Source organism: Rousettus aegyptiacus, unplaced genomic scaffold, assembly GCF_014176215.1.
Source record: "Rousettus aegyptiacus isolate mRouAeg1 unplaced genomic scaffold, mRouAeg1.p scaffold_m13_p_2, whole genome shotgun sequence".
Lineage (NCBI taxonomy): Eukaryota > Metazoa > Chordata > Mammalia > Chiroptera > Pteropodidae > Rousettus > Rousettus aegyptiacus.
Window position 1 is genome coordinate 31,408,299 of NW_023416295.1, and position 144,179 is coordinate 31,552,477.

General features: G+C 31.5%; 1 long non-coding RNA gene across 1 annotated transcript; it reads left to right on the forward strand.

Moving 5' to 3' along the window:
- The first annotated feature begins 24,704 nt into the window (after window positions 1-24,704).
- Window positions 24,705-95,802, forward strand: LOC118613789. The gene is made up of 3 exons (XR_004955870.1): window positions 24,705-24,778; window positions 25,018-25,104; window positions 95,717-95,802. It is a non-coding gene; the product is annotated as an uncharacterized LOC118613789 (long non-coding RNA).
- The last annotated feature ends 48,377 nt before the right edge of the window (window positions 95,803-144,179 follow it).

Consider the following 144,179-nt stretch of genomic DNA (forward strand, 5'->3'; position numbering starts at 1 on the left):
TCTCCCTGATTCTGAAGATCCATCATGATGAAAAGCTTAGCTCTTTCTCCAGCACATATTTTTATTTTTAGTTATTTATAAATTTTGTTTAATAATTCTTACAAGATATAAAATAATAAGGAAACAGTTGTAACTACAGATATACAAAGATAGTTACATGGCTTACATTTATAGCTGTTCAGACCTATGTATTTGTATATCCTTAGAAATGTACATTTTGAAATCCCCTAGTAACTTTTCTTTATCCCTGGGGGAAGAGAACTCAGATATTCCAGATATAATACATAGAAAAAAAAGAGAAATGGCAATTGAAGCATTCATGGGGAAATGTGAATTATTAGGAAAAAGCAAAATATAAAGCTCTAGTTTTCGAGCAATGTATAGAGCATGAAGAAATGAGGACTTTTTGGACTTTACAAAAAGCACTACATGAGAGCCAAGACAGTAATATCAACTTGCAAGTAATGGGAACTCATTCAGGGTGTGACTGGCATGTCCAAAACCACAGAAACATCAGCCACAACTGCTGTCGACAAGCCCCTGACTGCAGGAGCTGATAAACATAAAAATTCCACCCTTTAAAAACCATATAAGCTGAATACCTCAGACAGACAGTGCTCAAGCCTGACCAGAGGGCATCATGAACAGGTATGTTGAGAGCTAATGCCTGTCTAGCCACTGGCTTGGGACGGATGTTAAACCATTCACACCATCAGTCAACAGAGCTTGCTTTGGAGATGCTGAGGACTTTGCTCTGTCACATAAGACTCTGTACTTCCCCTCTCTGTGTGTTGTCTGTTAACCTGGGTGAATACCTGATTGTTTATCTGAGAAGGTTCCACTTGATAAACCTGGCATCGTAGAAAGACACAAAGGCATTCAAGGGTGTTACTTTGGTAGCCGCTTTCCTTGCTTTCAACAAGCTGGGTTGGAGAACATGGCTTTTGAATGATAACCTCCTTTTCTCTTCCTCCTTCCATCCAATCAAGCACCAAGAAGCTTCAAGTGTACCTACTAAGTAGCTTTTATTTTATTTTATTATTTTATTTTATCTTATTTTATTTTATTATTTTATTTTAATTTTTATAGGTGAGGCAACTCTTGGTTGATCTCACAGATTGCAAGGACCTTGTCAGTTTACAATCTCTGATTTTTTTTTTTTTTTTTTTTTTTTTACACCTACAACGCCTGGTCTTCCTAGGTGGTCTCCTATCCGAGTACTAACCAGGCCCGACCCTGCTTAGCTTCCGAAATCAGACGGGATCTAAGTAGCGTTTAAATCTGTGTCCTTGTTTCTATTGCTATCATCTTAATTCTTGACACTATCTTCTCTCTCATAGACATCTCTGAACACCCTTTAAATAACATTTCCATTTATATTTCTCTTCTTCCTCATGGCCCATTATTCTCATTATATCTGAATCAATCATTTACCAAACAAATTTGATTATTTCACAACCCAGAGTAAAATGTAAAAATACCTCAGTCTACAAAGCTCTACAGGACTTTGTCTCTAATTATTGTGCTTCTTCTTCTATTGATGACCTTTCTCTGCATTGGTTAAATTAATGAAGGACCTTTTTGTATGGTGTTTTCTTTGCCTTGAATATTCTCTTTTCCCATATTTTACCTAAATATTAATTTTTATTTTATTAAATATTTTCTCAGAGGAGTTTTTGTTTCCTGTCCTACACCAATCATGCTTTTATTTCTTATCAAATTATTTTTTCCAGAGTACTTCTGTTAGTTTGTAATTATAAATATAAAGCATGTTTCTTAAAAATGTTCTAATTGAAAATTAATTCAATGGAGGCTGTATCTCCAGGGTGTGATTGTTTTTTTTTTGCACATAGAAAGTGCTCAGGAAAGAGCTGTTGTTGAAAGAATGATTTTCATGTAGGAAGACAAGAAACTTGGGGAAAAGAGTTATACAGGAAATTTCATCTTTCAGATAATAGTGGCTGAAGAAAATGGAAATTATCAGTTATCGTTCTTAGAACAATTCAAAGACGATTTTTTCTTTTTAATTTTACAATTATTTTCAAGAAGGACTTTATGCCTTTTCTAAAACTGAATAAAAGACCAGTAAATTCAAGTTCTTGAATATATCTGGAATCAGGTTAGGATTGATCAAGCAATATCTTTTGACATTATATTTCTAGTTTGTTATTATTTGAAAGCAATTAAAATTTTAACTAATAGCAAAAAATATTTATAAAGCTAGATAATATAATAATAGTTCACATAATGGTACTTAGACTCTAAGGACAAGAAAATTCTAGTTGACTAAGAATACTTACCTGTTGTAGAGGAATAAATGATACCTGTTGTAGAGGAATAAATGGTACCACATCTTTTATTAAATGAGACTCCCAATAAAACTAGACTTTCTACGTTCATATAGGAACCAATTATTTAGAATTATATTGGATATGTAGTTCATAAAATAAAATTTTAATTTTGTCAAATAATATAAATGCTATATTTATTTATAGAACAGTATTATTTGTGGCCATTGGTGAAACAATGAAACTTCATGTCATAAATGTTACTGCTTTCATTTACCATCATTTATTTTCTTATTTTGGTTGTATAAAAATAAGATTCAGTAAACATTTGGTGGATTGTTGGGTTGGTGAGAGAAGTTGCTACAGTGGAGTTCTCTGATTATAATATAAATATACTATTTATAGCATGAAAAATTTAGAAACCAAAGTGATATAATTCTTGGGCCATTCCAGACTTTTTCTGTTCTTTGAAGATTTTTTTTTTTTTCTATTCACTTGCTCACATTTAGTGTGAATCCGTGAAATTGTAATAAACATTAGCTCTGTTCATAGATATTTCCAGTTCTCCTTCTGGGAACATAATAAGATTCTACTCCTCTGCCTTTATTCAGTTAGATGTGGTCTTGTGAATTGATTTGGCCAGGTAAATATAAATAGAAATGACGCATGTCAGTTCTGGGATGAAGTACTCAAGAGCTAGTCCTCAATTTTTCATGTTGATGTCCTCTGCTACAGTGAACAATGATGATCCAGATGACAGAAGTTTCAAATAAGCCTGGGTCCTTGAGGGAGATTAACATGGAACAAATCACTCTGCTGACCAAAGTTTATGTGTAGTGTGAAGAAGAATTAAATTTTTCTGTTTAATGCCACTGAGTTTTGGGGGTTGTTATCATACCTTATCTAGCATGTCCTGACTGATTTTTAAGTACATACTGGAAGAAAGTTACCAGTACTAATAAACAAAAAACAAAACAAAACTAACAACAACAAATTTCAAAATATGCATCATTGGTTTAAGAGACAGGTGGAAGGTGGAAAAGAATCTGTTATCAGATACTGCGAAGTTGACAGTACATGGTAAAATATTTATAAAACTATCATCTATGGTAAAATAGAGGGTAGATTGTATACTTAAGGAATGTTTTGTTGTAGGAAAGAGAGTGAAAACAGTGTTAGTGGTGTGTGTTAGTTGCTGTTTGGCAAGTTTTGTTAAGAGAAAAAGATGAGTTCAGAAATAAATGCCTACTTTGTAAACATTTATGCAATGGAATACAGTATACAAATTCAGAAAGTTGTAGATTGGTACAGGCAACCACTTCTCAAACCAACAGTGAAAGATAAAATGAGAAAATTTTCAAAGATGAAAACAAATGAAGACTGCATTGCAGCTAGGGTAAAATTAATAAGATGGCTGTCGCACCCGCTATAAATATATTTGAATGTACTAAATAATCACTGCATGAAATAATTACTCTCTGAAATTAGAAACTAATGATATCTTTCAAATTTTCTTTCTTCCAGACTTTACCAAAAATATATCATTTTGGTTATTTCAACATACTATATAAGTTTCACAATATACAAACTTAGGGTGATTTTTCCCAGAGTTTTTTCCTGACCCCTCTGGTTATGTTGACTTTGATTTGGGGTACACCCAGGGCCACTCTTTCATTGTAGCTATCCTGAACTGTTCATCTATTGGACTTTTATTTCTTCAGTTTGTTTCTCCACCATTTTGATCCTGTCTTCTTTAATTCACTATTAAAATTCTTAATGCTAAAAAATATATTAGTTATATACAAGTGCTATTATGAAATCGTTCTTTAAAATATTTGAAGAAAAGTGAAACCTAATGTAAACTATTGACTTCAGATGATTATCATGTGTCAATTTAAGTTCAACAACTTTAATAAACGTACCACTCTGGTCGAGGACATTGATAATGAGAGAGGCTATGCATGTATGGGGATTGAGGGTATATGGGGAATCTTTGTACCTTCCTCTCAGTTTTGCTAATTTTTGAACCTAAAACTGCTCTAAAAAATATTCTTTGTAAATTATTTGGGGTAAGAGGAAAGAGAATCTTCATTTAACTGATATCTTCTAGTTTCTTCATTACTATTTTAATACAAGATATTATAAAGACTTTTACTCTGATTAAACAGGAATATATCAAGACAATCTATTTTAGTTGTATTTTCTATTTCATAGACTCAGAATCTCCTTAAACATTTGACATTGGAGAGATAAAGCTGTCTCAATAATTTAGTATTTAGTTGATTAGTAAAATTTTTTTGGTAGGCTCTATCTTTGAAAAAATACTGACAATATTTATTATTTTCGAAAATGATTTAGGTATCTTAAATACTTATAAATGTTAACGTGTTGTTTTGGAAGTTTATTTTCTTTGTTACTCAAATCCTAGCAAAGTTTTTCTAATTAATTATCTCCACAATATTCGTGATAGTAATCTCAAGGAAACTAAACCCTCCTATATCATTCCACGGTCCACTTCAATGTCATGTCATTCTATGATACTTCATGGCTGTAAAATGTTACCACTTCTAGAAAATGAACACAGATTCAAATTTAGATAAATTTAATTATGTGTCTCACCTTGAGAAGTTACCTGGGCTAGATTTTCATGATCAGTAAGATGAAAATGGATAGTCTAGAGCAGCATTTCTCAGCTTCAGCACTACTGACATTCTGGGCTGGATAACTTTTGGATGTGGAGAGCTGCCCTGTGGATTGTAGGATCTCTGGGACATTCCTGGCTTCTACATATTAGAAGTTCTACTGGACCTTCCTGGATTCTACATATTAGAAGTTCTACTAGCCACTAGAACTCCCCAGTTGTGACAACCAAAACTGTCTCTAGAAACTGCCAAAATCTCCTGGGGGACAGATTTCCCCTTAGTTGAGAACTATTGTGCTAGATCATAAATATTATATATATATATATATATATATATATATATAACATTTAAAATGGATTAAGCAAAATGTGTTTACAAATAATTAGAATATTATTATTTTGCAAAATGATAATTGGAATATTTTTTAAGGTCAACCATGAATACATATTTAAATCTAGAGAAATTAAGTATATGTTAAAGGGAAAAAAAGCTGTAAACTGTAATTTCATTTAAATAAATAAGGAAAAAGAAGGATATTCTTTGGAAGTTTATTTTATCATTGTATTATTTCCTATTATCTCTTTAAAATAATGCTAAAATTATTTGAATAGAAAATAAGGGAAACTAGGAAAACATAATCAAATGTTCAGAATCAGTGCGCTGGGATGGAAAGGCGAACATTCATTTACAGGTATGAATTTACAAATGTGTAAGGGGGAGCTATGTATAAAATCTCATTATAATTATAAACATTTTGCTCTTATTGTTCTATAAATGTACAAAGAACAGGGGGATATGTATTTATATAGTTAATCAGCAAACATTTATTAAAATCCCTAATAAATTAAAAAAGAACTTATCTGTATGCTCCTGTGATTCTTTCTGGTTCTGAACATGAAGAAAAATAATATTTTCAGAAGTAGGAACCACAAGAATAGCATTGGATAGCAATGACATATAACTAGTCTGGACTTGCACAACTTGTGATACATCTGTGTGAAGAAATATCTACTCAGTCCAAAAGAAATGTCAGATATGGTTTCAGAAAACAAACAAAAAAGAAAGCTAACAGCATAGGCTATGAGCTGGTTATCACAATCACAGCATTCCAGTATGGCTTCCTAAACTAATTTGTTGTTACCTGATGAAAAGAAAAAAAAAAAAAAGAATCTCCAGCATGTCACCTTTCATTAAAATTGTGTTTGTCTGAGATTTTGTTATTTGCAATTGCTCATCTGTTAAATTAGAACTTTTAATTCTTCACAGTTTGTCACCTTTTTAATTCTGGTCTGTTGACATGCACTTTTTATAAATCCAAAGAAATTTGAAAATGCAATTTGAAAGCAAATTAACAGTTATTCTGGCTGCTAAAAGAAAAAGCTTCATGCTTCATCTGTGTTGTTTAAGTATGCTTTAAAAAATGAACCGGTTGCATAAAGAGGTTGTAAATCTGTTTTTTTCTAAACAAGCTGCAGCATTAACCAATGTGATAGTAAAGGACAGCACAAGCAAATAGAAAATAACAAAGATGTAGAATAAATATAAAATATATATAATGAGCCACACAAGACAAAAGTAAGCAGAAGATATTCCTAAGGAGTTTAGAAAGTTACAAAATTAAAAAAGCTCAGAACACATGAAAAATATTCAATATCACTAATAATGAAAAAAAAATGCAAACTAAAGCCAAATGCTGAAAATTAGAATAGTGAAATTTTAAAAAGTTAAGGGGCAGCATTGCCAAGAATGTGGAAAATGAGCTCTATTGCTTACTGTTGATGAGAATCTAAATCATTGCAACATTTTGCAGAGTTTACCAACACTTAGGAATGTATCCCTGGAAAAAAATAATCTATATGCATATGTTAATTATAACATTACTTGAAATCTTAAACTATATGTTTGTAGAAGACTGATTAAATAAATTGCAGTACATCCATATTACACATAGTAGGTATGAGTTTTTTTTCCTTCCTTAAAAATGGTCAACCAGTATGCAGCACCTTAGAAAAATGCCCATGATCAAATAAGTACAGAAGCAAGTTACATACCTATATGCATAGCCTTTCCCATATCATGGAAAGAATAAGTCATTTACCAGTATATATATAATTTTGTGTTTCATTTTGATCTCTATATGCTGTATTTTGATCTATCTAAGGGATATTTTAGATGGACATAATTCATGGAAAAGAAAAATTTAGTGGTTAATAGATGAAGAGATAGGAAAAAAATGTTGTTTGAATATATGCTGAATAGTTAGTAATGATCACTATGAAAAATCTTTAGAGAACTTAAATGATTGAGTAAAAAGTGAGAGGGTTTTTCATTCTTTTAAGTGTATAAAGTAAGTAAAAACAAATATAAAAATAGTATGACTCTTTTTGCTTTACTAACAAAAAAGAATGCTTATCTTGCAAGATTGCTGCAAGAACTGTAATTAATATAAAGTCCTAAGTACATTTTTAAAGAACAGAACAAAGAATCAATAAATATTCACTACTACCAAGAGTTTTGCTTGTGCTATTACACACCTGCCACCCAGCATCACCTGGAATTGACCTAGAGAGAGTCAGACACGATTGTCTGAACAGGATCTGATTTAGGAACTACTTAACAGAAGAAAATTGCAGTTTGTGTTTAGGTCATGCACAGACATAGACACAGATGCAAGAAAGAGCTCAGAGACAGGGAAAGCTCAGTGCACTGAGAATGATGCTATTTTAAGCCCTCTTTGAAAGCTCTTTTTCATCCTTGTGGGCATTTTTGATGTTACCGATAGGTCACATATGGCTACTCACCTGACATTTGCAAGCAATACTAAACCCATAGGGTTAGACAATAACGACCTTGACTCAGTTTGAAACATGAGTCCAGGCTTCACCCAGAAAATGATTCTGGAAACTCCTGAAGTACCTGTTCTTAAACTAATAGACACTTCAGTTCAGGGTCAGGGAACTGGGGACGTTCCTGTTGTGCTCAGCCAGCAACTAAGCATTCCTATAATGCTATGTGTTTGCTTTGAGGATTTATTAATTCAGAGGTTCTCTTAGAGTGGCTGTGTGCCCTGGAACCTATTCTGAGCCTTACCTTCACTGTTCCCCATCTCTTTTTAAATAGGTGCTATTCAGAGGTATAGAAGAAGTTGCCTTTGGTAACCTTTTCCATGAGTTTTAATTTTTCCTTCATGATGAGTCTACACCAGAGTGGATGCTCTCTCAAGGACCAGAGCCTGGGGAACTGCTACTTTCTCATTCATAATCTAACTCAATGTCTAGCCTTTGCGCTCTATATTTGACAGTGCTCTTCATCCTGAGAGGTGCATTTACTCTCTCCCTTCCAAAAAGGTCGGGTATCTCATTTTCATTACCTCCTTTTTGTTGTTGTTGTTGTTATCATACTAACATGCACATTTAAAATAAATTGAACATGCTAATTAAGACTGTGTATTATTCAGATAGCTCTTTAATTTCCCACCAATAAAATGATAAGTTGCACTGATAAAGGGAAGGATAGGATTCTGCAATTCATGTTGTCAGGTTTTTCTAGTAAGAACAGAGGCTGATTGTAAAGTCAAGCATTAAAAAATTAAAATATATTCAAACACTTAAGTGAATGAGTCTTGAATTTAACATTTTACTATTTGTTCATGGTGCGTACATGTTGAAGCTAGTTTTTCAATTTTCTTTGTTTTAACCTAGGGTAAATAAAATTAGGTTATTTCAGTTTGCTTTATTCTGCTTAAAATTAATTTTATTTTTATCTTTAAGCAATTATTTTGAGCACGTCAAGGAGCTAACTGACATTGTTTTGAGTGATATTCTGACATTGTAATCATTTGCGGTGGGACAGAATGTAGGAGATGTGGAGGAAAAAAGGTGTATTTGAAACTCATTTTTTCCCCTTCATTTTGGTTTCTTGTCAGCTTTTAAATATTTTACTAATAAGCTCACTCGAACCTTTTTTTTTTTTTTTTGAAAATGGGCAAATGCAAAATGAATAACAGCCAATATTTCCTTTTTTGGAGAAGGCCTGCCACACCCCACACCATCCCAACCTAGACAAAGATGACTTGAACAATTGCTCTGAACCACAGCTTTTCAAAGCATTGACACAAGATTGAAGGACTTGAGGGAAAGAAAAAATTGGACCTTGAGAATCTGTCCAGCTTTTGTTCAAACAATCAATGAGAAAGATACAGGCCTTTTATGTTCTCAGCAGTCTCCTTTGAACAAACAGAGGCTGTCAGACTTCTGATTTTTTTTACGTTGTTGATTTTTTTCTCACTATGAAAAATGTAAGGAGGTTACAGTATAAATAAAAGAAAACTTCTGAAAGATAAGTCAGGATATTGCAGCCAGTAATGCCATCAAGGCACTGATGCCAAAGCTCTCGATGAGTAAGTTCAATGTCTCAGAAAAAAAAAAAAATAGTATTGCAACTAGATTGTCTTAAGTAAACAACACAATTTGAGGTGACTGAAAAAAAAAAAAAATCTAAGATGTCCTAAATTAAATAACAACAGACCAGAGTAGGAGAAGAGACAAAGAGATTTAATCAGTTAACAGAGCCAACAACAATAACAAAAAAACATCAAAAGACTGCTTACGTTCTTGAGTATATATTGAAATTTTGAATAAACTTCCAGGCAGCTATCCCAGCTCTTCTCTAGAGAGACTAGCCAACCACCAGAATCCACCGCATCCTGCTTGTGCATGCACTTTCTGGACTGTTGCCCAAAACCAATTCAAAGCAGCAAATATGTCTTCCTTATGAACTATACACCTATCCCAGAACTAGCCTCTCTTCACCTTCTTCCACCCGCTTATCTATAGCCAATGTAACATTTTTCAAAACAATTTACAACTTTTTTCCCCAAACTCATTGTTAAAAGAGCCCTGTCAGCCTTAGGATGGCAGACACATTTGCTTTCTCCATCTAACCCTGTTGCTTGTGGTTTAGGCTTCAGGCCCCAGGACCTGGTCCTTTTTCTGGCTAGCATATGGCTCAATAAATGCTTTTCAGAGAAACTTTTGGCCTTGGAGGTTATTATTTAATAGATTTAAATTATTTTCAGCAAAATGAATTTTACAATTATAATGCTTACATAATTAATGTCGAATAGAAATGTTTTCTATTCAATAGAAATATTTTTTCTGTCAATTGTTTTTGCTTACAAAGCTGTATTGCAGCATTTTTAAAGTACCTATTTATAAATTGATATACTTAACATTGAGTTGCCCTTTCTTTTCTTTTTTCTTTTTTCAGTTCAGTCACTAAACAAGAAAAAATAAATCAGCTTTGGTTGCTTCACTAACCTAGGATATGATAAGGTTGGTAAACGCAGTTCAAGTTAAATTTTTTACCAATTATATTGCACTTTTTAGGGCTACAGTCATTCTAGCAGAAAATTGGTTGCAGTAAGTTAAATATTTATAGGCTACTAGACTTTTAAGATCTACTAATTCTTATATTTGCCTTATGACTACTAACATATTCCATATATACTGTTTCACAATCATTTATTCTTTGTTTCCCTTATAGATGTAGAGAACACTGGCCTAAAAACTTGAATAGATTTATGACCATAATCCAAAGAGCCTTTAAAACTAATTGCTAATAGCTTCCCTAAATAAGCTCTTCTGTCATCTATAAAATGGAGGGAATAACATTTTGAAGATAAAAATGAAATAACAGATGAAAATCTTTTAACATAAAGCAGAGAAATACAAGATTTTTAAGGCAATTAAAAGACTGTCTTAAATATAAATTATATATATAAATATATATAAAATTAAATATAAAATATATATTTTGTTTGAAAGGGCAGTCTATGTGAACATTAAGATGTTACATATATGTGAATCTGTGCATATATACATAAAAAACTACATGTATCTCCATATACTTTATGATTATCTGTATATTTAAGAAAAATTACATGTGTTGAATATGTATATGTGATTCTAACTCAATTTAAGCCTACTTATATAATATAGAGGATTGTGTATTTATATATCCATTTACTCTTAGGATTGTGTTTCTCCAAAACTTTTATTTTTTACGTTGGTACAGATATTGTGCCTTAAGCATATGGGTGATGGATTTGATCAAGGTGTGGTGTTGAGAAGTGTGATAGAAATGGTACTGGGCATGGAGTCAGAATAACTAGTTCTGAGTTATGGCTAGGTCAAATACTCTTGAGACCTTTAAAACTTCAATCATTTTTCTTCAAAAAGGTAAATATATTGCCAAGTAAACAGAGCTATTGGAAAGCTTAAATGTGATTAGACTAATGAAGGTACTTTATAAGACCAAAAAGGTCCATCATGCTACTATCTTTATACCATTTTTTCTATGTCAAGTTTTAGGAATGGTGAGGCAGGATCATATGTGACATAATTAGTACCTAGAGCAAACCAGTATATTTGGGGAAAAGGGTGGGGTTCAGATGGCAATACTTTAGGGAATGAGGATGATTTATTTACTTATTTATTTATTTATTCTTTTTTATGGTGACATTGGTTTTTGAAATCCAATAAGTCTCAACTGTACACTTCAACAGTAAGGCATATGTATATTTACATAGTGTGTTTATCTCCCATAGGTAGATAGGATAAAGGGGGTGAAATATATGGTGAGCAGAGGGAATGAGGATTTACGTGCTCCCTCTCCTTAAGGTCAGAGTCTACATAAATTATAATTCATCTGCGTGAAGACTTTGTCTCTTCCTGATTTATTTATTTATATAAACACAGACTCAAGGATATTTATTTTATTATGAGTTATAACTGCAAATAATCTATTTTCTTGCTCTAGTTGTTCCAGATTTTGCCATTGAGAGAGAGTTCTTTCAGTTAGTTCCTGTGTTCCTTTGGCATACACCCATTATACCCATTACTGACTGCATGGTTTCTTTATTTCTTTCTGTTTTTTCTTTTTCTTTTTTTTTTTTTGAGAACTTCCTTACTTTCTCGTATTATAAGATGTTCTAGGCTCATTTCATCTATTTCCTGCCCCAGTTCTAGAATCTGCCATTTCTACAAAAATCTCTGGTTCCTTTTATTGGAGAATGGTATTAGATTTAAGTGCTTGGGTGTGTATACTAACCTACATATCTACCTACCAATAAATATTTCTCTATTCAGCTAGTGCCCTTTTTGGCACCTGGGACCAGTGCTCCTGTGAGAATCTAACGCCTGATGACCCGAGGTGGAGCTGAGGCAGTGATGCTAGTGCTGGAGAGTGGCTGCAAACACAGATGAGGCTTCACTGGCTTGCCTGCTGCTCACCTGCTGTGCGGCACAATTCCTTACAGGCTAAACATGATGTCTCCAATTTAATCCATTATTACATGTATCATTCTAGTCCTCTCCCCTTCCTTATCTGTAAACTCCAACTCCAACAATGAGAAACCTGGAACATCTCACGGACTTCAGTAAGACATTATATTTCTGATTAGAGTTTTATTATAGCCAAAGGATATAAATCAGAACCATCCAAAAGAGGCACATAGTTTGAGATCTAAGAGAGTTCCAAACATAAAACTTCCACATCCTCTCCTGTGGAGTCAGAACACATCTTTGTTCTGGCACATCCTTGTGTAACAATATGTGGAGTTTTGTAAACCAAGAATGCTCATTTACTTCTACTTCCAGATTTTTTACTGGTGTTTCATTACATAGTCATGATTGATTGAATCACTGACTGTGTGACTGAACTCAATCTGTAGCTCTCCTGTGCTCCCTGGAAGTTAGGCTCCATGGCTAGAAAACCCAACACTCCAATCACAGGTTGGTCTTTCTGGCATGGCTGGTCCTTGAACTGAATCATCTCTTTAGCATAAACTTTTTAAAGGCCCACCATGATTCACCAATTAGTATATACTATCAAGTTCCACCATGAATAACAAGGCATTCCTATCCTGCAAAATACAAAGGATTTAGAGACTGCCTAAGCCAAATTCTTTGTTACATAAGAACTGGTTTTCTAGATAGATGACTGTATAATGGAGAAATGTCATTGTAATCCAGATTTATCAAATACATTTTTCAACACTGAATTTTTCAGATATAAGCAGGAAGCAGCCAATTACAAATATTTTAAAAATTACATACAAAAAATGTAAAGAAATAGAAAAGAAATAACCTATAATTTCAAATAGAGAAGAGGATGAGTAAAAACCTAAAAATATATAAATTTGAGTACTAATCTAAAATTTTTCACCTCTAGGATGACAAAATAAAATTGTTTAGGTGTAATTCAGAGAATTTAGATTTGTTAGCAGATTTTTTTTCTCACAATAATGTTGAAATTGAAATTTGGAATGAATGATTTTGGAATCTATAGAAACATATTAGACAATATATAAATCCAACAAAAAGGGCATTTAAAAGACCTAGGAAATGGAAGATTTAGAACAAAGCATGATGCTAGTCAAATCTCTTTAGTAAGCATCAAGATGTATAAGACTTAAATATTAATTGCTGAGGTACACAGATTACGGAAAAATATAATTGCTAAAGTACACAAAAGAAAAACAGCATGCCCATTCGAATAAACCTTATTTGTATTAACTTAGAACAGACAAGATTTATAAAAATAATTTCAGTAGAAAGTATAAAGTGATGTGAAGTTTCAGAGAGATGCATACAAAAATGTGTGAGAGCAGAAGAGGAAGAGAATAAACAAGCAGAACCTGTTAACAAGCAGAACACTGCACATCATACCTCTGTCGAAAGCTCTTTGAATAGTACCAAGGATTAACAGAGTAGCAACTTCCTAAGAAAAAGCCAGCAAGGAGACAGCACTACACTATCCGGAAGGTGTCATATACACACATATATATCTGTGTGTGTGTGTCTGTGTGTGTGTGTGTGTATGTGTGTGCGTGTATTTATATATATATATTTATTTTATGTTTACAAATTTTATATTAATGTTCGTTGTTCAGGCTAAGAGAGTGTCAGCCAAGTTTTCTTTTGAGCATTAACCTGTGAAGTACATGTGGGATCTGTAATGGATGAACGAGGCCACAGGTGATGAATAATGTGACCAAAGTGTCATTTCTTAAAGTGCTAGATTCAGTTTACCAAGATTTGAAAAAGAAATAATGGTTTTCTTTGGCAGCTGTGGTTATAAAATGTGGTTGGCCAGGAGGGACATTGTTAAAGAGGGAAGGCAAAGAAATATGTTCCAGGGCATAGTACAAAGAATATGAATAGAAAAATAGATCTAACTTTTAAAAGAAGGAGAAAAGAACTAAATAACTGATTAAAAACTAATGAAAAATTAAATTTATTGTTCTTAATTTTTAAAATTATTAATTTGTTTTACAGAGGGAACATAGGAATGAAGTCCAATTTTTTAAATAAAATATATCATTCTTTTAAAAGTTCATTAAATGATACTTTCAGTATGATCTAGTTTGAACACTTCAGAAGTAAACGTCTTCTTAAGGATCTTTTCTGCCTTCTGATCCTAAGGCTTTAACTAATATGAGTTTTCTTAATAGCCATCAAATATTTTATAGCCTATAAACAGAAAAGTGTGAGAGTTCTTTGGGAAAATACATTACTCTTCCACAATAAAAGTGCTATAATGTCATGTTCAGGACACTTCTTTGACATATTACACACCATTTTGATTTTTAGTTTGATTCATTTGTATGATGCAAAAGAAAAGCAATCAAAATTTGTTGATTTATGGTTGTACTGTAATTATAATTGAACTTATTTTTACACTGAATTTCTTAAAGTATTATTAGAATGTGATAGTTAATAGATTAAAAAGTCTAAGGCAGATAGCTCTATAAATCATAATTTACATTTGCTAATTTATTAGCATTTAAGAAAACATCATTGTCTTTGTGTTGGTTCATATAAGACAAGCACAGCCAGTAATCAATGCGGCAACACTCTAAACTCTGAATATCCTTTACTTAGACACATCTTCTCACATCATATTCTGGGCCTGAGAATATACTTCTTTAAATGTATAAAAAATTATTATTAAGATTTTATAAAATTAGTCTCTGTTTCCATTAAAAAAAAATATCATCCTCTATTTGAATTAGTTGGCCTTCCATAAGACTATCTAAAGCAATTTGAACGCCTGATAAAAATTAAAAAAATTATTATATTTATAATGTTGCAATCTATCAACATATATTAAGATGATTTCAGAGATGGCCTTTTGATACTTTTATTATTAAGGTAAGTTTTATCAGGAGTGTGGATATAGTAACTACAGCAATGGATGGCTCAAGGCTTCCTATGAGTAGTATTAATAAGGGAATTAAAAATAGCTGGGGAATATATTATGAAAATTTAATATTACCATTCCCTGAATTGACTATTTGACTACTCTCTGATTGACCTAGCTCTATTGGAATGTTAGAGACACTGGGAACCAACGTACAGATCATGTAGCCTGAATCTAATTTTTCAGATGAGTACCTATCAAAGGCAATTATTTAAGAACGCTTGATGAATCAACAAACAAATGAGATAACAGAGACACATAATCTAAGTAAATATAGCAGGATTTTGTGGCTGGTTATTAAGCAAATTTGGATCCACGTCATCAGTCTCATTCAGTGTCTTTTCGATTACATCATTCTTTCTTGATTTCATATTAAATCTCCTAGTAAGTAGTTGTTGGCGGGCATATATATTGAATTATTAACTAAAAATATAGTTCTATAACCACTATTTTTTGAAGTGGAAAAATTCACGCAGTCTCAGACCTACATTTTTCTTTTAATCTAATAGATAATAATATCCATCCTGACTTTTTAAAAACACACATATGCATGTACACACGGGACATGTGCCAAGATATCAGCAGAAGATTCATTCAAATAGTGAGATTTAGGAAGAACTTATGGGATTAAGAATGTAATTCTTTACAAATATTTACCAAAATCATTTAAAATCACCTATAATAATACACCAACTTCAGTATTTATTTAATACACCAATTTTAGTATTTATTTTATTAATGTAATGAAAAGTAACAAAACATGGGCTAAATTCCTTAAGAAAGCTTCATAGTTATCAGTCTCCAATCTACTTTTCAACTTTCCAAATTTCTTTCTTTTCAATGCAAGTTTGTGGTTTACTTAATATAATATATAGTCCTAGTTTAGTCATATTTGTGGATTTATTCACAAAGAGAATTTCACTAAACTTGATTAAAATATACACCAAAGGTAAGGTGGTTTATATCTAGATTCAGTATGCTTCTACTGAAATAAAGCAGATCCTTGATATGAAGGTCAAATCTACAGAGACTCTTGTGGAAAAATAAAACTACATGACCCAAAACTACAAAACAAAACAAAACAAAACAAAACACTAGTGTTTCATATGGTCTATGCATTGCCATTCAAAATTTGGTAATGACTAGATTTATAAGCAATTTTATTTGATATAATTTTTGAAATTAGAATGCATGTATAAAAATTTGATTGCTATTCTTTAGCAGGAATAAGTTTGTTATCGCCTTTAACAGAATCTCATTACTGAATGCCTTTGGGAAATGGTGAGGCAGATGTAAATAAAATAAATAAAATAAGAACACTTTCTTAGAGTAATACAAGGAAGGGATCTTAAATGTGTATCATTTTTATTCTATTTAAATACTACTTTGGGGTATCAAAAACACTTATGACATGTATATTTATACTTCTTTTTGATAAAATAGTGAACAACTAGTTTCATCCAAGTTACTAAATTACATATATCAAATCCTTATACTAATTTTAGAGAGATAAAGCAGAGCTAGAGTCACAAAAACTTTACTAAGATTATAAGTATTGACTTAAAGAAACTCAGTTATCTAAAAGTAAAAGAATTATTTTTATTGCATTTCGAAAGGTTAGATTTACATGCTGGGTACTATGTTATACAATATAAAATACTATAATAAGAAATATAAAAGTAACCTTACTAAGAACCTAGGAGTGGTGTTTATAATAAATTACACATTGTATAATGGTCTGGAGTTTCTAGTTTACACAAAATTAATTAAATAATGGTGTGTCACAAAGTAGATAATTCAAAAGTGGCTAAAGAGAACAATAATAGTAAGCATGTTATATGCAAATCTCCATAAATCAACAGAAAATTTTATTCAGTTTGTACAGGCCTAATATTTAATTTATGCTGGGATATTTAGAAAAAATATAATACAGATAAACACATTCTAAATTGCATGTTACTTAGAGTAAATATTTATGTTTTGAAGGGGGAGAAATTTATGTTTAGAACAGAAAAGTTGAAAAATTCATTTAAAAATGTTTTGTTGGGATGCAGCATACAAAGCATGAATACAGAAATATGAGACTGTTCTTCCAGTTTATGTTGTAAAACATCTTGAACATACGAAATGTAGCACATATGCACAAGCTAATAGCAATCATGAAACTTCGTTATCAATTAATTAAAACTTATCAAGAGAAGCATATTTGACATGTGCCCAGTAAATTATATAAAAATGAATTGCTGAATTGAAATTTAAGTATCAGTTATTAAATGAAAAACTAATGTGCTATAATTCTGCAAATAGATAATCACCAGAGAATTTCCTTCTCTTGGAATAGTATTGGCTAAGGAAACACTAGCTGCAGTAAATAATAGACCCCAACATTTTAGTGACTTAGTACAATAGAGATCCATTTCTCACACATGTACCAGGGTGTTCCTGGTCAGCCTCAGTTTCCATATTATGATTTGATCATCTTCTAGTTTCTCAGGGTCCTCCGAATCCCGGAAGTACGTGGACAAAGATAGGTTGGGAAGTCTTCCCTGCTTCTTAATTGCCTCAACCCAGAAGCAACACAAATTACGTTTGCTCCTGTTCCTTTGGTAAGAATCTGGAAATGCAGACCTGAGCTGGGAAGCAGCTTCCCAGCAAGTACTCTATACCCCAGAGGGGGAGCAGTTTTGATGGGCAATTATGCATTCTGCCGCCAGTACGAAAAATAGCAGTTTATATTCTCTGCAGAGATAATTAGAATGAAAAATTTCAAATCTTAAAAAAAAGCTTCAAGTAAAGATTTATTAATTTATTCAACACACACACACACACACACACACACACACACACACACACACACACCCCTACTATGTGCCTCTGCGAGTAGGGTTAATTCCAACAGGCCTGGAATTAGCTAGAACTGTTCCCCTGAAATAGGAAATGCGCTGCATTACACTAATCTCTGGGCATGAAATGAAATGTACTGTTTTATAGTGTTGGTTTGTAACTATGGATTCCAAGAGTTTCAAGGCAGTTGGTACCAGTCTATCAGCATTATTTATTGATAACAGTGAGAATATTTGCCCCGTGGTCTGCTTGAAACCCCAGCAGATCTTGCATTTTGGTCTTTTAGTTCTGAGGTATTTTTTTACACATAAGAGGGGTTCCCAATTTTGGAGAAATAACTGTGTCCATATTTCTCTTACAGAGAGAAAACAATGGTGCTTTCATCTGGTCTTTCTAGAACTCTTGTGAGGTAGCTTTGGGTGTGACACATGTCCTGACTTTGAAACTATTGTGTTTTCTTTTCTGCTAATGAACCGCAGACTTGTAAGCATTGCCATTTTGTTCTGTTGAGTCTTCTTTAGTTGTCCAAGTCTTTTAACTATCATCCATTAATGAAGTGCTACACAATTCTAGTCACTATTGAAAGAATTGTGAGTGCTAAAATTTTTTTTTAAATATAATACGACCCTTTTATTGGACACAATGATTCATCATATAATTTCATATAGTAGCAAAACTACACGAAGCCAATAAAATAAGGCAATAGAATTGGGAGTTACTGCAAATGGAGAGATGCTAATTGTGGTGCTTGGTAAAAGCTTCTAGGAGGAAGAGTCATTGGAGAAAATTATAAGAATATAAAAATGTTAAAATGGTGATTGATATCAGGGTCTGGGAGAGAAGCGTTCCCTGTGTAGGTAATAGCAAGATCAAAGACTATTTGGTTTTGTACCTATTCTCAGCACTTCAAAAACTGAAAATAGAAACTTATGCCCACGTTGATTAAGTTATAAAGAGGGTCAGTGTGGCTGGAGAAGAGTTAGCAAGAGGACAAGGGGAGAGAGGAAAGCCCTGCAGTAGCCAGAGCACACATGACCTTGCAGTCCATGGTAGGGATTTAGAATGTTATTTTAATTACTATAGGAAGGTTTTAATCCTTAAATAATATATGATTTAAATTTTGTGAAGAGATTTAGACTAAAAAACTCAAGTTGCTGCTGTTCTATAAGTATTTGTTAATCTATAGTGATTTAAATTAATTAGGCATTTACTTTGAAAAGAGAGGTCTTATGACATTAGTGTATCTAACTTTATCAGGTTCATCGAGCAACATAGGTAAAAGTTTCAATTTTTAATTTTCTCAGTGCTAAGTACAGGTATAAAATCAATGATTTGACTTTGTTAATTTAACTGTTGTTATTTGGAAGAACTGTGTTTATAATTTTACCTAGCATGATGGGAGCCACGAATCTTTAAAATTTTCAGGAATTAGATATATTTTAAAGAGAACTGTTTTACTTTTCATTTTCTAAATTGCAAGATCTTGGAGTCTCTACTGAATATAAATATTTCAAGGTTGATATCAAGGAGTATTTGACCTTAATTAAAGAACTGTTTTTAAAGATATTGTAATGACTCTTTAAGAAAGGAGCTTTGCAAAAAAATGTGTCATAAGAAGTATTAAACGTCCAAAGGAAACTATTCTAATTTTATAAAGTAGAAAGTTCGTTTTATATAAAAATAAAATGACATCACAGTTTTGGAATCCTTTCAGTTTTGTTTTGTCTAGTATTATAATAGAAATATGGCAGAGAAAAAAAATGTGTATTTAGCTAGATACCATCTTTACTGGCAAGTCACCAAGCTTCCATTTAATAGGTAGGAGAATTAAGTCCATAGAAATGTGATCATTTCTCTAAAATTATCCAAGAGGTCAATGGTACAGACACATTTCTTGATAAGGCCAATATTCTTGTCCATGAAAATATTTGGCAGCCCATTGCAAAACATTTTTAAAGCTGGTAGGCAGAATTATTATTGAAAATACACCCGTATTTTTAAAAATTCAGACTATGTCAAACTATATGCCATAAAACATTAACATCCATTGAGATTTTAATAGGTGATCTGAAAAAATTGTGTGATCAAGTATATTAGTTGTATGCTGAAGCTTTAAAATTTAATTTATTTTTATTACTTTCTGTTTTAGGAATTTATTTTTATAAATTGCTATGCAGAAATTACTTCTTAATTTTAAAACATTTGATTATGGAATATTTTAGAATATGTATTAACATTTTGTAAGATATTGATATTCTACTAAATATTATTTATGAAATGATGATTATAATTTTACTCTAAAATTTTATTAAATTCACTAAATACTGAGAGGTTATATTAGCAGCTTATTCTGTTAGAGATTAGTTCATGGGCTTTATATCTTATTCTAGTAAAATTTTAGTAAGATTTAGGAAGATATTAGATTATTTTTATGCCCACTCTTCCTTGAATACTTTCCGTTTATCCTCTAATAGAATCAACTCCCTGAAATTATGTTATGGTAGCATAATTCTACCTCTTCTACACATAATGAATAGAGTTAGACACGCAAACTAGACAGTTGTTGGTTATTGTTATAGACTGAATATCTGTGAACCTTAGAAATTCATATGTTGAAATTCTCACTCTCAATGTGATGATATTAGAAGGTAGGGCCTTTGGAAGATGATTAAGGCATCAGAGTGGAGCCCTCATGAGTTGAATTAGTGTCCTTATAAAACAGACTCGAGAGTTGTCCCATCCCTTCTGCTAAGTGAGGACACAACGAAAAGATAGCTGTCTATGAGTCAGGAAACAGGACCTCATCAGACACAGAATCTGCTGGTGCTTTGACCTTAGACTTTCCTGCTCCCAGACTGTGAGAAATAATGTTCTTTGTTAAAGCCACCCAGTCTATGGTATATTTTTATGGCAACCTGAATGGATTCATACAGTTATCCTAATGTTTGTTTTCCAGGGACAATAAAAGAATAGAAGTCAGGCTGGTTGGAGGGGACAGTAAGTGGTAGAAGAACAAATGCAGGAGCCATACAATGGCCTCTGCAGAACAGATAATTATGGCATCTCAGGCCAGCCACAATGCAGCACTGAAATTTTCATCTGTAATCTTAACTGGGATCTTTGTGGAATATAGGTAAGCTCAGGTGACTATTCACTTATTATAATTTTGAATTATCAGTGTAATTTTCTAAAACATAAATTTTAGCTAAAGATATAACTTGTTTGGAAACCAGGAAAAAGTTGTAAGATCATGTTGGCACTATTTTATTGTTCTATTATGAAATGTAATTGTTACTTGAGCCCAGATATGTTCCTTGAAACATTATGAAGTGAAGTTAACCATAGCTGGAACTTTCATAAGAAATACAAAACTGCAATCCATGCTTTACAAAAAAATATTTAGTTAATGTTATTAATAAAGCAAGAATATATCATAATAAGCAAACAATTATAAATGACAACAGAAGTATAATTGACATTATTTTCTGACTTTGCTAATAACTCTTTTCCTGTAATGTTTCCACATTATAGATTTTGTTAGTTTTTAAGCTTTGTAGAATGGCTTTTCGAGTATAAGGTGCTGATTTTTCTGAGACAAGTGTTTAGGAAATTCAGTCTTTAAGCAAGATAATTATTTTTAAAAAAATACATTAGCCTTTTATTGTGACTCAGAGTGCTCCTTTGGTGTATTTAGTGTTATATATATCTTTCCACATCACATGACTTCATGTTTAATATGTAAAGTATGCTCATTCAGGAGCAAGGGAAGATCTTGAATAAAGGTGATTAATAAGATTAGACAAATGCCAAAGACAAAATATAAGTTTATCCTTTATTCTTTTCCTCTTCCTCTTTCTCTTCTTCTTTTCTTGCTTTTTGTAAGATGTTTTAATTAGCCGTCTCTGAAGTGTAGTAACCTATCTGATATAATCTCTCAATATGAAAAGGTCATGCCTAAATGTAGAAGAGGGTGAACCTAATGTGAATCTCATTCTAAAAATGTCAAGAGATGTTTCTGAAGAGTTTATAATTGCTCTTCCTTTTTTTTTTTTTTTTTGGTGAAAAATTTATGATTATCATATAGAACTTTCACAGAACATGTCAGCATCATGACAAAATGTTCAAAAACTAATGAACAAAAACTCCTATTCATTTGTCAACTTTAAAATCAAATATACTAGAAAAAAACACTTTCATATTTTAGACAATTATTACTTGATCTTGTTTAAAATATTGCTTATTTTGCACTGAGGAATAGAATGAAAGGCCAGTTTATTCCTCTAATCTTTGCTAATTCTACTACCTACAAAATCATGTAGTTGGGAGGAATCTCTAATATTCAGCTCTTCAATTTATTTCAATTTATATTCTTTCATTTTAGTGTGGTTAAATTTAAATTAGTTTAATTTTCTAAAAATATGTTAGAAATGATGTGAAAAGGAACAATGAGTACAATGCAGAAAAAATACCTGATGTTTTAGTTCAACTACATGTAGTGAACATCTATTTTCAAAAACTGTTATCTTGGTAATTGTACCTGTTTTCCCTCCAAAAGATCACACATTTTTCCTCCCTGTCTCACATATTTCCAGTGCCAATTAATCCATATAGACCCACTCCACACAGTACAATATGTTGTTTAGGCTACTGTGATTGGTTTAAGGATGACCACCAAAGCTAGTTTAGAACTACAAAACAAAACGAGTTTGGTTCCAAATGGTGGGGAACGAATCTCACTATTTTTGATTGGCTTTGAACCTGGGAACTTCCAACAGCCCTCTTGAAATCCATCTGAGAATGAAATTATATAGAGGAAATGTGGTGGAGAAAGAGAAACGAGCTTCTGGTAACATAGTTTGAGCTCTGGGTTGAACCAAGTCCTGAGGTTTTGGACAAATGAACTCTGTGATCTGTAATGTTCACTTTTTCTGCTTCAATCATTTTGAACTAGGTTTCTGTTATTTCTAAAGCAGCAAATTTTAAGGGATACGTTAGATATAAAAACAGTGAAATAATTTATGAGGGTAAATGTCAGTAATAATAGGGATTAATAAAGAATTTTTCCTTGAGGAACAAGAATCTTGAGCTTAACCCCTTGTCTTTCTTGTAGACAACTTATAGTTGGGTCTTATTTTTCTTAATCTATTATGTCATTCTCAGTCTTTTAATTGGTATATTTAGACCATTCACACTGAGGTGATATTGATATAGTTTGATTAATACCTACCATATTTGTAACTCTATATCAAGTGGTAAAGTCAACTTGTAATGGCTGAAAAATGACTGTTAGAAATTTATTACTTGCAGGAAAATTACTGCTTGACTATGTCCACGGGAATATGGCTATGTCCATGGGAACATAGGCTGTTACCCATAGGAACATAACATTCTAACAATAAACTTTCTGCCTCTGTACCCCCGCTTGCACACCCGACCTGTGGGTCGACAGGTAGTGAATAGAAGAAAAATAGACCTTTGTGTTTAGACAGAATGAAGAATAGGATTTGGGGCTTAAAAACCCTGTACCTCTACATTTCGGGGCTGCTTAATTTGGGGTCTGCATACCCCCGGCAGACTCAGCTGGCTGAATAAAGAGTGTTTCCTATAACTCACTGAGTTCTGGTGGTCCGTGTGTCTTTCGGGGGCTGGCGGCTACAACAAACTGAGCTAGATGGAACTTTAGTGTGAGGATTTTTTTATCTGGCTTAGAGTTAGGCCATGTTTATTGTTTGCTGTGACTGTGCTGTCAGAGCCTACAATTTCTTCTAGTGTCCTTGTTTCTGACTCTTCCGTTGTCTTTGAGTTTTTCTAGATATTCCCTAAGTAGAGTCTGAGGCTTGCAGTTCTTTCAGCTGCAATCCCTTGTTATACAGGAGCCCTATTGACAGCGGTAAGGTGTGGTAGAGAGGAAACATTCCATAGTCTTATGATTAGGTATCAGTTTTTTTTTTATTTTAATTAATTAATTTATTTTTATTATAGTGACATTGGTTAACAAAACCCAGTAAGTTTTAGGTGTACAATTCAACAGTAAGGCATATATATATATATATATATATATATATATATATATATATTGCATTGCGCGTTCACTGTCCATAGTTAGATTTCTTTTTGTCACCATATATTTGACCCCCTTTACCCCATCTACATCCTTCCTCCTCTTCCCCTCCACCCTCTGGTAACCGCTAGTCTATATTCCAGGTACATGAATCTCTGTCCTGTTTGTTTCTTGCTTTTAGGTTTATATATCCCACATATAAGTGATATGTTGTTTGCAACTTTTTCTGTCCGGCTTATTTCACTTACCATGATTATCTCAAGGTCTGGTAACAGTCTTTGAGTGAGCCGGAGTTAGGTATTTTTCTTCTCCTAAACTGGTTAATCTTTAGTAAAATGCTGGTAGGTTGAGTTCTGGATAAAACAGGTTCTCTTGAAGGCAGGCCTTGTTAAGGAAAATAGAGAGCTCTCAATGTATTTCAAAGTGGTTACTTTTGCCCTCCTCCTGCCTGAACTACAAAGGACTTTTTCTCTAGTCTTTAGAGAGAACAATGGGCTTCCTGGTGGTAAACTCACAAGAATGTAGGGGGGCCCTAATACCCGGCCTCCTCAGAGTTTTAAACTGACAAGCTAGTCTACCTGGAGCCTGCAACAATTAGTCAGTTACTGGCTAAAGTCTTCTTACTGATATTGGCTCCAGCTGTGATATTGGTTCTAGCTGCAGGCTACTTACTGCTCCTGGTAAGCTGTGATTCCTTTTATCTGCTTTGTCTTTCCATATTTGGGGCAATAGTTTTGCCCTGTGACCTTATTTCTTCGATAAATCTAAGAAGAGTTGATTTTCTTTGTTTTAAATCTTTTGTCTGGTTGTGAGGACAAGAGTCACAACTTCCAAGCTGTTTGCATATCAGACCAAAAGAAACTAGAAGTGTTTATCCACTTATCTTTTACAAAATTTTTTTTTTTCTAATTATTTTCAGAAACTATGAAGGAGTCTTGGTCATAAAAATCTCCATGGTAGAAGATTACACCACTGAAAGAAGCTTTGATTCGCATAAGTCTTAAAGGTAAGCTTAGATTCAAAATTGCTCAACATTATTATATGCCCGGAGGCTTGCAAGATGTTTTCACATATCTTTTATGGTCAAAGTTTTGTGGTAGAGATATGGGGCTGCATAGAGTTTAAGAGGTTGGATTTCAGAGCTGGATTTACTGGATTTGATTCCCAGCCCCAGTGGTTAGTACTGGGTTGGCCCTTGGCAAGTTACTTAGCATTTCTGTGGTTCAGTTTTTTCATCTGTGAGAATAGGAACAACAGTGCCTGTTCTGAGACTAGTATTAAATAAAAGGATATTATTATAATAATAAAATGTCTCCATTTTTGCTTTGCTTTTAATAGTTCATTTTTTGTTAGTTCAAAAATTTCTTTATAAAGATTTTTGAATGTTTTGTCACTGGAAGCAGCCCAATGTATTCCTTTCACTGATTCTGATCATTTAAATAAATACCAATATGCTCTAGTCTTTTTGACTATTAAAAATAAAATGTAGTGATTTAAATTTTAGTCTGATAAACAAGAACTTTACCATTTTCTGTAATTGGATATCCAGGAAATTTTCCTATATTGCTAGGGAAAGGTTTGATATCATATATCGATATGATCACTGTGTATCTGTTATTCAGTAGAAATTTTGTTACTTTAAGCAGACAGCTTTTTTTTTTTAACTGATAAGGTTATGCGCCAATGACTATTCAATGTTGTTAATCACGATAAATGCTATGTTGATAAACAGAGATGCCACTAAACATCAGCCAAAGGAGTTGAGTCAAGCAGCCACCCAGTCTCAGACTAGGTGCAAGATCTTGAACAAGGACAGTAGAAATTTTTAAAAGAAACGACTTTAAACATATAGAACTGTATTTAAAAATTTTCTTTATTATTCCTTATATTATATAACATAGTACTGATCAATTCAGTAATACAAATGCGATACGAGCCTAAAGTGGTAATATTAATAATAAATAAATAAATTATTGTTAGTTTCAAAATTGAGCTATAACCAAAGAAGGAAAGAGGTGGAATATGGTATCAAAATAATACTCAAAGGTAATATTGTTAATGTTGTTGTTGAGAGAGTTTGAAAAATTGTGTGTTTTCTATTAACTGTTTAATCAGTAAGATGACTGTGTTTCAATATCTTAATTATATTTCAATATCTTAAAAATATCACGGTTATTTAAAACCTTTTCTAGTTAGCTTTTATTTCATAGAAAGGAGAAAACATAATCTATTTTTAGCGTGCACTTTGTATTTGTTCTCTTTATATACACTTACAGCAGACAAGCAGAATTGTTATCCATGTTTTATAAACTGAGACCGAGACTCATGAAATTTAGGCCTATACAACCAGTAAATGACCAGATACAGAATCCGTATAATATGACTTAAAATTTTTTATTCTTTTCACCATATTACAGTACTAGTTATCTGAAGTGCTATATAATTTTATGGTTTAAAATCATCCAGTCCAGTAACCCATTTTATACACAGTTCAGGATTTCTCAGCCAAGTGGCCTTTTAATCCAACTATTGCTAAAGGAGCTCTAATGTCTGAAAGTGACCATCTGTGGAGAAATATTACTCATCAAAGAAGATAAAGAAAACAGTATATGTAAGGCTTACCTTTTTCCCTCCTAAAACTAATTACTCCAGACAAATTCAACTATACACCTAATGCATCCTTAACATTTATTCACACTATATGTCTTAAGGGAATGTATAGCATCCACTGTGCTTTCCGCCAGGACATACACATTTCTTCCTGATAGCAAAGTCTCATAGTAGCTTTTCTTCTGGAGGCAAGGGAAAATGAATAATTAAAATAAAACAACTCAAATTCTAGTTAGAAGAAGGCTTTTTCCTTTTGTCAAAACATTTGAAAGTCTTTATAATTTCAGAAATACTTACCTAAGCAAAAATAAGTACATCATAAGGCAAACTGCTACAGAAATAAGAAATACTAATGTATGAAATAATGTGGTAAAAGGAATCTTTTGTTAGCACACTCAACCTACTTTTTTCCTGTGTCTAAATATCTACTGGCATGGTGGATATCTTTGTTATATCTCAATATCACTGTGGGTCTGGAATGTCTATATAAGACCTATTTTTGAATTGAGGAAACAAGGAGTCAGGTGGGAGCAATTCCAAAATGGGTCGCATGGAAACAGATGAGATAATGGAAGTGAAAGAAAGATAACAAACAACTTCAAGTAAGGTATGAAGAAATGTAATTCTAAGAAATGCAATTGAAAACAACAAACAGAAAAATGAATTTGTTCTAGATAAAATTCAGTAATAGAACCCCTGAAGAACTTTAAGTATGTTTAGTATCACCAAATAATTAAATACAAATGAATATACACTAAAAATATTGTGAAAGTCAAGTGTGTTATTCAGAGTTCTCCAGAGAAACAGAAAAAACAATATGTATATATGCGTGTGTGTGTGTGTGTATGTATGTGTGTGTGTGTGTGTAAACAGAGGGACACACAGAGAGAGAGGAGAGAGAGAAAGAGTAAGAGAGAAGTGAGAGAGGAAGAGAGAGGAAAAGAGGGAAAGGGAGAGGGAGGGAGAGGCTGGGATTATTTTAAGGAACTGGCTCACATTATTATAGAGGACAATAAATGCAAAATCTGCAGGGCAGACTGGTAAACTGGAGACCTAAGAAAGAATTGCAGTTTAAGTGCAGACAATTGGCTGGTAGAATTCCCTTCTTTTAGGGAGAAGTCAGTCTTTTTTCTTACGACTTTTTTAAACTTATTGGATGAGGCCCATTTTATGGAAAGAAATTTGCTTTATTCAAAGTTTACTAATTCAAACATAAATCCCACCCCAAAAATACGTCATTATTTATCGTTAGGTAATTGCAAATTAAAACAACAGTAAGATATTAGTACACACTTACTAGAACATTTAAAATCCCCAGAACCAACAATAACAATTGCTAGTGAAGATGTAGAGCAACAGGAACTGGCATTTATTGCTAATGGGTGTGCAAAACACTCTAGACACTTTGGAAGATAGTTTGATAGCTTACCAAAAGACCTAGCAGTCTATCTCCTAGGTGTTTACTCAGCTGAACCTGCATGAAAATGCTTGTACGACTTTATTCATATAGGCCAAAAACTGAAAGCAATCAAATTTTTCTTCCATTGGTGAGTGAATAACCAAATACATTAATACAATGGAGTATTATTTAGTGCTGACCCTAGGACACCACATTTTTTAGTTTAGAAGAATCATGCTATCCTAGACTTGAAGAGGCCTTAAATATTTTTACTTTTTTTTTTTTTTTGGCAGCCGAAATTTGGTTGCTCATAAACAACCAGGCTAGGATTTTATCTTCCATGAAGGTAATATTACATTAACTGAAGTGTAAGAGGCAGACAGTTTTTTCTCTCTACTAATATTCAAGCAGATACAAATGGAAGAGTCTGGCTTCTGGGAATGTTACCTAAATTTATTTCAAGCTGAGGTTTATATACTTATGCATTTTGCTTAATTTGACCAAACTAAAATACCATAGTGGAAAAGTTTTTTCTTATGGTAAATATAGATCATATTATTAAATATACATGAAATCTTTTTTCAACATCTTTCACGATCAACACAAATTTTTAATAGAGGTGTAAGTTATTTGTAAGTACAAGTAATTAAGTTCCCCAAATTTGAAACAATCATAAAACATTTTTGAAATTCTCAATAACACAAGTAATCTACTCACCATGAATATTTATCTAAATATAAAGGTGATAAAATGCAAAAAAGTTCAAACAAGAAAGTTAAAAACATGTCTTTTTTGAAGCTAACAAGGTGGAGGAAGAGGAGAATACCATATAATTAAACCTATCTCCTCCATAGTTTTGCAGTACAAATCCACAGATTTTTGTACCATATATTGTAAAACTAGTTTACATTTATATACTAATAATTATACATATTGTATTAAGACATTATATCTGTTTATGTAATATGAATACTGCTAGATTTCCTTTTTTTTTGTTTTTTTTTTAATCTGTTTTAAGATCTGGTATGATTTACATAATTGACATGTATTACTTATAATTCAAAACTCAAATAATCTTTCTGACAAGTAGACTATAGCTTATTAAAGGCAAATTTCTAAGAATAAATTAAAATGTGTGAATATTAAATGTTAAGTATAAATCTGTTCCTTTTGATCTTTTGTTAACATATTTCTATATCCTTAACGCAATGAATTATATATTTTATTCTTTGATGAAGTAAAAACAGTTCAATTTCTCAGGACAACAGAAAAGAAGCAAATGAAAACTCTCTAAATATAACAAATGAAGAGAAAGATTTATAATACGTATTAATAACAAAGATTTACAGTTTTTAGAAAGTTTTTAAAAATATTTATATCTAAAATTGGTTTCTGATTCCTTGATGCTGCTTATCTTACAGTTATGGTCCTTTGCTACTTTTAAAATCAATCTAATGATGATGATTTAAAAAACTCAAAGTGGTTAGCTTCTCTACATAAATGTGTTGATGTTTTCATTAGCAATAAAAATTTAAATTTTGTTTAATAACAAAAATATACTTTTAATATTTTAAACTCTTAGCACCTTGTATTTTGGGAAAAAATTAACTCATTTGTCATTAGTGGAACATATAAAATGATCTTTCAGTGTTCGTTTCAGGCTATGTGTACGCACTTTATGAAAATTTCATTTTTCAGAATCTATTTTACTTAAGGACAAAAATAAATTCATGGAGTTTTAAATTGTACCTATATTTAATTTATGCTATTAAATATTGTTAATTATCATGAAGAATATACTTTAAAGCCCCCCAAACATACATCTGTATTAATAAAAAGGTATAACTAAAAAGATTAAGTTACATAGTTTTGTATAAATTTAGGGATGCTCATTTTTGAAGGAAAAAATTTCAGCCTGTCTCAGACTACTCTATCCATGGAAACATAACTGAGAAGTAAGGTATCTGCTTTATGATGGGATTTATCTTTTATCCATGAGGGTTCCAAAGGCACCCAAAGTGCTTGCTCCTTCCCTCTCTCCGGGTTCTATTGGTGACTGCATAAAAATATTCAGTGAAATGTTGGAAGAGCTGAATCCTTACAAACTAAACAGAGCACAGGGCAAAACTTTGATGTATTCCCAAGGCAGAATTATATTTCTGTTTTTGCCAAGTGAAAGCAAACAGGTTAGAATACTCTATGTATATAGGAATGAAGAAAAAAATATGCTGGGATAACAGCTGTATATCAGAGACTATAGGCTTTATTGCTTTGCTCTACTGCAAAACAAGCAATTATTATTAACACATTTTGAGAAGATTCCAAGTTTGAATATTGGACACAAAATAAGAATTTAGGACACTAAGGTATTTACCAACTCCCATCCACATTAATTGACCAATACCTACTGGGGCAGTATTCTCCAACCCATTTCCAGACTCAAGGTCCTCCTGCAATGAGTAAAGCCCTCAGGCGGAAGATGTGGTTGTAATAGAAAGCCATCAGTGTGTACAGGAAAAATGAGAATGTGGTTATATGGATAGAACACTAGCAGTATGTGCTCAAACAAAATCTTAAAAATAAAATCTTTACTTGATACCTCTCCCCCCTTCAGCTACTGCCCTATGTCTCTCCTCTTTAAAAGCAAAATTTCTTTTAATAAGTTTTTCATATTTATGTTTCTCATTTATTTCATCGTATTCTCTCTTCAACCTACCCCAGTCATTTTCTCAGGCCCACCACATCACTGAAACCATTCTTACCAGCGTGGCTGCAGTTTGTAGTTCTATATGTTCTCACTACCTAAGAGTGCCCGGCATGTGGAAGATGAAATCTAGCTTGCTCTCTACTAACCAAACCTTTATCCACCCAGCAGAAGTGACATTTTTTTCCTAATTTGTACAGAGGCATAGTGTAGGCTAGTTGTGTGTGACTCATTTATCAAGGTCACCAATGATTATTCATCTTGCTAATGTCGATGACTGATTCTGAGAAATCATCTCAGTGTATGAACAGCATTTGTCAGAGGTTGATCACTTTCTCCTGCTTCACATCTGAGACAACACATTCTCCTAGTTGTTTTGAACTATTCACTTTTGCTAATTTCTTCTCACCTCTCAGAACTCTAAACCTTTGCATATCCTAGTGCTCAGATTTGGGGAACTTTTCTCGTTTTCTGTCAACATACCCTTCTTTATCGATCTTATTAATTCTCAAACTTGATGATTTCCAGATTTATAAATAGCACTGACTGCTACTTTCAACTCCAGATTTAGCTTGACTTTAAAATTCTTGTCTAATAGGCCTCTCAAACAATATATTCCAATCAGAAAGCTGGTTTTCACCTCCAAACCTTAATAACTGTATTTTTTTTTCCATTTTACTAAATAATGATTCCATCCTTTCTTTTGATCAAGCAAAACATCTTAGAGTCATCTTTATGTTCTCTCTTTCTTAACAAACCTCTATAGCCAATCCAGTCAAATCCTGTTAATTTCACCTTCAAAAATCTTTCCTAAATCCTAAGGTTATAGATGGTTTCTAAAGCTGTGAAAACTAACAAGATCACTAAGGGAATGTAGGTAGACAGAAGAAAAATATATTGGTATTTATCGAATCTTCACTACACGCCAGATACTTTCACATACTTAAGCCCTCTTAATTACCCAATATAGATAATGCAAGTTATCCATATGAGGAAGGTTGTCTCATACGATAAGGAGAAATCCAGTTGCCTTAAGTTTCTCTATAGAAGTTGCTACACCTCTCCCATACATACCGAATCTGTACTCTGTACTCTTGACAGTTGTACAGCTTTCCCACTAAAGTGAGAATAATTCTGCTTTCTCATATCACTTGCTTAACATTAGACCTAAAGAAGTGTTTTCCTATGCCTTTTACTTCACAGAGGTTTTAGTGAAACAGCCTTTTCTATGTGCAGCTTCCTCAAGAATCAGATATATGTCCATAGATTTTAGTCTCTAGTGATTCAGTAAAGGTCATCATATTACTTCTAAACTTTTCTACTTTTATTCTTCTAAAATAGTTTCTTTCTCAGGTCTTTTAGCTAAATTGATCTAAGGTGGAACTCCTGACTTATCTGAGCTAATGAATATAGCAGTATTTATTAAGAACCAACTTTTTGACAGGTAGAAATTTGAACACCTTAGGTATATGCTAAGACCTTTCACTCTGACCTAAGCACCTGGATTGTCAACTGTACTTGAAAGGGCTCTATGGCCTAATTCTGAATTTAAATAGAATTTTTTTTGATCAAGCAAAACAAATTTCCATGTGTTCCCTTTTCTTACTTTTTTTTTTTTGATTACTTGCTATTCTCTACATGATTTTTGATTTTTTTCTGCAGTCGTTAGGCAAGATGCGTGAATAGTATCCGTATCTCAGCTTGAAGTTTAGTATTAGTGGTTTTCTTTGCTAGTGTGCCCTTTGATATTGATGTGCTACTGAAGGGATGACATTAATGATAAATTTCAATTTATTACTATTTTAAGTTATTTTATTCATTTACTATAGTCAGAAGGGATAAAAAGCAATTAAAAAAAGACAGTAATTTATCTTTTCTGCAGTCCCTACAGAGACACATCAGTATAAAAGTTCCAGGGCTAACTGAGCGAGTGACTCTCTCACCATACCACATAGAAATCTCTAGGGACACTTTGGCAATTTGTTGGATTTCTTAGCAAATAACGAAATATCTAAAGTGATGAAAAAGTTAAGATTGAATGTAATTTATTAGATATAAAATGTGAGTAACAAATTTAGTCAGCATTTGTTAAATGTATAAAGATAGCTTTCAATGGTATCATACAATTTTCAACTCATATTTTTATTGGTAAAATAACCAAAACTCTTTTGTCACAGTAGTTCTAGATCTTATTTCCTTGCTAATTTGCTTATCTTTTCCTATTTAATCTAAAACATAAAATGAAATAAGAATATTATAAACATTTTGATTCTTAATTTTAGTACTAAGCTATAACTTCTTATGAACAATTTATTAGATAAAAAATTAATTGTAATCTATACTGCCTAACATTCCACTCCATTTTTTAGCTTTGTGGATGTATCAAATAATTAAGGATGCATAATATGTACTGGAGGATAACATTTATATTAAGAATTTTCTTTTCTTATATGTTTCAAATTTTAGACTTCAAATGTCTTTAATCTAGTGGAAGAAGTGTTAATTTTTATTTTATTTAATATTTATTAAATAACAATATTTAGGAAATTTAGTATGATACACATTATTATGGAGGAAACACAGGTACTAAATAAGGCTATGGAAAAGTCATCTAACATAATTTTTAAGTACTAGAGAACATTTTCTTAAGGAATGACACCTAATCAAAGACAGAGGGCTTGACTAGAAATTATATGGGGAAAGACTATGTAAAATACGTTTTGAAAGAAGGAATTATATAGACATAGACCAGATGCTAAATAAAACATGATATATTTGAGAACTAAACAAAAATTCAGTATGGCTAGTGTGTAAAGGGAAAGTGCTGAAATAGAGTTAAGGAAGGGGGCCATTTTGAACGGACTTGTGAATTATACTAATGGTATTAGAGCTCATTCTAGAGAAATCTTGGACCAATACAAGAAATTAAAGTATTGGAGTAATATTTGTGCTCTAAGAAAGGTCTCCAACATCTGTATAGAGTTTGGCTAGGAAAGAGGCATACTAGAAGTAGTAAAACCATGTGGGAAACTTTATCAATAGTCCAGGCAAGATTTGATGTTACTTCATTTGATTTGGCCGCATGTTTTGATATTAAACTACATTTTATGATTTTAAACTACACTTTATAATATAAAACTCCCAATTTTATGACGAAAAATTTTGTCTCCCCAGAAGCTTAATAGAATTTGAATATCCCCTTTTGAATTTTTATCAAACTTTGTTTCTATTATGGCATTAGTAACATTCTACCTCCTATTATGATTTCTTGCATTCGCTTCTATCCTTTCTCTAATATTTATTGAAATTTCGGAGTACTGTACATCCAGTTGTGTACTGGAGAAATATCTGTAAAAATACGTGTAAATTCTTAACAAATATGTTATTTTACCAAGTATCTTCAAAATCAATGTTTTGTCAACAACTAGATAAATAAATATTTATGAATGAGTTGAAAAGTAAGTTTTATGTATACTTAACCCAATTCAAAGTTTGGGCTTTTCTAGTCTCTTAAGCTTGCCCTGTTCATAAATAATCCAGTAGTGGACTGGGGCATTATAGTATAAATGTCTGTCCAAATATATATTGGACAGATAAGCCCAAGAAGCTTGGTGTTTTCTATCATCCATAAAGAATACTGACACGTTAGAATTATATATATGAAGGCTCGAGATCTGATTAAGTTTTAATATATTGTTTTAATTTTTCAACTCAACTAGAACTTTCAAGTGATGTTAAGGCTTTGCACGTGCCTTTGGATACCTTCAATACCTGTTACTGTTAAGAAAAGTCATTTTTAATGACCCAAGTTTCTTAAACTTAAAATGTTGTAGGATGGATGCCTGGTGCTTTATGGGAATGGTTGGCACACATTTAGTGTTTATCATGAGATAGCTTTAAGTTATAAATGATTTTAAATATAGGAATATTTTTAGGGAAATTTGCATGCCTATAAAAAGATAGTGTAACAAAACAAAACTAGATATATGATAAATTGTTACACAGATTGCTGCAGTGGACTGCACTAGTATTTACTGTATGAGGACAGTTTATAGTGAGAAAGTGTTATTTTTTGTTTGGAAATACACAGAACCATAAAAACATAATGGCTAGTTTAACCTATAAAAAGATTTCTAATCAGTTAGTTTCTGACAGAAGGTGGAAATTGTATCTTCTGAAAGATTTATTAATTCCTCTCCTTTTAATTTTCAGTGCTCAGGAATGCTTTGAAGATGTTAGAGGGAAACTGATAAATTTTCACAGCATCTTATAGAAGCTATGTGAATAGAAAACATATCAGGAAAATACTAACTTGTTTTCATGAGCTTCCCAGTTTTGTTAATTCATTCCACATCCATACTGATAAAGACAGAAATTATAAAAGAATTTAATTTATGGATGAAGTTAGCAATTTAATCTCTATGGAAACATACAAAAATGATAAAGTAATTAAATATAACATTTATAGTTTGCTGAATAATTTAGTTGGTAATTATTAGCATCATTATAAAATGACATAAACAACTGTGTGGCTCAAATGTGTGATTATGTACAATATATGCCAACCTGGCACTTACTGAACATATTTTGCTGATTTTACAGGTAATTAATAAATACATAGTGCAGCTGTGCGGAAAACACTAAATAATTTACCAGTAATTGTGTGTGTGTGTGTGTGTGTGTGTATGTTTCATTTAGATGCACTTATGCTGGCACTGAGCTAAGTACTGCTGCTTATTAATAGATCTAAATGTAATTTAACTACTTCAGTTGTGAAAACATTTTTAGTGCAAGTAAACCTTGTTTTCTTGATCTCATTTTTTAAGCTCATTTTGATTTCTAGGCAGAGCATATTGTCATACTTATCATAGTAAAGATATTCTATATTTTAAAATTTTTACAAAAATGAAACCCAAAGTACTTAATGTTTTAGGTTTTTGTCAAAATGCAACAATTTTGATACATTTAGAAAATAGCAAATGGAAATCTATATAAAATTTATTTTTTAATCCCATATTCTGGACAAGTAGTCTGCTGAAGCCAAAATGGGATAAAGTATCTCATAGCCTGAACTTAGTGTGGAAGATGCCATGATTCCTACTTTATGGCTCCAATGGATGAACCAATACAAATATTAGAAGTAACATATTTGTGAAAATTCAAGTCTAGAGTTTAGATCACACTAACAGAAAGTGGGAGAGCTAAAACACATCCGTGTGTTTATGTTTACATCCATGGACACACACAGATTCAGCACAGACCAGTGAATAGATTCAGCACCTTTCACTGTTGGTTATCCATGGCAATATCAAGATGGAAGAGAAAGCTAGGAGGATGATCTTACAGAAACTGTTTCATGCAGGAAAAAAGTTGTGGCTAGCCCTGGACACAGCTGAGTGATTTCAGTGTTCTTAAGCATGGGAAGTATAGCACGGAAGGCTGAACAATCTCATTAATTTTCCAAGCCAGTAATAACAATAATAATGATAACAACAACTAAAAATGACAACGTTTATTTATAGTCCTCCATTCTCACCTATAAAACCACCCTTATCTCGTCTCCTGTTCAAATCCTTGGATGTATATTCCTAGGAATAATGCTTAGTCCCTTTTCAGCAAACCCAGGCTCATCATCTCCCATCTCTGTGCTATTTATATTTCTTTCTTTCTAAATATCCTTAATCTTACAATCCTCTTCATGTCTGTCCTTTTCACCTACTCCAAGATACAATCCTGGTTCAACTGAAATATATAATAGATATTTTACCAACTAGTCTCTTCTTTTACCAAATTATACCTTCTTTTCTCTGCTTGATTAGATTATTGTGAAAAAAAATTGTTCAATTCACCCTTTCCTCGTTTTTCATGGAGGAGTTTAATTCTCCATTACTTAGCCTTGGGAAAGTGAACTGGAGAGTGAAAGGCTTTTTTGGTTGATATTTGCGAGATGCTTATGTAGTTCAGTGTGACCCTATGTGCCTTTTCCATTGTTGTGAGAAGAACATGCTCAGCTACTCCACTGGTCCAAGGAGGGTGATACAAGCTGGAACACAGCTTTCTGTGAAAAATTAAACAGACATCCGAAAATTAGTACCATTTTTAATGTTTAAATTAAAAAAAGAGTTACTTTTAAACTTGCCTGAATTTTATAAGAACTTCTGAAAAACTCCATGATCTGATCTTAACTTTGACATATATGTTAATATTTACAAGTATGATCAACTGAAACCTAATTCTGAATCATCAACTGCTGATACCACTTAACATGAATCTTTACAGGATTATATTAAAACAAAACAAAATAAAATGAAACAGAGAAATCTGCCTCTAATTCCTAATACATAAAATAAAACCTAAACTAAACTAGTGCAGGTGATGCTAATAGCGAAGACCCTGATGTGGAAATGCATCTTTAGGAGACATTGTACATACCAAGGCACAAACAAAAAAGGAAGGATCAAATCATTGTAATGAAACATATATTTGAGAAATACCTTCAAGAATGAAATGATGCATCAGAAGTAGTGGCTAACTATTGCCTAGGCAGGTAATATGGTGTTAGAAAATAATATAAATGATAAAAACTATGCAAAAGAAAATAAAACTTTTAGATAAATAATGAAATTCCAAGCAGAAAGTATTTAACAAACTCAAATATATATCATGCCATTGGATGCCCAACATCTTACGGCTTTCTTCACCAAAGTGTGTTGAGAATGATAGTAAATGGATAAATGATTTATGTTATTCTGCTAAAAGTACTACAGGTTCACTTAAACCAACAATGTAAATGTTCAAGTATCTTTCCAAATTGGATGTCTACAGATAGAGCCAGGGTTAAAGAGATCTAGGCTGCTTATGGTGACTCCACCTGATAGACAAGTTTGTGTTTTGATGTAATGTCTCTTTAAAGGTTCCAGAAATAATGAAGAATTCTTGAAGGGATCTACATTCACTCCTTAGACTTGGATTCACTCACATATGAGAATAAGTGTAAACCCGATTCTGTTTTTTAATCAAAATACAAGGAAACTAGGTAAACTTTTCATTACACTATTAAGTCATTGAATAGAATTAAATGGCCATGCCCATTGTTTTCAATATTGTATGGTCAACAACAGAAATAACTAAGAATTTGTTTACAGTAAACTAGGCTATCCCTCTATACAAAAACTTGCTTCTTTGTTTTTACTGCCTCTCCCTCTCAAAACTATCCATCCTTCTATGCTATCTTACTTCTGAATTTTGTCTGAATAGTGCTTGAAAATCAGCTAGCCATTATGTGGAAATATAGTCTCTTGAAAATTGTTACTGTGAGTACATAAGAAGTATATACAGTGAAAGCCCTATGCCGAAGTGTAAACATGTCCATGCTATAGTCTTAAAAGCATTTTCCTCTCTACTGCTGTTGTTTGTTTTGACCACAGCTTCGCTGAGAGCAGTCAGGCTTCTAGGTGGTTGACTTGGAAATGTACTACATGATGGCACTAAAACGAATAACATAAAGTTCTTTATTTTGTACACATTTAATCAAAATTAAAATAATAAAAATTATTTGAAATTGAGTTCAATACAGTTTAATTTTTTAAAGTCGATAATAGAAACACTAGAAACTATACTTTCTGTATGTTCTTAGCAATCTATCAGATATTAAGCAAACTTCTAGCTTCAGATAGTTTCAATGTTAGATGGCTAGATTCTTTTTAATGATACTATATCTTTGCAAAGCTGGGGTTTTAGCATATGTTGTAATGACAAGCGACTATGGGGTAAAAAGCAATATGGAACAGGGTATAATAATAAGGGTATGAGGTATTATGTAGTGACAAACAGGTGTCGTGTTAGGACACAAACACTGATTAAAATATTTGGACCTAACTGTTTAATAAACAGAATTGTTAGTTATTTCTTTTGGTTTAAGGGACAATGAAAAAATTATTGAGAAATGAGAAATTTTGGAAGCCTCTGAGATAATATCTTGATTCATTAATACTACTTAAATCCTATGTGCCAGGTGCTTTTCCATGTTCTGGTATACAGTCATGCATAAAACAATTGTGATTGCTGGCTTCATGGCTTTCACTGTCCTGTGCAGGCTTTTGCCAAATTTCTAATTTGTGACAAGACAGTAAAAGTATGTGAGTTATGCTGGATACAGGGTGAATGCTATCTACTATTATTATTCCTTTTTATCACTTGGAATTCATTATGACTACTAGATTTTTTAATTACATTTATTCTATGTCAGAATTGTTCCTCGGCAACACTGTAAGATGGATAGAGTCTCTGGCATCCTTTGGCATACTTTTCTGTGGCCTTTATCCATTTATAGCACAGTTGCTCTTCAAGTCCTTGGACTATTATTATTGGCTTCTATGGCTGCAGAGAACTTTAATTTTATCCTTTCTCCTAGGCTTGCATTACCAGAAATGACCCATGTTGCAGCCTTATACGTCCTAATTTCATTCACTTTAAAAATATTCATTTTCTGAATAAATTTCATTTAAAAGAATAATTCAAAGGAATGAATGGTGTTATTGCAGTAGAAATATGTGTATATAAGCACATACATACACACATATTGAGTGTGAAGTCAGAACACTATGGGAAATTCTTGAGAAAATCTTATATTATACCATACTATCTACTCATCTCATTGGAAAGTGAAATTACCTATCTGCTTTTGTATGTGTGAAGCTAGATATTTGATTATAATACTTTTTAGCACTTATCTTCAGTAAATTTCTTTGCATTCCATCTATATCTTACTTATTTTAGTTGTTTTTAATTATTACCTGAAACAAATCATCTCCTCCAGTTTCCTCACTCTCCCTTTTATGTATATACTCCTGTAACATTTCCCTGGTCCAAGTATTTCTCCAGGCTAGAGTTCCCTGAAAAGTATGCTCTTCTATGTTATATCTTAAATCCTTTAAGATCAATATTTCCTGATAAATTTAACCTATAACAATCACTCTGCTTCTCTCAATTCTTACTGTTCATATTGTCTGTACCACACACTTATTAATTATTATTATTATTTTGTAACTTAACATTTTTGTCTCCTCTGCATTACTAATTAGATTAACACTCCTTTCAAGCAATAGCTGCCTCTTTTACTTCTTGGAGTGATTTCACCCTGGGATATCAAATTATTATAGCCTTTTTTTTTTCTTGTGAAATTAAGCCTAAGTAATTACTTATGTGCCTACTCTTTCTTGAAGGATGGTATTTAATGCAAAGGTAAAGGAAAAAGGGTTGCGAGGTAGAAAAGAAGAGAAAGCAAAAACAAGATAGGACCTTACAAATCTGGATACTGCTTCACCAGAAAATAGAACTAGGCAGGTGGGAGATCTTCGAAGAAGCTGTATGAACTACTGCCTTGAATGAAAATACATTTATCCAATGGGTCCTTCCTATATTCTGTCTCTCTGGTTAAAGTTTACACCAAAAGATACCTATTCCTTGAACTTGGGGTCTCTGTTTCCCAGCCCTCTGGGCCACTATTTGTGAAGCTGACCTCATGACTAGCATTGAGAGTAAACAACAATATCTAATGTTTATTATTTTAATTTTTTTAAAGGAAGAAACGTGCTCAATATTTGAAAAACAGATTTTAAAATTTCATATTACTTTATGTAAATTAAAAAAACAAAGCTGGGTTTGCTTATTTTACTCAACAAATACTTATTACATGCTAAAATCTATCAAACATTCGTTTTAAGTGATGCTGATAAGGGGAGTGAACTAATAGACAAACTACCTCTTATCATGTAGTGTGCATTTTAATGGAGAGAAGTAAATAAATAATAAAATAGCTAATTAAATGATGTGATATTTTATATGGTGATAACTGTATGAGAGTAAAATAAAGCAGTAAAGTAGATAATATGTGCTGTATGAGTGTATGGAATTGAAAATAGGAAGGTTTGGGGAGCCCTCTTTTAAAGATGGCATATGAGCAGAAATTCAAAATAGGTGAATGAGTGAGCAAAGATTTAAGAGACGGTAAAACACTCAAGGCAGAAGGAAAAGCAAGAGCAGAGTTTCTGTTATGGGAAAATTCTTGGTATGCTCAAGAAGCAGAAAGGCTAGAGCAAAGTGAATGAGTGAAAGAGCCAGAAAATGTTAAGCCTTTTACACTATATAAGAATTTTGATGGAGATGAGAAGGTGTTATAGGGTTTTGAACAGGGGAGAGACAATCTGATTTACATTTTAACAGGATCTTTGTGACAACTTCAATAACACTAGTTAGTAGACTATTACAATAATAATGGCTTGAATCAGACAAGTTGGTATGGAGTTATGCATTGTAAAGTCTAAAATATCATGTGCTGCCTGTACATCTATGAACCTCACGGACCAGCTATACCTCACCTCATCCTGAACTTGTTGAGTTTCACTTTCCTGCCTGCCAGCTCATAGAAATATTCCAAGAAGCCAATCACCACCTATGAGAACTAGGGATCACCTTCATCTCTGGTTATTACAAGGCCTGTCTCATGCTGGTTCACTCTGCAGAAGAAGGTGGTAAATACCTAATTAATCTTGAAAGTTAATCTATTAGAATTTGTGTATAAATTATGGATAGAGTGCAAGAGGAAGAGAGGACTTAAGCATACCTTCATGGAGGAAAAAAACTCCATGTTCTGACACCTAAGCTACTAGAATAAAGCAGTTGTTAATTGACATGGAAATAACTACAGGAGAAACATATTAGGGTGGATGGATCAGGAGTTTAGTATGGCTTATGTTTTGTTTGAAGTGTTGTATCACTTTGGTACTGGCCATGAAAATAAAATACTTAGTGTATTTTTGGAATAAACCCCCAAATAAGAATGTATGAGGTAAAAAGAGATTGCATGTAGATAGAGAAGAGTTTTGTGGTGGGCATAGAGATGAGCTATCCAGATTCCCCTTCAGATGACGAGAATGCTGTCAGTACACAACCTTCATCTGAGAGCTACTTCAGAGTTTGCCTTGGCTGCCCTCGCTAGACCATCCACATCCAATAAATGAAAGAGATAGAAGTATCAAATCTGGACCAATTCACCCAAATTCAGGGCAACTCAGACACTCCTTCCAGTAGACTCTATTGAGGCTGCCATGAGTCTGCACTGCAGCTCCACTTCTCCCACTTCCCAAGCCTGCTACCTCTCTCTTCCTTCCACAGATATTAATCCCTAAAAATATTCTGCACGCCAAACTCAATCTCACTGTCATTTTGTCAGAGAACTGAACTTGCAATAAAGATCTGAGAATTGAACATTGAAAGGCATTCAGCATTTGCAGTTTAAGGATTTGAGGACAAACCAGAAAAGAAAACACCTAGGGAAAGGGGAGAAAATCTGGAGAATGTAGTGCCTTGTAAGCTAAAAGATGATGGTCATTCAAAAAGGAGGGGCAAGATCCCCAATGTCAAAAGTTGCTGATAGAGTGTGATGAAGAACAAGAAATAACTGGATTTAGTACCATCAGTGATGACTTTCACAAGAATAGTTTCAGTGGAAGAACAGGACCGAAGACTGAAGCAGTTTCTAAGAAGAGTGTGAGTTCAGAGAGGTATTTCGTTTCGTAAGAGGGAAAAAGACTACTTTTGCTTGCTAATGGGGAAGAACCAAAAGAGAAATAAAAAAATGATGCAAGAGACAGTAGGAAATGCAATCTGGTGTAGAAGTGGAGGAGTGGGATTAAATTTTTAAAATAAATTATTAATCTATAATAAAGGAGATAAGGCAGAATATGGGTAAATAGATGTTATAGGAAAAGTGTTAAAAACAGATTAGACTATTAAATGTTAATCCCTACAGTATAGCCAAAGGGGAGATATTCGAGGGCTGTTTCATTTCTTTTATAGCCTCCAACTCCTGTTCTGATAACTTCATAATAGATCATGTCAAAGCTGATTAAAATATCCACTCCCCAGCTCCCTTATCTAAACATTTAGACATGTGGCCATAGTGTATATCATTGCCGATTATTTATTTTTGTTAAAAGACTTTTTTTTTTCTGCCACCTATCTTACCTACCTTTTTTTTTTTCTCATCCTCAGTTTCTTATTCTATAAATATATCAACAACTTGCAAGGAGACAGGTATAATTTAGAGTATAATCTTGACCCTTCTTGACCTCCAGCCTCCCTTACTCCTATCTAGCACTCAATAAATTTAATTGATCAATTACTACTTCCTTCCACTACTTGAAAACTTTCCCTACTTTCTTCCAGCCTGTAAGTCACACTTAGATAATGCAAATTTAATCCTGTAAATTGCTCCCTTATTTCTCACCCTATATGCCAGCCAGATATACTTTTTCTTGATTTTACTGTTTTCTTATATACTATATATTTTGCTTATTTATTATATATTATGTACTATCTATCTCTCCTACTATGATGCAAATCCCATAAGGGCAGAGTCCTATTTGTTTCATTCCTTGATGATTTCCAAAAGCCTAAATAGTGCGAGGCTCTAAGTAGATGCTCAATAAAATGAATTAAAGAATGCATTTATAATTTCTATACACTTAGAGTAGCAATTTTCTCTTTTAAATTTTCCAGATTTGCTTAGGAAAATATATGGGCTCATCCCTTTCTGTAATTTATAATCAGTATATACTTGGTATTACTTTAAGGTAAAAGCCATTATCGTCAAAAAAGTTTATTTAATGCAAGAAATTATACAAATAAAGAAATATTTATAGATCAAATTGTACTATGTGTTCTGTGGCTCATAATGATAGATGTTTCCTTTCTGCTTCCTACTTATAGTCATCTATTAACAAATAACAATAAAAAATTTTCATATCCAGTTACAATTTTGATGGATTGGTAGTGACTCCTTAGAAAACTGTGCTGATTTGAGACACAGATCAATTAGCCCTGCCTTCTAAGCTTTTGTGAGTGGAGTATGGCCTAATGAGTGTAATGTGATTTCTACCTCTGAACTGGGCTGTATATAAGTTACATGACATTAAGGATCACCTTTATTTTGTTCACAATTCTATTCTCAGAAACTAGCGTGTAAATGGTGCTTAATAATTATGTTGAATAAATAAATAAATACCACTGATAATATAACTTTTTCTACCTCCCTTTTTGCATGGAGGAGTAAGTAGCATCGATATACTAAAGCATGAATAAGACATTTCCCCATATCAGAATTCATAGAGAAAAGTATCCAAAACAGAACATGACTTTTCAAACCCCTCACCCACTTCAAGATATATAAATGGGTCAGAGTGGAAACTGAGAAGAAAAGAATATTTTATAAGAGGTCTTTATCTGAAAAAAAAAAAAATGTGCGCTGAAGACTCAGGCCATGTGTTTGTAGGAAGGGTCTATCTCTTGTGGCAGAGATATCATGAGAGGGCTCCCATAAGAACACATGGAAGCAATGGTTAATGAAAGATCTTTCAACTTGAATCACCAGTCATTCATTCACTCTGTAAAGACTTACGCTCTTGGAATCTCTGGTTGTTCCATGGCACTTAGATGGCTCCTGAAAAGACTCCATCTGTCTCTATCTCTTGGCATTTGTCTGAACCGCAAACACTCATGAATATTTTGTTTCTCTAAAATTCAGACATGCACATGGTCCCCTATAGTACTGCTTTCCTAGCTTTGAATAAAGCAACAAATCAACTGTCTCATGGCTTCTATATTCTTTAAGTGGAAATCAGGTCTTTTGTATAAATAGCTTTAACAATGGTGAGAGAATTACCTATTCTGCATGGAAAGATTATTAAGTCTTAAAATGTTATTTTAACATTTGAATGTGTAATTGATGAAAATGTGTCTAGATAATTTCACATTAATTTAACATTCCAATAATCATAGGCCTTATTGTACCTATTACTCTAAGAACACTTATGCACAGATAGTGCCCTTCTCTTAGTTTGGTTAATCAGCTTTAACAAAGGTGAAGTAGGCATCACTGTCTGAAAGTGAATTGAGCATTAATCACTGATTTTAGACATTCTAGCAAGCTGAATATAATTTAGATCCTCTGTGAGGACTAAGAAGCTCACAGTTCTATGGGATTATGATCTCTGTGTTACTTATTTTTAACTAATATAGGATGTAGAAGACTGAACAGCAATATAATTACTCCAAAATTTAGTTTAAATTGTTTTTTTTACCAAATTTTTAACATACTGTCAGTTTTTATAATATAGCTCTCATCTTAAAGTTAAGGAAAATTTTGATGAATTTAAGCCTTGGCTATGGGTTTCTGTTAATCAAAGTTTTACTGTATCTTTTTTATAATTCACCTTTGATGTTAATTAGAAATTTAATTTTTAATTCTCATATCTTTGTGACTATAGCTATCCTCTTTAGATATTGATGTACTTTCACTTTTTAAGGTATATCATTAAAAGATTATAAGCTGCAAAATATTATTCCTGACATGGAAAAATCTTAATGAAGGAAGAAAAACTTTAAGTAATATAGTTATTAGTTAATAAATGGTTTGATTATGAGCCAATCTAAAATAAAACCATTCTAAAATTTATTTTTATTATACTTTTTATGCTTAATTCTCTTGTATGATTTATTATAATAATTTTAACTTTTAGAAATGTGCTTAATTTTTTTCCCAAATATCATTTTTGGTGCATCTTTGAAAAGACTCATTTGAACTTCAAACATTAAACCCTGGCCATCAGATAATTAAAGAGAATAGAGAGCATGAAGTAAGTCAAATTATTCTGTCCCTTTATCTTTGATTCATCCATGTACTCCTTGAGATTTAGTTCTTCATAATTACTCTTTGGAAGGATAAATTAATGACACATGGCCTTTGTCTAAATGATGGCATATTTTCTACTACAATAAATAACCTATTTGGCCCATTTACTCCTACAGAAAGAATTACATTATTCATTCGCTTTGGCATAACTTAATGAATTTCTTAGGCGACTAGATAAAAATCTTTTCTATGAGCAAGGCAAAATGCACTGAAATGCAACGCAGGGCCTCATATAAGCTACAAAATTGTCCAGGCTCTAAGTTCAGATATCAAGCCATGACATTTTAGTTCTGATTGGCCACTGACTTGCTTTCTGTCTTTGACCTACCAGTTTGACTTCTCTGAGACTGTCAAATTCCATCCATCTGTTTTCTAGGGTTGCTATAAGTATTTTTAAAAATTTCCATTTTTGAAGTTTGATGTGTGTTTTTCTTTGATTTTTATAAAGAAAACCTTTCTCATAAACCATCTTTGTCATATTTCCTTGTAGGAATATCTAACAAAACATTATTAATAAATAAAACAAAACAAAATTACAGTGCTCAACACTGGGAGTTTTGAACATGTTGGTATCTGGATTTCACCCCATATTCACAATAGTAAAATTATCAGCTACTTTGAGCTACAATAAAATTGTGACTCCATTTACTGAAAGAATAGAGAATTTAAGAAAGTGAGAGTCAGTATGCACTATGCAAAAATAAGGTGAAAAATATAAATAAGCTCAGTAAAAAATAAATGAGAGGGTTAAATTAGATTTCTGTTGTTTTCCTAATTCATTTTTAGAAGTTGGACAGGTGTAGAGAGAACACTTAGATATATTTATAATGAATAGAGTAGGAATCATAAAATAAACTGTTGCCAGTAGAATTTAGCTCAGAAACTCAGAAATTCTATATCTCTCAAATACATGATTTTTGCTTTGAGTACTTAGTTGTTTCTATAAAAATGCTTTGTTCAACATCATTACAAAATTTCTTCTGGTTAAAGTAAAACATTAATTTATCATACTGTTCCTTCTTTTGGTGAAGTAAATACAGGAGTCAAATCTAGGGTTTCTAAAGAATACTTAAATTAGCAGGGTATACATATCAAGGAAGAGACAATAAAAGATTTAAAAAGAAAGAAAATTTCAATAAAACTGTCTTGTTAATATCATAAGGATCAGGTAGAATACTAATAATCAAGCTAATTATTTTTAACCAATACCTACAATTTCAACAAGTTTCTTAAAAGTGCCTTCAACACCATTGTGGAAATAGCTTCAGGAAGCAATAGTCATTTTAAAAACAAAAATGTAATATTAAGATTTTTATTTACTATTTAAAAAAATAAAGACCCTACTGAAATATATGTAGTGAAATATATGTATATAATGAAAAAATAGGAAGAACATATATATAATATATATAGTGAAAAAATGAATAGGAAGAATAATTATTCCTAAATTAAAAAATCTACTTAGTGAAAAAAGTCCTAAAATAAGGTGTAAATATTAACTTTAAAGTTACATACACCAAACCAATATGTTTGCCAAGTGGTCACTCGATTGATATTTGAACATTTTTAAAGATACTATTTTCAAGACTGCTCATTTTACCTTGAGATGAGTCTGAATGTTAGTAAACCAAATTGCTCGTTAAATATTATTTGTTTAAAATCTAAAAATGCATATATTCAAATAGCCTAATAATGATTCATTAATAACGGTGAATTCATATAAACAGTATAACACATTAATTGTGTTTAGACGTCACTTATTACGAGAAATGCTTTAGGTCATAGGTCGTCAAGTCAAGAACATGAATTTTCAATTTTGTTTGATTCACAGATTATTAATAGTCATTTTAAAATTGTTCAAGGTTTTGAGCAAAACAGCATTTAGCACCACCCCAGTGCCCGTGTTCCAGCTGCATCTGCATTCCGGACAGATTGGGGGTGTGTCAGCAGTGCTTAATGTTCAGCTGTTCACCATAGCCTCACTGCCAGATGAAGGGTCATCAGATACACATGGCATCTCTGCACCGTTTCCTAATATACCTGGCAATAAGCAATACCATGTTTGTTTCCAAGGTTAGAAAACATATAAAAATACTTTTATTTTCCCAAATCAAGTTTATGTGACCTGTGCTGAATTTTATCATCAAAATTTTAATTCAAGGACTAAAGGAATTATGCACCTCTATGCGAGCATAATAAAATTGGTTTCTATGTTCATTTCTTTTACATAGAAATTAACATTTACTGTTTATTCCTCTTTATGTTTTACACATTAGGTTGACTCAATAATTAATGAGCTACTCTTATTCAGAAAAAAAAATGTGGATACCTTTCTATTTAACTCATTCCTTTTCCCCCAACATTTTGTCCTTCTTTCAAGATAATTGACTTTAACTTTTAGGCTTATATAATGTCTTCAGAAGACAAACTTTAAATAACAATATGTCCTAAGCATCCGGAAAATGTATTGTAGCATTGAAAACTGGGCAGTATACAGAAGTATTTTTGCCATTCCTGAAAATAATTCCATGAAATAGTAATTGCACCACCCCCCCACACCCCCAGGAAGTTGTTATAACCCCAATTTCAGCACTCTGGAAGATTCTGTCTTTCATGACAAACTACTTTCTGCACACAAGTTCATTAAAGGCATTGTTGTACCAGTTTTAGTGTTCTAGTAGAAAGCTGCTCACTTTTGACTTTCAGGCAACACTTTAAAAAAGATGGAAGTCAACCATTGCATGTAATTTTCTTTTATTGTTTTCATCTCTTTTACATTATACCTATCAGAATTTTTCTGGCTAGGATAAGATTGTTCCCAGCTGAGTTCAGATAATAAAGGAATAAAAATTAACTATTTTTAATATTCCTCATAAGTTTGTAGGTGGAAGAATGACCTTGAAATACAGCTCTTTATAGAATAAAATAAACCACTTTTTTTTTGTTATTAAAGTAACATTGAAAGAACATCTTATGGTACTATAAAATGATTATTTCATTGGCTATAAATAACATTGGTTAGAGCAATTAAATGGGCAGTTAAATAAGAAGTTTGTTCCATATTTAAAAAATAAAATGCATCACAATTTGTTTACTTTATAAATAAAAGATATAGGATAGTGACTAAGTAATTTCAGTAAATTTTCTCAACTGGGGAATATTTCAAGTTGTAATTTATCTCACTGAACTACAAAATGGCTTATACTGAAATAACTGGTGTTTTGTTGATTAATGTGCCACTATTTGTATGGTAAGATGAACAGTTAATAGGGAGAGACAGATTGTTTTACGAGCTAACCAAATCTAATCCAGTGACAAACATGGGATAGAATTAATTTAATAATAAATTATTTTACAAGAGAATCATATCTGTGTTTTTCAGGTAAGCCAATAAATACTTAGGTTTTACATAACTGTAAGAAAATTCTATTTCATTAGACTTTTATAACAGACTTGGATTTGCTACCACGGCAAAAAATCTTCAAGTTTATTTTCTACCAGTCTACAATCCACTGGTTTCTGTTCCTTCCAAGGTTTCATGGTTGTGACTCACATACAATTGAGTGCTTGACTGTTAGTTCACATACTGGGTTTGGTGATGTGTGCGTGATCCTTTCAGTATACTTGAGATAAAGTGTTATTTTTTCTGTGCTCAGATTCATTATTTATAGAATAGATCACCTGTAGTGGAGGAGAGTCAGTTAGGACATCTATGGGTTTTGAATAAGAATTGTTGGAGACTGAATTACACGGAAGCATTAGTTCCTATGAAAGTTTATGAGTTTCTTAATTAAGGTCTTTGTAGAGAGCTACTATTTTATATTCTTTTATCTTATGGGCCATTTTAAAAAATCTATTCTACTGCTACTTTTGATATTTCAGAGAAATGCTTTTAAATTTTAAAGTGAAAATAAAGAATATTGTTATAGTTTGACTTGAAATAAAATATTATCTCAAATCATTCTTTTCAAACATTACTTTAGGCCAAGAGAAAGGCAGAGTTTGCTATTCAAACCCAGAAGATTAGAACAAGTATGTATACTGCTTATTCTGCCTGTGTGTGTGTGTGTGTGTGCGCGCGCGCGTGCGCGCGTGCGCGTGTGGTGTAAGCTGTATGCTTATATAATGGAACTTCTCTTGCTCAGTCATTAAAGGAGGATACGATCTACCTCTGTTTTACTGGTGTGATGTCAAAATGAATCAGAACAAAACTTTCCTCTTCCATAATGCCCATCTATTACATTTTTAAAATTTATTGTAGACATTTTTGAGCTTGATAAAGTTCTGAGTGTCCTATTTTAGATACACATCGCCTTTGATCCATCCTTTTGGAAGAAATGATATAAATAAGAAAGCTAGTGATTAGATTGTTTTATCTTTGAAATTTTCTGTGCCTTATTAATCTTGAATTGTATTGTTGAAATCCCATTGCACTTTTATGTTTTTCTGGGTTAAGTCATTGTTTTAGAGAGCTGAATAAATCTATATAGCTGGAGTTCATTCAGATAAGTGCTCTAATACTGTTCTCTTTTATGTTTTCTTGGCAATTTCCTCCTTTTTTAATATATGGTACACATTTTGCTTTGGTTTGAAACTACTTGTGGAGGTATACTTCTTATGTCAAACGGTTGGATAACAATGACTATTATTCCATCCTCTTGTAAAATTACCTGCCTTTTAGTTCACATTCTTTATCTCTGTTACCTTTGCTTGTGGCTGATGATGAACAAAAGACAAAATATCCTTTCCCCTCTCCTGTTATCTATTTCTGTCGAAACATGTAAACTATTATAGTATAACATCTCAGATTTTTCTACTCTCCATCTTTCAAGTTCTCCTGAGCTATACATTCCATTTTATATACAGTGTGTTTCCCATTACCCACAATTTTAGGTTAAAAATGCCTTGATTCCTCTTTGTTGGAATTTAAGTCCTGTAGCCTGAAGCAAATGTAGCTGCTGAATTCATTGTATATCTCAATGACATGGACAATAGTAATGTACTGCTTTTGTATTTTTTTTTCTTTTTAGTATATCTCCATTTCAAAATGAGAGCTCTTTCATTGAATTACTATTGAACATGGTTTCTACATACTCTAAGATAAAGATCATATTTATTTTTCTTTAAAGGTCTTATGCAGGTTAGGCACAAAATATGCAGCATTACTCATTAATTTTTGTTTGAATGATGAGTTAGATCAAAACAGTGTGAATAGTGAATACTGCTTGGCTCTTTACTGCAGATGCTCAGTAGTCATTAGATAATCACTATAGTTTTAACAATACTAAGTGGAGAGATAAATATCTTTCTACATCATGACTCAACTTTAACCCTCACCTCTTACTATTCTGGCATAAGTCCCCCACTCTCTTATCTACCGGAGAATAAGAAAAGAAATATGAATATCCTGATCCCTGATTCTTTATCACTACAACTATGACACAAGTATGTTCTTGTACTAGACAGACACTAAGGTTAGAGAAGACCTAATGGGAGGTAGAAAAAGGTTTGAGGTGCTGGAACCAAACAGACTTTGTTTGTAACATAAACTTGTATGTCTATATGCAAACTTTTATATTCGCTTTGTTGTTTATTGAGTTAAATTAACAAATTTGTCTAATTTTGAACAACAGGGCAGGGCATTTGTTTCAACTTTTTTTAGGTGATTTAGTCCAACATTTTATATCAGCCTTGTGATTGTTTTTCTCACTAAGGGACATGCTGAGGAAAAGATAATCTTTGCTGAAGTTTCTATAGGAGAGATGAAATAATTTCATTTCTATAATGAATTAGAATTATAATCTTGGTCGACCCTCTTAAATTTCTCTCAATTTCCTAAAATGCAAAAATAAGAGAATTAGATTTTTTTGCACTATTAAATGTCATGAAAGTATCTAGAATAGAGCACTCTTTCTCCCTTCCTTCCTTTCTTCTTTTATTTTTTTAATATTTTCTTAATTCTCTTTTTTCTTTCTATTTTTTTCCTTCAAGTCTTCCTCCCTCCCTTACAATCTCTCTCTCCCTCTACCTTGGATTTTTTTAGTGGACTTCTTTTTTTAATCACACTATATGCATAGAATGCATAAAATTTTTATATATTTTATTTTTCAAAGTGTGAAGAATAAAATCATGACCACATTTAATCCCTAAATAGTTAACAAACTCTTAATTCACTTGGTTTAGTGGAGGAAATAATTTTAAAATGAAGCTCAAATTAAAAGCCTGCAGATAAATTATATTTATATATAGTCTTTATTTTCTAAAGATGTTAGTTACACTGAAACAAGTGTACTCAAGTGCGTAGTAAAATGGTCATTGCATTAATACCTATCTTAAATTGCAAATAACAAATTTAGTCAAAAATGCCTAGTTATGTGATTACAGTGGATTAAATCTAAAGGAACTGTAATTATCGCATGAGTGAAATGAAAGCTTTTATAGTACTCTAGTATTTTAGTGTTTTTGTAAGGAAGCCTTCAGTCATCCTCTAACTGTGCCGTGAAATGCAGTGATTCTTTCTTAGTGCATACTATTTGGAATGGGGGTTAGAAATAGCTTTAAACAATTTAAAAATTTAAACAATGCATTGTTTCTATGAGTTATTCTCAATAATATAGGCTAACAAACCTTGCTAAGTTAAAATCCTTGACCTTTTTTGAAGGGTGTTTTAGGATGATGCTCGTGAAATTGGAAGAAAACATTTTAGAAAACAGTTTGAAAAAAAGTAACAGGAAAATGAAAGTACAGGTTTTATCTGAAGAATACTGAATTAGGGAAAAAAGGCATGTATCTCATTGACTATTGATTGGAGATGAGTCATGAAGTCCATTCTGCCTTCCAAATTGTTAGCTTCTGAGTATTAGATGCCTTTCAAGGAGTCATATATACGTATAAATAAAAGGAAAAAGTCAAAGTTATTTGAAATGAAGAACATCTGTCTCATTCTCAATGTCCTAGATACCCACATAATGAGAGAAATAGAATTCTGGTACCAGAATTAAAGCTTATCTGATCTAATTCATTTGATAAATATAGCAAGTAGGTCACAGAGGCATTGCATGACTTGCCCAAGTTGGCAACTATCTATCCAATTTCAGGTTGGGACTTGGGCACAATTTGACTTTGAATTTTTTCCTCTTTTGCCATTCTACATTGCAATTATTTGATAACTGATATTTAATTAAACTTATTTTAACATGGTTAGTGTTCTTGATTTTGAGAAGCTGCATAAGATTCTTGTTAACAAAATATTCATCACTTCCTTTTTTATTTTGGTGCTAATCCAATTTAAGAAAACCATTAATATTAGCAAAAAACAAAGAATAATGGGAAGTCTATCTGCCTTGAATTTATGTGTTTAAGTTGGTCCAACCTCCATGTGATATTTCCATTAACCAACTGAAAAAGGTTATAGGCAGTCTGGCTTTTTTGGTTGAAATATATTTCATTTCTACTTGACTAAAATCTGCCTTTGTCCCTAATTTGCATTTCATGCTAATTTCTGGGCTTTTAGTCTTTTTCTTACTTGCAGAGTTTTTTTCACTTTCTATATCTGACACAATCACAATTGTTTGATCCTTAGTGCTCCCTAATCTGAATGCCTTATCTGACTCTTAAAATATCTATCCACTTCCAAGTCCATCTCTAAGTCCTTGTACTGTACTTGGGCACTGGCTAATTTAATAGGTACCCAGACATGTTTAATTTATCATTTTTATGAAGGTGATATATATTAGTTACAATGGAAATGGTGATTTCTCCACAGAGATATTAACACCTTACTATCATAAAGGGTACTGATTTTGAAGTTCAGACAGAGAAACATTCACTATATATCATATACTAATGAAGGTTCTAGGGAAAACAAGACTCAAATTTTCTAAAGAACTTTCTGAGAAAAGTTCGATGACTCTTAAAAACATCCAAGGGAGAAAAGTGGAGAATGCTGATTCCATTATTCAAACATAGATAAGTGAGTTTCAACATGAGCACTTAGAAATGTTCTCTACATTGCAGGAGACCATGGAGTTGTATCTAACTCACCACTGAGGATGATAAGGAGAGTAAACAGGGCTGAGAAGTAACTGCACTTCTAGTAGTGTTTCCCATTGACTAGATGTGGGCTTCTCTGGGAGAGAAGTGGCCTTGTGCTATTTTCAAATCTTGGCCAACAAGACCTCCTGAAGGGTAAGGAGCCTTCAACAGGGAGAGTTCTGAGTAGAGTGGATTACCATAGTAAGAAAAACATGAGGATGATGGGAGGTGCCAATGTAAGGAGAACTATCACCTGCTCAGGAGAGTACTTGCTCACCAACTTTGTGAGAACTTTTGTGCCCTGTCTCTAGCAGCTACCTTTCTTTCCTCTACTGTGGATCAAAACTGCAGGTCAGATAGACGGTGAATACAAAATGGGGGCTGAAATATAAAGAAGCCAAACTCAGTTCCCTGTCCTAATGCAGATTGCCAGCCAACTATTGAGTACTGCTGGGGCAGAGGGACTGTCTTTCAATTAAATTAAGATTGATTAATACCTTCCACTAGACCCTTTTAAATGCTAATTTACTTTTTAACTATCTGTATTAAAGTGGCCCTGGAACAGTCTATTGTTTAAAAGCACAAATGAAATCATCACAGAACTTGAAAAACTTTCACCTAGTGGCAGAGGAAAAAGTTTTCTCACTAAATTACAAATAAACAATAGAGAGACAAATAAATTGGACTATGATGAGATGCCACAAATAATAGTTCTAAAGGTAAAATTTTTGTTAGCAAACTCCCTTGCCATGATATGAATAATTCAAATAAGCCAAGATATTTATATTTTGCCATATGATTTAAATATTGAGGTAGATGATAGTGGTTTGTCTAGAATGTTATAGACGTTGTCTAAATTAGCACTGTGTCCCTACATAGTGGTTGAATTGTCTTTGCCTCCCTCTAGTTTTATCAATGTTAGTTGTTTTTTGTTTGTTTATTTTACTTTTGTATTTTCTGCTGTGGACACCTGATCAAGATAGCCTAACGTTGTCTTTCTTGTAACACAAGCTATGGCTCCCTTGTTTTGTTGTTTTCACATTTCTTTCCTTTCCTTTTGTATCTATGCATGCCTCATTAATTTAAAATTGCTCTGCCTTTTATAGCCAATATTAAAAATTAACCTGCGATAATACAAGATTAGTCAACATGTAAGGGATATTTGAGAGGCAGGCATGAGTTCTTCCAGCTAATTTTCAAAAGGAAGGCAGCCCATCTCCTCAAATAGTAACACCACATTAAATAGTTATAAACAGTTATACCTTCTTTACCTTGCAATATGTATGATATTTTAATATTTTATATATGTACACACACATATATAGGGTGATTTTATTCTATATTCTAATAGTGAAGATAAGAATTTCTAAACATAAACTTCTGAAATGTCATTGTACTATGCTATACTCAAAATGCTGTTGATCACTGGAAAAAATACTGAAAAAAACAGATCTCATATGTAACATTTATTAGTCTTTTGCAAGACACAGACTATTGTGCCAGATAGTGTTTTGGATTTTACTATAAATTACTTTATTTTAACCATTTAAAAAGACTAGAACATAACACAAAGAAAATCTAGATTTCATATGTTTGGAAAGGGAAAAGAGTTTAAATTTAAGATTTTTAAATTCATTTTTCATAAAATTTTAAAAATCTTAAAAATATATTAAAAAAATATTCCTATTATGCTATGGAAGTATATTAACACAGAAATGATTTGTTCAACATATTTTTTGAAACTCTATGTACAAATAGTGAAGTTTTTATCTTTACAGAAATGTAATTTGTTTTCATACTCATATGAAGGAAATATACTAAACAAGAATAAAAGCCTACTTCACTGAACTTGAGTCCTATGTGACTATCATATAAATCATGATAAAAAACAAGCTCAACAGAGTATTTCATAAACATTAATGTAACTACCTAAGTCCATTTCAGATAAAAATGAATATTCCTTTAATGTTATGTTAATATTTACAGTGCTTTGTAATACTTCAATTGATAATTCTCATTTTTGTTTTTATGGTGAAATAGCTGCTTAAAAACATACAAATAAATTTGTGTTTTTCTAACTTAGTTTTTATAGAAAACTAAAAAATACACATTTATGGAGAATAGCAAATTAGTATAGAAAGTAAAATTTTAGAAAGTCAGAGGTTGAATTTTTTTCCAACTTTTCATTTTTATTTTCCTCTTTTGTTCCCCACATCGTGACATATACACTGGGCTTTCAGTCAATAAGGCTTAGAAGGGATTTCTTAGATGAAAAAGAGATCTATGCATTAGCTTTAATTTTATCTCTAGTGCTCACTGATCCCCAGAACAAATATTAACTCCTCTGGAGATGCCAATCATATGAAAAGAAAGCCCTTATAAATTATATTATGTACTCACACAATTTTTAATAAGACTTTGTGAAAAATTAGAAACATCACATTATAGAATGATAGGCATTTTAGACTAGCTTTCTTGGGAGAATCTCTCATTTTAAAGTTGTAGTTATTCAGATTTTGTCACTGCTCCTGAAATTCACATGCAAAGTGTAAATTTCACCCAACATCACATGTACAGAACAGCATGCATTTTGTGCAAGTATTTCTGCAATTACTATTTTCTAACCTCAAATAACAAAACAATGCAACATCAACTATTTTTGCTTTCAACTTTTATAATATGCAAATATTTTGTGCAAAAGTTCATACACATAAAAACATACACACAGATTAAGAGTCTAAGAATGTATTTTTGTATTCTATTCAGCCAAAATTTATACTATTTTCTCAAAATTGATATAAGCACTAGATTAGTAATTATTGAACTTTCTGAAAGTTTGTAGTCTTATTGCTTGACTTTTCATGTGTTACACCTCTGAAAAAAAAAATCAATGCTAGGTAGAATGACATAAAGATAAAGGAGTTAAAAGTTGTATTTATTTAGTGTCATATTTTTAGAGATGATCTGATATTTTGTGTTATTTCAATTTGCCACGAGTGATCAGATATTCTAACAATCGATGTCAGTTATTTATTACATCAGAATATTTAGGTGCCTGTTCTGGTAATGCAGCCAATCCTACAGATACAAAGATGGACACAACATTGTATCAGTTTAATGGAGGTGACAGAGGATTTGTACCCAATGGTTATAATCTAGTTTGATATCTGTTGCTATGAGGAGAGCACCAGGTGCTATATAGACATGCAGGAGCTCATTGACATGTAGAACAAGGATCTGGAAGTCTGACCGAAATGTTCACTTCTACTTTTAATGTTTTGGTGTTATGTAGACATTTCTACTTTCGCTATATTAATCACAGCTTTGCTTTCTTTCCTGTAATCTCTAGAAATTCCTTAAAAATATATTGAATATTGTGATATACTGGCCATAATCCCTGTTGCTTATCCAGCACTACAATATTTTTCTTAAAAAATTATCTGTACTCAAATGGAGAACTCTAATGAGGTTCACACACATCCATTAGAAGGTTCATATTAAGTCAGAAGAAAAAGGATTCGGTTTATTTCTTGCTAACAAGAAAGTACAATCTGACCAATTCAGTAAGAACTTAAACCCTCTCAAGAACTAAAACCCTCAAGAAGAGGTGAAAGTGTCCGGTCTCTAAAAAGTTTGAGTAAACAGGAATTTCCGGCAAGCTAATTTGAAATTAAAATCGGCTATTTAGTCATTGGCTGTGCCAGACTGTAAATCTCAATACCTTCTAATATGGGTTTTAGAAAAATGTTGTTACAGTTGATTCAATAACTTGTACTTAAAAGCTCATCATGATTTTAGAAGCATCTTGTAAAAATCGTCAGAGAGTAGAAAATGATGAATATTATAATTATATAATAAGACCTAACATGTACTACATACTTACCTTGTGCTGGGTACTGTTTTAAGTGCTCTAGATTACTAACATTTAATTTTCATGACAAAAATTCAGAGGAGGAAAAATAGAATTACTTCTCCATTTTACAAATGGAGAAAACTGAAGCACAGCATGATTAAATATCATTTAATGTCACATAGCTAGTAAGTTAAGTCAAACACATAAGTCTGGCTTCAGAGACTGTACTTTCTAACTACATTGCTTCTAATTTGCGTCATAAGAATATTTAAATTTTCTAAATATTTTATATTATAACACAGTCTTAGTTTTGCTACATTTAACATTATATTAACTCAGTTTTTTAAAAAATTTCAAGCCTGGTACAAATATCAATAAATACAGGGACAAAAAATCAAACCAATCGGTACATAACAGTATTAAAGAAATAAAGAAATGTGAATACCTAAATTCAATCTACCAAATACTTCTTTAGGATTTGTATTTTGCCTCAACTTTAGAGTTTTTTTAAATTCTTATTTTAGTGAGGGTTTGGTATTGAGGGTATTAATGATGGTAAGCAGTACGCTGCTTTTCTAAACCAATGGTGCCTATGTGGAAAAACTTTACATAATGTATAATCTCTTTACCTGGACTGTTATATGCATTTATTTATTAATTGAAATCTATTTCAAAACAAATTGTGATAATCTAGCTAATTATTATCATTTTAATTCAATTTAATGATTTTTACTGAATTTCTTATTTTTCTATTTCTGATCGATCTTACAGCTATTATCTATGGTTCTCAACATCATTTAAAATTGTGCCCTGTATTCCATATAGTTTACACATTAATCCTATTTTTTGTTGTTCCATAATTTACAATATTGCAGACTTTGAACTGAATGTTGTTCTTTTGCTAAATATGTTCATGCTACTTGAGTTTTACAGGTATAAGCCCATATTTTGGTCATCGATTTCTAGGACTTAATTACTACAGTTCTACTTTTTAGGTTGACCATTGTAAGACACCTCAGTGAGTTAATAAATGTTACTTCACTGAAACAAGACATTGTAAAACCCATTGTTCATGGTAATGTGTATCTCATTTTGCTACAGGTTAGTAGACTCAAGTTTGCTACACAAAATCCTGAATATTAGGTGTGCCTGTCTTCTGGCTTTAAGGTGCCTAAATTTCAGGGATTTTTCAACAAAGCAGTGCTATCTTGAATATCCAATGAAACAGTGATGTACAAAATTTATTCCCTTATTTCTGATCTAGAAAATTAATCATTAAACTAGCCAAAATGGGTAAACATAAAGAAAATATTTGAAACAAGGTATGAAGAAATGGAAATTTCACATACTTTCATATTCAGTAATATGAAAATATACATTTAATTTTTTTCTGTTTCCTGTGTTTTAAGTCTATCACCAGCTTATTTAGCAACTTTAGCTAGAGAATGTGTACATAAGTCCCTGTTCCTAATGCTGTTGTGCTGGTAATTAAATAAGTAGGGAAAATTAATGAGGCAAGCTTTCGGTTCTGTTCTTTCACTTTTGTTAGAACTTTCTTCTTTTGCATTGAACCCTGCTCAGTTCAGAGAGGTGACAAAATATATAAGCAGAAATCCTTTCATGTAGCTCTCCTATAGGTTTCTGTTCTCCTTCAAAAATTTAAAAATGGTTTTCTCATTTGTATTTTGTCTCATTTGAAAAGATTCTTCTTTATACACATGATGCTTTATTTCCCCATCTGCATCTGGCTCCTGTCTGTTTATGGCTCAGATTAGTAGAGCAAGCAATACTATTACCCGTAATACCAAATCTAGCAGAAGCCTAAATCAGAAATTTTACTCTCTACAACTCTATTTTTATATTTAAATATGTTTAAAAATAACTACAACACTAGTATTTCAAATATTTCATAGGTATGATGACTGAAGAATGCAGATCAAATAATGAAAACATATTCATGACCAAAAACTGATGTAAATCTAGTATTGTTGCTATTTAGAATTTCAGTTTGATATGAAATATTCAATGTCTGAATATGAGTGTTGTGAAAAAAAATCTAAACCTCTTACTAACTCTTTAGTAGGAAAAAGGGAAGGACAAAGGGTTATTAAAAAAAAAAAAGGAAGAGAAGGAAAAATAAAAGTGATAGGATAAAAAATCAAAATAGTATATGAGACTACTAATAGACCATAACTTTTATTAAAGATCAATTATAAAGCCTTTACAATAATGTTTAATTATCATGAGAAACGACATACCATATTATCTTGTTGATTTTCATTTCTTTGCTAGTAAATAAGGGTATCCATGAATTATGTTTCCACATGGACTGAAAAGAGCAGAAATTATTTATTCTCCTTTTTAAAATATTTAAAATTGCTATTATCTGGAAAACAATTTTTAAGACTTTAGTAATTAGTTCATTAGATTGCCCTTACAGTATTTCTTATATTTTTTATTGGTATTAAATTTTTCTTTGGAAAGTGCAATGCCTTAATACATTTTGGTAAAAGACTATGTTTCTGTCATGTTAAAATGTTCTATCACTCATTTGATTCAGGACAAAATTGATCATATTGACTTAATTCTGCAAAAAGAGTGATGCCATGTTAATAAAGATTGATAGAATCTGTAATTTGGGTATATTGTATCCTTTAACAGAAACCTATTATTTCTTTACAGTGTGTTCCATGTGTCAGATTGAACATGATTTTTAACAAAAAAAAAGTTGTGAGGGTTAAAGGAGTATAAGAGGGTTGGAAGTTAAATAGCTGGTTGATGCTCTGGAATGTTCTTCTGATTGAGAAGAAGAATTTGATTCCTGCTCTTTTAGAAAAGATTAGATTAATAAGCAACATTTATTATTATATTCTCTATGCAATGCTTCATCTCTGAGAAAGTGAGAGAACTGAAATAAATTCACCACACCCAACCTGACCCATGTTTTTAAAAGTAGTTATAATGAGAGCTTTTTACTCCACAAGGGGGCAATTTCATATTAGATATTTGGTATTCTCACTCCCAACAAAGAAACCTCTTAGATGTCAGCCTGGAATTATTGTCAGACAAAGTGAATTTTGAAGGTGTAAAAGCTGATGTCTGATATCAGAGTCAGCCTTAAATATATTCAGTACTAGGCAGTCTTTTAGAGCCGACAGGGATAAGAAGCTACCATCTGTTGAAATGTTCTGGGAGGAGATTGCTTTCTAGAGGCAGAAGAAGAACATAATTTTGTCATGAAGAGAAGGGGACTTAATAAAGGCAAAGCCTTTTGAGGGTGTCTCTGGATTACTTTGAGCCATGCTTTAATTTTAGAAGCCTGTAGTACATAGTAAGAAAAAGACCTAAGGGTGTTTTTATGGCAATATGTTTTCTTATTTAAGTGATAACGCAGGTTGATCTATTTGTCTGATTCTAACACATTACTTTATGAAACTGTTTTTCGAACGTTAACAATACCTCAGCAGGCTCCATGCAATTTTTACAAAAGAAAAGAAAAGGAAGCTTCATGGTTTTAAGAAGTGTTTTATTATAAATCAAGGTACTTTAAAAAACCCACAGAGTGTATTCAACCTGCATCTGTATTTGCCTGGCATTCAGTAACAGCAGGCCTGTGGCGTTTTTCTTACCTTGAAACCCCAGCTTCTCAGATCATTGTTTATCTTGGCTAAAACTTAAAATCACCTCTCTCTTTAAGATCATAGAATTTTACCACTGCTATCAAAATCTCACCACCAATTGCCTAATCCTTTATTTCATGGAGACATATTTCAGTTGTTGAGAATTGAGAGGTTTTCCTTTAAAAAAGAAAAAAAAGAAAAAGGGCAGATTCACATATAAACATGAACGTACATGCATAAATGTACACATATTCACACATGTATCAAAAGGAAGAAGAATTACATACACAAAATCTGTGTGCTTTCATTTGCAGCACGATAAAATATTTCCAATTTTCCTCATTTTTAGTGGCAAACCAATTTCGACTCATTTTCAATCATGTTTGATATAATTCTGTTTTATTTTCAGTCTATAAATTTGCTTCGTTTTAACCCCAAAATAATCATCTATGAAACTAGTGCGATCTGACGGTTTGCACTAGTGCAATCTTTACTTATATAACCAAGCGAATTTGCTAATAAAATGATTTTAACTTTCAAGTACTTACTTTTATTTAAATGTTAACAATTATAAAAAATATAGATTGCTAGATTGGTTATAGGTATAGACAGACAGATAGATAGATAGATAGATAGATAGATAGATAGATGATAAATAGACTCATAGATTGTTTATTTTTGGAAATATTTATGGAAGCATGATTAAATTATGTTTTATTCGCTTGGGTTATTTCAGAGAGAAACATAGTCAAAATGTTCTTTGTGCTAGAATGTATGTAAAACAAAAGGAATAATGTTTTGTGCATGTTGTGGGGGAAGCAACCTGGGAAAACTGTGATTGCCTCTTGCTTATCATTTTATAGGGGAATGTTTGTTTTGGATTTCAGGAGGTCATGGAATCTGTCAATTACTTTTGTCTATGACAGTCACTAGTAGGTGGATCTATGTGTCCTCCTTTGGCTCTTCTGAATCAAATGTCTACCTAAGAGTGTGAAACCAAGGTATATATAAAATCTTGATTAAAAATGCAATGTATATTCATTATAATAAATTCAAAAAGGTGAAAACACAAGAGAAAATAGCCATTGTTTATTTCAGAAACTATATAACATTATATTACAACTTCTTTTATGCATGCAAATAACTATGAAAGAAACAATCATTCTGATTACAGCAGAGTGAAATTATAATCATTACCTCTAGATTATGTGTATAAAATATGATTTTTAAACAGACATGATGTTGCCCATATAATTGTATTACATGTCATCAAAAAATCTAAATTAGCACTTTAATTTGTAATGTAATTATTAGTAAACTAGCAAAGGCATTATGAGGATTAAATAACAGTAATATATGTGGAAGAGCTTTATAAACAAAGAAAAGTGTCATCATTAATCTTTTTGAGCTTAAAGTAATAACTAATCAACCTGTAAATGACTAGAACCTAATGTAGGAGCTGGAATCTAGTTCACATGAGAAAGAGTTTTGCTGCTATAACATACTGAGAATTTTAGTTCAGGGCTTATTGATTCTCTCTGAGATATAAACAGTAATGTTTAAAATGCTTATGAAACCCAGAATTGGAATTTTCAATAGGGAATCCTTAGGTTTGTGGATTGATAAGTACTGTGAGATTGAGTAGGAGAATGAATACAAATGTGATAAATACACTTCTACTGGTATAAATCAGAAGTCTGAAATCTGACTTGACATGAAAAATATTTTTACTTTTTGGAAATGTTAAGAAATAGAGGTATAGAGCTTAATGGACTGATTTTCTAAGAAAACAGACATACACTAAATGTTGCTAATGGTGATTTATTTAATGTGTAAGGGACACAACCAACTTTAAAAATATTGGGCCGTAAGGTTTTGTCCTTCTTATATTGTTGTCCAGGGACCTCCTGAAATTCAATCAGAGCAAATATAGTAGGAATGCTTCACTTGGGAGATAACCGTGCTCATCAAATATTAGTAGATATGGAGCTTCTTAACAGTTATTAAACAAACACAGAGCAGTTAAATATATTCATAAATCATACAAAAAAGCAAATTAGTGCCTTAGAAAACAGGTTAGATTTTGATTTCAGCTTAAAGAATTAGAAATGCTAATTGTGGTAAGATATTATGTAAAGAAAAACTTCTATACTTATTCAGAGATAATAGCTATTGTAAATAAATCTCTTTAATTCCTGGGCCCTCTATAGGAGATAATCACAATGTCACTATCCATGCTGGTTATTTAAAATGGGTGGAGTGTTTCTCTAATAGTCGTTCACATTTTGACTTAAATCAAGTTGAGTGGTGTTCCTCCCTCCACATACACACATGTAAAAAAGTAATTATAATCTACCCTAAACTTAGGAAATTCAATTTAGAATTCTTTAAATCTGGGCCCAATGTACTAATTTAGGTTTTTTTTTAACTACTTTTTATAGAAGTTTTAAGTTCACAGTAAAATAAAAAGTACAGAGATTTCCCATATATTCCCTAACCCTACAGATGCATAGCCTCCCCCATAACCTCCCCCAACAGAGTGGTACATTTCCTACAATTGATGCACTTACATTGACACATCGTAATCACCGAAAGTCTACAGTGTACATTAGTGTTCACTATTCCACTAAATGATTTAAAAGAATCATTTAACAATAATACCTCTATATAATAAATATCTTTAAAAATTTAAGGATTTTAACAGTGAATAAAAGAAGATAGGATCAAAATGACAGAGAAACAGGCTGGGGAAATGAAAGGCCAATAGATGAACAGTTGAGGACATCTACAATGAGAGTGGCCCTGGGAGGGCCCCAAATCAAAGTCAACATAACAAGAGGAGTTAAGAGGAATCTCTGGGGAAAGTCACCCTGTGTTTGTATATTATGGAAACTTATACAGTTAATTAATGGAACTGAAATGTAAAGCATTCCTGGTAAAGTCTGAGAGAAAAAAACCTGGTAACAGTAGTGTGAGTGATAGGTATTTTAGTTTCTAATGATAAGGAGTAATAGATTTATTTAATCTAGTTATTATATAATTCATTCAGAGGTACTCATAGTGCGTCTGATGGTCATCTTATTAATTTTACCCTAGCTACAACACAGAGTTTTAATTGGTATTCATCTCCTGAAGACTTTCTCATTTTATTTTTTTTTTCTATGGGTTGGGAAGTAGTTTCCTATGCCACTGTGTATGATGTCATTTAGAGTAGTTTCACTGTCCTAAAAATCTTCCATGCTATGCCAGTTTATCCTCCCTTTCTCCTAACTCCAGCCATCCACTGATCTTTTAACTTTTTCCATAGTTTTACCTTTTCTAGAATGTAATATAGTTGGAATCATACATCGTTTAGACTTTTTAGACTGGCTTTTTTAACTTACTAATATGTGTTTAAATGTTCTCCATGTCTTTTCATGGTGTGATCGCTCATTGCTTTTTAGTGCTGAATAATATAATATTCCATTATTTGAATAAACTACAGTTTATTTCTCCATTCATCTACTGAAGGACATCTTGATTGCTTACAAATTTGAAAATTATGAATAAAACATCTGTAAACATCCTTGTGCAAGTTTTTGTGTGGATATGTTTTCAGTGCCTTCGAGTAAGTGCCAAGGATTGGGATTGCTGGATTGTATGACAAAAGTGTTTAGTCTTTTAAGAAACTACTAAACTCTTTCAAAATGACTGTACAACTTTTCATTTCCACCATGAATGAATGAGAGTTCTAGTTGCTACACATCCTCATCAGCATTTAGTATTGTCAAAGTCCTAGATTTTGGCCATTCTGTTAGGTATATAGTAGTATCTCACTTTAATTTGCATTTCCTTTATAAGATATTATGTTGATTATCTTTTCTTATTTTTCATTTGTATGTATCTGTTGAGATCTGTCCATTTTTTAATTGAGCTGTTTGTTTTCATATTGTTGAGTTTTAAGAATTCTTAGTATATTTTAGATAATAGTCCTTTATCAGATGTGTCTTTTGCGAATAATTTTTTCTATTTTGTGGCTTTCCTTTTCATTCTTTTGATAATGTCTGATAATGTTTTAGTAAAACAGAAGTTTTTAATTTTAATGAAGTTCAGCTTACCAATTATTTCTTTCATGAATTGTGTCTTGATTTGTATCTAAAAAGTTATTGTCATATCCTAGATCACCTAGGTTTTCTCCTATATTATCTTCTAGGAATTTTTTAGTTTTGCATCTTAGATTTAGGTTTATGATTCATTGTGAGTTAATTTTTCGAAGGGTATAAGATCTGTGCCTAGATTCATTTTTTTAGAATGTGGCTGTCCAGTTGTTCCAGCAAAATTGTTCAAAAGACTATCTTTGCTCCATTGTATTGCCTTCATTTCTTTGCCAAATATTCTGTTCCATTGATATATTTGTTTTTTTTCTTTTAGTGGTACCATAGTGTCTTGATTACTGTAACCTTGTAGTAAGTCTTGAAGTCGAGTAGTGTCAGTCTTTCAAATTTGTTCTCCTTTAATATTGTGTTGGTTATTTTGGGTCTTTTGCTAATGCCTTGATTTTATTTGTTGATTATAGTACTGTGACATGCATCACATTCTATATTGCACTGCCTTTATTGTCCATAAAAATGGGTAACACAATATTATAAATAAAAAATTAAAGTTTTCTAGAAATCCCTGCCAATAATGTTATTCTGCGACATATTGGACTAGATTTTTGAAAACCCAGACATTGTTTAAAATTGAGCAAATATCAAGTAAAAGGGAACAATGTCCTTTTCTTGACTTTCATAATACATGACTTAAAACAAAATAAGCAAGAGATTTTTTTTTTTCATTTGAAATAGATTCAGAGTTGGCTTTAGGTATGGCTCTGAGTGTAAACATTGATTCAGACTATGTACATAGTGTCTTTGAGAACTAAAAGGCTCATTCAACATTTAATAAATATTACTGGAGAACATATTAGATGCTAGGATATGAAAACAGCAAAAAATCAACATAATCTAAGAAGGGAAAAATAAAAAAAATGATTGCAAAATTTATAATATGTCAGTTGGTGATATACTGAATAATGGAGGAAATAAAGCCAGGAAAGAGAATACAGGTGGTAGTTAAATTTTGAAGTGTTTTAGTAAAGGGAGGCTTCAAAGAAAGCTTCCTGAAAATCCAAAGGGCATGTGAACACGAGTGCATATATCTGAGAGAAGAGCATTATTTCAAGGCAAAGACTCTGAAGTAAAACCGTTGCCTCTTGGTTGTTCACGGAGCATCACTGAAGCTATAGTAGCTGGCATGGAGTCAGTTAGGGCAGGTGATAAGTAAAATTGATTATAGAGGCGGTAACATGTGAACCTTTGTTGGCCACTGCAAGCAATTAGGTTTCCACCCTGATGGTTTAAAAACAAAAAAAAAATTGAAGGATTTTGTTGACTGGATTAGAATGATTTGATCTGTTTTCATATTAACTCTATGAGAGCAGTGGTGGAATTATATATAATAATACCTCAGTTGGGAATTATAATAATACCCAGTTTGGAAGTTATTATAATATCCCAGACTTAGATGAGGGTGACAGCAGGAAAAGTAAAGTGAAATGATTGAAGTAAGGTAGAGTTTGGAGACAGCTGTACCAAAAGATTGGATGTCGAGGATAAGAGGAAACAACTCCATATTTTTTGGTCTGAGTTTGGGTAAGGAATGTAGAAGTAGTTTTTGGAGATGTTTAAGAATTCAGTTGGGAACATTAAATGTGATATATGCAATAGCCATTCAAGCGAAGCTATTAGTCTTGAGTTAAGAGGAAGGACTGGGCCAGAGACATACATTTTGGAGTGATCAGCATATAGGTTGCATTAAAATCCATGAAATTGGATGAGATGACTGAAGGACTGTGTGAGATATAGCAGAGGTCCAAAGACTGAGACTGGAGACACTCGAGCATTTTGAAGTTGGAGAGATGCAGTGGAACTAGCAAAGGAGATGAAAGTAAATGGCTAAGGAGTTAGGAAACGAACTAGGAGTATATTTCATTCTGGGTACCTTGCAGAAAACTTTCATCTTCCCTCATCTATCTTATCCACTGACTATCAGATATACTGCTCTGCCTACCTCGGTAAACTGAGATTCTACTTTTAGAAACATTAGGAGAATATATAATCCTAAGTAGAGAAGAAGAGATTTCACAAAGTTTCTATCAGAAGAATTTACTTTTTAATACAACTTCAAGCCCTATTCTAGAAATGCTATCAACAATTACTTCACAAATGACAGACTGACTTTTGGGGCTACACTGTCAGAAGTAATTGATATAATTGGGACTGTGGCTTTTATGAATCTTTACTGTCATAAAAGCTTTACTACCAGAAGGACTAGATTATCAGAGTTATGCCCTTTACTCTCAAGTAGCTTCCAGGGAAACACAATAAAGTAATTGTAAACTTGAGAAACTTTTGAACATATGCATATATAGCTTCTCTGCCTTTTGGCTAAAATCAAGTGTATTGAACATATGTACACCCTCACTAACAGTTACAAATAAACACATAAAGCACTTCATATGGTGCTGGAGATATTCAGAAAAAAGATACCTACAAGGTTCCAGTTTTTCATTAGGAATATAAATTTTAAGCTAGGATAAAATACTAAGCCACCTGTTTAAAGCATGTAATAATGTCAATGGAAGTTTATGTGGGTGTGTACAGATGGACTAGGAAAGCACTGAAGAGGAGTTTTATTCAAACTCAGTGGGTCTTCATGCAAGATGTGCCACATTAGTTTTAGAGACTGAAAAGGAAGAAAGTATATTTTAGATAAAGATAAATCTAAAAATAAAAAAGTAGATACAGCAAAGGGCAAAAATTCTATGGTCTTCTTTAAGGAATACTGTTGTGAACTTCTTTTCTCCTTGGTGACATTATGAAACCTCACATGTGTTCAGGCCTCTCATAAAACATAGCCTATTACCTAGATTTTAAGTGATTATTTTTTATGTCTTCTTTGCTAGACTGTGTTTCCTATGAACAAAAAGCAAGCAAGGTCTAAGTCTTATACATCAATATCTCTAGCACTCAGTATTTTCTGGCATATAAATGCTCATAGTTAAAAAAGAGAACATGTGTTTAAAGACAGATCATTTAACTATTTGTAATATCTATGATTAGAATAACAATATGTCCCATTTTGATAGGAAAGGTCAAGTTTATGCCTTTTTTTAAGGTATAGTTCTTAACTGTACCCCCTTTCACTTTGAAAATTGTTCTGGTTTAAATGATAAGTTATATTGACATTATATCTATGACAAAAATAGATTATAATTCCTAGAAACAGATTTGAAACAGCATCAAATTTGAGTGATGGGTACCAAGTAAAATTCCCAGACAAATAAAAAAAGAATTGCTAAAAAGTGACCATTACTTATATAAAATGATTATGAAAAGCCTAGACTTTACAAAGGGAAAGTCAATCAGATAAAAGGTGTCAATTTATTTTGATCATAAAAGGCCCAATTTTGGACTTGCTTTTTTTCTCACCTATGAATTTTTGTTTGCTTTGGAAATTACTTGTATAGCCTTTGAACAACATTGCGTTCAAATTTTAAATCAAGCTTTTATTAAAGATTTTTCAGCTATGATTTTTACATGTGATAGGCTTCTAAAGGATACAAGGGCAATTGATTACATTAATTAATAAATTTAATATATGTATTGGCTTAGTCACCTAGGGCCGCTACAACAAAATACCATCAAATGGATGACTTACACCACAGAAATGTATTTTTTACAATTCTGGAGGCTGGGAAATCTGAGGTCAAGGTGTGGGGTGATTATATTCCTCCTAAAGCCACTTTTCCTGGTTTGCAGATGCTCTAGTCTTACACTTCTTATAAAAACACACTAATTGTATCATGAGGGCTCCACCCTTATGACATCATCTAAACCTAATTGTTTCCCAAGGCTTCACCTTCTAATATATCCCACTGGGGAAGAGGATTTAAACCTGTGAAGTAAGGATGCAAACATTCAGTTCATAGCATGTCTATGTGGCATAAAGAATATTAAAAGGCAAATAAAATGAAAAAATGTTCAAGTACACACACATACACTTAAACACAATGACATAAGCTTTTGTAGATGAATTTGGAAATTGTTATCGAAATACAATTTTGTTATCAAAATACAATTTGACTCAATTTCACTTCTAGAAATTTACATGTATAAAATTTATACTTTAAATATATGTATTTAAATTATATGAAACTATATATTGTATAATTATGTGTAATTATATAACATAAGTATATATTTTATATAATATATTTATATGGAAATATAATATATCCTATAAAATATGTTTATATTAAAATTCTATAAAAATAGATTTATATTTATACCTTTTAATAGATTTTAAAATATTTTTATATATGTTATATGTATAACATCCCTATTGATAATAGGAGAAACTCCAGCAACAATAATTACTTGGTTAATCCAAATGATACAAAATTTAGCAGTAAAAATAAACCGCATTTTGAAATAATATTTAACAAAATGCGGACATGCTCATGATACATTTATAGCCAGTTAAACACTTTACTGTTCTTGCTTCCATAGTTGTTTTCCTCTGGATATGCTAGAAAAGTGAAGGTTCCATCTTAAGTCTCTGGAAATTGGTCTTCCCATTAACTGTTACTTACTTAGTATTACAGTGTAACTCCTAGATGTAAGCTGTTCTTCCATGGCCCGATCTTCCTTTCACTGTTGGTCACTGCCTGGCATTACCAGACAGTATATTTTTGACACCCAATCATCTTACCTACCTGTTGAAATTATCACTAAAAATCAATCCCTGAAATTCTTCATAGAGAATTCTCTTTGTGTCCTGTGGCAGGTAGACTGGGTTTACTCTTATCACATTTGATTCTTCCACTTTTATACTCTTGTGGAAAAAGCAGAATATAAAATTCCTTATAATTCTTATAACTAAAATCTGGAAAAATACATAAAATTTTATAGAAATAAAGATTTTGTTTTCTTTGTCATGCATTTTTATTTTCTAAAAAAACCATAACTTTCAAATATATTTTTTGAAATAAATGGCAAAATAAACAAAACATGTGATCCTAGACTAGTTTTTTTTTTTCTTTTGCTATAAAGTTCACTATTTGGACGGCTGATGAAATGTGAATGTCTTTAAATTAGATACTAATATATCAATGGTTGTGGAAGAGAATGTCTTTGCATTTAGGAAATAGACACTTTAGAATTTGGAGGTAAATGGATGTCATGTTTACAACTTTCACACAATGAAGAAAAAATTATAAATCTAATAACCTATTTATCTATCTCTGTCTCTACCCATTGAAAGAGAGAAAGGATATTTGGAATCTGGAAATTTTGTACTCATTTGGTAACTTCCCTATAGGTCTGAATTATTTCAAACTTTAACAAATATTTTAAAATATAGCAAACATTTTTTAAAGAAATACATACACACATGTGGATACCTACACTTGACTTAAATGCAATATATTCTTGAGTTTTCAAAAGGAAGGTGCTGATAATAGGACTTAAATAACATTACAGTTCTGTAGTAAAAATAGACTTAAAATTGGAAGGGATAAATTGGAATTCTGAATCATCACATAATAGCCAGGTAGCCATAAGCACTTTGATCTCATATTTTTCAACTAGAAAATTGAGAAAGAAGCCCTAAATGATTCATATAGATAGATTTATTATATCTATTGTATGTATTTAGATTTCAAAATGGAATTATTTGACTTATTAAGTAACAAATGTTCCATCATTTAAGCTAGTCAACAGAGTGAGTATATTTATTTACCTGAGGAATGTTTTGAAGATATTATATGTAGGATTGCTACTTGGGTTAAATAGTCTTTATAACTTTATGTCAACTCATTTCTAAAAGACTATGAAGTGTAAGTAAGAATGTATACCCTTAAAATGTCATGTATTATGGAGTTCTGTTATGAGTAACTTTAAATTTAAAACTATATATCATATTGTCATATGACTTCTATTTTTTTAATGACAATTATATAGTTTTAATTTGAGGCTACATCATATTGTAGAAAGTGGATTATGGAGCTAATATGCTTGAGTTTTTTATGCGTTATATTTACATACACAATGTATGCAGGTGTATACTCTATTGTGATATTCTTAAAAATATCTAAGCAACTCGCGGGACTAGAAGACATTTTGAGGACAGATGAAATTTGTTTCAGAAACAAAAAATATCATATTAAGTCTTATGTAATGAAAATGTATACACTTTATAAAAAATTAGGTTTTTTTGGTGACACTGGTTAATGAAATTCAGTGTTTCAGGTGTACAGTTTAACAGTTAACAGTAAGGCATATGTATTGCATTGTGTGCTCCCCTCCCACAGTTAGATTTCTTTCTGTTGGCACATATTTGACTCCTTTTACCCCATTTACTTCCCTCCTCCCCCTCTCTTACTACTGTCTGGTAACTGCTAGGCTATTGTCCATGTCCAGAGTCTGTTTGTTTGTTCTGTTCATTTGTTGCTTTTAGGTTTATATACCTCATATAAATGATATCATGTGGTTTTCGACTTTCTCTGTCTAGCTTATTTCACTTAACAGAAAATATATACACTTTATTAATATATTATGATGCTTTTGAACTATGCAATCCAATACAACTAATGTAATACTTCTACTAATAGCATCATTTTCTCTTAGAAAAGATTGGAATTAAATCCTATATTACTAGGAAATGCTATAACTTTGGGAGAATTAGGTCATGTAAAAGAGCTACATCTTAATACACTGCAATTTATAACCAATTTAGGATGTCGAGAGTCACATGTTTCTCTAAAACTATTCTCTTATGTAGTATTCTTTTTTTCTTAAAATAATTATACAGTATGTAATTTCATTATTCATCTTGCTTCAAATGCACATTATGAGTACTCTTGTAGAAATCTAATTCTTACGATGTTATCAGATGAAATAATAATATACAAATAATTTAGAAATAATTCACAATGTCAATAAATTAATTTTCTGTTAATTTTATATTAAAAAATTGGTGTGCATAGTAAAATTTGAGCATGTATTAATAGTCTGTAATAAATAATTCAGTTTACTTAAACATAATAAATAGAATGCATTCATTAAAATTTTAAATCCTTTAAAATTTAACTTTTATATTATAGGTAATTTAGAACAAGAAAATTAAATGGAGTTTACAATTTGTAATTTTAGTTAAAGTGAACCTGATTAAATTTCTGTTTTACCAGCCCTGACCTACCTTGATGAATTAAACCTGGTTAGTGGAAAATGATAATTTGAACAGAAAGCATTTTTGGTTCTGTGAAATCTTTTCAGCCAATTGATAAATAGCATATCAGGGAGAAAATTCTAAGAATATTGACTTTCTTAATTATTTATCATTAACTTATCAACAGAATGGGTTCTAGAAATATGAAAATGGCATTCATCTCAATTGTGTTACCTGGTACACAGTAGATATTAGATAAATATTTGTGGGAAATAAATGAAGAAATAAATGAATGGCTACATAAGAAAAAGCATCTTTAGGATGCCCGCTGCAATAGTCATTATAAAATAATCTTTTAAAAATAGATTGGGCATAATAAAATTTTTTTTTTGAATAAAGTAATACTACCTTATTTCTATACACTAATAGAGAAATTTTTCATAAAATCTGAACCTATACTACTGACTTCAAACTTCTATTACCTGTTCTTCCCATTTATCACCCTGGAACATCTCCTCTCACTTTACCCTGCCAACTTTCATCATCGCCATGCATTTCTTTAAGGATTTTCTTTAAAGATTTGATCTTAAATGGAATTAGAAATTCTTGTAAATTTACTCTTCCTTAAAATACAGTGATCGACCTTTTAAAAATTACTTAGCTCATGGCTAAAAATACAGATAGTAGTTTTTTATATTTAAAAAAAATATATTTGAAATTATTTTAGACCAAAAATGACAAAAATGTTTACAGGAACAAAAAGATAATTAAAGAGGGTTGAAATTGCGTTAGCATTGTCAGGGGAAAAAATTGAAGGGACAGTATATGAGCAGATACCTATATGATGAGGACTAAGCCATGAGAAAACCCAAGGGAAGAGCTTTCCAGATGAAGAGATAGCAAAGATAATGACTCTTAGGGTAAGATTGGTATGTTTGAAGAATGAGAAGCAAACATGTAGGACTATAGTTCTCTATTAAAGGTAGAGAGTGATAGGAAATGAATTCAGCTAGTTCTGTGTTTTAAAATAGTGCCTTGCAGTGGAGACATAGACAAGAAGAATGTTGACATTGGGCAGTGACAAGGCTTATAAATGTAAAGAATTAACATTTTACTGGATATCATGGAATGATTTGCTCAACTCGTTTTCTCTGTTTCCTGATTTTAGAAGCAGTAAAGCTAAAAATCATGTTTTCCAGACACTTTTAAAACTAGAATTTTGGATGCAGTTTGGGTTACTGCAATTATATACTCTCAATATTGGGTAGGTAGAAATGATGTGGAGACTATGTTTCTTCTTTTCTGCTAGAAGGCAAGATGATTGAAACTTGGGTATTTAGAAACAGTTGCATTAGCCATATTGATCATGCCAGAGACCTATCAGCTTTCTGAGGGTAAGACGCTTTTTTAATGGAGGGGTGATTTTATATATAGCACCATTTTTATGACCTTCAAATGTTAATACAGCATTAATGTTCTTGAGTTTAGAGACCTAACTTTTTTCCTAGAGGTCTCCAATGGTTTTGTGAGCACCTACTTCCTGTCATTAAAGCTCTTTCTGCTTAATATTTCTAAGTCATTGCTCTGAATAGTCTTTGAATTAAAGATTATTATAACCTATTTCAGCTCAGGGAGTGAGCAGAAAGAACTAAGAACTGACTCACATAATAACTCATAGTGAAACACTCTTTTAAATACTGTAGTAGATGACAAGTACTTTCAGAGAATCATCTTGTATGACATTACTGTCCATTCTCATCTTATGAAAAAGCCTTTTTTCATTAATTACCTTTATACTCAGATTTCTTTAAGGAGATCAGTTAAATTACTTCTGTTTTTATTTTGATGTTTAGTAAAGATGATTTAAATCAGTATAGAAAAAAATCATTTTATTTTGGTCTATTTGATTTATCTGGTAGTTCTTGGACTTCACTGGTCCCTGCCAGCACTGCCTAAGGAGGAAGAAAGAGCTTCCTATGCTGGGCTACCCTGCTGTCTCTTAGCGAGGGAGGAGAGTCTAAGGCCAAGTGGGGCAAAGATGCTTCCTAGTACAGGCTGCCTGTTGTGATGTGGTCTCTCTTGTCTTGCCCCATTGTCTAGCCACCCTGTTATCTCTTGGTGGAAGAAAAGATTCTTAGAGAGTAAGAATGCTTTTCCTGGTCACTAATAGCTAGGCTCCCAAATAATCTCCCATTGCTGGTAAATACTGGGCTAGGATGGTGCTTTCAGGAGAAATCCTGTTTGATCATTGCTGATTTGTTGTGATTTAGGAGTAGCCTGATTTAATTAAACTCTACATAAAAGTAATTATTTTGAATGTTTAAAATAATCTAATTAGGATGTGGTTACTGTCAAAACAAAGAAATTCCTACAGATTGAATGTTTCATCGAGATTGTAACCATACTACTTTAATAAGAAAACATTCTATTTATGTATGGCTTTTCAAGAACATTACTCTTGTATATAGTTTTATATATCTCTATCACAGATATAGCAACACAACCTGTATACAAATAGATGAAGCATGTTATATTTTATTATAAAGACATTATTTTTCTTTGAAAAAATATAAAATGTACGTCTACAATGAAGATGCTATTCTTGGAAAGACAAGTGTGATCTCCCAAATGCTTTCATGTGCATCTGTGATCTACTGAAGCCTTCTGATATTTCAGCTAATATTTAATGTAAGCACTCAATATTTAACTAAGAATTCAAATTTTGCAAATTTTTCTCTCCAGTAATGTATATTATATGTAATATACATATATGCAAATATACATATGTAAAAAATATACATATTCATATATATACAAATGTGTGTGTGTGTGTGTGTGTGTGTGTGTAAGCAAAAGAATGACACTGAGCTCATTAAATACTATGTGCTAGGATATTTCCCAGTTTTTTGACCTTTGGATACATGGTACGATAATATTCCATCATTTTTTTTTTAACAAAGAATTCTAAACATGTCATTTAAATGTCACAAATTTTCATTTCCATCCTAAAAACCATAGCTAGATAAAGGGACAAACCAGCAAGTATTTGACAACTTATTGCATGTAAGGTATTTTTGGTAGGTGTTAAAGGGTCACAAATAAGTGAAAATACTACTAATGAAACTTATAAAGCTAAATTAAAGTAATAAATCGCTAACATATTATGGAGGGTATGAATTATAGTCTCAGTTGTGTGGAACAGTCCTTTCTCTCTTACTCAATCTCTGTTAATTTTTATTTCTCAAATTCTCTTTTCTTCCCTCATGTGTGACAACACTTCTAGAGATTGACTGGTATAAAAGATAGGAAACACTGATGATATCAGCTTTTTTGACTATCACCTTGTTGGATTCTCTGAGAAAAGGCAATACAAAACACCTGACTACCTTCCCAGAAAGAAGTAAATATAGGATTCTTCAGATTATTATATTAATATATTATCCTGCCACAAAGACTAAACCACTAGATAAAATCAAATGGTTGAATCAGACAATAAATATTATAGAAAGTTAGAATATGAGTGAGGAGAGTGACTTGACATGAAGTTGCATCAGAGTAGATACAGCAGAAAGACGCATTTTAAAAGTATACATATAAAATCAGGCTGATGATAGGGAAATAACATGGCTATGATGTTTAAAGTAAATGATTTCATATAAAATAAGTAAAATTAGTTAATAAATAGTGCATTTATTTTTTTTGTTTTCTAATTATAGGGTAGACATACAAAAATGTAGGTTGTAATTTATAACTTGTAAAGAGATGACAATTAGTACTATCAAAGTTAAATAATAACAAATTAGCAATGACAGAATAACTATTGATAATTATAAAAAGGAAATGAAATGTGAACTTTACACCTCTTACATCAATATGTAAATGTCAATGCAAGAATAAGCATGACTTGTATTACATGACATTATTTTGAATAAGGAGCTTTAAAGTTGAATTTTCTCAGTGAAAAAGTATATTCTTTTATTTACATTATATCATGACAAAAATCTTGCTGTAACATACAACCTGAGCTGAGATGCCTGTCTATAAATTTATACATAATACATTTTATCATCTATGTAAGTTATAAAGAGTTTTCTTAAAACAAGACAGGACAAAACAAAACAAAACATAAACACAAAACTAATCTTTTGGTCATACTAAGTGCTATATTATATGTGATGCTGAATTCTCCCTTTTCATTTAGTCATTTTCTAGTGATAATATACATCTTTATATGTCAACCATAAGGTATTTATCAATTATTTACTGTGTAATTAGCATTGCACCATGCATATTTCGTCTACCAACTCTGGCTCAGTATGGAACAATTTTAATTATGTATTTTGAAAAATTATACTGTGTATAGTATCAATTAGAGTAGTTTCACTGTCCTTAAAATCTTCTGTGCTATGCCAGTTTTTTCTAGCCTCTGTTTCTTCAACCTAAGTGTTGTTAATGATAATATATAACTATTATTTAGGTTAAAGGAATTAATTTAATAATAATACTGACCATAGAATCTGAAATATTACTATATGCAGTATAAATATAGTGAGAAGGTGACAATTATATAACATGATTTGGTGGTATGATAGAAAATTGTTGTAGCGTCCCAATTTCTTAGGTATCCTCAATTGGGCTTACTCTAGTTCTTTAAATTGAATTCAGAGTCTCTTTTTTTTTGGATTGAGATCCTCTTTAGTAAAATGCATTATCATGGGTAATTAATTAAGCTCACATTAGTCTAGTTTGTTAGCTACTCTTCAACTTGAAAATTAGTTTAAACTAATCAGTCTCATTTAACACTAATACTAATAAACCAAGCAAATAAATATACAATGCAAAAGTGTGATCACTACCGTAAATTCATATTTGGTTTTGCACAGGCATTGTTCCCAGTGTCATGCCTTTGCTTAAACTGAGACAGAGTCTCAACATAGGTTGCACATTAGACTTCTAGGAGCTTTAAAAAAAATGACCAATAACCTGATCTTCACCCCAACAATTATAATTTAACTAGTTTGGAGAAAAATTTAGACTTCAGAATTTTATAAAATAATTTCGAGTGAGTCTAATGAGTTGAAAGTTTTAAGAATTGATTGGGATAAATTTTTCCTAGGCAAATTGTGGCACTAGATAATTTTTGCCTGAGAGAAGTACAGACACTTTTAATTATAATTTTGTGTAGTGACTAAGCTTAAAATATCATTAATTTTAAAATATATTTAAGCAAAATATACCTAAGATTTTATTTTAAAATCATATAAATGTGTTTCTTCAAATGTTTTAGATCTATTAAATATAGATTATCAATAAAATTTTGTAAATTTTAAATAAGATTTTGTTCGTTGTGTATGACCTTGAATTCATTGCTCAGTTGCTTACTCAAAGGACTAAATTGAAGTTATGTCAAGAATTTTTGTCTAGTTTATAGCAAAATTTATCAATTTATCCAAAATAAGGTAGATGAGGAAGAACAGAACAAAAATCAAATTGGATAAATGCAAAAAGAGTTAACTGGGAGATGACCCTAACCATATCAATAATTATCTTAGATGTAAATCAACTAAACATTTTACTTAACAGGTAGAGCCTGTTAGACTAGCTAAAAAGCCAAAACTCAGACTCATGTAATTTACAACAAACATATGTATAAAAACACAGATAGGTTAAAAGTAAAATGGTGAAAAAAGATGTACTAAGCAAATAGCATATGAAGGTTGGTGGAGTTATAGTAATGTCAGACAAAATATACAACTACAAATGAACAAACAAAAAGAAGTAATTTCATAATGGTTAAATAACCAATTCAACCTTAAGAAAATATGAATGTAAGTAAAAACAAAGTTTAAAATACATTAAACAACAGTTAATAGAAATAAAAGCAGAAATAAACTGATCTCTAATTATAATTAGTAAATTTTAAAATAGATATCTCAGAAATTGATAAAATAAGCATATTGAAAATTACAAAATGAAGACTATTTAAACGATAGCATCTACCAACTTGATCTAATTGATATTTATGAAACATTTTCCTAAAAGTCTGAAGAATACACTTTCTTTTCAATTAGATGGAAATTTCCCCAGGATAGATTATATGTTGACATGTAAAATTTCCTGCAGATATTTTAAAAATTAGTAGATTACTTGATTCTAAAATTTGCTAGGAAATATATAGAATGTAGAATACCAAAGCAATTTTAAAAGAAGAATAAAATAGGAAACACCTACACTATATGATTTCAGGACTTAGCACAAAGCTACAGTAATATAGAGAATATTTTAAAGATTATTCAGCTTTGAATATTTGAATGACTCTCAGGCCACCAAAGATCATATTTAAGTCAAGTTTTAAATAAAGGCAAAGGATATGATACAGTGAGGAAAAGAGAATCCAGACAATCATTGGGTTTAAGAGATGTCCAGGTGCAGATTCTCTGAATTCTTGTACAAAGATGCACTTTTTCTCAAGATTAAACCATCAAGATTTATGTGATTAATCTTGGTTTTAATAGAGTTCGAGGCAGACATTTCCAGTGAGGACTTTTATATACTCTGATCACATAAGCAAGCTGACTAGCTTATGCTAGTTGAAAGTCATCAGTTGGATATCCAAAGAGAGTTTAAGATTTTAAAAAGCACATCACAGCGATAGTGAGTAGATAGCATAGGAACCATATCTAGGTCAATTGTTAAAGCCAGATACTGAGTCTTCCCCAGAAATAAGCAGACAGCTCTTCTAGTTGGGCTATAAATAACTCTATATTACATATTCACATAGAGATAGGTAAATAAACCAATAGGATACACTAAAGTGTCAAAAAATAAACACTCACATAATATAGTCAATTGATTTCAACAAGGAGTCAAGAAAATACAGTGTCATGAAGAAAGCTTTTTTCTTTCTTTGAAATAGTGAGAGTCACAAGAAATTGCGAAGAAAGTACAAAAAGAACCTGTATCTAGTTTCCCTACTTAATTCATTTTTTCCCTTTGATTGCAACTTGAGTGCTTACAGTACAATACAAAAACCATGAATTTGACATTGGTGCAAAGCATGTGTATAGTTTCATATCATTTTATCACATGTACATTTATGCAGTCACCACTGTGGATACAGAAATATCCCATTACCACAGAGTTCTCTGTAGTAGTATTCATTTGGAGTTACCCTGTGCTCTCCATCATCTCAATTCTCTGGCGGCCACTAATCTGTTTGTCATCTCTTTTATTTTTGTCATTTGGAGAATGTTATGTAAATGGAATTACATAGCACATGACCTTTTGATACTGACTTTTTTTTCACTCAACATAAACTACTTGGGATCTCCTCAAGTTGTTATACGTATCAATAGTTTATTCATTTTTATTTGCTGAGTATTATTTCATGATATGTATGAACCACGGTTGTTTTGTTTTAATCATTTATCTATTGCAGGATATTGTGGTTGCTTCTAGTTTTACCGTTACAAATAAAGTTGCTTTAAATAAACATGTATGTTTGGTGTTGACATAAGTTTTCATTTTTAGGAAATAAATGAGTAGGAGTGTTTGCCGAGTCATGTACCAAATATATCTTTAGTTTGTTAAGAAACTGCCAAACTTTTTCCAGAGTAACTGTAGCATTCTACATTTCCACCTACTATGTATGAAAGACCCAGTTTACTGAGTCCTCAAATTTGGTGTTATCAATATTTTTAATTTAACTATTCTAATAAATGTGTAGTGATAACTCATTGTGATTTCATTGCATTTGTGTGGTGGCTAATGATATTGAACATTGTTTCATGAACTTATTTGCCATCTCTGTAACATCTTTGGTAAAATATCTCAACATCTTTTGCTCACCTGCTAATTGAATTGTTATTACTGTGGGGTTTTAAGAATTCATTTTATATTCTAGACATAATTTCTTTGTCAGATATGTTATTTGCAAGTATTTTCTGTCTTTTAAAAATGATGCTAACTTCCATATTAAGAAAACAAAAATTAATCTGTCATTCAACACAGATATCAATTTGACATAAATTGTAAACCTAATTGGAAACACGGAACTGGTGGAAAATGGTATTGTACTTTTCAAATAAAACATATATCTATGGTATTACCAAACTATTCCACTTATTTTCTCAGGTATTTTACCTAGAGAATTGAAAATGTATATTTACAAAATAATTTGCATAAGAATGTTCATAAAAGTCATATTCATTGTGGCAAAAATTGTCATCAATAAGAATTCATGAAAACTTGTATATTAATACAATGGAATAATAATAAGTAATGAAAAAGAATAAGAATCCAAAAGAATTTAGATGAAACATATTTATACCATATGATTTTATTTATAGATGAAATCTAACAACAGAAAAAAATCTATAGTGATAGAAATCAGAAAGTTGTTGTTAAAAGAAGCACCTGTGGGAGGTAGAGTTAGTTGGAAAGAAACATGAAACTTTCTGGTTGGATTGCAATGGTCTATGCTTTGTTTGCCTAATGGTTATACATATATATATAATTGTACGAATTCATCTGGCTGAATATTCAAACTCTTTTGGATTTTAATTATACCTTAATAAAAAGTGTCAAGTGCAAAATATTCAAAGAAACTAAACAAACAACTCAGAAGAAATGAAAATCTCCATTAAGCATATGAAAATGTGTTCAACTTCACTAGCTATCAAGTGTTCTAAATTAAAGCAACAGTGCGAAATAATTTTTTATCTGTCAGATTAGTAAGAATAAAGGATAAATAATAATTTCTGGTTTTGGCAATTGTATGTGAGAAGAAGTACTTATTTATCTCTCGTGAGAATGTCAGTTGGTAGAAACTCTGCAGAGAAATGTTTCTAAATCCTTACAATATCTCTACTCTCTGAACCAATATTTTCATTTTAAAAAGTATGCATGTAAAGAGCTACTTGATTTGCAGCTTCCTAACCTGTAAAAATGAGAATAATAGAATTTGTTCTACCTTATTTTAAAATATTTAAATATGTAATAAAATATTACACAATACTTAGGATAATGCTGCGGGGGAAATGGGAGAAAGATAAGAGATTAAGTAGATACAATAAACTTTGCATGGGCCTAAAATGTAAATTGCCGTGGATAAAAGGAATGTGATAAACTCAAGCTTCTGCATGGATATCTAAAGATAAACGAAAAATCAGAAAACAACAGACATACAAGACAATAGATATAATAGATCTTCGAAATTTCAAGTACTTGATTTGCTAAAGTGCAACTTTAAATAGTTATTATCATTGCCAGTTTTATCCTTCTGTACTTTTGGTCCGTTACCTACTCACACTAAATACACACTAATCTTTTAAAATTTAAAATAACTCTGAGGAACTGATGGATTAACAAAGTGAATATTATGAAGATTAACAATACATACATTTTTAAATAACTCCAAATTTCTCTGAATTAACAGACTAAGACTTCAAAGTATTCAACCCTGGTTACATAGTATAATCACCTGGAGATATATACATGTAAATATAAACAAACTGTTCTCTGTTCTCATCCTATACTAATTTAAATAGAATCTCTAAGTTTCTAGCACCTAGGCGTTGATAGGTTTAAAAGCTCCTTAGGTAATTCAAAGGTGACTTGTGAGGAACTTGGGTTGGGTAAAATCATAGGATTAGGGATTTTACTCTGTTGTAGAGTATATAAAGACTGTGTTTATTTGACTTCCCCTTAAAAATGCAATGTGATTTGCAAATATTACAGGGTTAGAGGTCAACTCTTACACCTTCTCTATTCTTTTGCAGGTGGGATCATAATTTTAGGCTAGAAGTTTTCTCCTTTGACTTTTTTTTGTTGTTGTTGTTTTTAATCACGATTGGTTTGTTAATTAGATACAGAGTCTGGCTTCCTTTGCTGGGAAACATAATTCTGTTATCAGCAAAACCACATTCTGCCCTAGGTGATTTCTCCAATGGCTTTAATCTCCCTTTTCAAATCCAGGAAATAAAGAGCCTTCCAAACTAGGGATTGAGTAGTCATTGGGCCTAAAAGAGACTTTCAGTTTAGATATCAGATACTCTAACCCACTGTAAAAGTTTGATAACAAATGAACCAGGGCTTTTAATTAATTGTGTACAGAAGTTGACAAAATTCTATTGGGAGACATCCCTAATAATCTATGCACATAATGTGGTGGGAATTATTTATAAATATAAATGAATTAATAGGTTTATAACCCTGGAACAAGACCATGAAAAATCAAACCATGCTTGGCAACCTCACAATTAAATTCTCAGTAAATGACTTACTTGAGAATTCTCTTTAATCTTTGTTTTCCAATATGTTCCTGGAAGCAAAGAGAAAAGAAAAATTTCAGTCAGAGTTTGAGTAGAAAACTCTTAGAGACTTCATTACATACATAAATTTGAATAACTCTTGGTTTGAAGATCTTTGATTTCACATTAAAGCATAATCTCTTTTCTCTCACTATGTGTATAATATATACATATATACACACACGCACATATATAATATAAATTGTGACAGATTTAGTGATCTTTCCAAATGCAGAAGTTTTTAAAAAATCAAATTGTGGATTTTGAGGGAAAACTCTTATTTCTGAAAAACACATTGCCGTTGCTTCTATGATGTTTTATGTTTTTACATTGACATTTTATACTGAATATTTTATAAAACTGGGAAACAAACTTTTATTTAGTGGTAAGTCTAGATACTGGCACTAATACCTGGCTGTACAGGATTTACCTGCTCATAAAATTATTTTCTACTGTTATATTACAAGCAGATTCATATGTTTAGTTATCCTGATATCAGCAAATAAGTTTGCATTAAAATTTATTCGACTCTTTAAAATTACTTCTGATATCTCATTGTATCTTCTCCAAACTTATATAAGGAGAACTCATTTTACATCAGTGAAAATGTCAACGTATATCTTGTACTTGGTGATATCCCAAGTGCCTGCATTTCTCTATCTTGCATACTTAATTATTGCTTCCTTGAAAACAAAAGTGCAGCATTTTGCAACTCCAGTACATCATTGAGCACAGTCCCTAGTAAATATTATATGCTTTGTAAATTATATATTTGAGATAAAATGAATTAAACGTTATTTAATCTGTAAATACTCTCAATTCTGGTATAAACCATTCTAGTTATTCACAGAAAAATTCTATTTTGATGGCTCTGAGTCAAAGGAAGATTCTTTTCCAACTAACTTTACTCACTCATGATGTAGAATGTGATCTCTTCTTACACAGGTCAATTGGTCTGGGGTGCTTGTACGTTTTTTACCACCAATCTGTTAGGCTAACTTAATTCAGGGGAATTACTAAGGAAAAAAACCTATTCAGTAAGGAAAACTAATCAGTATCATAGGCACCTAGGCCCAGTTGATGTTTCTATATATCATTTATTATATTTAGTCATGAATGGAGTTATAAGTACTTTTGCACTGATAGCAATGCTCTACCAAGGGAAATTGGTCTGCTCAAATCTAGTCACAATAGTATCTTAACAGCTGAATGAGCCTAGATAATATGTTTACAAGGCAAATGTTTGCATTTACTCCATCCTAGGAGTTCTTAGAGACAACCCTACAGAACCACAAAAGCATTTTAGGTGTATGAGAAAGAAATACCAACTGGCAAAAACAGAATTTTTCAATTAATTTTGACAAAGGAATTATGTATTCATGCAGAATATGTTAGGTAATATTCCATGATTAAGAATCTTTTCTATGAATCATAAATGACAATACATTGAAGAGAAATCACATGTTTCTAAATTTTAAAAAGTCATTTTTGATCAATAAGATTAAAATATATCAATTTTACCTTTAAATATTGTGCACTCTGACATTATTTCTATATTATTTTTTATTATTTTATAATTTTTTGAATGCTACACAAGATAATATTACCCCACATGTATATACAGAATAAATTTTTGTTTGGAAATGTTTAGAGCCTGCTTATATCTAAATATTGAAAGTAGTGCTGTTTTAAGATCTGTTTAAGTTTAATTAGAGGCTGTAAACACTACATTTTATGGCCAATGAGAACTAAAACCTAATTTTCCATAAAAAAAAATTGGATCCAATGTTGATTAATTTGTTTCTTTCCATCAGTAGCTATATAGAAGATAGTACTTTTCTGCCCCCTGTTCATACATTAAAGATAAAAAGTGTAGCTGTTAAAGGACTAGTTCAAGTTGGGTCAATATTTCTTATTCAGCAATAACTTTGAAGTATTTCACAACGGACCTTTAAAATTTCTTTAAATATATATATATATCTTTGACAGGATGCCATTAAATCTTTAAAATAAGAGATAATGATGATATTTCCTAAGTAGGGACAGTATTTTCTATTTTAGTTTCAAAACAAAGTTTATTTCCTCTGGAACAAGATGTTTACTTCCAAGTAAATAGTGTATCTTGAGTGTTATGATATGGTGTAGTGTTTAAATTGGCTGCATCTAGAGTTAGACTTGGCACAAAATTTCATTTCTACAATTACTGGCTGTATGACCTTGGCTGATTATTATATAACCCTCTGTACCTTGGTTTTCTAATGTGTAAAACAGCAATACTTCAGGTTCTACCTTATAATGTTTTTGTAATAATTAAATGAAATTAATACATGCAAAGTGCTGTGTCTGGGATGTAGGGAGAGCTCAGTAAAAGTCATATATTATCATTCCTATTTCATTGAATCTAAGATGCTATTGATTGTAAGATACACTATTATTATATGGATCAGTAAGGAAAAAATGCTGCCAATTAAACTATAGCAACATGTTTTATAACTCAGAATGTCTCATACTTATTAAAAAAGCTTTTTCCATTAGATATAGATTTCAGTCATGTATACCTCTTATATATACATAAAAAGGAAAGAAATATGTAAAATAAATTAGATAGATTATTTCAAAATTTCTTAATGTACAGCATTCAACTCTTCTGAATAGCTTTGAGTTGGCAGCACTAATGTCTAGAAGTTCTCAGCTATGTATCACTCCTCCAGTCATGAAGGACATCATTAATGTTGCTTTTCTTAGAGTGGTACATTATCATCTTGCTATTTCTTCCACTTCTCATGTGCATGGTGAAAATGTTAATGCTGGCATTTCTTTAATTTCCCCAGGTGATGTCAAGGGAAGATTTTCAGAGAACAACAGGATTTCTATTCTCTTAGATTCTTGACTAGTTGTAACTATCTAGTTAAATCCTTTAAAATAACAGCCAGGTTAACTATGACTAGCCATTGATACCTATATCATTTCTGCTGCTTGTCCAACAATAATCTTAAGACATCATTGAGTATTAGATGCACGTAGATCTCAGAGATGTTAAAATGGGGGAAATAAGGGACTCTAAAATTACAGAATTCTCTATCGTACTCTGATCTCTTTATGCCTTATAATCAGAGGTGCAGTGACTTATCTAATTAGTCATTTTGGGAAAAATAAACAGGTTATTCCCAGCTTGATTCTTTCCTTCTTTGTAGCAGTTGGCTTCTCCTCACAGTGCGGATCCTCTCTCCTCTCTCCCAGAGCCTGGCCCTTCACTCCTGGGTGAAGCCTTCTCTGGTCCAGCAATGCCAGTCCCTGGATTGGTAAATCTTTCAACTGCTCAATGGTTGAATTTTAAAGTTTGTGTGTCAATTTAGCCCTTACCAGGGCTATCTTTTTTCTTCATTTACTGAGTCTTTTGCCTTTCTCTAAGTTTTTATTTAATCTCTTCCCTCACACATACACACAGACCGTAAAGTGATGTGGCTGAAAAATGGCTCTTACAGTGTTGTCTTGTTCCATCACTTGCTTGTTGTTTCCTTAAGCTGGATTTTATTAATTTTGGCCTTATTCCACCTCTTCTTTGCAGAGATTTTAAAAAGCTAGTTGCCTATTTTGTGAGGGTAAATTTAATTAAACTGGAAAATGTCTGGGCCTACATAAATTACAATGCATTAAAAAAAAGTAAGGGAAGGCTCCACTGTCAGCCTCTCTAGGTCTTGGAACCCTAATATCCCTTCGGATAATATTCCCAAATTCCTGACAAACATCCATCTTCAGAATTTGAAAATGAGAAATCAGAATTCCTGAGAATTTTAGGAACTTTTCAAATTATAGTTCATTCTTTATTTGAGTATGTTTAAATAATAATGAGTGAGCATAATAATAAACGAAATTATTTTTCTGAAAAGGCAATATTAAAAGCTTTAGAGGTTTTCTGTAAAAACATATGATAAAAGAATATAATAGCATTAACTGATACATAATGACAAGGTTATATATTTCATTAATATGTAAAAATATTTCTACTTGACTCAGACATTTAAAAAATAAAACATAAAAAATAGAATATTAAGAAAAAACAAATACCAAACAAAAACATTTTAAATGAAAGGTAATGCCAAATACCTTTAATATTTAAAAGTTGTTATATTTTTAAATGGAATTCTGGAATACACAAAGCATTAGTTACCTAATTTGATCTTTGTTTCATGACAAATATTCTAGATGTAGAAAAATGTCTTTCTTTTTATTTTTGTTTTCATTGTTGCTGTTGACAACTGAATTGTCTAGAGGACTTACAAAAACCTCTGAGGGAGGGTGTTAGGTAACATGTTGCTTTGTATCAGTTTATTTCCTTTTCTTAAATATGAAAATATTCTTTTTTTACTCTCTCTTAGTTTGGTTTTACCATTAATGTATTGCTTTCAATAACTTGGATTATAATCAACTTTCATTTCCATATTGGAGTATACCATATCAAAATTCACACCTTCTCTCAGCATTTCTTCTGTTAAAGTATTTACAAAGAACTATAGCCAGTAGTGAATAAGCAAACATTGGACAACTTCTCCAATTTCTGAGTGATACAGAATCTGGTTCCAGGATCCTCAACTGGAAGTCAACTTGATACTTTAAAATTCCTATTGATGTGTGTTAACATTACCCAGTAGGTCTTTTTTTTTTTTTTTTTTTATAGTTCTGATAGACTGATGTGAATTTTATTCTTAACCTCAGAATATAATCATTTGACTTCGAAGGAATTGTAGTTTAATAATTTGGGTCAATTTACTAAAAGTAGAGCTTCCATCTCCCAGGATGACATAAACAATTGGAATCTACCTTGTGACTAGATGCATTATAGAAAGTGGCAATTTTTAAGGAATGAGACGTAGAAGGGATATTGTTTGTCTTCTTTAGAAAGAAATAGAGCATAAATGTCAGACCTGAATCAGACAGGCACTGTATGACTAGGAGAGAGTAAAGGCTCTTCCTACCTCTGCACTTTGCTGTTTTTCTTTATTTCTTAGTAAAACTATATTTACTTCTACATAGGAACAGTTCCAGCCATGAACTGTCAGTTTTCAGCCAATTTTCATGCTGAGTATGGAAGGTGAATGGTGAGCAGAGAGATTAGTACAAGAGAACTTTAGCACTGATTTTAAAACTGAAATAGAAATTTTATGAAGTTTATTTTAAAACATAATGTTCTTGTGGTTGGCACAGACTGGCACATTATAAATCATCATAAACCACTGATGAATTAATTATTTAGGCAATGCAACCAAAAAAAAAAAAAAGATGGGGGGGGGCAGAAATCTATAGCACCCCTTTAAAAATAGACTATATTCTTAGGTCTTAAAAAATATTGCATATTATTTTTTTATTGATCTAAGTATGTATAACCAGGAATATACAATAATTTTCTAATTAATTAAATTTCTATGATATTTCACTTCTCTGTGGCTTTGGGTTGAGACTTTCAGACACAGGGATTGTAAAATAAGGCACTAGTACTTATTTAAGTTCCTAAGTAGCCAGATTGGATAAAACAGAAATTCATACACTTTCTAAAGACTTTGTATATGTAAAACCAATTGAGAAATTACCATGGTAAAAATAGAGGTCTTGTTTGAGGATCACAATTAAAAATATAGTGGCAGATGGCCTTTATTCCTTATGGCTGTTAGTATAAGCTAAACATATACCATGGAAACAGATTATAGCAATCACCATTGTTTCTGTAATTTATACATATTATGTATTTTATAGATATTCCCAAGTCAAATAGAATTCGTAACCTAATGCTACAGGGTATACTATTCACAAGTGCAAAGGATATACTAATGTTCTTTGATCTTCAGAATTTACAAGATGACTTTTAGAAAGTTAGTTACAAGGGGTCATAGGTATTTTTGCCACAAGCAGCATTGTCATAGTCATCTTTGTGTTAAGTAAATATTTTTTTTCCGCAAATATTTTTGCCAAATAATTGACTGTAAGACAATTTTACTACAAGTAAGATCACAACAAATAAAAGAGGGGCATTAAAAAGGTCATAAAAATTAAAATGACTTATTTCAATACATTTAAATGTGTGTACAATATATTTAAAAGTGTGTAGATTTATGGCAGTACTGTGCAAATAATCGATTTTACTTTGCAGATTTTACCTAAGCACTTATCTTCGTTCTATAGGAAATGTGGTTTCAACTCTGTGACCTCAAAGAGGGCTCTTGGCCTCTTCCTTCTCCCAGTGTAGTGAAATCAGTTCTTCGAGAATAATCATTCCACCTGGAAGAAATAACTAACTTTTAAAACTACCACCACTATGTCAATGGAGAAATGAAACCAACAACAACAAAAATAATAAACAATCAACCAGTTAACCAGTTATTTTCTCTCTTTTTTTTTTATATTGCTATTGTTTAACTCCCACACCTCAGAGCAACAATATTGATTCCCATATTATATATGAAGTCAATCAATGTTGCTCTGTATCTGGTGGTGTTTTTAATCTTACGCATATAAAAATAACTCATACTACGAAAGAGTGGTAGAGCAGCCAATAAATAGGCTGTAGTTTACCTTGAATAATGGAAGTGGAAGTCAGGCACTTTTTTTTAAACTAAAAGAAAACTAACAAAAGCCTGTAGTCAAATACATATATACACACACATACATGTATATATGTGTGTGTGTGTGAGTCTGTGTGTATATATGTATATATATTTACACATATATACATAGGTATGTATATATATTTACATATATACATATGTATATATATTTACATATATTTACATATATACATATGTATATATATGTATATATATTTTTGAGTTTGTGATGGCTAAGGGCCATTATCTCATCTTTGACAGGAAGCATCAGGAAAATGAAGAATTGATGTAAGCATCATAACATCATAAGATGTCCCTCCTTTTTGCTCTCCCTTTAAACAACTAACCTTCAGCATCCACTTATCCATGAATAAAAGTGCTTCTGTGGAAATTGTGAGATCCAGCACTATACGCCAAGGGTCTCAGGAGGAGTCTCATCTACCTGTGAGTTGGGGAATAGGCAAAAAGACTTCAGTATGGGCTGTGGAACTGGCAGGAACCTGTGAACTGGATTTAACTCCTCTCAGCCATGGTCAGGGAGCACATACACCTACAGATGAAAGAGCCTTCGTAGAAGTCTAGGTTTCCTGAAGGGAGATTCTAGAACTCTGTTGAGCAAAAAAAAAAAAAAAAAAAGTTTGGATTTCTTAGAGAGGGTAAGAGGAACTTTGTATCACAAACCTGAGCTCTTTGGGAAAACAAAAGAGATTTTTAGCAGCCACCCTGATGAGATGTGAGATAGAGACAAGAGATAAAAGCTTAAGAACTCTATCTTAAGAGGGAGCAAGAAGCATGGAGGTGCAACCATTCCAGGTTAGAGAAAGCCTCAGAAATAATCAGGACCAATGAAAAGGATCTCCCACTTGAAGGCAGCTAGAGAAGAATGGAGGGGGTGAGTGCTACTTCAAACACAAAAATAGCAATGAGAAACTTCTAAAATACAAAGAATCAAGAAAATATGACATTATCAAAAGATTACAATAAACCTCCAGTAACAACTCAAAGGCACAGAGATTCATGACTTACCTGATAAAGAATTCAAAATAGCTGTTTTAGGGAAACTCAATGAACTCCAAGAGAACACAGAATGAAAATTCAACAAAATCAAGAAAACTGCACATAAATAAAGTGAGAAATTTAACAAAGAGGTAGAAATCATAAAAAAGAATTGAAGAGAATTTTTGAAGCTGAAGAACTCAATGAATGGAATAAAGAATGAGAGTATCAACAGCATCAATAGCAGAACAGACCAAACAAAAGATAGAAAATAGAAAATTTTCAAATAGAAATTCTGAGCAGACCAAAAAAGAGAAAAATGAGTAAGGAAAGTGAATTATAAATAAAAAAAACCTCCCAATACAGAAAATCCCATTTCGCTGGTGAATTCTTTCAAATATTTAAAGAAGAATTAATGCCTCTCCTTCTCAAAATCTTCTAAAAATTGAGGAAGAAGCAATACTTCCAAACTCATGTTATAAGGCATTGCCCTAATACCATAGCCAAAAAAAGGCACTACAAAAAAATGAAACTACAGGCCAATATCCCTGATGGATATAGGTACAAAAATATTCAACAAAATATTAGTAAACCTAATTCAACCATACATTAAAGGGATTATATATACCATAATCAAGTGAGATTTATCCTTATAATGAAAAGATGGTTCAACATACACAAATCAATAAATATGATACCACATTAATAGAATGAAAGATAAAATCATGTAATTATTTAATTTAATTATGAAAAAGAATTTTATAAAATTAAATATACTTTTATGATTTAAAAAAGAAAAACTGGAAATTGAACATAGAAGGAACACACTTCAACATAATAAAGGCCATATATGACAAACCTACAATTAACATTCTCATGATGAAAAGGTTAAAAGCCTTTCTTCTAAAATCAGGAACAAGGTAAGGGTGCCTACTTCTACCACTCATACTCAACACAGTACTAGATGTCCTATCTAGAGTATTTATGCAAGAAAAAGAAAAACATCTAAATCAGAAAGGAAGAAATAAAATTGCCTTTATTTGCAAAGAAAATGATCTTCTATATAGACTAGTGGTCTTAAACCTTTTTGGCACCAGGGACCCGTGCCCCAATGAGAAAATCTAATCCCTAATGATCTGAGGTGGAGCTAAGGTTATGATGCTAGCGCTAGGGAGTGGCTACAAATAGAGACGAAACTTCACTCACTCACCCACTGCTCACCCCCTGCCGTGCGGCCCAGTTCGTAACAGGTCACAGTTCAGTACCAGTCCACAGCCTGGGGGTTGGGGAACCCTGCTGTAGACTCAATCAAATCGAACTAATCAAATTTAGTAAAGTTGCAGTATATGAAATCAGCACATACAAATCGGTCGTTTCTACATACTAACAAAATATCTGAAAAAGAAATAAAACAATTCCATTCATAATAGCATTAAAAACAATAAAATAGTTGGCAAAAAATTTACTAAAGGAAATGCAAATCCATTCAATGAAAATGATAAACTTTGATGATCTAAGTCTGTGTTCATGGATTGCATAATATAATTTTGTTAAAATGTCCACACATAAAGATGTGTATATATTTATCCAACTCCTATCAAAATTCCAAAGGTTTTTTCTATAGGAACAGAAAAAACAGTCATAAAATTTGTATGGATTCATATAAGACCCCAAATAACAAAAGTAATCTTGAGAAAGAAGGATAAAGACGGAGACACCACACTTTTGATTTGAAATTATACTAAAACCTATAGCAATCAAAAGAGTATGGTACTGGTGTAAAAATAGACACATAGATGAATAGAACAAAATGGAGAACCCAGAAGTATACCCCTACATATATGGCTAACTAATATTTGACAAGGAATCCAGGAATACTGAATGGGGAAAGGATAATCTCTTTACTATTGGAGCTGGGAAAACTAGATAATCAAATGTAGAAAAATGAAATAGGACAACTATGTTACACCCCTGACAAAAATTAATTCAAAATGGATTAAACACTTAAACATAAGTCTTTATGTTTAGATCTGAGATCACAAAACTCCTAGAAGAAAACATAGGGAAAAAAATCTTTTCATTGGTCTTGGCAAGGACACCAAAAATACAATAAAAACACAAGCAACAATAAATAAATGGTACCACATAAAACTAAAAAGCTTCTTCACAGCAAAAGAAATGATCAGTGAAATGTTAAGTCAACTTACATAATGAGAGAAAATATTTGCAAACTGTTTTTCCTATAAGAGTTTCATATCCAAAATAAATAAAGAATTCATACAACTCGGTAGCAAATTAACAGTCTGATTTAAAAAGGGGCAGAGGAACTTAATAGACATTTTTCCCAAGAGGATATCCAAATGGCCCATAGGTATATGAAAAGATGCTCAACATTACTAATCATCTGGGAAATGCAAATTGAAACCACAGTAATATATTACTTCACACCTCTTAGAATGTCTGTCATAAAGAAGACAAGTGGTAACAAGTGAAGGAGAGAATGTGGGGAAAAGGAAACATTTGTGCTCTTTTGGGGGGAGTTTAAAACTGGTGTAGCCACTATAGAAAACAGTATGGAGGTTCCTTAAAAAATTAAAAATACAACTACCATATGATCCAACAATCCCACTTCTGGGCATATCAAAAGGAAATTATAATAAGATATCGAAGAAATATCTCAATGTTACGTTTACTGTAGCATTACTCACAGTAACTTAGATATTGAAACAATTTAAATATCTGTTCATGGAAGAATGGATAAAGAATATGTGGTGAAAAGCTGAATGTGTAGAAATAGAGATTAGAATAATGGTTACCAGAAAGCGGAGGAACTAGCAGAATTGGGGAGAAATTGGTCAAAATGTATAAAATTGCTGTTAGAAGATGAATAATTTTTGGAAATCTAATGCACTGCATTGTAATTATTGTGAAAATATTGTAGTACATACTTCAAAGTTGCTAAGAGTCTGGATTTTAAATGTTCTCACCACAATAATTAATATTAATGAAAAGAGAAAAAATGAAGACTAAAACACTTCATGTCATTGGTTGTTAAAATTCCAATTATAGTTAGTGTTTTAACTGGATATTTGTGAAACTGAAGATTTTTGAAAGCTATCAACTTGAAATACATTTTCTGCTAATACTTGATAGGGCAGGGAGAAGAAAATAGAGAATCGATTTATTCTAATCCGTAGGATAATGCATTACATATTTAAAAATGTAGAAGTTTCCATTGACACTTGTTATTGGAAGGTTTTTTTTTTTTTTTTGCTAACTTGTATCTTATTTAGTAATTATTGATCTTTAACAATCATTCATAATGTTTTACTTATTGCTACCAACAAAGCAGTTTTATTTGGTTTACTCTCCATATAATTCAAGAATAGCTCTAACTGCATTTAGAAAGATTTTAACATTTTGAAATATACAGCTAGGATTACTTCCAATGTCCAGCCGTCTTACCTTCTTGATACCTGAATACGTGGTACTTCTTGTATTTAAGAAGCACTGGTATATTACCTTATATCAATTTATTTAGCTTAATATTATATAGAATAATATTTTGTACATTTTTTATATCTATGTTCATGTATATTTAGATGTGGTAGATATGTATATACATACTATGCCTCCAAAATGACAAGAATTACTATCACCACCTCTTTCTCTATTATGTCAAACATAATTTTTATTAATAACTCAGTGCACTTTCTTTTATTTATGATGAATGAAAAAAAGTTTATGAGTTTACCATAATTTAAGCAAAAAAAAAATTGATTTAGTCAAATGTCCTATTCTCCAGGCATTCTTGTTAAATAAAATTTTATCTCTTAAGTCAAGAAATTTGAGAGTGCCAAATCCGATAATTATTTTTTTGCCCTAAACTTGGTCACACTTCTGCGACTCTCCTTTGATGAATTCTCAAACTCTCTTCAGGGTTTAGCCCATGTCTGTGCATAGAGGCATGACGAGTTTCAGGTAGAAAAAGTGACAATTAAATGTGATACATTCTAATTAGATATTGCTGTCGTCTAGGCTAGGACCTCTGGTAATAATATATTTTCAAGAAGGAGAAAGTTGAGTATGAAAGAATCTTAATAAAAATTTATAAACACTTTCAAACTCAAACTTAATTTGTGTACAAATTAAGGCTGTTGGGCTCTATTTAATTTTATAGGTACAGCATTTTTTAGACTCCTGCTGCCTTACAATCTGAGAAAATTGTATTATTAGATAAAAGGACTCTGTTGATCAATTTAGCATTATGAAATTCCTAGTTTTCTTTTAAAAAAATTCTTCCCCATGTTTATTAGCGTATCTCCAAGCTGTGCCTCGTTAGATTTTCATTCCACCTTATTGCTGTAGTTCAATTTTTTAAAAAGTGAACGAATTTAGGTCACAGTAGGTTAATTTAGAGAAGTTCTTAGTAACTTTTCAGAAGCTTTGTGCCAATTTTTCTGTAATTCTGTCAAAGTATGAGTCAATTGGAGTGTAGGTGATAACCACACCCACTCTTCGGATCACAATCTGGGAAATGATGATGGACATTGGAAGGCTCTTTAAAACAAGGCAGACAACAGCACAGTCAACAAAACATGTACATGAAAATCCCCCCAAGTACCATGTTTGGTACATAGACTCTAGACTGCCAGCTCAGTTCTTAATATGGACTTAATTTTTCAGTGATTTAGTTTGCCTTTAATAATGTTTTACTTTTGTCTAGATCTAGTCACATCTCTTTAGCTCACAATAGTTTTCATAGTGGCCTACCAAGTTGCCTGTATTTCAAGAATGTTAAAATACAATGTATTATTTCATCACTTCCCTCATCATTATGAAAGTATAGAAAATAGGACGGAGAGCTTTTTAAATGTTTTTTGATAGAAATATATTTACATGAAAGGTGACTTGTGAACTGCATTATAACATAATGAGGCATAAAAATGAAACTGGATACTTTCTTAATATAATTGCAATTGGTGTCAGAATTTCCCAGCCACCATTCACAACACATGTATATCTGTCTATTATCCTAAAGATATGAGCAATTTGTAGGCCCTACAATTTATTTATTTATTTTATAAACATATATTTACTACAAGCCTCTTACATGTGTTTGTTATGTAGCTGATTTGGGAAGAATTAGAGAGACGGTTGGTATCTGAATCCCTTTCCTTATAAGTTGCCTATCCAAGACCAACCCCTTGACTTTTCTGGAAGGTGATTGTCATGTTCAAAGGAAAAGTACAATGAACATTGGTCATATTTGCTTTCAGCTCTAAATAAATTTTTCCTCCAAGCCCTAACTTGACATAGAACTTGTGCTTCTCATAAGCTTGCCTAGACTAATATATATGTACTGTCTAGGGAGGCCTAGGCATTTATTTTTTCTTAGGTTGCTTAAAGATTAGTTCTTATTCTTGATAAGGACTTCTTTTTACATATAACTTTTACTCTAATAACATATATTCTGTTCCTGATTTCGTAGGGTAAAATGACAGAATACATGTGGAATCACAAACAAAAAATGGATCACTGAGGGACCTAATAAAGGTAGGAACCCTTACTTAAGGAACAAAGGAGAGCTACAAAAAATGACTTTACTAAATTTATTTTTCTGGTTGGTTTTCTGTCTTTAGGCATAACATATGTGTTTCACTTATTATCTTATGTCATCTGTGTTTACAGTAAGACTGATTTTTATATTTTCTGATTTATCATTTCTAGAAAGACATGAACTATGTTGGTCCTTGGTGAATATTAACTAAAGACATAAAACCATTTCTAAATAGTATATTGAATTAGTCTCCTCTCTTTCTTGTATTCTCTGCATATATATATGTGTAATATAAATATATTTTTGTAAGTTTTTCTTAGTTAGAGTATGTATATTCAATTTAAAAAGACCCAATTGTCTCAGCTTCCTGAAAATGTCATTCTTGTTACATTTAGAGAGCAATGTAATGTAAAGTTATTATATAAATGTGATGTCCATTCTGTTTGCCTGGTCATATTTGCTTTTATGTCTAAAGAGATTTCTGAACTCTTTGATGAAAGATTTACATTCTAAACTGAATTTAATTCTGGAATCATTACAGAGCACTTTGGTGTGGAACATTGCCAATAAAATTTCCACATATGTTGGCACACTATCGATAGCCCTCAAAAAAACATGATTATTAAGTTACTGTCCCCTAGTTCTGGTATGGAGTCTTTAGGTGGCACTGTGATTCCAGTAGTAAATCATTTAATATTGGGTCTTCCTTTAGGTCTGTGAATAAATAACTCTGACAATAATTCGCAATTATTTTTTATAATTATACCTTTCATTTATAGGGATTATCCTAACTTGTAGAACTTTTTCTCATGTGTTACTTCACATTATTTGTAAACTTAAGAAAGCAAAACAATTAATTTAGTCCCCTCTGACAGATGGCAAATGTAAGGTTCAAAGAAGGCAAACAATTTTCACAGTCTCTCTCATGCCCTATGGTATATTTTGAAAAATAAGATGTTTTCTTTTCCTCCTGGCTGCATCTGCCTTAGTGTCATGGGTCTTTCCAAGTCTCCCCATGTGATTGACAAATACTTTGATAATGTTCAGTACTTGAAGGTATTGAACACGGTACACTCACTTGGATTTTGTTTCTGTTGAACAGAATGCAGTGAAGGTGTCAATATGCCATGGTTCTCTTAATTTCATCTCTTTGTTCAGCTCTACATCCCTATTCAAGTATAAGCCGTACAACAGACTTGAATAAGTGTTAGGGTAATTCATAAACATAGAGCGTAAAATTTACAATTATATAATAAGTAAGATTTTTCACATAGTGTGAAGGCAAAAAACCTAACAAGGTAAATTCTCTAAAGGATTCCCTATTATATGCCCTTAGTTCATAAATTTAATACCTTCTTTCAAAATTTTACCTGTGTGAAAACATCTTCTTTCTCTAACTCAAATGTACAATCTCTGTCCAACTTTTGGGAATATCTAACACCACCCTTTGTATTTGGTACAGGCCCAAAATTCATGCCCACTTCCCCAGAAAAGTGTTTCCCTAAATTTGACATCTCCAACAACAACAACAACAAAAAACATACCTGGGCTTCAGTAAGAAATTCTGTAGGTAGTCAACAAGGTGGTCCATTAGTAGGCTAGACATTCTCAGGTTCATGCTCTTTCTTAATTATTACATCAGAGGTAACTGCAGACATACCTCTGTGATTTTCTATTTTCTCAGTTCATAACTTAAATAAAATACACCCCCCACACACACACCTTTAACTTTTATTACAATATGGATATTAATTCTCAGAGTTACCTTCTAAATTCTCTAAGAATGAGAGAACTATTTTCCTAATTCTCCATAACTTCCCAAGATACCAATTTTGCATGGAGTTGGTACTTCATTTGTAGGCAGAGCACATCCCACTTTCAAACTGTACTTCTTTACCCTGCATATGATAAGATTTGGGTCAATGTTGATCTGTATAATTTTATTATTGTTAATAAATAAATTAGTGAAAAATGATAGAGTGAAAACATAGACTAAAAAAATAAAACATACAGATATTTCATCAGCACATAATTGTGGTTTTTAGTTAGAAAACAAACTAGACTGCTTAAAAAGTTAGATTAAGACAAATATACAGGCATACCTCACTTTATTGCACTCAGCTATATAGAGCTTCACAGATACTGTGTTTTTGTTGTTGTTGTTGTTTTGTTTTGCGTACAAATTGAAGGTAACACCCTCCACCAGCAAAAAGATTAGGACTCAAAGAAGGCTCAGATGATGGATAGCACTTTTTAACAATATATTTTTTTAGTCGAGACCACTCTTGGTTGACCTCACAGATTGCAAGGACTTTGTCAGTTTATAATCTCTTATTATTTGTTTTTGTTTGTTTGTTTGTTTATGCCTACAGCACCTGGTCTTCCTAGGTTGTCTCCCATCCAAGTACTAACCATGCCCGACCCTGCTTAGCTTCTGAGACCAGATGGTCAGATGGGATTGGGCTTGTTCAGGATAGCTTGGCCATAGACAACAATAAAGTATTTTTAATTAAATTACATACATTGTTTTTTTTTAGACATGATGATATTGTACACAATAGATTATACTATAGTCAGAACACAACTTTATATGCAATGGGAAATCAAAAAATTTGTGTAACTCGCTTTATTGCAACATTTACTTTATTGTGGTGGTCCGAAACCTAACCCATAATATCTCTGAAATATATCCTTTAGAGAAATTCTGAGAATCACTTACTCTACCATTTTCTGCAATATTTAACATACCTATAATTCGCATAGAGGAGAGAAGTTCTCCTGGGGAAATTCGACCATGTAATTTTCTCAAGAAGTTTGGTGATCGTAGAGTATTTTAAGTAATGTTGGAGGGGGCACTTTTGCTAAAATGTAAGCTATCACTGTCTATTTAAATTCTGTGCATCAAGAGAAATTTTCAGTCCCTCCTCCAGGTGAGTCTTGGGCTGAATGCTCTCAAACCTCTGCAGCATTTACAAGGCAAACATGATCTCTTCCCCTACAGCTCAGGTGCTGAGGGCTCTGGCCTGTTCCCATAAATCAGGGCTCCTAATTTCCCTAGCATCCATTTTTGAGTGACTGAAAAAAACAACTAGAAAAATTTACTATCTCCTGTTGTAACTCCCAGGGAAAATCCTAAAGCAGTTTAACTTGGTTGAAATTATTCTAGCGTTTCTAGATTCGTTCTTCTAGTTTTGCCTCAGCACCTAAATGAACAGTCCTCACTTCTAACCTACACAAAGATTAGACTTTAGAGTTTTCCCAATTTCTAGTTTTTTCTTTCCTCCTCTCCTTCACCTAGGAGTCCTATGGGTTCTTCTTTTAGTTATGCATATCTTCTCTCACCCCTCCAAGTGTTACCTGTCTTCCCTAGAAAGTAGGCAGTCAAGGTATCTTTCAGGATTTTCCACATGAGTCATCTTTCTTGAGAAAATTAAACTCTTTCAGAAATTGATCCCCCTTCTACAACAAAAATCTTACCAATCCAAGCAACCAATCAACCAACCTAACAAAACACCTTTGCACATTATTTTACAATTTTCCTCCCCTTTAAAACACATCTATTCAAATAATACTTTGTATGTATTGATATCCTGTGTAGATTTTTAATTTCTTGAAAGATAGAAACTGAACTCTATGGTTATTTACTTTCCATGTGTGCTCTTAAATATTTGTTAAACAAAAGAATAAGTGTGAAGTCCCTGCTTTTTGTTGTTGTTGTTTATTTGTCTGTTTTGGTTTTCTTTTTTATGAAAACGTAAAGCCTTGGTAGAGTTAGGCAAAAAGCTACATAAAACAAGGAATAAGAGAGTAAAGAACATGTGAATTCTGTATCCTCAAAAGTTAAGAGTTCTCCTTGAACTATGATTCTGGAAGATATATAAACACATTGTGCTCTGAGAAACTTAATTAAATTAAAGATATTATATTGTATAATATGATAACAGAATTTCATAGAAGACATTCTCAATCTTTATTTCAAGTAAAATATCTGCCTTCTAGTTTTAATTCCTCACACTGCACATAACTTTTTTGAAGTATATAACTTTTGATACTACTGAAAAAGGGCACAATGTCCTTTTAATCATGTTCATATTTCTTCCCTCTATACCTCAGAGAAGACAAGCTTTCTTATATATAAAGAGGTTTAAATCCTCAAAATGTTCTTTGTGGTTTCATTTTCTTAATTTCTAAAGTGCTCTTTACCAACTAAAAGACACTCTGTTACTTAGCAATAATGTAGATGCTGACCATAACAAGTAGTTGATAGTAAAAAAGCATTCTGGGTAATGGCATAAACATTAGCACATTAAGCATTTATTTTTACTTGCATACGGATTAATAAATCAGTGATGCTGTTATTAAATTGAGGCTACTAATAAAATGACAAATTGAAAGGCGAAGAAAAACATACTAATGGTGTTTGATTATGTGATTTCTTAATACGTAAGCAGTTCACTGCTAAAGAGAAATAATATAAATCCTACCATTTGTGCTGGTAAAGCAAAAAAATTGATTTATAAACAATTAAAAAGTTCCATTTTAAAATAAATATATCAGCAAGTTGCATATTTATATACCTATTATTTTTTTATGATATGAATAGAAAAAAATATTCTGTGTTTATAGTGATGCTATAGTAGTATCTGTTTTTACTACTGCTGATATCTATTTATTCCTGGGAATTTCTCTCATTTTGAGAATACATAAGTATTTGTCCCTACCCTCCCACCTCACCCCTTATGATGCTTGAGTTAATTGTATTTGAAATTATTTATTTACTTACTTTTAGTAAATTTTATTCCTCATAAAAATAATACCTCTTTTAAGAAAATAGATGTAATTGCCATTTATTGATCATATTTAGTAGATACTTTATATATTTTTTTTTCTGAAGAACTTTTACATATTAAAATTTCATCTACAAGCCATATAGCTTGACTTTCGATGTCAATTGTTCTTGAAAGTTCTTGGCAGGTAATGGTTATGGAACCTATGTTTAATCTACCTGGGCTGCATTAACCCAAAGACAATACAACTGCTGACCCAATACAGACTCTAATAGGGTTTATTTTTTAAAAATCCTATTGAGACAGTAATTTTCAGCCAGATATTTACATCTGTCTCTCTTCTTCTCACTTCCACATATGTGTATTTCTTGACTTTTGGTAGCTATCTCTCTACACACTCATGACCTTGCCTACCTTTAACCATTGTTTAGATCTCACTTCCTCTTCGAAGCTTTCCCTGATCGACCCTACTGATCTTCAGTCATTCTGTTCCCTTTAGCATCTCATTAACACTTAAGCATAAAATTTAATAAGACCATTGAATGATTATGTCCATGTGTCATTGGATGTTCCCTTATAAGTTCGTCCTGCCATCTTCATTTGGAGTATAAATTTTCAGATATTGGACCATAACAGTTCATGATTGTCATGGTTATCATAAGCCAACTCCCAGATCTTCTACCTACTGAACTATGATGCATTATTTTCTGTGTAAAATTGAACTCTAATTAGTATATTTAATGGATAACATATAACGTGTATGTTTCGTAAACTCTGGCTTAAGTAGCTTGTGTCATATTCTTAAGAATATGTACATTGATAAGTAGAAGAAATTCTAAAGGCAAAGACTTTATAAATATTTATAACTATTTTATAAGACTTAAATACTTAGTCATTTATTTTTAATCGCTAATTAATTTATTAACTCAACTGATTTTAAAACAAGACATAGCTTAAAACTCTTTCCAACTCCTTGTTTACAGTTGACAAAATCAAGTTCTAGAAAATGTTAGGTGACTCAAAGCCATATATAGGAGGTAATATTTAAATACCTTACTTTATAGTTTCATACATTTCTTTTAGCTAATATTGTTTTATGAAGGCAAATTAATTTTCTTTAAAGTAAGGCTTCTAAAAATGACTGCAAAAACATTTCATATCTGGTATCATTTTAAATAAATAAGTAAATAAAAGAATAGCTAATCACCAGGTTCTAAATGAATTTATACTTTTAGATGTGTCAAAAAGGTGTCCAAATTTACGAAATTATTAATTTTTAAAACAGTAATAGAATATTTTTTGAAAGAAAATTTATGATATACCTAAATTATGTAGCACAATTGGAAAATATTGAAGCTGGTGCTAAGATGGTTATTTCATATTTTCATTAGGAAATTCTTATTAGAATTACTTGGGAAATTTATATAATTTTATGAATTTTATGTAAAAATCAGTCAAGAAATAAAAAAGAAAATTTATTACAATTCACATGTGGAAAGTAAATTTGAACCAGCAACACTAAGATGTTACTGTTTCAAAAGAATTAATGTAAGTCAAGTTGAAAGTAAGATCAGGGAATGTTAGCATACAGAGTCGCAAATTTAACTTGACACTTCCAAGAACATAAAATGAAGATCCAGTCACAATCTGTTCTGATCAGTAATTCTTATATGGTGCCATTAAATTTGTTAAGAGGCTCTAATGCTGTATTTTTCATATACTAGGTAACAATTTTCTCTGGCATTTTTTAGTATTTGATTATTTGCTATAGAATACAATTTTTTAAATGCTTATGAAAAATAAATATATATATACACACATATATGATTTAAGTAAATCTCAATAATTCTCAGAATATAAATTTGTTGCTTACAAATCCCAAAGATTAACATTTATCAGGAATTTGGTAATACTAGTATTGTTTATAAATAGTTATTTGTTTCTAGCACTCATTATAGTATTAAGTTAACTTGTGTTTGGAGCTTTAATCAGGAACTTAGTCTGGGACAGGGTATGTCTTTTTAACACTTGCTCTTGCACTCAAATGTATTCATATCCTAGTGAGTGTAGTGTCTAGTCATAATTTTATGAAGTGTGAAGATGAAGACTAGATGGTCAAAATATCAATTCAATTTGATATGGTAATTATTAATTAAACATCATCCATCAAAAGCAAGGGAGATTCACAGGTAGTCAAGGAATGTTCCCTTCTCTGAAAAGTGTGTAATATAATGAGACAAACACATAAATAACCATAATGATTCAATAATAGATATATAAATAAACTGCTCAGGCTCATGCTTTCTGTTGAATATTTTAGACCTGGGAAACAATTCTGAGTGTGTAGAATTGTTTTTAGCTCATATTCAGTGTTTAAGTTTCCCATTTCTTTAAGTTTTTCTGTTATATACATTTTCTTTTTTAAGCTTTGCTGGTAATAGCAATGAAAACCTAACCACCCTGTATTAAATAACTAGTCTTGGTTGGGCATTGTAATAAGTGTTAATATATTTATTATTACTAAGCATGAGACAACGTGGAAATGGATAGCATTATCCCAATTATTATGGGAAAACAGAGATTTGGAGAAGTTAAATGACCAGTAACTTACTTAAAGCCTCAAAGCTTTTAGATGGGGAAGTTTCATTCATACTGGTATATCTCTGAGGCTTATGCAAAACATGATATGAGACCAAGAGTCTATATTACAAACATGGAGCATGAGGCAGAGTGTTGTAGAGGGAAATGATTTCTTTTATAATTATACAGTTTTATGTTCAAATTTATATTTGTCTATTCCTAATTGTACAACTTAATTTCTTTGTGCCTTTTCATAATCTGTAATGTGAGGATAATTAGAAAAAGCAAATTGATTAATGTTCTTGGAACTAGAAAAAAGCAAAGAAGTATAAGAGAACCTACAGGAATTGGGTGAGAATAAAGGATAAAACATTTAAAAAGGTATTCTTTTCACCAAGTACAGCTAAAATTCCTGGACATTATATATAAAAGAAATCCAAGAAAACTTTGAATGGTATAGAGACGGGAGACTGGCTAGGAGCATGAGGACTCAGGGAGTGATATAATGGTTAGCTCTTGAGTATTCTTTTTGTCTCATATATCTCTGATTTAAAGCTGAAGAAGCTGACAACCAAGAAATGCCAATGAGAGCAGCTAATAAAAACTCCAACTAAGATTTCTTTTTCAGCCAAAAGTTCTGACCAAATGATCATCTAAGCTGACATTTTTCAGGTTAGGGTCAACCTAGCTAGACAAAATGTATAGATAATTACCACCCTACTCTAGCCAAACACCACAGAAAAAAATGAAACAAGGTTTTACAATACCACCACAGGGAGGTCTTAAAGACAGCCAGTGATTGAGCCTGACCTAGCAGTAATGAGGAGTCCTTCTCCTTCCCCACTAGACCTATATCAAAGGAGTACTAGTTGAAAGTCAGGACTTTCAACATCCAGTGGTATAATGAGGCTGCCCCACTGAGATGTTGGTGGAGACCACAAAGGGTGTCCAAACTTCAACTCCAAGTCAGAAATATGAGGATCCCCACTCCCAAGGTATCAGAGGTTGAGTGAGAACTTGGCAATAATGAGGCAGTGCCACCTTTCATCATACTGGAGCAGTTTCAGATAAAGCCAGCCAAAACAGAAAATTTAAATATTATCCAGATATCTAAATGTAATATGAAAATGTCTACATTTCAGATGAACATAATTTATCATACCGAGATCTCACACTGAATGTAAAAAGAGAATCAATGGATGCCAACAGAAGTGACAGAGATGTAACCCAACATATCAATAGGAAAAAGGAGAAAAAAAATCACATTATCACATCAATTGATGCAGAAACAGTATTTGAAAAATTAGACATCCATTCATGAATAAACTCTTAATAAAATAGGAATAGAAGGAAACTTTAATTTTATAAAAAGTATTGACAATAAAAAAAACTTGCAAACATTATACTAATAATGGTAAAAAAAAAAAAACAACAAATGTTTTGACCCTAATATTAAGAACAAACCAAGGATTTCTGCTCTTCTTACTCTTGTTCAACATGTTACTGGAAGGTTTTGATAGTACAAGCCAAGAAAAGGAAATAAAAGCTATATGGATTAGAAAGAAAATTTTCTCTAATTGGAGATGATGTGATTGTTTTCACAGAAAATACCAAAGAATTTACAAAAGAAAAATTATTATAGAACTAATAAGCAAGTTCAACAAGGTCACTGGATATAAGGTAGACATAGAAAAATAAATTATATTTTTATATAATAGCAATAAACTCATGGACACATTCATTAAAAGCAATGCCATTTACAATTGCACAAAAATGAAATACTTAGGTTTAAATTTAAAAAAACTTATACGTGATTTATATGTTAAAACTATACAAGATGATAAAAGAAACTTTGATTTTTGTCAGTAATCGGTAGGGCATATTTTTGTGTGAGTCTAATTTAGATTTTCTGTTCTGTTCCACAGATCTTTGTGTCTATTTCTGAAGAAGCCTAGACTTTAGACTTTATCTTACAGGTGAAGAGGGATCATTAAAATATCCTACATACAGAATATTTATATTTGCAAATGTATACTTTGTAGTAATATAATGTAGCAATAATGTAGAGATTTTTAGGAAGTTATTGTTTCAGTTTAGTTGGAGGGGATAAAATATCAGAAAGAGATATTTTTCTGAAGTAGAAGAGTCAAAATTTTTAGACTGACTGGAAGCGTAATTGGTGAGGAAGCGTATTGAGAATGTAAAATCAAATCTGACTGTAATTTCTAGCCTGAGTGGCTGAGTGAATAGTAATTTCATTAACTAAAATAGACAAAGCAAACAGAGCAACAGCCTTTTGAAGGTGGACATGAGTGATGACGGTAATAGAGATTTGGTGATAGATTTGTTTTTGAGATATGCTAAATTTAAGGTGTTTGTGGGATATCTAAGTGAGATGTATAATAAGCATGGGGAAATATGAAATTCTGAGGAGACATTTGATCTATAAGGGTCTTTGTTAGGCTTTGACAGATAGATATGATTTGAAACCAATAAGTGAAAGAGAAAACCTCATGAAATAAGAGAAACAGATATCAGCAACATTCAAAGAATAGTAAAAGAAAGGGAAAAGAAGGTGAGAGATTGAGGAAAATTACCAGAGAGGTAGGAGGACAATCACAATTGTTTCCTGGAAGCCAAAGAAGGACTTGTTCAAGAGGAGAATAATCAGTAAACCCATGCACTGCTTACAGTTTTCAAAAATCTACCACTAAATTTGCAACTAAGAGATAATTTATGACTTACCAATGCAATTTGAATTTAGTGGTATGAATGAAAACCGTATAACAGTGGCAATGAAAGCAAGGAGTTGGAAATAAGCAAAAAGAGGAAATGGGAGGAAGGATAATTGTTAGAAATGGAAGTAGGTACTAAGAAAGAATGGGGAGTGTAATTGGTAGGAAAGAAGATATAAAATAATTGAGCTGAGTTAAAGGTACAAGGAAGGGATTTCTTAGAGGAAGCAGAGACAGGATTGGAGACTAGCATGATCATAAAGCTCCTGGCATATTTACAAAACACATCCATTTTACCCATGAGCTTTAAAATGACTTTTTCTGCAGAAGATGTAAATATAAAAGCAATAGGCTCACGAGACATGGCAGGCTGTCAATGATGGTTTTCACTGAAACTGGCAGGCACATTGGGAACCAGTTGTTGATTGTAGGTAGATCATTTCGAAGTCGTTAAAAAAATCTAAGGGATAATTCTAAGTTTTTTTTGCTATAGACCATGAGAATTCCCGAAGTATTTTATCCAAAAGGATTATACTTTTTTTTTCAGATATAGAATTACCAGCTGCTGTGTGGTTTTTCATTATGATGTATTTTGTCAGTGAATTAAAGAAATAACGTGCATTATGCAATTGGTTTTTGATATGATTATTCAATATGTGAAAGATAACGAAGGGCTGTCCTGATAGTTTCCTAGATATTTTTCTGAGTTGTTACGAACTTCTTTTACTATAATTTCTATGTAAAATTATCATTATGAACCCCAATAATTACAGAAAATTATATGTGGAATATAAAGATATAAGTCACTTGAATTCTTCAATAAAAGCCCACACTTTTACAAGATTGCCTGCAGGCTAGCGTCCTCACTTCCATAACCTTCTCTTAGAGCTTTTGTATTCCTTTACACCAGTGGCTTCACTTCAAGAATTCCAATAGAAGAACTTCGTACATGAGGTGCACTTTCACATTAAGAGTGCTGGGTTCTGGAACCAGACTACTTAAGTTCAAACTCTGATTCTGCTACTTAACCTGTGTGATTTTGGAGTGAGTCACTGTGTTTTCCTGTGCCTGAAATTTAAAGTAGTCCCTACTATACATATAGAGATGTTTTGAGACTTAAATTAGGGAAGGCTTAGATAACACTTTTAAAGCACTTAAAATATTGTCTGACATACAGGAAGGCCTCCATAAATGATAGTCATTTTTTAGTTATATATTCATTCTTTTTACTATAATAGACAACAATTTTTAATATCTTAATTAGATGCCAAATAAATGATTTCAAAAAAGTAAGTACATATCAATGTAAATATGTGGTATACAAACACTCTCTAAATGTATAAAATGGGAAAATGTAAATTCTTATGATGCTTTGCCCAGAGCTAATAACCTTTCAGGAATAGAGAGTAAAACATCAGCTAACATTTTTATTGTCTTGAACACTTTCTTCTTAAATTACATAGAATTACTACAAATACTAGATAATTGGAATGCCATCATTTTTTCTTTCTCATGTATTTAAAATGTGAAAATCTGGAATTGTTTAGAGCCCTTTGGCTTATAAATGATTTTTAAAGCTGAACGAATCCTAAATCAAGGTGAAGATTTTTTGGTTAACATTTCAAACCATTTTGCATGCTCCTAGGAGCTTACACAGAATATCCCTATGGTACTTTACAAGAAGACAGAATTTCTAGTGTCAGGAATGACAGAATGCCATTCAGACTGGGAAACCCTGTGGGTAATTTCATTTTAATTTGCTAGTGAAGCAGAAAAATCAACATGTGTGTCAGTAGTGAGAAATAACTCCTTGGCAGTTTGAATTTTAGCCATTGGTGAGGAGGGGAGATATCTGAAGTGGGCTGTCAGGGCGTAACTTCACATAGAAAAGTCTAGGTTAGAGTAGGCAGGTAGTCTGCATTTTGATATTATCAGAAATAGAAAGAGTCCTTTAGCTTGAACCAAATGCTGGAGGGAATTATAGCTGCTGTGAAATCTGATGTTCTGATGGTTGATCATCAAGTTTGAGAATGAAATAAATCTTAAAGTCTCTCTTTGAATGTTCCTATCTTGCTTGGACTTTATGAAGAGAAAAAAGAAACTAGTGAAGAAAAATGAATAGTCATGATGGAATTTTACACTGATGTAGAGAAGATTTTTCAGTTAAAAAGATAATCTAGTATAGCATGAAAATTTTAAAATTTAGTAGGTTGACTCTTTTTGATCTGTGAGTTGTGTTTTGCATTTATATTTTACTAAATGAGAAGATAATTAGAACAACTTCAAATAGATTTTTTAGATGGTTAAGTCAAACAGCTTATTTTTCTGTACTACTTTGTATTTATATTTGTGCAGATTGGGATTATTCATTACAAAATGATGGGTGTTAATTGCGATAAAATAATTCACAGTAGAAAATGTTATAAAGTTTAATAAAAATATCTCTCTATGTACTTTGGCTGTAAATCTCACTCCCCAGAGCTAACAACAATAAACATTTTGGTATGTATACTTTAGTGAACAAAAATAACATACATAGGAGGGTGGCTCCATAGTGTAGTGGTTAACATGTCTGCTTTACATGGAGAAGGTCCTGGGTTCACGCCCCAGAGGAGCCCTGGGTGTGCCAAGTTCCAGGTACATACTGTGAACATGAGGGAAGAGATGCCTCATCTTCAGAGATCCAGTTCTTAAAATGGAAATAGCAACATCCATAGTGACATCAGGGGTGAATGTGGGGGGAGGGGAGGGAATTAAAGAAGGGGGAAAAATCTTTTAAAAAAATTACATTCATACATGTATGGATACATATAAACGTATACAGAAAAACAGACTTTGTGCTGGTAAGGATGATATCATCCTATATAGACTGTTATGTGAATTGCTATTTAAAATTTAAAAGTATATTCTATGTTAACAAATGTAAAATTATATAATTACAATGGGGAGTATTCCATTAATTAAACAATTATTTTAAAATCTCACATTGTTTACAGCTTTTCTAGGGAAGAAAAACTATTACAAATACTGTTGCTTCTATAGTAAAAGAAGTTTATTTTTCAGATAAGATAAATCTCTAAAACTGGACGTGTTGAAATAAAAGTCAGCATATTTAAACTATAAGAAAAAATTGTTTCACAAGGAAATTGTCCTAGATTACATTTTCATCAATATTTTTGTCAATGCTGTATAGTATTGATCTCTCTCTAAAATCATTGCAATTTTATAGGTTAATGTTTTTATTGCCATTAATTTTAATTCATTTTATAGCTAATGATGGAGAGCATCCTTTTACATATTTGTTTGTTTGTTTGTTTGTTTTGTAAATTGTTCATAGCCATTTTTTCTATTTTCTTTGAAATGGTCTTTTACTTAGTAATTCAGTTGTGTGTTCATACTTTTTTTTCTTTATGCATTAAGAATAGTGATCTATATCAAAATGATTATTGATTTTTTTGGTGTATCATTTGTCATTTAACTTTGATTACAATATATTTTGCTATACAGATGTCTTCATTCTAATGTACACAAATCCATCATTTTGTCTGATTATGACTTCTTGGTTTTTCTGTTATACTTAAAATTCACCTCCATTATTTATAAATTTAAGTGACTCTAAAAAATTACCTATCGTTTATCAGATACCCAAATATGAGGAAGTCCTTTTCTAAATTCTGAATCTGTTCCATAGATGTATATACCTATTTTGTAACATAAGCATACTATCCTTATTTCCATAGCTTTGTGTGTGTGTGTAAATAAAGCTATACATACATGTTTTATGTTTATCTATATACATATTAATGTGTGTGCACAAAAAGTATGGATAACCTCTTCTAATTTTTTTAATAAAAAACTTTCTTGTCTATTCTTGTGCTTTATATTTCTCATTATATTTTAGTGTGTTAACTTATAACCAAATATGCATTATTTTGAATTTACACAGTGGTTTTATATTAATTAATATTTTTACAATATTTAGTATAAACCTGTAGAAAAATGGCATACCAAAGTATTATATAGAAGTTTATACATTATTGTCAAATTTTGTAGTTATTTTTAATAAATGTTTTGACATTTTAGAAAGGTTCCTTTTATATAATAATTTGCTTCTGTGTGCCTATTCTAGAAATTATCACTTGATTTGTTAGTTAGATAACATACCGTCTTTAAATAACCATTGTGGTTCTTCTTTTTGCAACATATATGTATTTTTTCCCTTTAATTTATTTGCTAGGATTATTAACACAATATTAAAAATTACCGGTTATCGTTTACATCCTTCCTCATTCTTGACTTCAGTGGAATTTCTTCAAGTATGTAAAATGGATCAAGTTGATTTCTGGAAGATATCTTTTATTGAAATAAAGTTTTCTTTCTTTCCTAACAATGTTTTCGAAAAAATCAGTAACTATCCTCGATTTTTTTTTTTAACGAAGGCAATATAGTATAATATAATCATATGACCTGTAGCCAGATTCACCTTGTGGCTCAGTCATTCATTGTGTATGAGACCTTGGGCAGGTTATTATTCCATGCCTCAATTTTCTCACCTGTAAATGGGATTTATATTTATAAGATTAAGTGGTGAGATTAAGTGAAGTGATAAATGTAAAGTCAGAACATAACCTGCTTCATACTACATAGTCAGTAAAATTAACTATTCATTTATCAAATGTTTTTCTTCATCTATCAATAAAATCACAAATAGATTTTGGTTTTGTTAATCCATTAATGTAATTAATATATTAGAAGATATCTTAAAGTTAAACAATTCATATGTTCTTGGGGTAATGTACCCTAGAAATTAATTATTATTTTGACTTGAACTGATTTGCTGCTATATTTAAGCAATTTTTGTATCAATTTCCATAGACAAGAAAATATTTAACTTTCTTATTTTTATATATTTTCAAGTTTATATATCTGTATAATACATTCTTAGTAAAATGAGTGAGAAAGAGTATGGGTTTTGCTTTTGAAATTAAAAATACATTTAAACTAAAGGAAACTTTGGCATTAATTAATTAATTGACTTATTTATTTAAATCAATATATATTGAACCTATATCAACATTTTTAGCAAGGTATGATTATATTACATCTATTTTTATTTTGAGTATTTCTTTTCTCAATTAGACATATTAACTATTCATTTTTTAGAGGATACTCTTTGGCATAAATGAATGTATGTCATAATCTCTGCTCTCAAAGAAAGAAGTCTAGATAGTACTATGTTTTAAATTAATAATATTTTAAACTTTTACATATACCGTGTCATTTATTTATTAAACAACCCTTTGCAGTTATTGTTCCAATTGTCTAATTGTAGAAACTATAATTTGAAATGGTTAAGTTACTCAACATCACATAAATAGTAAGTTTGGAACCAGGATTCAAGCTCTAGTTGGGGCTCATGAAAGCCCAAGATCTATTGGCTGAATATAAATGACTCTGAAATGGAAATGGAATGTTGGAAATAGTGTTAAGACAGAATCTAAGAAAACTATAAATAGACTTTAAACTTCTTGAGGTTAAGTATTCTTTTTACTCACATTTGTCGCTCCAAGAAATAGCACATACTTGTCACATTGCAGACATTTCGCAAATGTCGGGTGTGGAGTTAATGATTAGAGCGTTGGATCAACAATAAAAAAAGTGAAATGTAATTTTTGTATCAGGAGAGACTTCATATAGTAAAGGCAGAAAACATTTGGCATGGATTTACTGTTACTGAACTGGGATTACTCAGAAAAGAATGTGTGAATGAATGAAGGCTGTATAGTCCTAATGTACTTGGACAATAAGTAGTAATCTAGATTATTTTGTGTTGAGAACACCAGTATAGTAGAAGCATCCTTCTAAAATAAAAATTTTCTTTTGAAATAATTGATACTCTTTAAAAAATAACACTACTTAAAAAAATAAGAATCTTCTGGGCCATTATGTCCAATTCTGTACTTCCGTCCCATGCAATCACTCCTAGTACTCCTTGCTTGTAGAATGAGGACTCTCACTTTCTTCAAGTCTGCTCAGTTATCACTTTCTTAATGAAATGATCATCCCAATAATATTTGTGACACTCCCTACAAAGCACCTTTAATTCTTATCCTGGTTTCTCTCTCTCTCTCTTAATAATCTCAGTTGCACTCTCTCTGTCTGTCTCTGTTTGTCTGTCTGTCTGTCTGTCTCTCTCTCTCTCTCTATATATATATAATATATATTATGTATAATATATATTTTATATATCATATATATTTATATATCATATATATTATATATATAAACAGTATGGGAGTTCCTCAAAAATTTAAGAATTACCATATGACCCATTAATCTTCTGGGCATCTATCTCCAAAATTTGAAAACATTTATTTGTAAAGATATATGCACCCTGATGTTCATGGAAGCATTATTCACAGTGGCCAAGACATGGGAACAAAGAAGTGTCCTTCAATAGATGATTGGATAAAGAAGCTGTGGTACATATATACAATTGACTATTACTCAGCCATAAGAAAAGATGAAATACTGCCATTTGTGACAACATGGATGGGTCCTTAGATAATCATGCTAAGTGAATAAGTCAGACATAAAAATTTGAGAACCATATGATTTGACTCATAAGTGGGATAAAAAACTGAAAGCAGCAAATGAACAAGACAAATAATCAAAAGCTCTTGAACTCAGAACGCAGTATAGTGGTTACCAGAGGGAAAGAAGCAAGAGGGGAAAGTAGATGAGGGTAAAGGGGATCAAATATATGGTGATGGAAGGAAATTTGACTTTGGGTGGTGAACGCACAATGCAGTATACAGATGATGTGTCGTTGAATTGTACACTTGAAACCCATATAATTTTATTAATCAGTGTTACCCCAATAAATTTAATGAAAAACAAATCACTGCTTACTGGATGATGACTTATCAACCAATCAGTTATATTCTCTTGTGAAATTTGCAGAAAACCCTTACTTTGAGTTTTTTAGTGGTGGCAACAGGAGAAATTGATAAAGAAAAAGATTTGAGTTGCCATCATGATGGACAATTTGAATAAGAGCAAAACGTGTCTAACTACTGCTTCTGTGAAGAAAGGACAGCATGATTACTTCTTATGCTTCTTAAAAAACCACCCACTGCACTAGGAGGTCAGGCTGGAATGTTTTCCCATTCTTTTTTACATTTCTATTTGTCCTTACAATAACCACATTGCCTTGTAAACTGCCACATATTATTTGTTCTTTGTGACTCTAATAAGCTAAACGATCTGAAAGATCGCAGATATCAAAGTCATTTAAGAATATGCAAGGTCATATTTATATCTTTCTTTTGTCTTGTTCAATTATTTCAATGTTTTTTTTCCCCCAAAAGTCTTAACAAGGCATAAAATAGTGATATGTTGTTTTTATAATATTTATGATATTTTCTCATTATTTTGTGAATACATTTAGTCATTTAACATTCAAATAACAATATATTTTTGTTTATACTTTTCTGAAGTCAATTCTATTACACGAAACCTATCATTTTATGTCCATTATGCGACGATTACTTATTCCTCTGCTTTAAGCAACTGAGAAAAACACAAATGCATAAGCATATAAAAATAGATCATCACCATTTGTTTTTATTTCTCTTGAATATATTCTATAATTTTTCATCATTGAAATAAGTTATGCTTGTTTACATTATTTGATTAAATCTATCAGGGTTCGATTTTATATCCTTTAATATTCATGGCAAGCATTTACCTATTTTCTTCATTGATTTAAGGACATTTATATTTGAGATCCTTGTACATCATTGTTTACTATTCTTCATCATGGACACCACCACAGTGACACTAATATATTTCTTCATTTGCATATCATTTTACCACCTCTAAATAGATTTTTAACATTTTCTTCTCAAATGAGCATGTAAATTTTACCTTTTGCATTTATTAATTAGGATGATTGTTTATACTAAAGAGAATTTTTAGAAGCCATTATATCACTTTGTGTTCTTCAAAAATGTCCTCGATCTTTTTTTTATTAAGGAAGAAGTACTAAGTGCATGAGGAATTAGGAGAAGAAAAAGTAATTGTGATTTGTGTCTGTACTAATATTAATATGGTGACATTCATTATTATGCAGCATGCAAAATTATTTTCTTGATTGCCTTTTCTTTAGGACAAAATGCATAAAATTTCCTAATCATGTCAAAACTTAGACTAGATATTAGAGACGTGATTGCAATTGTGTTGTTTTTTTCTCTATAGCATGAAGAATAAACAATTGGGAGATCTTCCACTTGTATGCCTGCTTAGTTTATGGCAATTTGCATTTACATTAATTCATTGTTGATGTTCCTATGACATTTTTTTCACTATTTCACTGAAGAAATCATTTAGAATAATGCAAATGCTACTATTATCATTATTTTCAACAAGTTATTTACTCTAAGAAAAGGTATGGGAAACAAGGAGGGGAATAAGTGTGATAAAGATGCATTTTTTTTTTTCTTGTGGAAGAATACTTTAAGATAGTTATTTGCATTTGTTCTCCTTGTATTTTTCTCTGTCTCTATTTCAGCAGGTAGTTACTATTAGTGCTCCATTGTTTTATGGAGGGTATTTAGGTGAAAGCTAAAATTGGGCCCCATGTATAATGGCTAAAGCATTCTGGACTCTGAAAGTTCAAATTGCTTTCACACATTCATTCACACATTCTTTTCTCTCTACTATGAGTGATCCTTGCTCAGCAACAGTAAATCCATGTCAAATGCTTTCAGTTTTTACTTCATGAAGTCTCTCCTCATACTCAAATTACATATCACTTTTTTTTTTGATCCAATTTTCTAATCAGTAATTCCACACCTGACATTTGTGAAATGTCTGCTATGCAACAAGTATGTGCTATTTCTTGGAGTGACACACATGAGTAGAAAGAATACTTAACCTTAAGAAGTTTGAAGTCTAGTTAAAATTTCCTTAGATTCTGTCTTAACGCTATTTCCAACATTCCATTTCACAGTCATTATGTATTTGTCATTTATATTCAGCCAATAGATCTTGGGCTTTCATGAGCCCAACCAGAGCTTGAATCCTGGTTCCAAACTTACTATTTATGTGACGTTGAGTAACTTAATCATTCCAAATTGTAGTTTCTACAGTTAGACAATTGAAACAATGAATACTGCAAAGGGTTATTTGAGAAATAAATGACACAATACATATAAAAGTTTCAAATCTTTCTCAGCCCTTCTCTCCTTTTTCTCCCTTTCTCCCTCCCTCTCTTCTTTCTCTTATTCTATCTTAAAGTAATCAAGGAGATGATCAGTGTCCTGCCTGAGAGACAAAGATAGGAAAGAAGTGAAGAAGAAAGGAAAGCAGGAAAATTCTCCCCAGATTGCTGTAACAAGGATAAGATTTTGTCACCCCTTAATCTCGCATATTGCCAATGCTTCTACCCTGTTACTTTGTTTCATAATGATACCTCAGATTAGCATTATTATCTACAGAATTTATTTGAAACATTTTAAGATTCTTGAATGCAAGTACTATTTCTTATTTTTTGTGAATCTTTGGCATTTAGGCTAACACCATTCAATATAATTTTCAGCAATGATGAAAATATTCTATACCTGTGCTTTCAAATATAGTAGCTACTAACCACATGTGGTTTGAGCTGTGGCTAATACCAGTACTTGATATGTGGCTAATACCTGTAATAACTGATTTTTAAATTTTACCTAATTTTTATTAATTAGTATTAAAATACCCACATGGACTAATAACTACCAATTAAACAGCACAAATCAAGGCTAATCTTTTCCATATAATACTCTTAATAAGTGATTGGTGATAATAATAGACAGTTACTTCTTGTTTATAATTAAATACTTCATTTTTTCATATATTTCTCATATGACATCAGTAGTAATGTCCACTAAAAAGAACTTTTAATATTTTATTTAAATTAATTAGTAAACTGATATTAATATGTCTGGGTTTCCCTTTATACCACTACTTGCTATTAAAAATGATAAAACAAGGAACATGAATATAGGTTTTTGAAATTTTTTTTCTGAAAAAAATACTTTAAACAAATGTTTAATATTTAATTATAGTATTTATCATGTCTATTGAAAATAATTGTAATATACTGACCTATATATTGAACATAAAAAATAACCTTGTATAATAAGCATAAGTTATGAATTGCAGTATTAGGTCAGTGCATTTCATTTGCATGTGCTAATTAATCACTATTTTATACCATCAACGTTTGGGAAAGACAGCTTTATTGACTAAAAGGAATTCTATTATAATCTGAAACTAAATAATGAACAAATTTAACACAGGTCACAGAGTTTTCTTCATGTTCTTAAGGTTAATTGTAAAATTAATTAGATCTATTTGTGACTAAAATAAAAAATTTGGAGTTGACATAAAATTTGAAATTTTGAATGGTAACATATAGTAAATAATAAAACTTCTTTCTATAATATTTCAGTAAATATAAAGTTCTGAAAATTCAACTTGACAATCTAGGGAAAACATTTTTATTATATATGTTAATGTTATGATTTCTTTTAGTTTTTAATTTTCCTGTTTTTTCTTTCCTTTTTATATATATAAATTATAAAATGATAAATAATTTAAAAAATAATTTCCAGAAGCAAATAGTATTATGGATAAATGTATCTCTTTAAAATGTTTAAAGAAAACTTTAAAGTTAGGAATTTAAAATCCTGCAGCTATTCCTACATTATTAGGGCATATGGTATGTATAGTTTTTTCTCACTACCTATTTCCACTTTATAATCTAGATGAATGATAATCTCATTTAGAAATGTGGGGAAAAAGTTTGAAACATTACGTGGTTTTGTTTCAGAATGATTACCATTTTAAATATTGTGTTCATATCTCTGCAATTAACTTCATCTTGTATAGACCAAATGCTAATTTGCTCATCAATTGAGTCATTCTTTAATTTAACAAGTATTATTAAATAAGTGCTATATTATTGGCTCTGGAATATAGTCAAATGGCTTAATTCATTGAAGTTTCTAATCTGGTGGTGAAAACAGATATAAAGAAAAAAATAAAATTTATATTGAGTCACAATGGCAGTTCCATGAAAGCACAGAGTTGGGATTCTAGACTTCAACTGCAATATTGAGGAGAGTCTTCCAAAAAATAACAGTTAATATGTTTCTGATTTTAAATTCATGATATCCTCTAGTCATTCACATTTTGAAAGACTTGTGATCTCTCAGTTCTTGAACAATTTTAAAGCTTAAGCATATTTCATATTATGGACTGAATATACCTTTCACAAAATGCATATGTTGAAATTCTAGTACACAACGTAATGTCGTTAGGAGGTGAGGTTTTTGGGAAGCAATTAGATCATAAAATGAACCCCCAGAGAGCCCTCTCACCCATTCCACCCTGTGAGGACAGAGAGAAGATAGTCATCTGTAAATTGGAAATGGGCTCTCACCAGACAACAAATCGGTCTTTGCCTTAATCTTGAAATTCATGGCTTCCAGAACTGTGAGAAATAAATGTTTGTTATTTAAGTCATCCCCTCTATGGTATTTTTGTTATAGCAGCCAATATAGACTAAGACACTTCAGATGAAAACCTACAGCTAGTTAAAAATAATTTTTATCACCTATACATGAAATATTTCACTTATGAATACTCTTACCTGAAGTGTGTTCTATTTGTCATTAAAAATTAGACATCTTAGATTAAGTAAAAAGTTATAAAACTCTGATTAGTGTTATTATTATTTCTCAAGTTATGGTTCAAAATCTGTATAAGCTGTTCACACATTATAAACACCAAGTGATAACTAAAACCAATTTTGAAAATTAACCAAAACTATATATAGTTCAAAATATTTGAATTATTATGCTATTATTGTTATTATTTTCTTAAACTACCTAACCACCAGGCAATTTTCAGATTTATTACCATGTTTTCAAAATAGTGAACAGAGGATAAAACAGAAGGTGTCTCATTACCATCAATGTAAAGCATATTTGAGGTCTTTGACATTATTAAATTTAAAAAAATTGATTGTTTCCTTAGGCCTGTTTTGTCATTTCATTCCCAAGATATAAAGCAAGAGAAAAGAGACATGAATGGTTAAAGGCCCATTGATCGATATGAGCAATCAGCTTAGAAATACTGAATGGCTATGAACTAGATACCAGAAAAAAAGCTAGGGGAAAAACCTGAAGAAAATAATGGCATGGATGAAATTTTCCTTTATTGAGTAAGATTCTTAGTCCATAGTTCTATATCATGTGCATTTTATTTTGCTCATCCTTTCTCCTTGTTATCTTGGACTACTACCTCGTATTGAAAAGGAAAAGTCTAAGAGAGATCTAAATTTCATTGAATATTTTATTATATCAGAGCAGATAATTAAAAAAGATATTTGAGGCTAAGCAACATTTAAAAATATTTAGTAGCATCTTTCCTTCCCCCTTCCCAATGGTTATTTCACTATTTTGATGATTTTCTTAATTCTTTCAAATGTATAACTTAATTATGAGATCTGATTGAAGAGAATTGACATTCATACTCCACAGGAATAACCAGCAAGAATGAGGATCTGATTTTAAATATGGAAGAGAGAGAGAGAGAGAGAGAGAGAGAGAGAGAGAGAGAGAGAGAGAGAAGGTATTTCTCTATAAAATCTGTCTACCATCTTAAAGTAAGATGAGTTGATTAAACTCCTTCCATTGAAACAGATACATTTTTTTTGATATTTTCCAGAAAGATTTTGTGTTCACAGTAGTGCAAAGATAGAATCATATTTGACCAAAAAAAAAAAAAATAGAGGATACACTTGCACTCTTGGAACTTAGGACAGTCGTTTTAACAACCTGTGTATAGAAGACAGGTACAGAAATAGTTCATGTAACAGAGAGATTATGAGTTCTGTGAACTAAGGTCAGATATACACTCTGTGCACAAATACTCTCTAAAGATCTTTTGTCATTTATGAATGAATAAACATTAGGACAATAGATCTTTCAGAAAATACCAAAGAACAAAAATAAAGTAACAGTGAGACAAGAAACCAACTTTAATATTTAGAAGGACAGAAGACTCTTGACACTAATTAGCCAAAAGATGAACAGAAAGTTTTAGAAAAAATGTTTGATGCTCCTAGGACAACCATATAATTTATCATATCAAGTGAGACACTTTTAAGGTTGAAAGGGGCATCAGGACAACAGCCAGAAACTGGGACTCTACTAGGCATATCATGATGTATGACACTCTAGCAATAGAATATAAGAAAATTTGAATATATGTAATGAATGGAATAGATGATAGAATAACAAAAAGAAAATGCATGATAAAGATAAGAAGCCAAGATTATTTTTAAAGGATAGACTGAGATAAGAAAAAATTGCAAAGAAACTTAAAATATAATTATAGTGTAGGAGAGGAAAAAGTTTTCCTCAACCCTTTTAAGGTCCCTGGCTGGGACTGAAAATTAAACTGAAAAAGATTAACAGGAGAAAAGCATATCAATTTATTTAATATAAGTGACATGGGAAACTTCATAAGGAAGACCCAAAAAAACAGTGAGATGTGTGTATTTTTATGATAGGTTTGATGAAGAGTAGACAGTCATGAAGGAATATAATAGATTACAAAGTATAAGTAATAATAGAAAGTAGAACAATTTAGCAAGGCCTGTTTGTTAGAATTCTTTTTTTGTTTTCCTTTGTCTTCAGAGATAAGGGTGCTTTTTTCCTCCTGGTTTAGCAAAGGCATCTCTCACAGGAGAGGTTTCAGGGAAGACCAATGAAGGAGTTGAGTATGGGAGTAACCTTCCTACTTCTGCCATTTTCTGCAGCTCCTTCAGCTTAAAATACTCAATATAACAATGTTCTGTATTTCAGAGTAGCAAGTTCTAAATTCCATCAGTAGAACTGAAATCTCTACAGAAGAGGTTAAAAGCAAAAGTGACTGATAAGTATTGAATCAGTGTTATGGAGTAAAATCCTAAATAATATTCCCAGAATGCTGACCAAGGGGAGAAAATAATAAATGTGATAGTATGTTATCTGAGGAATATGGAGAAATGATAATAAAGGTTAAACCTTAGAATTACAGACATTCATGAGAAAGAAACAGGAATGATTGGATAAAATGTTAAAAGTACTTAAAGGAAACTTTCTGCCAAAAATAAACAGACTTGCGAACAAAAAGTGAAATGGCTTCTCTGGGATGGAAGGAAAATTAAAAAGATTTGTAGCAATTAAAATTCAGTCTTTCTTTATCTGATCACTAAATGAGTGAAAAAATATCTGATTTCGGGGGTGAAATTAAAACTAGAACATAAAATAAATTTTAAAAAATTATCTAAGAAGTAGAAATATTAAACTGGCCTCTAACCTCTCAGCAACACCAACAATCAGATAAGAATGAAAGGAATGAAGAATCAATTTAAAAAGGGAAAGTTTTATCTCAACATTAATAAAAGATTATTATTCAAAGACTCAAAAAACATACTTTTGTATAACTCTTAAAATGTCACTTTAATATATATTCTGGCTTCTCTTGTAATAAATCAAAAATCAGACATGAAGTTAGAGAAAGTTCCATATCCATCATGTATAAAAAACTGTGGCAGAAGCAAATATGAAAAAGACATTTCTCTCAATGAATTTTATATTCTATCCAAAGCAGGCTATATGTAATTATTTAAGTACAAAAATAGCATTGTAATAAAGACATAATTGTGTGACTTAGAACAAGGCTATGCTTAATATCCACTACAGGGAGTAGGAAAGTCCTACTGAATTAGTTACTGGCATTTATGTTGGACCTTAAAAAATCATTTGCAAGTTCAAAATGCTGGAGAGGTTATTTTGAAGAAAGAATGTAAGAGGAAAATGTGTAAAAAGTTTTGGGAGGCTTAGGAAAAGCACTAAAATTTAAGTATACAAAAGAGTAAATTATATACAAGAATTTAGAGTCAGATTATGGAGGCCTTGAGTGCCAGCTTTTTCAAAAGTAATGGGGAACCACTGAGGAACCACTGAAGTTTAGTGATATGCTATTATTCATGACTTCATAAGATACATCTCACGAAAGTTTCAATGATATATTTGCTAGATTAGCTGTTAGAAAAAATGTAAGATCTATTAACAAATTATAGTAGATTTATAGAAAAGAGATTATAAGAAACTGAACTCAGGCATTCTCAGTGGAAATAAAATGAGTAGAATACACTGGATAAAGATGATAGAGGCAGAATCGATAGAAACTGCTGATTGATTGGTTGTGGAGAACGTTTTCAATTCACATTAAAAGTAAGAATGGTCTTTTTAGATTGCTGTTTGGATTCTCCAGCTTTGTAAACATTATTTTTAAAAAGGAGTAAGTAGCAAATGGTTGTTTAGAGTAAATTTTTCTTGTAAAATGAATCATTTACATCTTATATTGAAAATTTCTTCAAAGAGATGTGCAGGAAGTATTTAGGCCTTATAAACAATATCCTACTGGCCTTTCTGTCAACTACAACTAGGAGTTCTATGCCATAATAGTTTATAGACTGTAACCTATTTGCTATATAATGATGCCAAAATGCCTAATATATCTGTCTACCTACCTACTTACCTACCTATCTACAATACATTGTATTATTGCTTATCACTTAACAATTTAGAGAAATCACACTCATTAAGTACAGTTTTATATTAATACTCACTAAAAGACATTTGCTATGTATGCACTGATAGTGAAAATGAAATGAAGTGGAAGTAACTGAGAAACAAGCTACATTCTTGGTTACTGGTCACACTTTGAGACCCAGCCTGAAAAGTTTTGACTATAGTAGTTGGAGGTGCCTGGGGTTGGGGAGCAGGGGAAGAGAAACAGCTATCACAAGCTTTCTTTTCTTTCCTTTATAACACAGCCTACTTTTTAATCCAGACTCCAGCACTTTTTAAATTTTAATTAATGATAATTAGAGTCGAACTTTAAAGTGTTATAATATCAATTAACTTAATCTATAAATTAAAAAGAAAGATTGAGGTTCTTTTGAATTTTTAAATGATAACTATAATTTTATTTGCATTGATGATTTCTCCATTTCATCCATTATATTAAGGTAATTCTTCAGAGATTCTTATTAAAAGGAAGATGTCATGTGCAAAATAAAATAGAACATGTTAACTTAAAAAAATAAAAACACATTTTTAAGGCACTTGACAATTTCTTTGTTGTTGAAATATGTGCTATTTTAGCAATACAGAACATAAGAATGATATTCAAGTAGAAGAAGTAAATAATACCTGAATCCAAAATGAAGGAAAATGTGTTCTAATTTGATGTTATAGAAATATAATTTTAGTGGCGATCTCACTTGATCATAGGCTACAAGAGTAGAATTCTTATTTTTATTAACTCATAAAATGTGTCCAGTATTTATATGCTCCACTGGAAAGTTGAAAAGCGAACTTAGGCAGTACTTTCTGTCCTAAATTTATGCTATAAATTATAATTTGTTTGTAATGAAAAACATTTTTTTAATCATTTAATTTTAGTTGACTTTAATTTCTGGCTATGTTAGAAGGATGTCATGTATTGAATTATATAAAGTCTTTCACTATTACTGTCCACAGAAGAGATATTTGGGTGGGTGTAGTGAACTTATTGAAGCAGGTGAGATATTATATAGTAGAACCTATCTAAAGCAAATATCTCTTTGATAGCTGAAACCTCTTAAAGGTACCTGGCAGAATATTAGCAGATCATTTTCTTCTCATAGTAAAATTTGATGATAAATATCTTTTGCACAGAGGTACTGAGGCTAAAATAGCGTTAAGCCTTAAAGTAGCAAGGTGAATAATGGTTGTGTGACAGAAGTTTAAATCGTTCTATAGTATGGCAGTTAATTAAGTGATAGACTAGACTGATTATATAAAGTACTATAATAGGCGGTAAATTCACCATTGTCCTATATTCCGTTTAGTAGCTTTGGTTTACAACTGATTCCTTGACCCTTTTGTAACTGGTGTTGTATCGCTCTAAGGCCTTATAAGCATTATTAAATGTTAACTGACAAAAATTAAAAAATAATCTTTCTACTGGAGTTTACATGCTTAGTAGTCTGTTAGAAAACCAAAATCTTCAGGTCCTAAGAATAGATTGTGCAGGAATTTACATCTTATGAATGAGAGAGGAGATATGAATTTCTATAGGCTCTGACCCTGCATTTGTATATTGTTAAAGAAAGGTAATTTTCATTTATACCAATGATAGTTTTATTTAACCATCAGAATGCCAGGTTATTATAGTCTTGTGAAATAGCATTATTACATTTTAGAGTAACTTTTTGTTGAATTGGGTTTTTTCTTTTTTCTCCTGCTATTAACTCTGCATTATTGTTAGTAAATTATAGTAGGTGACTACCTGTACGGAAGAGTTCACATATAAAGTATAATTGCAGTTATTAAATAATAGATTTCCTTTGTATACTTTTCTCAGTCATTTTAATGGGCAAAAAAGATTTGCTCAGAACTTTAATATCCCAAGGAAGTATTTAAAATACAAGAAAAATAAAGCAACATATTATGAGATTTATACATTACAGATAAAAGTATAGTCACAGATTATTTTACACATAAGCAGAAAACTCAATAAATTTTAGATTTAAGTGAATCATTTTAAGATTTATTAAACTCGTACTTTCTCCTTCTAGCTAAGATGGAAGCAGCTACAGTTCATAGGATAGAGTACTGGAAAAAATAGTGTTGTGCAAAGTTATAATTCTGAATATGTGTAAAAAGTTCTCCTGGACAATTCAGTTGAGTACTGATTAGCATATGCATGTGAGAAAACTGCTCAAGGATGGGAAAGATCAACCCAAAAGGTTTAGAGGTAGTATTACTGTTGTGGCTGATTGGAGTTCGGTGTCACCCCAACAGCAGGGTCAAGGAGAGGGATAATGGGGTGCAGGAGTGTAGTTAGCATTTTCCCTTGGTTCTCCTTCAAGTGATTGCAGTGAAGAATCACAGGTCATTGTTATTTAAAAAGATTTATTAAAAGCATATTTTAGAAAGACAAAGCATGCCCTAAGGAGGCACATGGTCCCAGATCTGTTACCAACACAAAAAGGCCACAAAAAAGCCACAAAAGAAGGGAACCCAGAAATGGGAACGTCTGCCTTACATTTGGGCCACAATGGGTGGTTCCAAAGGCATTCTTAGGTGATTGGCAAGTGAAATCATTTTGATTGACACCTGGCTGCTATATAACTCTTTGCCTTGTGCGCATGTGCTTACCCAGAATTCAGTCCGTTATTATTAGATTCATGAACTTCCAGGCATAAACATAGTATTATAATGACACTTAAATTGTGGGGAAATTAGGATAGTACCTTTGCACAGGTGTCTGGAGCCAGATTAGGCCAGCTAAGACTATGGTCCTCCTGTTCTTTGTCTCTGCAGATGCAGGAAGGATTCTGTAACTACCAATAGGGTGTTCTTTGGTCAGTCTCTGGGCTGGGCCCCTCTTCCTTTGTTCCCCTGTGTTTAACTAGCCACCTAACAGTAACATGCCTAGTGCTCACGGAAGGCTGAGAACAAAGTTTGTTTCCACAGACAGACTAGAATGGGGCATTGTGCAGAGTCTATAGATGTGTCTTGTCTCAGTCTTGGAGAAAAAGAACTTGAGACTAATTAATGTTCTAGTTTTATATAAGAAAAATTAAGAAGACCCCCTCACCCCCATTCAAATTGTTTCCAACTACATCCTGGAGAGAAATCTCACGAATATTTATGGGTAAGCATAAATACTCTGCACTAAAGAAGCTAAAATTTACAGTGTCTGACATTTAGTAAAAAATTGCCAGTCATACAAAGAAGCAAGAAAATATAACGCATAATGAAAAGAAAAATTAATCGATCAACTGAAACTGAGTCAGAACTAACATGATAATAGGACACTAAAACCATTTTAACTGTATTCCATATGTTCATAAAGTTAGACAGAGACATGGAAAAAATTATATATATAATTACTGCTTAGGGTATATATATATATATATATACCCTAAGCAGTAATTAGTGGGAAATTTATAGCACTAAACACCTGTAATGGAAAAGATGAAAAGTCTCAAATCAATGCCCTCAGTGTCTTCCTTGAGAAAATAGAAAAAGAGCAAAATTAAACCCAAAGTAAAGAGAAAAAAAAATGATCAATATGAAACTGAGTAAAATAGAAAACAGAAAACAATAGAGGAATCAATAAAAATAAGAGTTTTTTTAAGATCAATATAATTTATTAACTTTTAGCCAGAATCAGGAAAAAAATCTAAGGAGATTCAAATAAATGTTGTAGTCAAATATGCTATGTATTTCAATTCTTCAAATTTATTTATAGAAACACATAGAAAATAATATATTTCACCAGACTAGTTGAACTATAATAAATAAGTTTAGAAGGACACTGGAAATAATAACATAGAAATATATACTATAGCCAAGAATAAAGAATTAGAGAAAGATGTCAAAAAAGAAAACAAAATAGCTTATGCCTGTGGCACTGGGTGTCAATAGAATTTTAAAAGTAAGTATAAATTATTACACTCCAAGAATAACCTTTTTTTATGTTGGAGAATTAGTTATAGTTAATTAGCTTCCTTTGTAGCTAATTAACTATAAAAGGAAATAGTTGAATTAGTAGCTAATTAACTAAAGGTAAAAGGAAGCAATTTATACAGGAACAAAAGTAAAAGCTACACTATGACTAATTGTCTCCCCAAAGCCACATTGTAGGCAAGAAGACAATGTAGTAATATCTTGATAGTGCTCTGAGAAAATAGAATACTATACTCAGATAATTGTTCCCTTGGGATTAAGTCATGATAAATACAATTTCACAAAGAGATATATAGAATGTACCACACAAAGGCTTTTACTGAACTACATGAAGGTATTCTTTATAACGAATAAAATTGAACTCTCAAGGCTGTAGTGTGATGCAAGAAACAATGGGCGAATAAATCGGTAAGCATGAACACTAAATGTATATTGACTGAAGTAAAAATATTGAGTTATGGAATGAGAATGAGGATTGATATAGTCTAAATGTAGTTTATTAGTTTGCTAATGCTGTTGTCACAGATTACTATAAATTTAGTGGCTTAAAACAACACAAATTTATTATCGTAGTTTTCTGAGTTCAGAAATCCAAAGTGGGCATTATTGGCTAAAATCCAGGTGTCAGTAGGCTGCATTCCTTCTGGAGGTTCCAGATGAGAATCTTATTTCCTTTCTTTTACCTTTTGGAGGCTGCCTGCATTTCTTGGCTCCTGCCCTCCTTCCAGCAATCTCATCATTCTGACTTCTTCAGTTAACATTTTCTCTCACTCCCCTGCCTCTCTCTTTCACTTTGTGATACATTGGGCTCAGTCAGATAACCCATGATAATCTCCCCATCTCAAGATTTTTAATCATGTCTGCCAAGTCCCCTTTGCCATGTAAAGTAGCATATTCACAGGTTCTGGCAATTAGGATGTGAATATCTTTGGGGGAGGGGAGACATTATTCTACTTACTACAGAAAGCATTAAAATCTAAACCACACAAGTAACATGGGGAAGGAGAAGAAGTGAGTTAAAATATCTTGAAGTACTTGCTTATATTTCTTGATAATAGAGATATTAATTAATTTTAAACATTGGTAAATAAGATTTGTTAAAAAACATGCATGTTTAAAGATGCAATGTATATCATGAAAACCAATAGAAGGAATAAAGAAAAATTTTAAAATTGATTAATCCAATGTGAAAGAAATAAAAAGTATTAAAGAAAATAATGTAGAAAAAGATGCTAATTTTTTAAAATGTCAATAATACAAATGTTAAGGGACAAAATCATTAATGTTTTGACAGGTACATTCAATTAAATTAAAATAAAATGCTACATATCTAAAACATAATGGTACTAAAGGTTTAAAAATAAAATTATAGTAAAAGATATAACATGTAGGTTCTAAAAAAGAAAAAAAATCTGAGTAGCTAGTTAGTGGTCTAAATGAAGGTCAATTGGTAATATTGATAAATTTAAAAAGGTGAAAATTATACAGAATATATTCTCTTTCCCAAATGAATGACTGAACATAAAAAACAATAACTAGATGTTTATGAAAAATATTCAAGTACTTGGAAATTAGACAATCTTCTTCTAAATAACCCATGAGTAAAAGCAAGGAAATTAGAGAAAATTATAAAGTAAATAAAAACAAAAACACAACATATCAAAATTTGTGCCTTACACTTAAGCAGTGCTTAGAGGAAAACTATGGCATTAAATGCTTATCACTATACCACAAAACACCCAATAACATTTTCCTCACATAGCTGCCTCGTGAGATTGATCCTGTGGGAGAAATCTAAGAAACGAAACTGAAAGATATCAGTCAGGAGAAAAGTGGCAATGATGACTGGTTATTAAATGGAAGTAGGAAAGAGAACAGAGAGTCTGCCAGGACTTAGGTGTAAAATTTTATCATTAAGAATCCCATTTTTTGTACCCTACCCCCAATTATATGTGGCTCTTTCAATTGCAGATAAAAGACACATCTTGTTTTAAAACAAAAGGTGGATTTGGTAGTTTATCCAAACTGCAGAGAGAATTATATGACTCCTTGTTCTATGAACATGTCTTTTAATTGATTGCAGCTTATTTACCTATTTTTCTGCCAACAGTACAATGGCAGAAATGCTCTGCTAAACATAATGCAGTTGTATCTCCTACAAACTTAAGTTCATTCATAAGAAAAGAAAAGAAACCTAATGTCATATTTATCTGTTGCATTCAGTTCCAAGTCCAGGATTTCTCATGGATTTCATACTTAATTATTTGCGTTGTGGCTCTTCTTAGTATTGCATATGGTCTAAATATTCATGCCTCAATGTAGCTTGATTATAATGTGAAAGGCAAATGGGATAATCATTATGAAAACTCCCACTTAGGAAATAAGAAAAGGAAATAGGTGATCTCTGGTCCACGTGCTGCTATATTTTCTAGTCAGTGATATTAAGAATACATCTCTTCAGAAATGGAGTAAGTTTCTTGATCTAACAATGTGACTGAACGGCATTCTCATACTCCAAGCACTAAGCATTTCCATTGCTCACTCTCTTCCACACACAGAACTGAGAGGGGTAAGGAATCTCCTGTAGGAGCTGAATCACTTTAGTCATCAGTATGATATGGGAATCTTGGAACTGGCTTAAAGATTAACCTGTGACAGGTCCCTATTTATAATCTTTGGATTTTTTTGAGAAAAACAAAACAAAACAAAACAAAATATTTTTAAAACCTTAGTTTGCTGTTTATTTTATCCTAAATGACCATTAGAAAGTAAAACAAAACAAAGACTTTAAGTAAAATCAAATTGTAACTTTAAATTTAGACTCAAATATTAAAGATATCATCTCTTCTTACCTCGTTTAACCACTCGTTAACATTTTTCTACATTTTTGCATTGAGAGTATTCTGATAAACATAGATAATCCATCTACTTGCACCCAGTATTCATTACTAAGAATTTCAAACAGCAGGAATAATGATCTTTGTCAGAAAGGACACAGAAAGAAACCTTAGAAGGATGGAGAGACTGGGGATGATATCAGCTGCTTCCTTTCTACTTCCTTATTCACTGTCCATTTACTTTCTATTACTTTAATGTAGGTTTGAAATTTGGGCATTTGCAATTTGGCAGGTGCCTGATTGATTCATATGGCCTTGAGTTACTTGTCATGGACAAGATAGTTATCTCGTTATTTTCTTTCTAACAGATTAGCTTTAATAGAATCTTAACTCATTTGAAATAACTTATTGAAGACTGCAAAAGGTAGCCAAAAATCTTCCAAAAGTTGGGCACTTTTCTTTCAAGTCCTCCCAATGCCAACTCAAAAAACACAAGGTCTTAAAAATAGAAGGTAATAATTTAGTTATCTGCATCACGGCCACATTTAGGGTGGGCCTTTGAGTCAATTATATTTCAGAGTTATCTTTAGGTGACTCCATAGTTCTTTCACCCAGATAGCTCACATCTTGAATTACCTTTACATTTGGTTATGTATATTGATTTTAATTCTTTATTGAATTACACTCATCTCCACAGTATGAGTGTAACCCATATTATTTGGTGGACAGTGATGTTCTCACTGCTGAGGGAACTCCAGCTAGGATATGTAGCCCGGAGCGTGCTGCTTGTGCCTTCAGTTTCTGTGATGAGCTGATGAGGCAGGGAGGGTGGAGATAGAAATGGCAGCAGTTAAGAGGAGAGAAATAGAGGGCAACGGCTCTGGGAATAAATTTTAAAGCATTCCTGCTGGGATTAAGGATGTTCTAAAGACAAGCAGCCAAATGTGTTCATAAAGGCACTTACTGAGGGAGTTGGCAGCTGTATTTTGTCAAGCAGTTAGAAGCCAGAATCCTAAAATAAAGGCTGTAGAAAGTAAGCAATAGAATTGGAACCTTCTGATCCTGGGTGCAGGTGAATTTCTGTTTCACCTCTTTCTCTCACTGTGAATGAAATGAAGAAATAGTCTTTTATTTTGAATGAGACAGAAAGTTCATGGAGCTACTCACCTTCATATGCAGTATTGTTAAAAGGCCTTGAAAGTGAGGGTGTATACTTTGTAGATTTTTTTCACAGATAATCTTGGTTGATTTTCATACCAGAAAGATGATCACAACAACCAGTGATCAATCACGGTTCTTTCAGGCTTGGCTGTACATGAATGACATACATAACCACTTCTTAAGGAACTATTTTATAAAGTGCTAATTTATAGATATTTTCTCATATAAAAATTGGGTTGTTCTCACTAATTCTTTCATTAGTTAACTGATGCAGAGCAGAAACTGATGGCTTGTGGTTGATTCTGCATAGAAGAAAGTATGAAGGAAGAAATGAGAGCTATAATCAGAGATCTTTTGCAAATGAATTTGACAAATTCTCAACTATATATTTTTTCCTAAATGGTATTATATAGTGTGAGCATTCATAATTGGCAGCCTATGTATTTAAATACATTGAGAGATCAGTATTAATATCTTGTCAAGTAAAAAAGACTTTTGCAGATTCTTTTGTAAAAAGAATCCAGTGAGAGACTGAATATACAAATGGACAATAACCCGACCATATATGGAAATAGAACTCTGATCCACAACCAACCAGGCCAATAAATCAGCCTCTTATCTACAGTAAGTCAGCCTGCTATAAAGTCAGACTTGTTGGAAGTCGTACCACTGTCTCTACCAACAATCTGGGAAACCAAAACATGACTCCTATAACGGTCAACTCCAAATCATCAGAACTTAATTAATAACTGAAAAGTTCCTGAATTTTTGTCCTTGCTTCCAACTTAGGACCAACTAGAGAAAACCAAAGAGGCACTCTTAACCAAACATAGTAGAGGCTCCTCTTCTAGTTAGTGTGCCTGCAGTTTCTTCGTGCCAACAGCCAATAAGGAAGAACTGAAGCTGCCTTTTGTTTTTCTATAAAGCTTTCTCACTCTTCTGCCTACCATTGAGTCACTGACAAAATATAAATGATGGTGGCTGACATCCTTATAGCAAAATAGCCTTTGCTTGTTTTCATTTTGTTGATCTTCATTTATTTCCACAGTACTATATCGCAGGACCAATTTATAGATTTACAAAGTGAACATAAAATCTCTTTAATACAGAAATGAGGTATTTGCATTCTCTCTCTGCTTCTTCAATTTGACAAATTTAATCTTCACTGCAACATCAAGGAACATGCTTTCCATTCTTGTAAACTCCATTTACTCAACTTTCATTTCACATTCAAACTCTAGGTATGCTCTAATACCTGAATCTGTAATTTATTCTCTGCATTTGTCTAATCTACTCTTTATTTCCATTTAAAGTGTTTCAAATGTTTAAAGATTGTAATTTTCATTTTTTTTTTTTTTTGGTTTTCGATTGGTTCTTTCTCATATTCACCTGTACTTGAATCTCATGTGTGAAGATTTCTTATCTGTTTTATAGCTTTGGGATTTTATTTTGTAGACGCTCTTCTCTACCCTACATATTCAAGGTTTTTAAACTTCAATTTTTAAAGCACATTCAGATTGCTGTATTATTGCTATTTGGGTAAAAATTCTTCCATCCTTCAGGTTTATTGATTGAGATTATTAGTGTTATCTTGCTTTATATACAAGAGTTCATCTCTTAAGGGAGTTTTCATTTTCATTCATCTCTTTTCTCCCTTTTCTGGTTTTTTGGTTCTACCATGATCTCATTCAGAGACATCCAGATTTTTGAGACAGTATTATTTTAACTGCTCACTCAGGCTTTCACTCCATGATGATATTGTATTATAATCCCATCAACATTACATAGGCAACAAGCTACTTTCCAGTTTCCAATTAATGCTTCATACCAAGAAAAACCTGTGTCAACAGATGGTAATTTTTTCTTTATTCACTGATGAAAGAGTGAGCAGGAACCTAATTTCTTGCTTTATATAGGGAAGTTGGTTCTAGTTCCTTATGTCACGCATAATTTATAATTAGTTTTATTTTCACACAGGAGTTAAATTCTGTGTCTCCGCTGCTTACTCTTTGGCTCTGAACCTTCTATTACCTATTGTTGCTCAATTCTGTGAGTTTCTATTCCATTTTTTTTCCCGTTGTGTTAGAATATGACTATATATTCTTAATTTTTAAAATGTTTTATTTATATATATTTTTTGGTTGGCGCAGACAAAAGTGGTTACAAATTGCATGTTGTATCAATAAAAAGTTCATCAGCAGTATTATTGTCTAGATCACAGTCAGCATAATTTTTAGCAACCCCTTCTGCCCCATCAGCTTTACTGAGATACACTCCACAAATAAAAATATAAGATATACAAAGTGATGCTTTGATATAGATACATATCATGAAATGATTACCACAATCAAGTTTCAGCAATCTTTTTTTTTTTTTTTTTTTTTTTCACTCCACAGGATCATTTCTTTTGAAGGGAAATTATCTCAAAGTAATTTTCTTTAGTTAAATATATATACTTTCTGTGTCTTTAGCTGTACTGCTTTCTGGCTGTTAAGTGTAGCTTAGTTAGGATGATAGGCTGTTAAGTCTAAACTAGGTTTGAGTTCTGATTTTACTACCAATTAGCAATCTGATATTTGACAAGTTAATTAGACCTTTTCAAGCCTCAGTTTCCTCATATGTAAGGTGAGAAGGACAACATTACCTATATCATAGGATTCATAGAATTAAATGACAAATGTATAGCACTTAAAATGATTTCCTGGCATGTGGCAAACACTAGATATGTAGTTTTTGGTGACATTTCTACTTTTGTTGCTGTTGTTGTTAATCTCAACTGAGACCAAAATGCTTTCATTTTACTTTTTTTTTTTTTTAATAGACAATTATATCTTTTAATTCCCCACTCATTTTTTTTCTTTTGTGGGGTGGGAGGGAGAGCGGGTATTGGTTTGGTAATTTTATTTTGGCTATAAAATTGGTATATTCAAAACTCTTAATTTCAAGAGTTTTTTTTTTTTTTTTTTTTTTAAGGAAAAAGGACCAATAGTTTAATACACAGTAATTTTTTAAGAAAAGGGATAGATATTAATAAACCAAATTATGCGTTGGTCATAGAGAACATACATTATAAAAATAAATCTACTATTGATGTATACATGTAACATCATTAATATTAAACAAAGGTCCATATTTAGAGAATACTACAATGCCTTATACACAATGGGACTCAATACTTATTTAATAAATGTTGCTACTATGGTCTTCCCAGAAATTTTTGTTCTATTTTAATTTGATAAGCAAATAGAAGAAATATGCAATTAATGAAAAGAAATTATATTCCTAGGGATAGAAAGACAGTAGTAATCCAAGTTTAAATCTCATTTACAATCCTGAATCTATTAAAAGCACACAAAAATTATATCACAGGCATATTTGGTTTGCTTTTAGCTTTTCAAATGAAGAGTTACTATAGAATTAATATTCAAATTCTGATTTTATTATAGAAAGCATATTTATAATTAAATGCCATAACACCCTTTTGCAAAGGACAAATTCTTAATGCCTATGACTCTAATAGTATCCTGTTATTACATAATCTCATGCAATGCAGTAACATAGTGTTATACAAAACCTCTGTAAAGTAAAACATATGCACCTAAATATAAACTCTGTTCTTCAGGTTGAGTCTTAATATTATGCTTTCCAGATCAGCATTAGAAAGAGAGTCTACCAATATTATATTTTATTTTCCACTTCAAAAGCAGTCATTTGTTGAGTTTTTCATCTTAAACTAAATTCTGTCATTATTCTGCACAAATAATGATATGTTCTTTAACTTCATGGGAGTTCATTCAATGTGAAGACAATATTTTTTCTTAAAAACAGAGAAAAATGTGTCACTGCACATCTTATTTATAAATCATACAAACTATACATTTTTGCATTTAGATTTGTAAAGATGGAAAGAAAATGCTTTAAGAAACATATTTTGTAAGTTCTACAAGTTTCGATTGCATATACTTGTACCTATTTAAAAAAATTGATTTTAATAGTGAATAAGATACTTTTAAGTCAAATTAATTTGAGTTTTAGTGAAACAATGACCTTTGAGTTTACAGACAACATCTGGAGGAAACAGCTGGGAAACTGATCAGGTGTTTTTTCAAGTAGAAGTGCAATGTGGTGTTCCTGTGGTACTGTTTAGAGATTTTCAATTCTCACATCATGTAGCACACAGTGGTGCTATTAATTAGAAACTGATGGAGAGCCAGAAATAAATCCTAATGTCAAGCAGAATGTCTTACATGGAGGAGATTCGAAAGTCATGCAACTTTCTGAAATTGAAATGTTCAGGGTAACAGCAAGGATAGCAGACTCCCTGCTACCAAGTCAATATTTTCCAACTGCTGAATGTCAATTTCTCTAATACCTACTTTCTTTCTTAAATGCATAACATTAAAATGGACTTCCCTATCTTTTAAAAAATTAGTGATACAAAAAGGCTATTAAAGTGTTTGGATTCCCTTGTATGTGCCTTATAAAATAAATTCAAACATTATATATTTGATACTATTGCAAATTTATTAACTACGAAGTTAGTGTTATTTCCTCTTACTACAGCGCATTTACCTTTTCCTTGACTGCTAGCGATGAGTATTTTATTGGACCATAACTCATATATAAGTCATAAATCTGCCGTAATACAGTGGGTGGTTCTTAATGCCAGTTCCTTTTCTATGTTATTTGTAACATATCTGGCTATGTCAAGCCAGATTCACCATTAAAAGTAATATAGTTCATTTCTACTCAGTGTGTTTTCTGTGAGCTAGTGGACATCGCCAGAAAGCTTGTTAGAAATACAAAATCTTAGGCCCTACCTCAGACTTATTGAATCCAAATCTGTGGTTTTGTAAGATCTCTGGGTGATTTATCTGCATGATCAAGTTTGAGAAGCCCTGCCTTGGAGTTCTAAATACTATTACCCGAACCTGATCCTATTGAAATGAAATCTTTGTATGGCGATTTTGATACAAAGAGAAATTTAAAAACAAATTATGTGCTTGGTGACATCAGAATCATCTAAAAGTGCCTATAAAAATGCACATTCTTGGATCTCTTTCCAGAGATTTGTATTCTTTAGAAATGGGGAAGTTGTTTGGAAGTCCCCAAACTGTCACTCACAGTCCACAATTAAAGTACGGACTTGTAAAGCCTTTGTAAAATATCTGACCTTTCAAAGAATTAACTAAGTATACATATATAATTTTTTTCTTGTATATTGAGAAAATAATCATTGAGGAAGGTAGGAAAGTCTTCAGGCATCTACAGTCAAGCATGGGTGTCCTTACTTTATTTTATTTTATTTTATTTTTTTAATATTCTCCCAATTTTGCCTCCTCTAGTATCAGATTCATCCTTGGGTAGAAGAATGCCTTTAACACTCACAGGGTCACTTATATTCTCATACCACACCTACAGGAAAAAAAGAGGATTTTGAAGAAGTTTTTATTTATTTATTTTAGAAGGATAAAGAAACTTCTTTCCCAAAAGTCTCAGCAAATATATCCTTCATGCTTGTCTTTAAACTAACCATTGTGATCAGGTCCTTTGCCAATTGGCTTAAGCCCATTGAGAATTTACAATTGCTACATCACAAGGGAAAGGCAAACTACCAAAGGAAAGCTAGGGCACCTTTGGCAGAAGAGAAAGGAAATCCATGCTGGAGAGGAAATCAGCAGATATTTTAGTGTTATTAAATATCCTTTCAAGAATTAGACCTTGTAAATAGCAATATCCAAGCGCTTGAAAAACAGTGCTTGGATTCAATAGAAGGTCATAACAACAAACATGTGCATTCTAGAAGAAATTTACGAACAGAAACTACTTATAGTTTATTATAAATAATTTTTAAAATAAAATGTTTCACTACGAGTCCTGAATTTCATATCTATCCTAAATTAGTTTAGTCAAACCAAAGCTAATTGTTCTCAAAATTTTATTCATTTTCATATGGTGAAAACTGATTTTGTTTCTTTTGGTATATATTTAAATTCTAGTCACAGACTTAATTTCAGCATATGAAATTTTATAATATAAATTTCATGTTACATTTGAGATAATCAATCATGTTTCAATGTAATCCACATTGCATAGGAGACTTTTATTATGAGCATTATCGTTGTAGTATAGTAAAGTGCATTGTTAATGAAGCATGGAAAAGGAATAATTTCAACTAATAGGCATATATGTCAAATTTCAATTAGGACTATGTTAGAATTCAAAAAGAGATATGAGCATATAAATTTAAACCTTTGACCTTCACCATAAAGAACAAGGTCTGAGAGAGAAATTAAACTATTTTGATGTAGCATGCAAATTTGAATAAATTAATGTGCTCTGAACTTTTTGTCATGACTCTGAGACTGGATGTGATTTTTAAAAGTTTCATATACTTGCAATTTATAGCTTTGAACAGTTTACTTCCATTCCATATGTTAAAATATTAATGAATAAAAAAATTTAACAAAAGTTTATTCTAGTATGTTAGACAATATACCAATACACAGACAGCTGGTCCTAAATTAATGACTAGTAACTCATATCAGGCTTACAGATTCTTTTCCTAAAAATTGACAATTCTTTAGAATTATTTTTCTTGATATATATTATATATATATGTTGATTTATTTTAATCAGAATTCAAATAAAATTTACTCATGAATTGAATTTAGTTGACTTTCCCTTTCATTCTATCTAAATCTATTTGTTGCCTTTATCTCCTAACAAATTTTGTTTTGATGAACTGTGATCTTTTTACTAGTGTCTCACATTATCAATTATTCTCATTGTATACCTGTAATACTTTAAAAAAGTTATCTCTCTGTAACTAAATCTAGAGGCTTCTAATTCAGGTCTGATTATTTTTATCAAGAATATTTTATGAGAATTGCAAGAGTATGGATAATTTTAAAAATGAATGTTTTATTCAACATCAGAAAATGAAATGCCTTTGAAATATGAGAATATACACACACTCACATATATACACATACATTTGGGAAATTATCTTCCTCAATGAAGTCATACACAGATGTTATTTGATACTTGTGACCTATTCCAATAATAATTCTCCATTTCTAAAAAAAGGTTTTCAAAATTTTACTTTATTTTCTTTTTACAATCTGCTTTAGTGAAAACATCTTCATTATATAAAATTCTTGGTTATTTCATTATATTTAGGAGGAAGTTTCATTTTTGCTTTGAAGTAGATTTTTGCCCCCATTCTTAGTCTTAAAACCTAATATTTCTCTTCTTCTCAAGTCATTTTTCAGACCTAAAAGTATAAAAAAGCAATTTATTACATAAGAAATGAGATAAGGGCATAGAGTTTAGGAATTGAGATTGATGACACATTGTATATTCTTTTGAGCTGAGGTAACCAAGGTCAAACAGAAGTAAGATTAAACTGTTGTCTTCTGGATTCTCAGAGCCTTTTCCAAAACTATGTAGGAATAAGACACGGAGAAATTTTAATTCAAATGTCAGATGTGACCTAGTAATTTATTTGAAATGCCCAGATAGAAGAAAAATCAACAAAGTTGGAGTAATACAACATACTACAGGCAATTGATAAAATTATTTCATACCAATGAGCACTTAGGAATTAACAGTGAGGAATATATGTGCTTAGTTGAAATTAAAAACAAGTTAATCACAGAATTTATTTTTATCTCACAATGTGACTGTACAGAGCAGGCTTTGAAAATTTAAAAAAAAAAAAGGAAAATAAGAGCTATTGTACAATGCTATAATATTTTTTAAGATATATCTTTAAATTATTTATGATAAACTATAAGTAGTTTCTGTTCATAAATATCTTCTAGAATGCACATGTTTGTTGATTACACTGAGGTATTTAGGATCATTTAACTCAACATCTTTCATTATGAATACGAGGAAAACGAAGCTTAAAAGTGGCTGGGTTTGAGAATGGTCAGAAACCAAGTTAAAAGAAGGACTGAAACTTGAACCTGGGTCTCATTGACCACCGTTACTATGGTTTTTTTTTTTCTTTCTTTCTTTCGTACCATCTCAGTTACTGACTTGATTTTTATTTTCTGGAAAATTTTCTCCTATGTAATGCAATATTTCCATTAATTTAGTACACAGTCTGGTTTTGTAAATACCAACTGACATATCAAGTTTCTAAAATGTGTAAAACCAAACTATTATTACAGGGCAATTTTTATGTTTTTCATTCTTTAAAAAAAGCTCTTTATTTCTCATACTAAAATCAAATGATGTTTTACTGTCACCTTTAGGTGAAAAGATCACTAAATAATTTTACTTGGATTTTTACACTTGGGAATGACAGGGATAATGCAATAAGTGTCATTTTAGTGAAACTGCCTTGGGAATTTATTTAATATTTTATATTCCAGCTAAATATTTTCTAATAAATTTGTTAGTAACTCTCTGCAATCTTGCTTATTAAGGAATATTATGAATTTGCACACCATGATCCTAGTCTCTTTCTGATTCATTTATGTAAAAACTTTATGCATACATGAAAACAAATGAAATGGTAAATTGTATAATATTGGTCTGATTTCTATCTTAGTTTATTCTGTGGGTATAACATCTACAAATACCTACCTTTACTATTCTCTATTAATAGTGCTCAGAAATCAGTGCCAGATACTCTGCTTATGACTCATGGATTTACAGATGTAAGAAATATTTATACATTTGATAATATCTTACTGAAAGGACAATTTGATTTTAAACCATGTAAACATAAGTTGAAATGTACTGTGTTGATGGCAGAACAGGTAGACTTTAGGGAATCTGATCATCTATATGGTGGTTGTATTTTAACTATTATTTACCTTGAATTGATGTCTCAATTCAAGGTTAGAATATGATGACTATTCCACTAAATTAATGATTTTTAGTGTCCGAAAAAATGCACATCCTAAATCCAAAATGATCAATAGCTTCTAATGCAGATCATACCCTTACAGCAATTTCCTGAACTATATTCCATGAACTGAAAGCGTTAAATATTTGTATTTTTTTATTGTTTCTCTAATTTTACATTTAAGTTTATTTTAGGAGAGGCATGCCCAATGCTAAATGTCATTTAGAGTTGAAAATTAAAAACTATGTATCAAAATGGAATTAGAGTTATAAGGTAAGTTCAGTGGTATGAAAAAAGAGATACCATATTCCATTCTTCAGATGATTATGCTTATTAGTGCAAAAATCACTTGATGTGTATGATAAGAAGGTTTCTAGCAGATGTCTCTTTGATGTAAGATATAAAGCAGCACATACCTCATTAAACAACACATCAAAAGCATAAAAATGCAACCATTAATCTATATTTCATAATTTCTCCATAATAACTTTAAGTAAAACTCACTGAACACAAATGAAAGAGCTGTAGAAGAAGGTGATATTAAAATTCACATATGGTTCAGTCCTTGTTCCTTTGAATTCTATCAAACATCTGTTGGATCGAATTGAAGATAAAGAAAGAAATACAGTTTAATATATGAATGGTAACAGGGATATTTCCAATAGGAAAGATGACCACTTTTATGAGTTCATAAAAAAGGTACGTGTTATCAAAAAATGCTAGACTCAGATGAGATACTAAGTCCCATCAAACCCAATTTCTACGTTTTACAGAAGAACAAATTGAGACATGTAGCAATTAACTAACTTCCACTTACTCACACAATTAATCATATTAGAATCTTGATTACACTGAGGTATTTAGGCAAATATATCAGAGCTCTTTCTAGTATACTGCTATGCTATTTTAGAAGTATACTTTCTACCTCAGAAGAATCTTAATTTCTTAGAGTGGGAAAATGCTTCATATAGAGATGTCCATTATTCAACAGCTAAACAGACATCTAAGGCTTCTGTGTTGTACAGATAGAAGTATCTATCATTAAGGTAGCGAGCCTCTTCATTTGTTTAATGATTATTTTATTTACCTTTATTTTTGCTCAGATTTGTCAGACATAATCTTCATAAACATGCTCTGACACTGGTGTTTCTTATCTCTATCCTTATTACCCTCATTCTCACTAGAAGCCTGAACATCTTCCTTCAATCTAAGCTTTTTAAGTCAATATTTAAAAACCATATTTTTCTCAAATCATTCCACTTTTCTCCTATTACTTTTGCTCTTGCCACTGCCATCCTTTTACTAATGTAGGGACCACTACTTATACTGTTTCCTATGTCCCAAACTCTTTTGTCTTTCTTCACATCTGTCTAACTCTGGGATCCATTTCCTGACATCCTGAGAATGAATTTATTTCCTTCCATGGCACTCCACAGTGACCTTTCCCAAATCATTAATCCAGCTTTTATCTTCAGGACTTGAGCTTCACAACATATTTACCTCTTTCATCCAATGTATGCTCCTTAAAAGCAGGAGTTGCTCTCAATTCATTATTGTATTTATAGCATCTAGAATTGTGCCTGGCTTATTGCACACACACACACACACACACACACACACACACACACACACACACACTATTTGAACAAATGCAATAATTTAGTCATATTTTAGGAAGAAATCTTTGATTACTTATTTTCACTTCCCAATTTTCTCTATAAAATGTGTCTGTCATTTTCTGGGGAGTTTAACGGATTCCAAGACTTTCATAATAATTGAATGGATTGCTTTTATGTACTACTAAGATGAACTCATTCTCTAGAAAATTCAACTTGATCATGAATAATTGCCCCATCTCTTCCTTGCAAACTATAATGTAGTTCTTTGGACTCTTCTATCCTACTGGACCAGTAATAACTATTTAGAATTTATTTGTGGCAATTTTCAGTGAAAATAACCAATAGACAATCATTTTATTTGTTAAAAGAGTGTCCATGCAAATATCTTTATTTATCAAAAAAAAAAAACAGCCTTCAATTATCTATAATATATTTGCTATCACGAAATTTAGATATTTATATAATATAAAGATATAATTTTAAAATTACAAGGAAGGATTATATCAAGAAGATAAATTATCTGCTCATTACATTTACCTTCAGGGAATGAAATCATGGTAACATACATAAAACATAATATAACTTTATATGAGATTGAAATTTAAAAAGTTTATCAAACATTCATATTCTAATTCTCATAAGAAATGGCTTTATTGCTAACACAATTGATATTTATTGCATTATATAGTTTCTTTGTTATATGGTATGCCCACAGCATTATTATATAATTTATTTCTTATCAAGAGGGAATAACTTGCAAAATACAGTTTTATCCATTTTTCTCCTCCCCAACTCTACTATCTCAATTGAAGCCACTGAAAGCCTTTCATGTCTGAATGAGATGAGTAGATTTTATTCAAATTTTATTGTGAAAATTTAAACTTTAAAATACTCATTATGATTTTGGATACATTTTAATATAGCTACATAAAGTGAACATGTTATCTGGAGAAATAAATATAATTAGAACAAATAAATCATTAATCATTTAATTTACATTTGAGTAGTTTTTCCTGTGTGCATTTTGCAGATTGTAACATATAACACAGAAGTAAATTTGTTAAAAATTTCAACTGAACACAGATTTTTATGGACATCATCAAAAACTACTATAGTACTTGGATTCAGTCTAAACTTATTTAATACTTTAATAATTTTTTAGTATTTACTTTTGCTCACAGTATTCTCATTATTTCGCATGCCTTATTCATCTAATCCTATGTCCAAGAAGTTTGTTACCATTTTTATCTTCATTTTATAGATAAAATACCAAAGAATAGAGGGTTAAATAACCACCCAGAGTTACACTGTAAGTGGAGGATCCAGATTTCAAACCCAGGCAATTTGTCTCAAAACATTTAACCACCGCATGACTCTGCTTCCTTTTGGAAAAAAAATAATAAAAAATAAAGACAAATTATTATCATCTCTACTTAGGCAGATAGAACTTTAAATGCCCTGAAATAATTTCATGGTTATTTTTTAATGTTTTAGTCCTAAATGTACCAAAAATCAAGACTAAATAAGTAAAACTGACTGTCTTATAGCAAGAAAGAATTATCCTTCTGATACTCAGCTTTTTAAAGAATATCATATTTACTAAGTTAATGAAACTCTTTTCAGAAGAAATTATTTAAACTTTTGGGTCCACCTAGGCAAATTATCCATCTGAAATTTCAATTTGCAATCAGTGGTACTCTTTAATTTCTTTTTGATCAATTTAAATATGGAAGGAAATTTTGATAGTTTTCTAAAGTGATTAATTTTAATAGTCCAACTGGATGATCTGCCTCACAGAGTCATCATTAATATGTTAGAGCATTATAGCATTCAGTACAGAGTTCTCAATTTGATAGTTCACTTATCTTTATTATAACAAGTCAGACAGTAAGGAAATAACTTCAGAGACATAAGACCATAGGACTTTTCAGGAGCAATTGTTATTTACATTTTCAAATAGTCACTTTGGAAGATTTAAAGACGTTGCCTATTTTTCTTTTTTTGAGACATTTGCAGAAATTTATCCCAAATATCTATCCCAATGCTTTCTATGTTATTGTGAAATTTTCTTTGAAACCATTTATACATTTTAAAGTTAAAAAAGATGATGGTCATTTTACCATCTCTGAAAAAGATGACTTGTCTGCTTTTGTCAACTGTCACTTCCACAGAACTGACAAGTTCAATTTAAAGTCATACATTACATAAGGCACATTGATCTTTAATTATGAAATTTAACTCTACTATGTACTTATTCTTTTTGTATATATTGGTATTTCATGTTATCAAAAGACCTTGAAGAAATGTTTGAATTATAATTCAAAACACAAAATGAAGCTTAAACTTTATTTATTATAAAAACAATAAAAAAATAATTACAAAGTTATAATTCTGCTTGGATTTATCTGCAGATCAATGAGAAAATTAGGAATAGAAATATACTGGAAAAATATATTGAGAGAGGTTAATATTTAGAGAGGTAAATAATAAAAGAATAAAAGTTGTGGTCAAGAATTATAAATTCAGTTGTCTAGAAGGGCCAGGCATGAGCATAAGTGAAGTAAAAGGAACCAGGTAGGGGATATAGCAAACCAAAAAGATATACCATTTAAATGTGGAAGCTCCTGCTAATTGTTGACCTGCATGAAAGTTGATTCATTATAACCAAATCTTCTCACAGTTCGAGTTTAATTATAAATTAAAATAAGCCTTATTATTTTATAATTAACAACTTGATTCATTATAATTTTCAACACAGTGAAAATAACAGTTATTGGACACATACTGTTTAGCAAACTCTTTAGTCAATACTGAAATAATAAAGATAAAAAAAATTCTCTGCTCTATAGATCTAATTGTAGAGTAGGAAAGTGACAAGAAAATAATAATTTAAAAAATGTGTATCCTATAGGAAATGTGGTATTAGCATGACATGCAAGGCATAGAAATGATTGAAATAAGAGAGTGATCATTATTCTGGAAAAGTGATTAAGTTTTGCAGAAGCAACATGCAATCATGTTTAAATAGGATTTTAAAAGATGAATAGGAGTTTTCCAAGTAGACAATAAATAGAACATTCATGAATTCATAATATCACTATTGTAATTATAGTTCACATTCCCTAATTTGAGTTTAGTAATTCTGTCGCTTGCATATTATCCCAATTAATTAAAATAAAAAATTCCTTCAGTTAAATGTTTTAATTCCAGACTTAATGTTTAACACTTGATTATTGTTAAGAGAAAGATGAAGAACTTACAAAATATTGTTTAAAAAGTAAAATGTGTTTCTCTAAATATACTTGTTCTCAACTGGTTCTTTGAAAACCCATAAACTAGCACAATCTCAACTATCTAGTTCTCAAAAACAGAGATGTTTTAAGTTATTACTCTATACTTGCTTGTCCTGATGATTTATATGTATAATCTAAGACTCTTGGTTCAATATCCTTCTTTTTATACTAATCCCAGGCCCCTTGAAACACTTTGACATCTTTTCTGAGCATTATGGATTTTAGCGATCCTACATTATCTGCACCTATATTAGTCCTATACTTCCTCCTGCTCCTTGACCTCCTCAGTTGTTTTTGTTAGAAGGATCCTCCCGCTAGCTACCCTGTCCCTGAAAATTCAGTACTTACGTAGTAGAGACTATTTCTCATAAAATAGGCATTCAGAAGGGGTTAGAAAAATGGTTCACAGAAAGGGTTATACGTTGATAGCATAAATATACTTGTATTAGAGCATACATTGGAGTCATCACAAATTAAATCACTGTATTATAGCATCTCTTAATAACAACTTTGTATGACTTTCAAGAGTAAAGGTTTATTTCTGTCTCTTTTTTTCACTTTTCCCTATTTAAGTAATTTGTTAGTGTATTCACTATCTTTGTATTGAGAACAAGATAGTTAATGATTTCAGTTCAAAGAATTCTATCAGCTATACAACAAATGTAGAAAGAAAAAATAAAAGATAGCCTCAGCTAGAATTAGAGTCAATATTATTTATTTCTATGTGGAAGCCGAGTTTAGAAAAGAATTAAGATACCTACCGAGGTTTATAGGATAAACCTTTCTAATACCACCTGACTACAGCTCCAATATGGTTTCACTATTTTTTTTTTGAAGTAATATAAATTAGTAAAAAGAAGTTCCAGTTCACCATTATCAAATGCTAAAACA